This window comes from Buteo buteo, chromosome 2 (genome assembly GCF_964188355.1).
Source record: "Buteo buteo chromosome 2, bButBut1.hap1.1, whole genome shotgun sequence".
Taxonomy (NCBI): Eukaryota; Metazoa; Chordata; class Aves; order Accipitriformes; family Accipitridae; genus Buteo; species Buteo buteo.
This window is the reverse complement of record NC_134172.1, coordinates 63233689-63375259: the sequence shown is the minus strand read 5'-3', so window position 1 is coordinate 63375259 and position 141571 is coordinate 63233689. Positions and strand designations below refer to the sequence as shown.

Genomic DNA, 141571 nt, shown 5'->3' with positions numbered 1-141571 from the left:
CTTCAAAAGTTTGTGGTCTTTAAATGCTCTTCAGCTGTCACTTGTTCCCGTGAATCTCAAAGCAGGCATACGGTGATGGAAAGACGACAAGAGCGTCCACCCAAGAAAGGCAGAATAGCACCTTACCGTGGCTCTCGGCCTCCGGACTCACACGATTGCCAGCTTTATCCAAACGTTGTTTAAACGGATTGTGCTCTACATCCAGCCGCTGCTCTCCTGCTACGTCCCTGGCATCGATGCTCAAATCTGAAATCAGTGAGCAAGGAAAGCGGTCTATAAACACACGTTTGTTACGGCCTGCGGCAGGCTGAGGAAGCATTCAGCCAGTGAAAATACAGACTCTTTCAGCGAGGGCGGTAAGAACGCGCCAAAGCGGAAGAGGGCGTATGGCTGGGGACAAGTGACGTACAGGGAATAAAACGCACGTTGCGGCACCCTGAACGACCCTTCCAAATACGGGGTTGGGTTTGGTGCACCAGAAGGACGGTTTCCAGCTGCCCACAAAGCGTTACCCTGAGAGGTAATACGCTTAAGGCAAAAGAAACCAAAACCAAACCCCTCAAAGCCCATAACCATTCCCAGGAGCACAGGAGTTAAGCTTCAAATTGGTTGAAAGCTGCCTCCTACCTCTACCCCCTCACCCTTCCCCCTTCCCCATCAGCACATTTCCTCGTGACCCCTTTTCACAAAGAAGACGGAGAAGGTCTGGCGTCTCGGCCTGGTATCGAAGCACCGTGATGCGCTTGCCGGCTACACGCTCTCTTAGAAGACTGACAGCTTCTCTGCACAAAACAGCAGGGGCTTCCAAACTCTCTGGCCTTCCCGCGCCCTTTTAAACGTGAGGAAGGCAAAGACCGACAATATCTCGGGGGGTCACGAGGAAGTCAGACTCACTACAATTAGAGCCCAACGCACTACCCAAAGGAATTACCGCAACAGAACAAGAGGCAGGGAAGATTAGCGCACAGTCGGATAACGTGCACAGCAGCGGTACGCAGGAAGACTTGCAAAATTTTCCGTCGCCTCACCCTGCAGCTTTGTTTTGAATTTAGTTAAAAGGTAACCCGACTATCAAGGCTCACTCCGGTTTTAAAAACTCGGGGCAAAGGTTATCACGTGGCGTTGGCGTTAACAGTCAGAACTGAAGTACAAAAACCACGGAAAAGTTGCGCCTCGCCAAGTAACTTCCCAAGGAGACTCTAAAGCGTTTCAACAACAGTACAGTCCAATCTCGAGTCCCAAGCGAACACCGAACGCTGTGCCAGCGTTTTCAGTACGACCGAGCTCTCTGACAAAGCACCACACCGAACAGAAACGTAAGCGGGTTTATACCTGAGCCTCACGTATCATCTCAAAAGGTAATACAGCCTGCCTGGAAGCGCCGGTTTAAGCGCCCAGCGGGCCTGGCTGGAACCGCTGCGTAACCACCAGGGATCACCAATTCCTCCCTGCCCGTGGCCCAGGCAGCAGCGCAGCACTCGGAAGCACCGGGCACACCGAGCCTGTCGGGCCCTCGGCAAGTATGCAAATTATCCCCAACGTTCAGACGGCTGACTCACAAGCACAAGGCACGTGCGGAAGAAGAACATCGAGACTGGTCTTCGGTTTAGCTCCCCTTGATTTGTCAAGGCGCAGTTCCGGATGAACCTAGGAACAAGGGAAAAACGGAGAGTCCTGTTTCACTCGGAAGCCCATCAAAAGGCCTCTTTCTTTCCCGCGACTGCTCTGGCTCACCAGCTGATTTTTAAGAGGTGGGATTCAAGAGACACCTGAGCTGCTGCCTCCCACCGCAGCCAAGCGCTTGCCATTTCTAACGCTTTCTTTTAAGAAAGGTAGTAACTTGGGAATCTTAGAACCTGGGGTGGGGACGGGGGCTCCCGCGCTTCCTTGCTTTCCTTTGCATGGCCTGCTCGTAGGCGGCAGAGGCAGCGAGAAGAGCCTTTGAGACGCTCTCCTGCCACCGCGGTACAGGAAGCCACAAGCCACCCTTGGCGCCAAGCGGCTTTCGGGGGAGGGCAGCCCGCTCCCGGCCTCAAGGCCACCAGCTCGGAGAAAGAAAAAAACCCCACGCAGATCTGCGGCGGGTGAAGCTGCCGCGTGGGCAGCCCGCAGGAGGCGGCGGAGGAGGCGGCGGAGGAGGCGGCGGCTCGGCGGGGGTGCGGGGGCACGGCAGGCCGCCCCGGGCCGCAGGGCCGCCCCGGCCAGAAGCAGCACCGCGGGGCCGGGCCGGGCCGGGCCTCCGCCGCCGCCGCCGCCACTCACTCACCTCCTTGGTGAGGTAGTACTGCAGCTCCGAGAAGAAAAGCAGCACCATGATGAGCCCGCTGACAACCGTCACTGCCGGGGAGACGAGAACCGCCGTCAGACCCGCCGGTCCCGCCTCAGCCCGCCTCGCCTCAGCCCCGCCTCAGCCCGCCTCGCCACGCCTCAGTCCCGCCTCAGTCCCGCCTCAGCCCGCCTCAGTCCCGCCTCAGCCGGCCTCAGTCCCGCCTCAGCCCGCCTCGCCTCAGGCCCGCCTCAGGCCCGCCTCAGTCCCGCCTCAGCCCGCCTCAGTCCCGCCTCAGTCGGCCTCAGGCCCGCCTCAGTCGGCCTCAGCCCCGCCTCAGGCCCGCCTCAGGCCCGCCTCAGGCCCGCCTCAGTCGGCCTCAGTCCCGCCTCAGCCCGCCTCGCCTCAGTCCCGCCTCAGGCCCGCCTCAGTCCCGCCTCAGTCCCGCCTCAGTCGGCCTCAGCCCCGCCTCAGGCCGCCTCAGGCCCGCCTCAGGCCCGCCTCGCCTCGCCTCAGTCCCGCCTCAGCCCCATCCCATCCCATCCCATCCCATCCCATCCCATCCCATCCCATCCCATCCCATCCCATCCCATCCCATCCCCTGCCTCCAGCTTGGCAAGGGCTGGCGTTTGTGACCCCCGCCCTCCCTTCGGAGAACAACCGAGCTGTCCCTCAGGCTGGCTGTCGCAGCAACAAAGCTGAAAGCAAATCACCTCGGGAGAGGACCGGCGCTCCTTGTGCCGAAGCACGGAAAGAAAAAGGAAGGAAAAGACGGAAAAAGGGAGGAAAGGGAGGGAAAAAACGCCGCGCTCTCGCCCCACCTCCCATCCCTGGCCTGCGCCCTTCACCCCTTCCTCTTGCTCCCACCTCCGGGTTTCCCTCTCTCGGCCCAGGGAAGAGCCCTTCCGAACTCAAGAGGTTACATCGTACAGCAGCTCGGAACAGCTTACTTGTGCAAGTGAAAAAGAGAGTACAAGCTTTGCCTAAGCCCCAGGCTTGCCTAGCCCTTGCTTCTTCCCACTAAAAAAGTGCAGTCCTGCAAAATCTCTTTGATTAAAAAAAAATTTTAAACATCGCTGGCACTAGGCAATGCTTGCGAACGTAAACAGAACCAATACACCCCCGTTGGAAAAGGGCAGTCCTGCAAAATCTCTTTTATTAAAAAAAATAATTTTTAAAATCCGTGTCGCTAGGAAATGCTTCCCAACGCAAACAGAACAGATGTACCCCCCTTTCCCACAGCAAAACATAACACGTTTCCGGGAAGGGCACCAGGCTGGAACGCCGGGATGCTGCAGCTGCTCTTCTACAGGAAAAGAAGGTTCAGAGAGGCTGACCCAGCTTCCGAGCCTCTGCTTCCAGAACAGCAGCTTTGGGCTCCCTGACCACAGCTGCTAAGGAGCGAGACAGCTCTTGGTGAAGGTCTGACAGCTCCTGGCTGGTCTTGGCACAGCACTCGATATAGTCCTGCTTGTATTTTCGTTCTTCTGCCAGCTGCGTCTGCAGAAGGGACACCTGAAAGAGGCAAAAGGCCGAGCTCAGACAAGCCCACGCTCTTAGGACCATCCGCAGCTCCACAGATGCGGCCGTCAGGAAAGACGCACCCTCCAACTCCAGCCCTGACAAACACGTTGTCCTTGGGGAATGGGAACTAACAGGTTGCCAGAGCCACCCTGAACTGAGCTCAGATTACCGACAATTCCGAGTTTCTTTCTGGCATACCATTCACAAGGCACAACACCGAGACATGACATGCATATTAAAGAGAGAGGTTTCTACAGGATTTCGTAACCCAACCCTTTTTTTTCAAAGGAGAGATTTGGGCTACTGCCACCTTAGTTCCACATGCTTTCTCCTCAGCAGGAGGACTGCTGCTTACACAAGGTAGTGAAGAACCGTTCGGTTACGATCTACTTTAGGGACCTGACAGCTAGCACATGAAACGGGAGAAAACTCTCACTCTTCCTAACTTCAGAGCATTTCACGAATGAGCAGAGCATAATCTGATGAACACAGCCCAGGGGGCAAAGGAGCCTTAAAGGACTGCTGAGGCCTTCAAAATCCTCAAACTCTTATTATTTCCTGGCAACAGCGGGTAGGTCCACAGTGCAGGCAGACACAACCGTCACAGGGGGAAGGGGGTTCAACCCGTTATCTGTAGCAACAGAACTTCAGGCGCTGAGGCTTCCTGGTGAAAACACCCTTTTAAGGTATAACTTGATGGTTTCAGCGGTATGCTCGGCTCACTTGCCAGAGCTGAGCACCGTGTACTTTACTCGCACACATCTTACAGGCAGTTTGCCCTGAACACCTGCAAAGATTCACCTCCTCAGGGAGACCAGGGCGTACCAGACCCTTAAAAGCACGTGGAAGAGGAGCCTGGTGACTGCTGCTACTGCCAGTACCGCTGTCAAGGGATGCGATAGGGTTCAGGAGCTGGGATGTACGTTCTTACACTGATAAAACAAGCGTCCACGCTGTGCTTAGGCCTCCAACTCGGTCCGATACTGGGATCGTGATTAGCACAGCATAGCAATAGGAGACTAACGGTTGCCCGAAGGCTGTAAGCTCTGGCGCTGCCTCAGATCCCTGGAGCTCTGATAGAGTGCAAGCTCTACCGTTAACGGAGTCAAGGGAAAATGGAAGCTGTCAACAAGATGAGTAAGACTCAAGGGGAACATCCTTAGAATCTTCTCTATATTGAGGCGAGTGCCAGTTCTCTGCACTTCCTCCAATCCCTCTCCCACCACGCCTGACCTCTAGGCAAGCCAGAGACTTAGACCTAGGTGCATGATGTTGTTTGGCCATGGCCAACAGATGTGTCTGACTGACTGGGTATTTCCACTGCCTGGTGTACTCACTTCCCGACAGCCAAACAAAACTCGGGCTGTAGCATCGTGCAAAGCTGTGCCCCTCAGTACAGCCACGGCAGCTTTTGACGAGAGCTTTCCTACTCCTCACCTGGTTCTGCAACTCAGCTAATCGACGACTGCAGCGAGCGTGAGACTCCTCCTGTGAAGAAAATGCAAGGATTTCCTTTTGGTCTCCAGTTTGGCCAGGGCCATGGTCTACGTTCCACTTCTCTTGGGTCTATACTGGGGGGATGCCGCCACTGGGATTTGCCACTGTTCCTCTGTATGGCCAGACCCTCCTCCCACCAAGGAAGATTCTGTTCTCACTTGTCTAGAAGCAGCCATCTTGTGCTGGTCAGCAAGCGAAAATCCGCAGGCATCCGGCAGCATCCGACCACTGTGGTATCTCTTCAGTCTCCTCCGCTCACGTTCCACCTGCACGTTGGTGATAGGAGAAAGGGTCACAGAAACCTGCCACCAAACAAGGAGCAAAAGGAGCTCTGGACATCATGGCAAGGAGATTTCTGCTCTGCTCAGAGGCTGCTAATTGCCCCAGAGAATGCTGCGGGCAAAAAGCACTCCAAGTAGGCTATGGAACAGAAAGAGCAAGAGGAAACAGCTCCTGACACAAGAGCGTCAAACGTGCGTGTATGGGGACACTGGGGCAAGAAGGGTGGGACCGGAGCACATGCGCATTTGTGAAGGCAACGGGGGGCCAGAAGAGAGAGAAAATACAAAAGCGTGCGTCCACAGGGGGAAGTGGGAGAGGGAAGGAAACAAGCAGAGGACTCCAAAGTGCTGTCTGTGGAAATGGGGTGTGATCCAGAGGACCGTGAGGCTTTGCAGAGGCAGCGAAAGCCTGTTTTACCTGCTCGAGAGTCCTCCTGAGCTCAGCATTGAGTTGCTTCAGCTCCGCCTTCTCCAGTTCCAGCCTTGCAACTGCTCGCTGCAGACATTCCAGCTGCTGTGACAGAAGCCTCTTCTCCGAGAGCCATGATAGCTGCTCCCCTTCTGCAATAGCCTGCTGGGTATACAGAGAGGAGTTTATGTGAGCTGGTGCCCCATAAAGGTTAGGAGGGACAGAATCGACAAGTCGGGGAGAGTGACCGGGCTCGGGAACGGACAGTGCCAAGTCCCTTCTGCTCCTCCTGCTTGACGGGCCAAAACAACACACTCTCTTCCTAGGGGCCCTCCTCCCCATCGCCGTGGGGAAATCCACACAGATTTGCCTTCCGGCCTTTTGGACCGCAGCACAAGTACATCCTGAATGCGCAATGAAGCCCTTCGCCTGATCGGGCAACGGTACGAATGCCGTTATTTTTAAGACACTGGAAAAGCTGTACCTCCGAAATCGACATCTCTGAAAGCATCCTCTAAGCACCGTCAGCGTAGCTGCTGTGCAACCATCGTTACAAAATTCTGCTAAGGTCAGTCCCTTAGTTTGGTCAACTGTACCCCTTCCTTTCCATGCCAAACCCCAACCACGACACGTCGGCTAAGCTTGCCTACACAGGACAGAACCAGTTACCCATCCCCAACGTTTGGGCTTGGGGTAATTCTAACAGCAAGCTCCGTAGTTCTTTCAGTAGTTCGGGGGCTGACAGAAAACATTTCAGCAGGTGAACGCCTTGAGCTACGCAGACAGGCAAGCCTGCTGGCTACAACCGCAGTTTCTGTGGCCAAGCAGGTCATGTATTTATGGGACTATATATTCCCGTATCTTTATGGGCATCATCATTAGAATCCTTTCTAGACATTTTAGTTGACTGACGATCAGTCACACTGCCTACCTGATGATGAAACCGGTCCGTGTCCCTCTCCGAAACCATGCTCTGCAGGATGGCTATGTCTTCCCTCAGAGTCCCATTGGCCATTTCACTCTTGGTGAGGGCAAGAGTCAGTGCTTGTGCCTTCTCTTTCCATTTGACTTCTCTGCTCTCGGTCTGCTTCAAAATAGCAATCGTGCGCTCCAACTCTTCCCCCTTGGCTTTCCGCTCATCCTCCAGTTGTTGCGTCAGCTCCTTCTGTCTTTGCAAGGAACGGTCTCTCTCCTGGAGAACTCGCCTCTTCTCTGCTTCCTCTTCCTCCCATTTCTGGAGTTTCTGGATTTGTTTCTGCAGGGTCTGCCCGCCAGCCTTCCATCGCAAAGCTGATGTTAATTGTTTCAAGAGCTCACTCTGCCTCCTAAGCTCTTGTTCTCTCTCTCTCAGAGTCTTCTCTAAGTACCCGACTCTGTCTCTGTGGTTCTTGATCTCTTCATCCTTCTTTGTCAGAGTCGGCTGAACAGGCTGGAGATCTTCCCGAAGAGCTCTTACTTCCTCTTCTAACTCTTTGAGTTCACCTTCAGCCTTGGTCTCTTGCTCCTTCTCATGCAAGGCTTCTTCCAGGAGCTTCTCTGGCTCTCTGCCATGCCTAACCTCTTCATTCTTCTTGGTTAGCTGCAGCTGGAGATTCTGCAAGGTCTTCAGTTCTTCTTCTTGGCGCTGGACTTTTTGCATGAGAGTTTCATTGTCTTCATCTCTCTTCCTCACCGCTTGCTCAAGCAGATCCACTTGCTGCTGGCATGATGTTAGAGCTGCTTTCGTGCTTTCTTCACGAAGCCGGAACATGTTCATTTGCTCTGTCTGCCTGAGGAACTCCAAATGGTTCTCCTTCAAGATTTGGCTCATTTTGTCTAGATCCTGCTCTAGACTCTTGGCCTGCTTGCCTTCTAACTCCTTCTGCTCTCGAAGCTCCTGGACGTGCTCTTGCAAAGACACTATCTCTTGATCTCTCGCTTCCAGAGAAGATGCAGCGTATTCTAGTTTTTGCTGTATGGCTTTGGTCTGCATCGCTGCCTCCTCCTTTTGCTGTTGAAGCTTAGAGAGAGCTTCCTCCAGAACCTCTATCTTTTCCTCTCTTTCTTTCAGAGTCAGCTTTGTTGCTTGGAGATTTGTTTGCTCAGCTTCACGCTTTTCCTCCTTTTCCTTCCACGCCTCACATTGCTTTCTAAGGGATAACATTTCTTGTTCTTTTTCCTTCAGTGCCACTTGAAGCTGCTGCAGAATTTCCTTCTGCTGTCCAGAGTCTTGCTCTTGTTTTTGGAAGGTCTCAATCAGTTCCTTCTGAGATTCAATCATTAAATCCTTTTCTTTCAGTACTGCTGTAGCGTATTCTAAGTCTCTGTGCAAGACATTCATCTGTTCTTCTGTTTTTTCCGCATAGCTCCTTGCCTGTTGCTTCATATCAAACAGCTTCTTCTCGTGCTCCCTTTCTGCCTCTGCCTTCTCCTTTTCCCACTGCTCCAGCATCTCCTGTAGCTCTGAATGGTGCCCTTCCCGCTCGCTTGCCTGATGAGGGGAGAAGAAGGCTTCAGGATGGAGTCCCAGCCAAGCTTCTCAAAAAAATGGGAAGCTTCATCCCTCCCACAAACCCCCACCTCCACAGCGCACAGTAGTGGCTTTGTGCCCTCCATAAATCATGTCCTATCAAGGAACTTAAAAGGACGGTTAGCTGGTGGAAGAAGAGGAGATGTTACCTTCCCCTCTCTGGCGGCTGCCTGTTTCCTAGCACCTCTCGCCTACGGGATTTCTCTCTAGTCTCAGAGCCGCTATTTTCAAAGCTCAACTCCATTCTCATCAAGGAAAAGATGCAGATGGACTGCAGGGTGAGAAAGGGGCCAGCACCCCGATGCCCTAGTCACAAGACGGGCCACGAGCTCAAGTACCAGGAACAAGGGGCTGTTCCATCTGTTCTGTATGCTTTGAGCCCAAAGATAACACCTCTGTCAACCGGGAAAGGACAGAAAGAAAGGAACAAAGTTCCCACGACTGCAGTTGGCAGGAAAGTTAGGAGTCTACTTCACGGTAGACAGGAGTCTGGTAAGATCCTACCGCTGTACTGCCATGCCTTGGGTGGGGACCACCCAACCTTCTGCTCAACTCGTCTTAGGCCCACACGGAATCCGTGGCTTGCATTTACTGTCCCGGCATAGTCCCGTGGGTCTTCACGTGCTTTCAAGTGCGAGCCGTTGGCTCTGCTGCCTGGCCTGGCAACGTGTGGCCTATGACAGACGCTTGCTGCCATTTCACACGCTCGGGCTATTATTCTTCTAAAGCTAGCCCACAAAGCTTGCCTCAAGACTTCAGAAGCATATTGTTTCCTACCAGCTCTTGCAGGAGCTTGTTTATTTCCACTTCGTGATCCGTTTCCCGAAGCTTGAGGGTATCGTTATACTGCTCTTCTGTCCGCAAGAGCTGCTGCGCCATGTTTTCCCGTTCCTGCTTCATGAGAGATCTCTCTGCTTCCAGCTCACATTGAAGGCACTTCACTTCCCCTGCAAACGTGACAAATGGCAAGATTCAGGGCCTACACAAACAGCGGTTCTGGCTTCACTAACCTTAAGCCATCTGAATTTCAGTGTAGGAGGGATCTGTCCCCAGCTCCTTCACTCCTTAGAAGCACTGCAGACAGAGAGCTGTTTTTATACCATCCTCCCTAGGCAGGGGGATCACCAGAAACAAAGCACATGAGGCTCTCACCTTGTATCACCTCCTTGGCCTGCCTGACTGTCTGAAGTTGGAGTTCAAGCTGACTCCTGGCGATCTCCAGCTGACATAAGCGCTGCTGAGCCTCAAGCAGGCTGCATTCCAGGGTCTCCCTCCCGGACCTACAAGACGCCAATACGGAGAGAAATGAGTTTCTTGCTCCTGACGCCCACAGGGAGTTAGTCCAGTAGGAACCGCTTCAAAATCCCTACCCTGCAGTACGGAAAATGGGTTGCATGGAAACTGGTATACAGAAGGCATATTTCTGCCATTTAAAAAAGTAATGCAGGCCCCTCCGAGGGAATGCCCAGGCTTTACTTATGACCTAGCGTAACACCGAAAGCCCAGCCGAATTTGATCTCCATAGCCAAATCTGAAATTGCTATTGTCTGATCTATGACGCACGGGTAGCTGTGCTCACAGAGTCTGTGCCAGCAAGCAAAAGCCCAGCCTCTGCTCACAGCCCTTTGCTCATCGTCACTTCCAGGTTGCTCGGCAGGGGCACAGAGTAAGAGTATCTCCCTGGCTGACTCGTGACTTTTTGATGCTGTTCGTAGTGTACGTACAGGGAGGTGATCTTCCAGACTCCCTATATTTCAAAGGGATTAAAGCAATACATCAGATGACAGAGTAAAATCTCATGCTTGTAAACAGCATTTGTAAGAAATCTGAACCAGATTTTACCTGAACAAGGACTACCTGAAAGGAGAGACAGGTAGCCTCCAGTTTAAACTCTTGGAAGTTCACCAGAAAAACTTGCTACTTTTCTCTAAGCCTTGCTAACTAAGCAGGCAGTAGCCCCAATGACTTGCCGCTCTTTAAAATGGAAGTTGTAGTACTGCGGAGGCAAACTGTTACATCCATAGACTTCAACCGACTGCTGCGTACGACACACAGGACTCTGCAACCAGGAGCTGAAGTTGCCTCCCTGATCTAACACGGCGTCCTGTGGGCCAGGTTCCTACCATACACAGCACTGCCTCACTAGAACAGGCGTGCAACCAGGAGAACATCCTTCAGGGTAAAGGGGCACCCGAGTGGTACAACAATAAGACCCGCAACAGTAGGATTTCACTGCTTTGATGGACGATGGAGGATGTATCTTCAAGAAGGAGAACAAGCACATATTTCTGACTACGCCAATCTCTGGCAGTCCAAAGTAAGTATGCTCCATTTTAAGGATAAACCAAAGTCAGTCTCTAAAACAGAACAGAGAAGATAAGAGTCCAAACTGTTGTGACGACAACAACAGGCTCTTGAGAACAACATCTGGCAAGAATAGTTGCTGCAGCCCAATAATTGACAGAACATAATTCAGCTGGATCAAGTAAGAGGAGCTGGAGCTCAGAAGCAGCAGCAGCAGCTCTCAAGAAACAGACTGAGTCAAAATGGTGTTTATCAGCCTTGCTGACAACATACTCTGGAGTGGTAAGGTGTAAAAGTCAATAAGCATGACAAACAATCTCGCATTGGTACAGCTCTGCAAGGTCAGGAGTCTTCTAAAAAAGACCTGAGAGGAGGACAAACATCTCGATACGTTGGGTAGTTTGGGGTTGTTTCTTTTTAAAAGCAGAACTTGTCACACGTGATCTTAGAAACCTGACCCAGCAGAAGGACAAGATCTTGTTCCTTCCCTGCATAAACTCCTCCATGATGTCTATCTCAAAACAGCACGTGGTAGGGAGTACCGGACCCACACAGCAATGATGGGCAACAATTCCCGCAGACTGGCGAGCATTCAAAAGAGGCTTCCCTGCTGCTGGTGTAACCAACTCTAGGTCCTGCACCACAGGTAACAAGAGTTAGACTAGAAACAGTAGGCCCTCAAGATTTTCAGCACGAGCCTCTAGCTTCACCCTAAATGGCAGTGTCCTACTCGCAATGTCCCTACGTAATAGCCTTGAATTCTGAAGATCCCCTGTCAAACTACTTGATAAGGAAAGATCCAAGTTCAAACGCGCAGAATGAGAAACCAAAACCAGAGAGAAGCTTTGGGTTTCAGTAAACATCTGCATGGTTTAATTACTACTCAATGCAGAGCCAAGGTACCAGATACTGAAGAATTAACGCTGGCTTGCTTTGGACTTCACACAGGAACGTGCAAGGGGGCATAAACATGAGCCCCAGGCTCAGGAGAGCTTTGTTAGCTTTAGCTGTCAGAAAAATAACATTCCAACCATGCTGTACTGGTTTGGGGTTTTGTTTGTTTCGTTTTTTTTTTTTCTCGAGATTCTTCCATTTTCTGTCCATGGAAGGTGAAAACAGCTGAAAAGCATACAGGATGCAATGAATCCTCGTGTAATGATTATCACCTCTATAATTACAGACATTAAATAATCTCCTGCCTAGGGTCTCCCCCCTGCCTTTACCTGGCCTCTGCCAGCTGCTCTGCAAGGCCTCGTCTGTCCTGCTCCGTGGCTGCCAGTTGCACCTCTAGGGCAGCCTTCTCGTGCACCAGCAATTCCTTCTCTTTGGAGACGTTGGCCAGTGCCTGCCCTTGGCGAGAGGACTCCTGCCGCAACTGCTCCAGACCACTGCTAGCTGACTCTTGCTGGCGGTGAACCTGAAAGCGGGACAAAATACAGTTAGAGTCCTTTCTCTGGAGTTCTGTGCAGAGCCAGCCAGTGCCACTTCTGAATCAGCTAGAGGAGAGAGCTCCGGCACTCTGGCCTGAAAGTTTAAGAGCATCTGCTTCATGCCACCCTAACACCCTGGGCTGCCAAAAGGCACGAGGGCTGTTAACCTGAAAGCGATGTGTAAGGCCCTACTGGGTTGCCTGGGACCAGACGGCCCCTTCAGGACAAACGTACACACCCCAGACTACATCTTCTCATGGAAAAATACCACATCTTCCACAACTGCCACCTTGCAAACTAAAATTCTATCAGAATCTATGCCAGTGCTGGAAATTTTCAGGAACCGTTGAGCAAGAGCAACTTTGCTCGCCGAACAAAGCGGAAATACACATGGTTTCTCCTTCTAGAAGAAGAAAAACCAACATCAAAGCGTCACCTTGTCACAAAACACCACCACGCACCTACTTCAGTGTGTACAGCAGCTGGATGCAATGAGGTGATCCTTGGCAGGGAAACAGCCCTTGTGGTGAGCAGTGTCATTTAGTGATTTACGGAAGTCCGGCTGGTGTGGCCAAAGAGATGGTAGACTCTACTTGGACAGTAGTTCATGTCAACAATACTGTTTACTTGTCTTACACAAACAAGTTGTCCAATAGACCTTGCTGGCATTCAAGCCTGAAGACTAACCGTGATTTTTCAGCTTTCTTCTGCAGTGATGCCAATACACCTCTGATGGGTATTTGCCAAACAGACCACGTACTCCAAAACTAAGACTGCCTAACAGAGAACAGACCATCAGAAACAACCAAGTCTCCTCTCAAAGTTACCCCATAAGACCTAAGACTGTACATTAGGAAGCCGACACTGAAATGATGGCAAACTCCCTAGTCTCCTCCAGCGATGCAATTCTCCCAAGCTCTTTTTCCACTCTACCAAAACCAGTTAGTCCAGAGTAAACAGTCTTCTGGGATCACCTCTTTCTCAGCTTCTCCCTCAAAGCCTAACGAGGATCTAGCAATTCAAAGCGGCCTGTAGGTGGTAAAATACAGTTTCAACCATTTCAGGATGTCATTCCCGTTCTTAGCAGTACAAGACAGCAGACACTGACTTGCCGCTTTGTCCCGCCCTCTAGGCCCCAACAAGCCGAGCTTGGAAAGTTGCAGACTTCACAACAAAAAGCATAAATAGAAACATGCAGCCCCGGGGGGTTTTGGCCTCAGAAAATGGGTGAAGAGCTACCCTGTTTGCTTCTTTCGACGCATGTGGAGAGTAGTAGCCTCACGCAGATTCGTGGGCAAGGCAAATCACCTCTCTGCAGCTTATCAAAAGCCAAAAAAGAGGCCAACACAGACAGGTGGATTAAAGGAATCTGTAGAAGCAGAGGACGACCCAGAGAATTGCACAACAGCTCTGCAAGCCATCAACACATTTCCAGAAGGAAGTAAACAATGCCGCCTGACCCCCAGTGCTACCAAGTGTCTCCTTGACAAAAAACACTGCAGAATCCAACAGATACAGCTTCACTGAGCCAAGCAGCCAAAAGCCCACCCAGAAAGCACCAGGTTTGTGGCCTCACCTCATTGAGTTTCTCTTGGGTTTCTGCCTTCTCCTCTGCCAGCATCCTCAGCTCTGCCTGCAGCCCCTCCTGTTGCTCCTCTGCTTTCTTCAGCAGCTGCTCCAGGTGGGCTTTCTCTGCGCTCAGCGCCTCATTTGTTCTTTCACACAAGCTCAGCTTCTCCTGGCCAGAGATCTTTGCTCTCTCCAGCTCATCCACTTTGCCTGACAGAACGTCATGCTCTTGCTCCAGCTACAATCACAGAAGCACAGAGGAAATAAAATAACTGTAAGATTTACTCTGGAGGAGCTTTGGCTTGGACAGAGAAAAGAGCAACGTTTCCACATTCAGACAGTCATACTGTCCGAAGGCGAGAAGTCTGAGAAGCAGCAGCAGCTGGAGACAAATGCCTGGCAAGATCTTTGACAACTCTGCTCACCTGCAACACAAGTTTGTTCAGCTGCACCTTATCCAACACAAGAGCTTCATTGATGCTGCTCATGTTCGCTGCTGCAACGTGTAGATCGGCTATTTCAGCAGTCAGCTTATTCTGAGCCCCTGTCAACTCTGCTACTGACTGCTCTGCCTGAAGAGACAAAAGAACAACATGACAACAAAGACAGGAAAATCCCCGACCTCAAGCAGCAACTCCAGATCCCCTCTTGTGTCTCTGGCACACTCCCAGTTCAGCGTTCCCAACAAGCACGTGGGCACTAACTACACCGGAGAGCCTCTGTGGTCTGATCACCATTTTCCAAGAAGGACAACAACATTGTCCCTGTCTTCTACTGCCAGAAACAGCATCTGCGGTGGTCTTGCTATCACAACTGCCTCTCCCACAAGTGCTGCCTCGGAATAAGGTGACCATACCTTTTCCAGTGCCACGGTAAGCTCGTGTTTCTCTTGCTTCAGCAGATCCCTCTGAAGGTGCGATTCCTCCAGCATCTCTCTTGCGACTACCAACTCGCTCTGTAATAATGAGTGTTCTCCTTCAAGCGCAGCTAAGTCCTTCAGTCTAGGAGAAGGGGAAAGACAAACAAGTTTTTAACGTAAAAAACATTCTCATTTCCAAAACCACGAGGATAGAATCATAGAATCGTTTAGGCTGGAAAAGACCTTTGAGATCATCGAGTCCAACTGTAAACCTAACGCTGCCAAGTCCACCACTAAACCGCGTTCCCTAAGCACCACACTCTACAGGTCTTCAAAATACCTCCAGGGATGGTGGCTCAACCACTTCCCTGGGCAGCCTGTCCCAATGCTTGACAACCCTTTCGGTGAAGAAATTTTTCCTAAGATCCAATCTAAGCCTCCCCTGGCACAACTTGAGGCCGTTTCCTCTCGTCCTATCACTTGTTACTCGGGAAAAGAGACCCACACCCACCTCGCTACAACCGCCTTTCAGGTAGCTAACAGCTTCCCGCCTGGGAGTTCTCCCTCTCCTCTTTCATACGTTGGACACGAGACTTTCCAAAGTTCTTCTTTGGGTAAGACAGACTTTTAAAGTCCACCTTAAGAGTCCCACAATTACTTTTGCCTTCAGCAGTGAGCCGATCAAAGAGCTGGCAATCTATCTGGGGAGATGTGTACGAATTTCCCAAACTAATAGTCACAGGATCACAGGATGATTCAGGTTAGTATGTGTGATGTTGCAAAATGGCACTCCTTGCCCCAAAGGCCTTCTGCGCTCAGTCTAGCGTGCAAACGGCAGTACGGAGGGGCTACATTGCATATGATGGTCCTGGGCAAATTCCTCCCAACTCCTTTAGCACAGCCCTGGGTAGCAAAAGGGCTGTACAAGAGACACGGCTCTCTTTACGCTGGTCTCCATTTCTCACCAAGAATCAGTTAACAGCAAAAACATTGTAATACGCCATCTCTTTTCCAGTCCTGCCTTACTCACAAGAGCTTCTGTCTGTCAGATGTTTTTTTCTATCTGTTCTGTTGAAGGCAATAGTTTGACTAGGGACAGGAACAAGGCTGTGCAGAATAGGTGCGTTTTAAACGTGAACACAGCCCATCCTGTGAATCCAACAAGCACCCACAGAAGATAACGCTGCTAACAGCAAAGTTGAAAACACATTCACCTGTCCTGAAGCTCCTTCTTCTCCGGGTCCCCTTCGACTTGTAAGTGCATCGCTTCCCAAGTCTTCTGGCTTATTTCCTCTTCCGCTTGCTGCTGTGCCTGATCCTTGAGGACAGGTCTACCCAGCGTAACGGGTTCCCAGGGCCGTACGCCACAGTTTAGGCGGGAGCAGTTTACAAGTAGAGATCCAGAAAGCCTCAATTGCTCTGCCTTCAGCTCTGACAAATCTCTGAAAAAGAATCAAGAAAGAGGTAATGTTCACACCACCACCTTTCTCAGCCGACTCGCTTCCGAAGCACGTAATTGCGCAACAGTAAAAGCCGGCAGGAAAGACGACATCTTCGCTGGGGACGAATCATTCATCTGACGCTTTGGGATCAGGACACATCTTGACCCTTGGGCAATGGGTCTATTTGACGGTTGAGGAATGAATCTATTTTCTCCCCAGAGAGAAGAGGAAATGTATGGAACAGCCAGAAGGCTTCGAGAATTAACTAGCGGGTTAGGCATACTCTACGCATTAAGGAAAGCTTATCACCAAATCAGGTAAATGGCTGACGGTAACCCAGAGTTTGAAACTGCATGCTGACACCAGAAGAATTTACTGTTAGGCTACGCTCTTCTTCTCTGCACAGAAGGCACCTGTGAGAAAGGAACCTCAGAGAGCCCAAGAACAAGAAAACAATCATAACAGGGAGGGATCAAACTAAGCAAAATCAACTGGAGAAATGTAATAGCAGGGTAGGGAAGCTATTCTTTCTCTCAACAGTGTTGGTACAGGAATAAGCGGATGCAAACTGACCACGATAAACGTAAGCTGGAAATGAGAAGGAAAAAATAAATATATACATATTCATGAATGATCTTTCCATCACGAGCAGTGGGAAAGGAAAGCCAGTGAGATTTAAGGCAAATTTTGACCACTCTCTAAAAGGGGACCGCTCCACATGCTGCATGCATAGCTTTGGTGAGTCTCTCCCAACTCGTCCACATATGCCTGTGTCTGTGTTAACATGCCCAAACATCACCACAGCCAAGTTCACCTGTTCAGGGCCTCTGCATTGCTTATAACCTGAGCCCCTCAGCTGTATCTGAAAACCAGCATCAAACAAAATGATTCTGAATATAGCCTAAGGCATGCTTAAGGCCATCGCTTCAGACTACCAAAGGAGAAATTGTATCTTTAGCCGCAGCTAGCGTAACATCAAGGCTCAAAAAGCAGCTGTGAAGGGAAGCTGTGTTTCTTCTGCAACGAGATCTAGCCTTCACTTCGACTCACCGGTCAGTGGCAGTCTTCATTTCCAGGAAATGACAGCGGAAGGTTACCACCTGACGCCACAGGCTGAGTAGACGGCTGCGTTCACCCCTTAGGTAGCTGTCATAAAGCTAAACAGGCAAAGACAAAAAGAAATGCCAATTCAGCCTTCGCTGCCACTGTACAAGCCTTTCAGAGAGGAGAGGGTACAACCGTCATCACCGGGTCTCCTTTAAGAACTATTCCAACGGGGGGGGGCGGAGGGGGGCAGGGAATGACGACACATCAAGGACTGAAGAGCCACCACAGAGGCATCCTCAGTAGACCTGCCACCTGACTGCAAAGAAGGGAACATCCACACCTCCCCTGCAGGCGCAGGTATCAACAAAGCAAACGGATCGCGATTCATCATCTCGCCTTGCAGAGGTGTCTAACAGGCTCGGTGGAGGAAGACAAAAACAAGCCCCTCCGAGACCAGTGTCAGATTTGCTTACAGCAGCCTATTGGTAAGGGAGGCCTGTCCTGTTCTTCTGTTGGCTACCCTGAATCCGAAAACACACAGACCTCTCTTGGGTCTCCACTGCTGCAGGCAGAGATTTAGGAACTATTAAAAAACAGACGAGCGTTCACGGGTCACTGCCCTACAGTGCCCAGCAACAGCAAGCATTTGCCTTTGAGAACGAGCAGTACGGTCACAGCACGCGGGCATCTTCCATCACCACAATCTGCTGACACTCCTCCATCTCACACCCCTGTCTTCTGCTCATCAACACCAATACATCCTCAACGGTGCCACGACTTTCACACAGCAAGTTCTCCAGGCCAGAAATAAAACCCATTCTCATTCCACCCCGGCATCGCGTCTGACATTCCCGTCGCCCATCCTTACCTCACGTTCACCGCGCCACTCGCTCTCCTTCAATTCCAGCTCCTCCCGGGCCCTCATCCAATCCACCGTCAGTTTTCTAACATCTTCTTTAAGGGCGGAATTAACCTCATTCGCTTCATCGAGGCGCTCCTGCAGGAGAGTGTTCACTTCTGCCAGATTCTCACACCTTGGAAAGGGAGAAACAGCAATGAGGTCACTGAACAACTGCTATCCACAAGCAGCGTCTCCGTGATTTCCCAACTCCCTCAACACTGACTTTGTTGTCAAACTGAGAGGCAGTAAAAGTGCTTTCTAGGATTAACTAAGATCTCGCTGTGATGGCATACTCATTCGCTTCTCCTTGCTTTAAGCCTTCTACTTCCCCCTACAATTTCCCTTTCCCCTTCTACTTTGATGATGCCCACAGTTCACGTCTCGCCTCCCCTTCGTGCTGTCTGATCACTGGAGGCATCGCCTTTCTCTAGCACTCTCCTGACCCGCTCACCTACTGAACCACAGGATAATTTAGGCTGGAAAGGGACCTTTGGAAGTCACCCGGAATAACCCCCCGCTCCAAACAGAGCCATTCAGCACACAACACTATTACTGCACCACAGAAAACAGACTGCGGACCTTTCTCCTTTCAAAGCAGCTTGCCCAACTGCTCCCCTTGGGGAGACCAGGGAGCACTGACAGGTTTTCCCTCACTTCCACGAGCATCCAAGATACCAGGTATGAGGGAACGCTTCTTCCTTGTACCTTTGCTGCTCCTCTTCCACCCGAAGCAGTGCTTTCTCCAGGCTCTGCTCTTCCGTGGCTTCCCACCTGCCTGGAAGGGGTCCCTTCAGAAGAAAGGAAAAGTTTAGTCAAATTCTTGTCTTGCCTTCACTGCTGTTAGCATCCACCGCTTTCCGCTCCATTCGCTTGGGTGGCTCAGGAGCTCGTGGCTTCTTCCAGGCCTAACAGTGTCGTGACTATGGAGAGCAAGGGAGGGGAAGGGTGGCGCTCAATGCCACTGAGCTCTCCTCAGTCCCCCACTGTGGCACTCTCGCAGCTAGGTCTCCTTAGCTCACAACCGTGAGTGCTCACTTTGACTTGAAGCCTGGGAATGCTCTCCTACTCTCCCACCCTTTGTTCTTCCTAGGTTTACTTTAGCCGTGAAGCAGAAAGAAAAGCACACAGCCGTATGCTGAACGCCAGCATTCTTGCCTTGCAAAATGCCACGTTTCAACCCGTTCTTTTTCAGAGGCGGCCACAGAACCTAACAGGCAGTGTAGCCCTCTCCTGAGCCCTAGGACAAAACGTTACGCCAGCAATAAAGCACTCTTTCTCAAAACTAAAATCCCCCTTCACAGGGTTTCCTGCACCCGCATTTCTGGGACCGCTGGCTCCTCCAAGAACGGCAACTGGACAAAGCACTCGCAGGCAAACTTACAGCGCTTCTTTAAACCCTCAGGCAGCAAAATCTTGCTTCCCTCCGCCATTGCTTTGGGGAGCTTGCCTCGGCCCGCGGTAACAAACGCTACCTACCTACACGGTCTTTAGTTGGCAACCTGCACACTCACCCCTCCTGCTGCCAGCTGCTGCTCCAACTCTCGACACCGAGTCCGGTACTGCAGGACCTGGACGGAGACATAGAATGAAGATGAGCGAATGCAGCTTGTCACAGGCTCGGCTCCTCCCGCGTTAGCTCTTCTCCAAGTCTTTCCAGCCCAAGCACAGTGCGTTTCACAGCGCTGCCGATGCCGCCAACTACAAGTCGTTACGATACAGGGAAGCTTCACTTTATCTCGTACGGAAGAAACGGAGACGGGGCTTCTTTTACACGTACTGCTACCTGCTCATCCTAAGAGCTGCCTGCCTCGGCCCGGGGCCGCCCCAAACCCCCCCCGCCGGCTCGGCTCCTGCCTCTGGGACAGCCCCCTGCTAACAAAGGCGCCTGCGAGCCGGGCATCTTTCTTTCCGTACGGACAAGCCCTCACGAGAGGCTCGCCAGGGTGACAGCGGCAGGGCCGGGCGCCCAGCGGGCCGGGCCGGGCCGGGCCGGGCCGGGCCGGGCCGGGCGGAGGAGGGCGGCTCCCGGGGCCTCCCCCGAGCTGCGGGCTCGGCGCCGTCCCGCCCGCGGCAGCGCCGGGGAACGCCCCGGGGAGGGCCCCGCTGGGGCCGCGCCTTCGCCCCCCGACATCGCCGCCGCCGAGGCCCCTCTCAGCGCTGCGCGGGCGGCCCGGGCACCCCGGCCCCGCCACCGCGGCCCGGCCCCGGGCAGCTCCCCGCCGGGCCGGCGCCCCCGCTCCTCACCTTCGCCTGCAGCTTCCGCACCAGCACCGCTTGCCGGTGCTGCGCCTCCTCCGAGCTCTGCAGCCGGCGCCGCAGGGAGGCCTGGCTCCGCGCCGCCATGCCCCCGCTCTCCAGCCGGGCTCCGCCGCCTGACGGGCCCCGCGGCGGGGGCTGCTCCGCGGCCTGCCCCGGCGGACCGCGCTCAGGCGCCTGCCGCGGCGGGCGCAGCGGCTCACCCTGCCGGCCGGGCGCGACCGGGCGCCGGGCGGGAGAGCCGGGCTCGCTCGGGGCCGCTCTGTGGCAGCGCTTCGCTTCTCGCTCCTCGCTTCTCGCTCCTCGCTGAGGGTGCGGCCTTGGGCTGCGGTGCTGCCGCGGGGGAGAGGCCGCCCCGGCAGCCGCTCGCTCCAGCGCGTTCCGCTCAGAGACCGTTAAGGGCCCCGCGGAACGCTGGGGGCAAAAAGCGCCCCCGGTGCAGGCTGGGAGAGAAGGAGCGCGAGGAAAGCCCCGAGGGTCGGGTGGCGGGGTCTGGGGCCACTGGGGCAAGAAGGGTGGGACCGCAGGGACCGTGGAAAAGGTCCATCGCCCAGGGAAGCCAGCTGAAGAGCTGGAACTCGCTACGAAAAGCTCCAACTTCAGCCCCTGGAGCCGGAGTTCCCGTCTAGTACGAGACCCAAGCATACAGAGGTGGAATGACTGAAGCTTTCGCTCCCTGTTGTGCGGCAGGAACGGGACAGACTGCAAGCAGGGGGAGAAACACCGGCATGGCAGAGAAAAGTGCAAAGTTACAGGACAACCAACTCTCTGAATTAAGCTTTATTTCACGAGCCCGTGAAGAAATACAACAAACGCACACGACAACCAGGGCTCGGGCCCCTTTGCCCGGGCTCCTCTCTTACGTGAATTCACTGAGGCACTGCTCAAGCCACGAGGTTTCGTAACTTACAACCCGCAACACTTAAAGTCGTGGGCTTATGGTGGGGGGGGCGGGGGGGGGAGAACAAAAATAAAAAACCCACCAAAAAAAGACTTTGTTTTTCCCTAGTGAGAGTGCTCATCCTTCCTCCTCCGTCACCGCGCGGGCGTCCCCTGTATCACGCTGTGAAGCACAAAAGCCCCAGCAGTCCAGCTGCTGTGCAATCTCCTTCAAAGGCTTTTTGGCTAAGCTGCTGGTTTATACCTTCCAGCTTGGAAGTCTGGTCTATACCATTTCCAAAAGGCAGCAGATTCTGACAATACTGCCAGGCAAAGATGGTGGCTGCAGGAGACAGCCAGCTGCAGGTGCTAATGGCTGCATCATGGCCCTTTAGCTCTTTCTGGCCACCTGTGCTGCCTACCTGGTGCTCCCCCTTCAACCCAAAGGCACTGCTCCCAGCATACATCAGGCCTTAGCGTGAGCTGGGCTAGCCAAAATCTCAGCAGGAGTTGAGTGAACAGTCACACTCCACCCCTTGGTGTAGTCAAACATCTAGCGAACCCGCTGCTTCGGCGAGTGGAGGTACCGTTACTCCTCTTGCCTCGCCTCCAGGGACCTGAGGCAGCGCCAGAGCTTACGGCCTTCGGGCAACCGTTAGTCTCCTATTGCTATGCTGGGCTAATCACGATCCCAGTATCGGACCGAGTCGGAGACCTAAGCACAGCCTGGATGCTTGTTTTATCAGTGTAAGAACGTACATCCCAGCTCCTGAACCCTATCGCATCCCTTGACAGCGGTACCGGCAGTAGCAGCAGTCGCCAGGCTCCTCTTCCACGTGCTTTTAAGGGTCTGGTACGCCCTGGTCTCCCTGAGGAGGTGAATCTTTGCAGGTGTTCAGGGCAAAATGCCTGTAAGATTTATACGAGTAAAGTACACGGTGCTCAGCTCTGGCAAGTGAGCCGAGCATACCGCTGAAGCCACCAAGTTATACCTTAAGGGTGTTTTCACCAGGAAGCCTCAGCACCTGAAGTTCTGTTGCTACAGATAACGGATTGAACCCCCTTCCCCCTGTGACGGTTGTGTCTGCCTGCACTGTGGACCTACTCCAGCAGTTCGGCAGGAAAACGAAGGTGCTCTGCTCAAAGAATCGTCCTCAAATGGCTAGTTGGATTAAAACGCTTCAGGTAGTACCAGAAAAACCCCAGTCCCTTTCAGATGTTCACATGGAGAAGGAGGGCATCTGGGAGTGCCTCTTCCCCTCCACCGACTGGAAAGGGGCTTGGATGGCTTTCAGGCATTTGCACTGTCGCGTCTAAGCGAGGTTGGAGTCTTAAGCTATGCAAAACAGCAAAAATCAATGGAGGGTGATGATATAGATTGAAATGTCTCTTACCTGTGTTCCTCTGTCAGCTTCACCACCATGGGCAAAAGTTCATATAGCGCAAATACACCAGGCAGACCCTGGTCTCCCAGTAGCTCGGTGGCTATCTTCTCATGTCGTCTAACTGAAAACGGGTTAGTCCTTACCACCTAGCAGGAAACAAACACAGCAAACGTCCTTTCATTAGCGAGGAACAGGAAAGGCTACTAAACCAGGAGTTCAGTGAACCGTATCAGTGTAGCCCTGCCCACTCACTTGTGGGGGGCCTGACAGTGCTTACAAAGGGTCGTAAAAAAAGCACCATCAGGATCGAGTCTCTTTTTCCTACAGGCTATCAGTTAAAGCCCCAGCTAGCCCCAAGAATGAGTGATGCATCAGTCCCCGGGCCGGGCTGTTTTGGTCTCTGCTGGCAAGTAACGGCACAAGCTGTTCCTCTCGACCTCAACCCCAAGTCCACCTCATCTTCCACCAAAATGTAGTCCACCCAAGCATGCTTCAGGAGACAGCACCGGTAGGAGAAAGCCACATCTATATGCAAGAGCGAGAAAAACGGAAGTAATACAGAAAGGCAGGAGAGTGCCAGGGCTGCAGAAGGACACAGATTGCCCATCTTTATATAAACGAAGATCACCCTGCAGCATGCTCCTGCACCCTGCCATTCTTCTAACCATTGCCCATACCAGTCCTACTCTTACAGCAAATCAACTGCGTTTCTGTAAAATGACATTACCTTCCCCTATTGACATTATCCCTAAAATGACATTAGTATCTCTAAAATGCCATTAGTATCCCTAATAAGCTATCTGACCAGGAAGGCCAAGGCGTGGCTGGAACTGAACCTGGCAAGGGACGCAAAGAATAACAAGAAGGCCTTCTACAGGTATGTCAGCCCGAAAAGGAAGGTCAAAGAAAGCGCACCCCCCCGATGAGCAAGACTGGCAAACTGGTTACAAGGGACAAGGAGAAGGCTGAGGTACTCAACAACTTTTTTGCCTCAGTCTTCACCGGCAGCCTCTCTTCCCACACCTCTCCAGTGGGTGGACCGCAAGACGGAGACTAGGGCAGCAAAGGCCCTCCTCCAGCAAAGATCAGGTTCGTGACCACCTGAGGAACCTGAACATACATGCGTCCATGGGACCTGACGAGATGCATCCCAGAGTCCTGAGGGAACTGGCCGATGGAGTTGCCAAGCCGCTCTCCATGATATTTGGAAAGTCACGGCAGTCGGCTGAAGTCCCTGCTGACTGGAAGAAGGGAAGCATGACACCCATTTTTTAAAAAGGTAGAAAGGAGGACCCTGAGAACTACCGACTGGACAGCCTCACCTCTGTGCCTGGGAAGGTCATGGAACAGATCCTCCTAGAAGCCATGCTAAGGCACGTGTTGGACAGGGAGGTGATTCGAGGCAGCCAGCAGGGCTTCACCAAGGGCAAGTCCTGCCTGGCCAACCCAGCGGCCTTCTAGGATGGGACGAGTGGACGAGGGAAGAGCTACAAACGTCGTCTATCTGGACTTCTGTAAGGCTGATGAGATTAAGTGAGATCATCACCCCATCCGACGACTTCAACAGGCAGAAGTCGCTCCAACACGTCACCACGTCCTCCGCAACTACATTATCTGCACAGAGCAACTAATAATCCCCCAACGCATTACCTCCAACACTGATACGTTAAAATCGTTTAAGACAAAGATTCTCAACCTTTTCCACCTGGTGACCTCCTTTACCGCAGAAGAGTCACCTGGCACGGCTCTCCTTTCAGCTTTCAGGAACTCTTCTCAGCTCCCAGCCTAGATCAACAGCTCCTCCCAAAGGAGATTGATGGGCACAGCAAGTAACAGAAATTAGTTAGCCCTCTAGTTAAAACGGCTTGGGGGCGGGCCGGGGGGGAAGGAGACGGCAACACTGACTCTCAACAGCGTGCACTGCAAAAACGAGCAGAGCAGGAGAGAAGAGAGAAATACTCCGATCCTTACAATGAAAAGACACACAGATTCGGACAGAGCAGCACTTAAAACTCGTACCAAAAAGGGGAAGAGCAACAGCTTTGCCAGTGTGCTTTCTAGGCCATATAAAATGACTCCCTAGCTAGGCAAAGGGCTAAGATATGGACAAGCAATCATTTAAAGCGCAACAGAGAAACAAAAAGGCAGGAACTAACCACTAAAAGGAAAAACACAGTGGCATGCCCATATATGTTAAGCGAGCTCTAAAGCAGCATGCCAGGTAACAATGCTGGTTAGAGTTAGACTCTTTCCCACTTCTTAAGGGAACAGAAAGGTCATTTTAGGAGCAACCAAAGCTATCCAGAAGTGCACTCGAGGTTTACATTCACAACATGTTGACATTCAAAGCTGGGTAACAAGTTTTTGTTCTTAATCGGTCCTGCGCTTCTTTTCTCACACCTGATGCACAGAGAAGGCAGCGTACCACGAGGCTGTTTTGTTCCTTCTGCTGCAAGATCCCAACAAAGGCGAATACCTGGAAGGATAGGGGGGTGGGAGAGGGCAGGAGAAACTTACATTTGGACAACATACCTCAAAGGAGGTTAAGTAACCTCCTTTTTTGTTTGTTTCGGAAGACCGTTCACGCATATTCACCACTCTGCATGACTAACCAACAACTGTCACAGACTTACACCTCCTCACAGATGGGCCTCTGAATCCTTCACACAGCAGTTTCGATCCACTTTGCCACACGCTACAGCCCTGGCGGGGCTTCTACAACAGCATGTTTCGTGGTATGGAGAAGCTATGGAAGGTACGGAGAGCCTCCAGGTGGCTGCTTGACAAACGTTAGGCATTGCCAGCAACTGGTACGACTTGAGCTCTGACGGATTACAGCCCAGTGACTACTTTGGGACAGAAGTTAAGAACGAGCTCACACAAAACACCCTTTGTGGAAGGAATACTGTACAGGCCATCCGCCACAGGATTTGGATCTCCTCCACACTGAAACGGTGTCCTCCACTGATGGAGACTGAGTTTTCTTTCTTTGCTTCTCTGGGTTTTTTCTGGACCAAAGAAAAAGCCGAAGCCTGGAATCATGAATCTCTCAAGATGGAAACACCTCTGCGGAAGGACGCAACTTGACAGATGGGACAGACCAAGTCACTACAGAGACAATAATAGCGAGGGATAGTCCAGAACCTATGGGCTACCACGGATCCCTTCTTACAGAAGAATTCTTTGCAGGTAGGAGGAACGAGAAACACCAAATGACACCCGTTGTTTGTGTGAGCGATAAATGCCTGGTCTTTGCTCCCGTAAGGATGCAAAGCCTGCAGCAGAAGTGAGAAGGCAAAGCCATAACCAGGTTTCATTCCAAGACGGCTCACGGAACGGTGAAATAATTTACACAGCTCCCCTCTGGACACCAAATAACCCCAGAAAAGATTCCGTTTGATGAGATACAGCCTTGGTGCTGCTGCAAAGGTAGCGCAATTTGCGCTGCCCTTAAACAGGCACGTGCACAAACTATAGACAACCTAACTCTGCACGGTCTGAACAATCGTGAGCGCAGCTTCCAAAGGCAGACCAAAACCACAACGGTCCTCATCATTCTCTGAACACGGGCCCAGGAGGATTTCATTGCACAGACCTTCACAGACGCTTTGGAAAAAAACACGCGTGCAACACAACTGTATTCATTCAAGCGCTAAGAAGATACAAAAAGGTGTAAAGGTTCCCGCACGTCCTCCGACTCTGCCCCGTAACAGCTCTCGCAGCGATCCGCAGCCAAAGAACTGGGATCAAACACTTTTTCTTCTTCTTTCCCCAGCTCTAAGACAAAAGAGGATGCAAAGCGACGAGGCGTGACTAGAAACGCTATCTCGGACTCTTGTTCCGTTCTGCGCGCAACAACTGTTCCACACACGAACGCAACGATTCTGTGTCGGAAGCTGCGCGTCCTGCACCCAAAGCCCACCTGAAACGGTACGCGCAGAGCCTGTTGAGGTGCGAAGTAAGACCAAGAAGCAGAGTGGCATTTGTCATCTCAAACGCACCCTCCAGAGCAAGAACCGGCTACCTGTAAGCCTCGCTGGAGCGCTGATCAGACGTTACTTGCCTAAAGGCTTTGTTAAAACATTGTCTACTTCAGACAATGTCGCGCATAACAGGACCTGTTACACAAACAAAATTTTAAATAGCAGTCAACGGCAGTCAACAGTGCACAACGCAGAATCCTGTCCCAAGACGGGTAGGGAACACGGTTATACCTTGTCGTGAAACGAGATCAGAGCGAGAGTCTCCCGAATGGAAAACTGGCACCCAGTCCTCCAGGACGACAATGCTGACAAGGCACACACGTTAACCCCTGCTCACTAGAAGTCTCCAAGGAATTTCGACCTGCTTCGTGACTTAACGATTCTGACAATGTCTGTGCCATGTGCGTGCTGAACGCGCAGCCGCAGTACGGCTGGGGCACGAACTCATGGAAATTCATGGTCTTACGTGCAGAAGGCTGAAGAGGGACAAAAACATTGGCTCTTATTATAAGAGGCCCCCTTAAAAGCAGGCCGTTTCAACGCACAAACCCTGAAGGACAGGACCAAGTCTCTTGCCTAACAAAAGCCCTCTAAGGCTCACTATCCAGGCACGGCTGCACTACCCTCTATAAGCCTTGAAAAGGTGGCTCCTTGGATCACTAACGCTGGGGAAGGGGACAAGGTACATAGTCAGACACTGCTGAGGGGATAAAACGATATCAGGGCCCTGTCTGTGGAGACCGGGGGGTCTAACAGGCGGACGGAAGCGAGTATTAAACATGTCTGTATTTCGTACGAGCCACAGAAAAAAAAGAGATTTTAACTGGAAACCATGAAATGGGCATCAAAATCAGTCATGACCCTTATTTCTTTAATCACATACTCTACGGCAGTGACGCTCAAGCAAATAAGAGCTTTTAGGAAAATATCCCCATTAGTAAACAACCGTGCGAGACTTTCCTTCTCAAGCTCCCAACATTCAAAGCAGCTGAAAGCGCACTTAAGAATTCATTGTTCAAAAAGCGGTACGGCTTTTAATCTCGTCATTACACTCAAAGACAGCGTCGGGAAGAATACAGCTAAATAATCGCGACGCTTTGTCAAAGCCATGATTCCCACCACTTCAACGAGAACACCTGTACGATACCCGGACTCTTTCAAGACACAGCAACCAGTAGCAGCTTTTTAAATGGAATCACTAGCTGCCTGTTGAGCTGTCGCAGAGACAGCATCCAGAGGGAATGCACACATGTAGTCTGGATACTACAAAGAAACTGCAGTGCCTAGAACTCTACACGCAGGGTTTCTTGCCGTTAACACGGTCCTCAACTTGCACGCAGATACGATGCGTGAAATTGGAAAACTCTGTCCACGGTAAAAGGAAGGAAACGATAAGAGCCGCCAATAAAGAATTCAATCATTTCTTGTCATTCAATGGAAAGGAGTAAGACGACATCCCAAGCACAGAATGCAACCTACCACAGAAATCATTCAGCTATTAACTATTTTAATGTAACTACGATCAGGAAAAGCCTCCAGATGCTACTCCGTAAAATTTGGGTATGCTTTACTAAATTTAAGGTCAATACTGCTACAGCTGCCCTTTACGTAACTGACTGAAGGTCAGCGTTACTAACGGAAACTGATAATCGTAGAGTTGAATGAAGACGGGTGGATGCTTCTGACCTAACCTGCAACACGGGTGATGGAAACCAAACTAGCCGCGTGCTTTCTCCAGACAGCAGAAGAAATTGCTTGTTGCCTGCAATGCATCTGATCTCTTTTGAAATGCCTCTTCCAGGCGAGACCGTTTGCTCCTTACGAGTTTCTCCTCCTCTCCATCGATCACACAAGGAGCCAGAGCAACCGCTTCCAACGGAGTAATGCCAACGGAGACTGGCAATACAAGTAAGGCAGGAGGCCTACATGCGTTAACAGAGAATTAGATACAGAACAGCTGGTTTTGTCCCCGGGCGTTACATTTGTCACGCCACAACCTCTGAATACAGAAAGGCTGCTAAGCGAACACGGCAGTAACAGCACTATCACCACATTCCCGTGGCAGCAGGAGAAACTCCCGTACCTACCAATCGCTCAGCTCTTGGCTTAGTTTAGCCTTGCAACTTCAAGAACAGAAAAGTTCAATCCGAGCGATACAAATCAACAAATTCAGCTCCTGCCGACACGTAGAACTACACCATCTCCCAGAAAAAGTAGTAAGGAGCTCGTGCTTTGGAAAGGAAAAGTCGGGACAGTATTACTGTTAGATTGCAACACTTTGCCAGAATCGTTTCTGGTTTGTATCGAAGCCCAACGATGAGTCATAACACAAAACGAATGGAAAGGAGAGGTTTATGTAGCCAAGGACCACTTACTACAACCTGTAACCGATAAACCAACTAAAATATATTTATCTAGGTAGGCATTAACACACACAAAGTGAATGCAGTAAGGTGCAAGCTTGGGCTTAAGGGTCGAGTCACTGGAGCCTTCCCTGGACTGGAGAGAGGCTCTTTCCTCTAACCAGGTCGTCCCGTTTGCCAGCCCGCTGCGATTTAAAGGTACAACCAAAGCCAAGTTTTGCCAGAACAGCTGCTTGATTCCTAGTCGTAAAAGACCATTCACGCAGCAGCTTTATTCCTGAAATGCATCCGTGAGTCCTCGTCGCCATTTCAGAGGGACTAGGCAGAGATCTGCCTCGCAAAAGCTGCCAGTATAACAGGAGTTCGCCTGATCGGCCAGTTTAATAGATCTGCGTGCTATAAACTCTTCAAAAGTTTGTGGTCTTTAAATGCTCTTCAGCTGTCACTTGTTCCCGTGAATCTCAAAGCAGGCATACGGTGATGGAAAGACGACAAGAGCGTCCACCCAAGAAAGGCAGAATAGCACCTTACCGTGGCTCTCGGCCTCCGGACTCACACGATTGCCAGCTTTATCCAAACGTTGTTTAAACGGATTGTGCTCTACATCCAGCCGCTGCTCTCCTGCTACGTCCCTGGCATCGATGCTCAAATCTGAAATCAGTGAGCAAGGAAAGCGGTCTATAAACACACGTTTGTTACGGCCTGCGGCAGGCTGAGGAAGCATTCAGCCAGTGAAAATACAGACTCTTTCAGCGAGGGCGGTAAGAACGCGCCAAAGCGGAAGAGGGCGTATGGCTGGGGACAAGTGACGTACAGGGAATAAAACGCACGTTGCGGCACCCTGAACGACCCTTCCAAATACGGGGTTGGGTTTGGTGCACCAGAAGGACGGTTTCCAGCTGCCCACAAAGCGTTACCCTGAGAGGTAATACGCTTAAGGCAAAAGAAACCAAAACCAAACCCCTCAAAGCCCATAACCATTCCCAGGAGCACAGGAGTTAAGCTTCAAATTGGTTGAAAGCTGCCTCCTACCTCTACCCCCTCACCCTTCCCCCTTCCCCATCAGCACATTTCCTCGTGACCCCTTTTCACAAAGAAGACGGAGAAGGTCTGGCGTCTCGGCCTGGTATCGAAGCACCGTGATGCGCTTGCCGGCTACACGCTCTCTTAGAAGACTGACAGCTTCTCTGCACAAAACAGCAGGGGCTTCCAAACTCTCTGGCCTTCCCGCGCCCTTTTAAACGTGAGGAAGGCAAAGACCGACAATATCTCGGGGGGTCACGAGGAAGTCAGACTCACTACAATTAGAGCCCAACGCACTACCCAAAGGAATTACCGCAACAGAACAAGAGGCAGGGAAGATTAGCGCACAGTCGGATAACGTGCACAGCAGCGGTACGCAGGACGACTTGCAAAATTTTCCGTCGCCTCACCCTGCAGCTTTGTTTTGAATTTAGTTAAAAGGTAACCCGACTATCAAGGCTCACTCCGGTTTTAAAAACTCGGGGCAAAGGTTATCACGTGGCGTTGGCGTTAACAGTCAGAACTGAAGTACAAAAACCACGGAAAAGTTGCGCCTCGCCAAGTAACTTCCCAAGGAGACTCTAAAGCGTTTCAACAACAGTACAGTCCAATCTCGAGTCCCAAGCGAACACCGAACGCTGTGCCAGCGTTTTCAGTACGACCGAGCTCTCTGACAAAGCACCACACCGAACAGAAACGTAAGCGGGTTTATACCTGAGCCTCACGTATCATCTCAAAAGGTAATACAGCCTGCCTGGAAGCGCCGGTTTAAGCGCCCAGCGGGCCTGGCTGGAACCGCTGCGTAACCACCAGGGATCACCAATTCCTCCCTGCCCGTGGCCCAGGCAGCAGCGCAGCACTCGGAAGCACCGGGCACACCGAGCCTGTCGGGCCCTCGGCAAGTATGCAAATTATCCCCAACGTTCAGACGGCTGACTCACAAGCACAAGGCACGTGCGGAAGAAGAACATCGAGACTGGTCTTCGGTTTAGCTCCCCTTGATTTGTCAAGGCGCAGTTCCGGATGAACCTAGGAACAAGGGAAAAACGGAGAGTCCTGTTTCACTCGGAAGCCCATCAAAAGGCCTCTTTCTTTCCCGCGACTGCTCTGGCTCACCAGCTGATTTTTAAGAGGTGGGATTCAAGAGACACCTGAGCTGCTGCCTCCCACCGCAGCCAAGCGCTTGCCATTTCTAACGCTTTCTTTTAAGAAAGGTAGTAACTTGGGAATCTTAGAACCTGGGGTGGGGACGGGGGCTCCCGCGCTTCCTTGCTTTCCTTTGCATGGCCTGCTCGTAGGCGGCAGAGGCAGCGAGAAGAGCCTTTGAGACGCTCTCCTGCCACCGCGGTACAGGAAGCCACAAGCCACCCTTGGCGCCAAGCGGCTTTCGGGGGAGGGCAGCCCGCTCCCGGCCTCAAGGCCACCAGCTCGGAGAAAGAAAAAAACCCCACGCAGATCTGCGGCGGGTGAAGCTGCCGCGTGGGCAGCCCGCAGGAGGCGGCGGAGGAGGCGGCGGAGGAGGCGGCGGAGGAGGCGGCGGCTCGGCGGGGGTGCGGGGGCACGGCAGGCCGCCCCGGGCCGCAGGGCCGCCCCGGCCAGAAGCAGCACCGCGGGGCCGGGCCGGGCCGGGCCTCCGCCGCCGCCGCCGCCACTCACTCACCTCCTTGGTGAGGTAGTACTGCAGCTCCGAGAAGAAAAGCAGCACCATGATGAGCCCGCTGACAACCGTCACTGCCGGGGAGACGCGAACCGCCGTCAGACCCGCCGGTCCCGCCTCAGCCCGCCTCGCCTCAGCCCCGCCTCAGCCCGCCTCGCCTCGCCTCAGTCCCGCCTCAGTCCCGCCTCAGCCCGCCTCAGTCCCGCCTCAGCCGGCCTCAGTCCCGCCTCAGCCCGCCTCGCCTCAGGCCCGCCTCAGGCCCGCCTCAGTCCCGCCTCAGCCCGCCTCAGTCCCGCCTCAGTCGGCCTCAGGCCCGCCTCAGTCGGCCTCAGCCCCGCCTCAGGCCCGCCTCAGGCCCGCCTCAGGCCCGCCTCAGTCGGCCTCAGTCCCGCCTCAGCCCGCCTCAGTCGGCCTCAGCCCCGCCTCAGGCCGCCTCAGGCCCGCCTCAGGCCCGCCTCGCCTCGCCTCAGTCCCGCCTCAGCCCCATCCCATCCCATCCCATCCCATCCCATCCCATCCCATCCCATCCCATCCCATCCCATCCCATCCCATCCCATCCCATCCCCTGCCTCCAGCTTGGCAAGGGCTGGCGTTTGTGACCCCCGCCCTCCCTTCGGAGAACAACCGAGCTGTCCCTCAGGCTGGCTGTCGCAGCAACAAAGCTGAAAGCAAATCACCTCGGGAGAGGACCGGCGCTCCTTGTGCCGAAGCACGGAAAGAAAAAGGAAGGAAAAGACGGAAAAAGGGAGGAAAGGGAGGGAAAAAACGCCGCGCTCTCGCCCCACCTCCCATCCCTGGCCTGCGCCCTTCACCCCTTCCTCTTGCTCCCACCTCCGGGTTTCCCTCTCTCGGCCCAGGGAAGAGCCCTTCCGAACTCAAGAGGTTACATCGTACAGCAGCTCGGAACAGCTTACTTGTGCAAGTGAAAAAGAGAGTACAAGCTTTGCCTAAGCCCCAGGCTTGCCTAGCCCTTGCTTCTTCCCACTAAAAAAGTGCAGTCCTGCAAAATCTCTTTGATTAAAAAAAAATTTTAAACATCGCTGGCACTAGGCAATGCTTGCGAACGTAAACAGAACCAATACACCCCCGTTGGAAAAGGGCAGTCCTGCAAAATCTCTTTTATTAAAAAAAATAATTTTTAAAATCCGTGTCGCTAGGAAATGCTTCCCAACGCAAACAGAACAGATGTACCCCCCTTTCCCACAGCAAAACATAACACGTTTCCGGGAAGGGCACCAGGCTGGAACGCCGGGATGCTGCAGCTGCTCTTCTACAGGAAAAGAAGGTTCAGAGAGGCTGACCCAGCTTCCGAGCCTCTGCTTCCAGAACAGCAGCTTTGGGCTCCCTGACCACAGCTGCTAAGGAGCGAGACAGCTCTTGGTGAAGGTCTGACAGCTCCTGGCTGGTCTTGGCACAGCACTCGATATAGTCCTGCTTGTATTTTCGTTCTTCTGCCAGCTGCGTCTGCAGAAGGGACACCTGAAAGAGGCAAAAGGCCGAGCTCAGACAAGCCCACGCTCTTAGGACCATCCGCAGCTCCACAGATGCGGCCGTCAGGAAAGACGCACCCTCCAACTCCAGCCCTGACAAACACGTTGTCCTTGGGGAATGGGAACTAACAGGTTGCCAGAGCCACCCTGAACTGAGCTCAGATTACCGACAATTCCGAGTTTCTTTCTGGCATACCATTCACAAGGCACAACACCGAGACATGACATGCATATTAAAGAGAGAGGTTTCTACAGGATTTCGTAACCCAACCCTTTTTTTTCAAAGGAGAGATTTGGGCTACTGCCACCTTAGTTCCACATGCTTTCTCCTCAGCAGGAGGACTGCTGCTTACACAAGGTAGTGAAGAACCGTTCGGTTACGATCTACTTTAGGGACCTGACAGCTAGCACATGAAACGGGAGAAAACTCTCACTCTTCCTAACTTCAGAGCATTTCACGAATGAGCAGAGCATAATCTGATGAACACAGCCCAGGGGGCAAAGGAGCCTTAAAGGACTGCTGAGGCCTTCAAAATCCTCAAACTCTTATTATTTCCTGGCAACAGCGGGTAGGTCCACAGTGCAGGCAGACACAACCGTCACAGGGGGAAGGGGGTTCAACCCGTTATCTGTAGCAACAGAACTTCAGGCGCTGAGGCTTCCTGGTGAAAACACCCTTTTAAGGTATAACTTGATGGTTTCAGCGGTATGCTCGGCTCACTTGCCAGAGCTGAGCACCGTGTACTTTACTCGCACACATCTTACAGGCAGTTTGCCCTGAACACCTGCAAAGATTCACCTCCTCAGGGAGACCAGGGCGTACCAGACCCTTAAAAGCACGTGGAAGAGGAGCCTGGTGACTGCTGCTACTGCCAGTACCGCTGTCAAGGGATGCGATAGGGTTCAGGAGCTGGGATGTACGTTCTTACACTGATAAAACAAGCGTCCACGCTGTGCTTAGGCCTCCAACTCGGTCCGATACTGGGATCGTGATTAGCACAGCATAGCAATAGGAGACTAACGGTTGCCCGAAGGCTGTAAGCTCTGGCGCTGCCTCAGATCCCTGGAGCTCTGATAGAGTGCAAGCTCTACCGTTAACGGAGTCAAGGGAAAATGGAAGCTGTCAACAAGATGAGTAAGACTCAAGGGGAACATCCTTAGAATCTTCTCTATATTGAGGCGAGTGCCAGTTCTCTGCACTTCCTCCAATCCCTCTCCCACCACGCCTGACCTCTAGGCAAGCCAGAGACTTAGACCTAGGTGCATGATGTTGTTTGGCCATGGCCAACAGATGTGTCTGACTGACTGGGTATTTCCACTGCCTGGTGTACTCACTTCCCGACAGCCAAACAAAACTCGGGCTGTAGCATCGTGCAAAGCTGTGCCCCTCAGTACAGCCACGGCAGCTTTTGACGAGAGCTTTCCTACTCCTCACCTGGTTCTGCAACTCAGCTAATCGACGACTGCAGCGAGCGTGAGACTCCTCCTGTGAAGAAAATGCAAGGATTTCCTTTTGGTCTCCAGTTTGGCCAGGGCCATGGTCTACGTTCCACTTCTCTTGGGTCTATACTGGGGGGATGCCGCCACTGGGATTTGCCACTGTTCCTCTGTATGGCCAGACCCTCCTCCCACCAAGGAAGATTCTGTTCTCACTTGTCTAGAAGCAGCCATCTTGTGCTGGTCAGCAAGCGAAAATCCGCAGGCATCCGGCAGCATCCGACCACTGTGGTATCTCTTCAGTCTCCTCCGCTCACGTTCCACCTGCACGTTGGTGATAGGAGAAAGGGTCACAGAAACCTGCCACCAAACAAGGAGCAAAAGGAGCTCTGGACATCATGGCAAGGAGATTTCTGCTCTGCTCAGAGGCTGCTAATTGCCCCAGAGAATGCTGCGGGCAAAAAGCACTCCAAGTAGGCTATGGAACAGAAAGAGCAAGAGGAAACAGCTCCTGACACAAGAGCGTCAAACGTGCGTGTATGGGGACACTGGGGCAAGAAGGGTGGGACCGGAGCACATGCGCATTTGTGAAGGCAACGGGGGGCCAGAAGAGAGAGAAAATACAAAAGCGTGCGTCCACAGGGGGAAGTGGGAGAGGGAAGGAAACAAGCAGAGGACTCCAAAGTGCTGTCTGTGGAAATGGGGTGTGATCCAGAGGACCGTGAGGCTTTGCAGAGGCAGCGAAAGCCTGTTTTACCTGCTCGAGAGTCCTCCTGAGCTCAGCATTGAGTTGCTTCAGCTCCGCCTTCTCCAGTTCCAGCCTTGCAACTGCTCGCTGCAGACATTCCAGCTGCTGTGACAGAAGCCTCTTCTCCGAGAGCCATGATAGCTGCTCCCCTTCTGCAATAGCCTGCTGGGTATACAGAGAGGAGTTTATGTGAGCTGGTGCCCCATAAAGGTTAGGAGGGACAGAATCGACAAGTCGGGGAGAGTGACCGGGCTCGGGAACGGACAGTGCCAAGTCCCTTCTGCTCCTCCTGCTTGACGGGCCAAAACAACACACTCTCTTCCTAGGGGCCCTCCTCCCCATCGCCGTGGGGAAATCCACACAGATTTGCCTTCCGGCCTTTTGGACCGCAGCACAAGTACATCCTGAATGCGCAATGAAGCCCTTCGCCTGATCGGGCAACGGTACGAATGCCGTTATTTTTAAGACACTGGAAAAGCTGTACCTCCGAAATCGACATCTCTGAAAGCATCCTCTAAGCACCGTCAGCGTAGCTGCTGTGCAACCATCGTTACAAAATTCTGCTAAGGTCAGTCCCTTAGTTTGGTCAACTGTACCCCTTCCTTTCCATGCCAAACCCCAACCACGACACGTCGGCTAAGCTTGCCTACACAGGACAGAACCAGTTACCCATCCCCAACGTTTGGGCTTGGGGTAATTCTAACAGCAAGCTCCGTAGTTCTTTCAGTAGTTCGGGGGCTGACAGAAAACATTTCAGCAGGTGAACGCCTTGAGCTACGCAGACAGGCAAGCCTGCTGGCTACAACCGCAGTTTCTGTGGCCAAGCAGGTCATGTATTTATGGGACTATATATTCCCGTATCTTTATGGGCATCATCATTAGAATCCTTTCTAGACATTTTAGTTGACTGACGATCAGTCACACTGCCTACCTGATGATGAAACCGGTCCGTGTCCCTCTCCGAAACCATGCTCTGCAGGATGGCTATGTCTTCCCTCAGAGTCCCATTGGCCATTTCACTCTTGGTGAGGGCAAGAGTCAGTGCTTGTGCCTTCTCTTTCCATTTGACTTCTCTGCTCTCGGTCTGCTTCAAAATAGCAATCGTGCGCTCCAACTCTTCCCCCTTGGCTTTCCGCTCATCCTCCAGTTGTTGCGTCAGCTCCTTCTGTCTTTGCAAGGAACGGTCTCTCTCCTGGAGAACTCGCCTCTTCTCTGCTTCCTCTTCCTCCCATTTCTGGAGTTTCTGGATTTGTTTCTGCAGGGTCTGCCCGCCAGCCTTCCATCGCAAAGCTGATGTTAATTGTTTCAAGAGCTCACTCTGCCTCCTAAGCTCTTGTTCTCTCTCTCTCAGAGTCTTCTCTAAGTACCCGACTCTGTCTCTGTGGTTCTTGATCTCTTCATCCTTCTTTGTCAGAGTCGGCTGAACAGGCTGGAGATCTTCCCGAAGAGCTCTTACTTCCTCTTCTAACTCTTTGAGTTCACCTTCAGCCTTGGTCTCTTGCTCCTTCTCATGCAAGGCTTCTTCCAGGAGCTTCTCTGGCTCTCTGCCATGCCTAACCTCTTCATTCTTCTTGGTTAGCTGCAGCTGGAGATTCTGCAAGGTCTTCAGTTCTTCTTCTTGGCGCTGGAGTTTTTGCATGAGAGTTTCATTGTCTTCATCTCTCTTCCTCACCGCTTGCTCAAGCAGATCCACTTGCTGCTGGCATGATGTTAGAGCTGCTTTCGTGCTTTCTTCACGAAGCCGGAACATGTTCATTTGCTCTGTCTGCCTGAGGAACTCCAAATGGTTCTCCTTCAAGATTTGGCTCATTTTGTCTAGATCCTGCTCTAGACTCTTGGCCTGCTTGCCTTCTAACTCCTTCTGCTCTCGAAGCTCCTGGACGTGCTCTTGCAAAGACACTATCTCTTGATCTCTCGCTTCCAGAGAAGATGCAGCGTATTCTAGTTTTTGCTGTATGGCTTTGGTCTGCATCGCTGCCTCCTCCTTTTGCTGTTGAAGCTTAGAGAGAGCTTCCTCCAGAACCTCTATCTTTTCCTCTCTTTCTTTCAGAGTCAGCTTTGTTGCTTGGAGATTTGTTTGCTCAGCTTCACGCTTTTCCTCCTTTTCCTTCCACGCCTCACATTGCTTTCTAAGGGATAACATTTCTTGTTCTTTTTCCTTCAGTGCCACTTGAAGCTGCTGCAGAATTTCCTTCTGCTGTCCAGAGTCTTGCTCTTGTTTTTGGAAGGTCTCAATCAGTTCCTTCTGAGATTCAATCATTAAATCCTTTTCTTTCAGTACTGCTGTAGCGTATTCTAAGTCTCTGTGCAAGACATTCATCTGTTCTTCTGTTTTTTCCGCATAGCTCCTTGCCTGTTGCTTCATATCAAACAGCTTCTTCTCGTGCTCCCTTTCTGCCTCTGCCTTCTCCTTTTCCCACTGCTCCAGCATCTCCTGTAGCTCTGAATGGTGCCCTTCCCGCTCGCTTGCCTGATGAGGGGAGAAGAAGGCTTCAGGATGGAGTCCCAGCCAAGCTTCTCAAAAAAATGGGAAGCTTCATCCCTCCCACAAACCCCCACCTCCACAGCGCACAGTAGTGGCTTTGTGCCCTCCATAAATCATGTCCTATCAAGGAACTTAAAAGGACGGTTAGCTGGTGGAAGAAGAGGAGATGTTACCTTCCCCTCTCTGGCGGCTGCCTGTTTCCTAGCACCTCTCGCCTACGGGATTTCTCTCTAGTCTCAGAGCCGCTATTTTCAAAGCTCAACTCCATTCTCATCAAGGAAAAGATGCAGATGGACTGCAGGGTGAGAAAGGGGCCAGCACCCCGATGCCCTAGTCACAAGACGGGCCACGAGCTCAAGTACCAGGAACAAGGGGCTGTTCCATCTGTTCTGTATGCTTTGAGCCCAAAGATAACACCTCTGTCAACCGGGAAAGGACAGAAAGAAAGGAACAAAGTTCCCACGACTGCAGTTGGCAGGAAAGTTAGGAGTCTACTTCACGGTAGACAGGAGTCTGGTAAGATCCTACCGCTGTACTGCCATGCCTTGGGTGGGGACCACCCAACCTTCTGCTCAACTCGTCTTAGGCCCACACGGAATCCGTGGCTTGCATTTACTGTCCCGGCATAGTCCCGTGGGTCTTCACGTGCTTTCAAGTGCGAGCCGTTGGCTCTGCTGCCTGGCCTGGCAACGTGTGGCCTATGACAGACGCTTGCTGCCATTTCACACGCTCGGGCTATTATTCTTCTAAAGCTAGCCCACAAAGCTTGCCTCAAGACTTCAGAAGCATATTGTTTCCTACCAGCTCTTGCAGGAGCTTGTTTATTTCCACTTCGTGATCCGTTTCCCGAAGCTTGAGGGTATCGTTATACTGCTCTTCTGTCCGCAAGAGCTGCTGCGCCATGTTTTCCCGTTCCTGCTTCATGAGAGATCTCTCTGCTTCCAGCTCACATTGAAGGCACTTCACTTCCCCTGCAAACGTGACAAATGGCAAGATTCAGGGCCTACACAAACAGCGGTTCTGGCTTCACTAACCTTAAGCCATCTGAATTTCAGTGTAGGAGGGATCTGTCCCCAGCTCCTTCACTCCTTAGAAGCACTGCAGACAGAGAGCTGTTTTTATACCATCCTCCCTAGGCAGGGGGATCACCAGAAACAAAGCACATGAGGCTCTCACCTTGTATCACCTCCTTGGCCTGCCTGACTGTCTGAAGTTGGAGTTCAAGCTGACTCCTGGCGATCTCCAGCTGACATAAGCGCTGCTGAGCCTCAAGCAGGCTGCATTCCAGGGTCTCCCTCCCGGACCTACAAGACGCCAATACGGAGAGAAATGAGTTTCTTGCTCCTGACGCCCACAGGGAGTTAGTCCAGTAGGAACCGCTTCAAAATCCCTACCCTGCAGTACGGAAAATGGGTTGCATGGAAACTGGTATACAGAAGGCATATTTCTGCCATTTAAAAAAGTAATGCAGGCCCCTCCGAGGGAATGCCCAGGCTTTACTTATGACCTAGCGTAACACCGAAAGCCCAGCCGAATTTGATCTCCATAGCCAAATCTGAAATTGCTATTGTCTGATCTATGACGCACGGGTAGCTGTGCTCACAGAGTCTGTGCCAGCAAGCAAAAGCCCAGCCTCTGCTCACAGCCCTTTGCTCATCGTCACTTCCAGGTTGCTCGGCAGGGGCACAGAGTAAGAGTATCTCCCTGGCTGACTCGTGACTTTTTGATGCTGTTCGTAGTGTACGTACAGGGAGGTGATCTTCCAGACTCCCTATATTTCAAAGGGATTAAAGCAATACATCAGATGACAGAGTAAAATCTCATGCTTGTAAACAGCATTTGTAAGAAATCTGAACCAGATTTTACCTGAACAAGGACTACCTGAAAGGAGAGACAGGTAGCCTCCAGTTTAAACTCTTGGAAGTTCACCAGAAAAACTTGCTACTTTTCTCTAAGCCTTGCTAACTAAGCAGGCAGTAGCCCCAATGACTTGCCGCTCTTTAAAATGGAAGTTGTAGTACTGCGGAGGCAAACTGTTACATCCATAGACTTCAACCGACTGCTGCGTACGACACACAGGACTCTGCAACCAGGAGCTGAAGTTGCCTCCCTGATCTAACACGGCGTCCTGTGGGCCAGGTTCCTACCATACACAGCACTGCCTCACTAGAACAGGCGTGCAACCAGGAGAACATCCTTCAGGGTAAAGGGGCACCCGAGTGGTACAACAATAAGACCCGCAACAGTAGGATTTCACTGCTTTGATGGACGATGGAGGATGTATCTTCAAGAAGGAGAACAAGCACATATTTCTGACTACGCCAATCTCTGGCAGTCCAAAGTAAGTATGCTCCATTTTAAGGATAAACCAAAGTCAGTCTCTAAAACAGAACAGAGAAGATAAGAGTCCAAACTGTTGTGACGACAACAACAGGCTCTTGAGAACAACATCTGGCAAGAATAGTTGCTGCAGCCCAATAATTGACAGAACATAATTCAGCTGGATGAAATAAGAGGAGCTGGAGCTCAGAAGCAGCAGCAGCAGCTCTCAAGAAACAGACTGAGTCAAAATGGTGTTTATCAGCCTTGCTGACAACATACTCTGGAGTGGTAAGGCGTAAAAGTCAAGAAGCATGACAAACAATCTCGCATTGGTACAGCTCTGCAAGGCCAGGAGTCTTCTAAAAAAGACCTGAGAGGAGGACAAACATCTCGATACGTTGGGTAGTTTGGGGTTGTTTCTTTTTAAAAGCAGAACTTGTCACACGTGATCTTAGAAACCTGACCCAGCAGAAGGACAAGATCTTGTTCCTTCCCTGCATAAACTCCTCCATGATGTCTATCTCAAAACAGCACGTGGTAGGGAGTACCGGACCCACACAGCAATGATGGGCAACAATTCCCGCAGACTGGCGAGCATTCAAAAGAGGCTTCCCTGCTGCTGGTGTAACCAACTCTAGGTCCTGCACCACAGGTAACAAGAGTTAGACTAGAAACAGTAGGCCCTCAAGATTTTCAGCACGAGCCTCTAGCTTCACCCTAAATGGCAGTGTCCTACTCGCAATGTCCCTACGTAATAGCCTTGAATTCTGAAGATCCCCTGTCAAACTACTTGATAAGGAAAGATCCAAGTTCAAACGCGCAGAACGAGAAACCAAAACCAGAGAGAAGCTTTGGGTTTCAGTAAACATCTGCATGGTTTAATTACTACTCAATGCAGAGCCAAGGTACCAGATACTGAGGAATTAACGCTGGCTTGCTTTGGACTTCACACAGGAACGTGCAAGGGGGCATAAACATGAGCCCCAGGCTCAGGAGAGCTTTGTTAGCTTTAGCTGTCAGAAAAATAACATTCCAACCATGTTGTACTGGTTTGGGTTTTTGTTTGTTTTGTTTTTTTTTTCTCGAGATTCTTCCATTTTCTGTCCATGGAAGGTGAAAACAGCTGAAAAGCATACAGGATGCAATGAATCCTCGTGTAATGATTATCACCTCTATAATTACAGACATTAAATAATCTCCTGCCTAGGGTCTCCCCCCTGCCTTTACCTGGCCTCTGCCAGCTGCTCTGCAAGGCCTCGTCTGTCCCGCTCCGTGGCTGCCAGTTGCACCTCTAGGGCAGCCTTCTCGTGCACCAGCAATTCCTTCTCTTTGGAGACGTTGGCCAGTGCCTGCCCTTGGCGAGAGGACTCCTGCCGCAACTGCTCCAGACCACTGCTAGCTGACTCTTGCTGGCGGTGAACCTGAAAGCAGGACAAAATACAGTTAGAGTCCTTTCTCTGGAGTTCTGTGCAGAGCCAGCCAGTGCCACTTCTGAATCAGCTAGAGGAGAAAGAGCTCCGGCACTCTGGCCTGAAAGTTTAAGAGCATCTGCTTCATGCCGCCCTAACACCCTGGGCTGCCAAAAGGCACGAGGGCTGTTAACCTGAAAGCGATCTGTAAGGCCCTACTGGGTTGCCTGGGACCAGACGGCCCCTTCAGGACAAACATACACACCCCAGACTACATCTTTTCACGCAAAAATACCACATCTTCCACAACTGCCACCTTGCAAACTAAAATTCTATCAGAATCTATGCCAGTGCTGGAAATTTTCAGGAACCGTTGAGCAAGAGCAACTTTGCTCGCCGAACAAAGCGGAAATACACATGGTTTCTCCTTCTAGAAGAAGAAAAACCAACATCAAAGCGTCACCTTGTCACAAAACACCACCACGCACCTACTTCAGTGTGTACAGCAGCTGGATGCAATGAGGTGATCCTTGGCAGGGAAACAGCCCTTGTGGTGAGCAGTGTCATTTAGTGATTTACGGAAGTCCGGCTGGTGTGGCCAAAGAGACGGTAGACTCTACTTGGACAGTAGTTCATGTCAACAATACTGTTTACTTGTCTTACACAAACAAGTTGTCCAATAGACCTTGCTGGCATTCAAGCCTGAAGACTAACCGTGATTTTTCAGCTTTCTTCTGCAGTGATGCCAATACACCTCTGATGGGTATTTGCCAAACAGACCACGTACTCCAAAACTAAGACTGCCTAACAGAGAACAGACCATCAGAAACAACCAAGTCTCCTCTCAAAGTTACCCCATAAGACCTAAGACTGTACATTAGGAAGCCGACACTGAAATGATGGCAAACTCCCTAGTCTCCTCCAGCGATGCAATTCTCCCAAGCTCTTTTTCCACTCTACCAAAACCAGTTAGTCCAGAGTAAACAGTCTTCTGGGATCACCTCTTTCTCAGCTTCTCCCTCAAAGCCTAACGAGGATCTAGCAATTCAAAGCGGCCTGTAGGTGGTAAAATACAGTTTCAACCATTTCAGGATGTCATTCCCGTTCTTAGCAGTACAAGACAGCAGACACTGACTTGCCGCTTTGTCCCGCCCTCTAGGCCCCAACAAGCCGAGCTTGGAAAGTTGCAGACTTCACAACAAAAAGCATAAATAGAAACATGCAGCCCCGGGGGGTTTTGGCCTCAGAAAATGGGTGAAGAGCTACCCTGTTTGCTTCTTTCGACGCATGTGGAGAGTAGTAGCCTCACGCAGATTCGTGGGCAAGGCAAATCACCTCTCTGCAGCTTATCAAAAGCCAAAAAAGAGGCCAACACAGACAGGTGGATTAAAGGAATCTGTAGAAGCAGAGGACGACCCAGAGAATTGCACAACAGCTCTGCAAGCCATCAACACATTTCCAGAAGGAAGTAAACAACGCCGCCTGGCCCCCAGCGCTACCAAGTGTCTCCTTGACAAAAAACACTGCAGAATCCAACAGATACAGCTTCACTGAGCCAAGCAGCCAAAAGCCCACCCAGAAAGCACCAGGTTTGTGGTCTCACCTCATTGAGTTTCTCTTGGGTTTCTGCCTTCTCCTCTGCCAGCATCCTCAGCTCTGCCTGTAGCCCCTCCTGTTGCTCCTCTGCTTTCTTCAGCAGCTGCTCCAGGTGGGCTTTCTCTGCGCTCAGCGCCTCATTTGCTCTTTCACATAAGCTCAGCTTCTCCTGGCCAGAGATCTTTGCTCTCTCCAGCTCGTCCACTTTGCCTGACAGAACGTCATGCTCTTGCTCCAGCTACAATCACAGAAGCACAGAGGAAATAAAATAACTGTAAGATTTACTCTGGAGGAGCTTTGGCTTGGACAGAGAAAAGAGCAACGTTTCCACATTCAGACAGTCATACTGTCCGAAGGCGAGAAGTCTGAGAAGCAGCAGCAGCTGGAGACAAATGCCTGGCAAGATCTTTGACAACTCTGCTCACCTGCAACACAAGTTTGTTCAGCTGCACCTTATCCAACACAAGAGCTTCATTGATGCTGCTCATGTTCGCTGCTGCAACGCGTAGATCGGCTATTTCAGCAGTCAGCTTATTCTGAGCCCCTGTCAACTCTGCTACTGACTGCTCTGCCTGAAGAGACAAAAGAACAACATGACAACAAAGACAGGAAAATCCCCGACCTCAAGCAGCAACTCCAGATCCCCTCTTGTGTCTCTGGCACACTCCCAGTTCAGCGTTCCCAACAAGCACGTGGGCACTAACTACACCGGAGAGCCTCTGTGGTCTGATCACCATTTTCCAAGAAGGACAACAACATTGTCCCTGTCTTCTACTGCCAGAAACAGCATCTGCGGTGGTCTTGCTATCACAACTGCCTCTCCCACAAGTGCTGCCTCGGAATAAGGTGACCATACCTTTTCCAGTGCCATGGTAAGCTCGTGTTTCTCTTGCTTCAGCAGATCCCTCTGAAGGTGCGATTCCTCCAGCATCTCTCTTGCGACTACCAACTCGCTCTGTAATAATGAGTGTTCTCCTTCAAGCGCAGCTAAGTCCTTCAGTCTAGGAGAAGGGGAAAGACAAACAAGTTTTTAACGTAAAAAACATTCTCATTTCCAAAACCACGAGGATAGAATCATAGAATCGTTTAGGCTGGAAAAGACCTTTGAGATCATCGAGTCCAACTGTAAACCTAATGCTGCCAAGTCCACCACTAAACCGCGTTCCCTAAGCACCACACTCTACAGGTCTTCAAAATACCTCCAGGGATGGTGGCTCAACCACTTCCCTGGGCAGCCTGTCCCAATGCTTGACAACCCTTTCGGTGAAGAAATTTTTCCTAAGATCCAATCTAAGCCTCCCCTGGCACAACTTGAGGCCGTTTCCTCTCGTCCTATCACTTGTTACTCGGGAAAAGAGACCCACACCCACCTCGCTACAACCGCCTTTCAGGTAGCTAACAGCTTCCCGCCTGGGAGTTCTCCCTCTCCTCTTTCATACGTTGGACACGAGACTTTCCAAAGTTCTTCTTTGGGTAAGACAGACTTTTAAAGTCCACCTTAAGAGTCCCACAATTACTTTTGCCTTCAGCAGTGAACCGATCAAAGAGCTGGCAATCTATCTGGGGAGATGTGTACGAATTTCCCAAACTAATAGTCACAGGATCACAGGATGATTCAGGTTAGTATGTGTGATGTTGCAAAATGGCACTCCTTGCCCCAAAGGCCTTCTGCGCTCAGTCTAGCGTGCAAACGGCAGTACGGAGGGGCTACATTGCATATGATGGTCCTGGGCAAATTCCTCCCAACTCCTTTAGCACAGCCCTGGGTAGCAAAAGGGCTGTACAAGAGACACGGCTCTCTTTACGCTGGTCTCCATTTCTCACCAAGAATCAGTTAACAGCAAAAACATTGTAATACGCCATCTCTTTTCCAGTCCTGCCTTACTCACAAGAGCTTCTGTCTGTCAGATGTTTTTTTCTATCTGTTCTGTTGAAGGCAATAGTTTGACTAGGGACAGGAACAAGGCTGTGCAGAATAGGTGCGTTTTAAACGTGAACACAGCCCATCCTGTGAATCCAACAAGCACCCACAGAAGATAACGCTGCTAACAGCAAAGTTGAAAACACATTCACCTGTCCTGAAGCTCCTTCTTCTCCGGGTCCCCTTCGACTTGTAAGTGCATCGCTTCCCAAGTCTTCTGGCTTATTTCCTCTTCCGCTTGCTGCTGTGCCTGATCCTTGAGGACAGGTCTACCCAGCGTAACGGGTTCCCAGGGCCGTACGCCACAGTTTAGGCGGGAGCAGTTTACAAGTAGAGATCCAGAAAGCCTCAATTGCTCTGCCTTCAGCTCTGACAAATCTCTGAAAAAGAATCAAGAAAGAGGTAATGTTCACACCACCACCTTTCTCAGCCGACTCGCTTCCGAAGCACGTAATTGCGCAACAGTAAAAGCCGGCAGGAAAGACGACATCTTCGCTGGGGACGAATCATTCATCTGACACTTTGGGATCAGGACACATCTTGACCCTTGGGCAATGGGTCTATTTGACGGTTGAGGAATGAATCTATTTTCTCCCCAGAGAGAAGAGGAAATGTATGGAACAGCCAGAAGGCTTCGAGAATTAACTAGCGGGTTAGGCATACTCTACGCATTAAGGAAAGCTTATCACCAAATCAGGTAAATGGCTGACGGTAACCCAGAGTTTGAAACTGCATGCTGACACCAGAAGAATTTACTGTTAGGCTACACTCTTCTTCTCTGCACAGAAGGCACCTGTGAGAAAGCAACCTCAGAGAGCCCAAGAACAAGAAAACAATCATAACAGGGAGGGATCAAACTAAGCAAAATCAACTGGAGAAATGTAATAGCAGGGTAGGGAAGCTATTCTTTCTCTCAACAGTGTTGGTACAGGAATAAGCGGATGCAAACTGACCAGGATAAACGTAAGCTGGAAATGAGAAGGAAAAAATAAATATATACATATTCATGAATGATCTTTCCATCACGAGCAGTGGGAAAGGAAAGCCAGTGAGATTTAAGGCAAATTTTGACCACTCTCTAAAAGGGGACCGCTCCACATGCTGCATGCATAGCTTTGGTGAGTCTCTCCCAACTCGTCCACATATGCCTGTGTCTGTGTTAACATGCCCAAACATCACCACAGCCAAGTTCACCTGTTCAGGGCCTCTGCATTGCTTATAACCTGAGCCCCTCAGCTGTATCTGAAAACCAGCATCAAACAAAATGATTCTGAATATAGCCTAAGGCATGCTTAAGGCCATCGCTTCAGACTACCAAAGGAGAAATTGTATCTTTAGCCGCAGCTAGCGTAACATCAAGGCTCAAAAAGCAGCTGTGAAGGGAAGCTGTGTTTCTTCTGCAACGAGATCTAGCCTTCACTTCGACTCACCGGTCAGTGGCAGTCTTCATTTCCAGGAAATGACAGCGGAAGGTTACCACCTGACGCCACAGGCTGAGTAGACGGCTGCGTTCACCCCTTAGGTAGCTGTCATAAAGCTAAACAGGCAAAGACAAAAAGAAATGCCAATTCAGCCTTCGCTGCCACTGTACAAGCCTTTCAGAGAGGAGAGGGTACAACCGTCATCACCGGGTCTCCTTTAAGAACTATTCCAACGGGGGGGGGCGGAGGGGGGCAGGGAATGACGACACATCAAGGACTGAAGAGCCACCACAGAGGCATCCTCAGTAGACCTGCCACCTGACTGCAAAGAAGGGAACATCCACACCTCCCCTGCAGGCGCAGGTATCAACAAAGCAAACGGATCGCGATTCATCATCTCGCCTTGCAGAGGTGTCTAACAGGCTCGGTGGAGGAAGACAAAAACAAGCCCCTCCGAGACCAGTGTCAGATTTGCTTACAGCAGCCTATTGGTAAGGGAGGCCTGTCCTGTTCTTCTGTTGGCTACCCTGAATCCGAAAACACACAGACCTCTCTTGGGTCTCCACTGCTGCAGGCAGAGATTTAGGAACTATTAAAAAACAGACGAGCGTTCACGGGTCACTGCCCTACAGTGCCCAGCAACAGCAAGCATTTGCCTTTGAGAACGAGCAGTACGGTCACAGCACGCGGGCATCTTCCATCACCACAATCTGCTGACACTCCTCCATCTCACACCCCTGTCTTCTGCTCATCAACACCAATACATCCTCAACGGTGCCACGACTTTCACACAGCAAGTTCTCCAGGCCAGAAATAAAACCCATTCTCATTCCACCCCGGCATCGCGTCTGACATTCCCGTCGCCCATCCTTACCTCACGTTCACCGCGCCACTCGCTCTCCTTCAATTCCAGCTCCTCCCGGGCCCTCATCCAATCCACCGTCAGTTTTCTAACATCTTCTTTAAGGGCGGAATTAACCTCATTCGCTTCATCGAGGCGCTCCTGCAGGAGAGTGTTCACTTCTGCCAGATTCTCACACCTTGGAAAGGGAGAAACAGCAATGAGGTCACTGAACAACTGCTATCCACAAGCAGCGTCTCCGTGATTTCCCAACTCCCTCAACACTGACTTTGTTGTCAAACTGAGAGGCAGTAAAAGTGCTTTCTAGGATTAACTAAGATCTCGCTGTGATGGCATACTCATTCGCTTCTCCTTGCTTTAAGCCTTCTACTTCCCCCTACAATTTCCCTTTCCCCTTCTACTTTGATGATGCCCACAGTTCACGTCTCGCCTCCCCTTCGTGCTGTCTGATCACTGGAGGCATCGCCTTTCTCTAGCACTCTCCTGACCCGCTCACCTACTGAACCACAGGATAATTTAGGCTGGAAAGGGACCTTTGGAAGTCACCCGGAATAACCCCCCGCTCCAAACAGAGCCATTCAGCACACAACACTATTACTGCACCACAGAAAACAGACTGCGGACCTTTCTCCTTTCAAAGCAGCTTGCCCAACTGCTCCCCTTGGGGAGACCAGGGAGCACTGACAGGTTTTCCCTCACTTCCACGAGCATCCAAGATACCAGGTATGAGGGAACGCTTCTTCCTTGTACCTTTGCTGCTCCTCTTCCACCCGAAGCAGTGCTTTCTCCAGGCTCTGCTCTTCCGTGGCTTCCCACCTGCCTGGAAGGGGTCCCTTCAGAAGAAAGGAAAAGTTTAGTCAAATTCTTGTCTTGCCTTCACTGCTGTTAGCATCCACCGCTTTCCGCTCCATTCGCTTGGGTGGCTCAGGAGCTCGTGGCTTCTTCCAGGCCTAACAGTGTCGTGACTATGGAGAGCAAGGGAGGGGAAGGGTGGCGCTCAATGCCACTGAGCTCTCCTCAGTCCCCCACTGTGGCACTCTCGCAGCTAGGTCTCCTTAGCTCACAACCGTGAGTGCTCACTTTGACTTGAAGCCTGGGAATGCTCTCCTACTCTCCCACCCTTTGTTCTTCCTAGGTTTACTTTAGCCGTGAAGCAGAAAGAAAAGCACACAGCCGTATGCTGAACGCCAGCATTCTTGCCTTGCAAAATGCCACGTTTCAACCCGTTCTTTTTCAGAGGCGGCCACAGAACCTAACAGGCAGTGTAGCCCTCTCCTGAGCCCTAGGACAAAACGTTACGCCAGCAATAAAGCACTCTTTCTCAAAACTAAAATCCCCCTTCACAGGGTTTCCTGCACCCGCATTTCTGGGACCGCTGGCTCCTCCAAGAACGGCAACTGGACAAAGCACTCGCAGGCAAACTTACAGCGCTTCTTTAAACCCTCAGGCAGCAAAATCTTGCTTCCCTCCGCCATTGCTTTGGGGAGCTTGCCTCGGCCCGCGGTAACAAACGCTACCTACCTACACGGTCTTTAGTTGGCAACCTGCACACTCACCCCTCCTGCTGCCAGCTGCTGCTCCAACTCTCGACACCGAGTCCGGTACTGCAGGACCTGGACGGAGACATAGAATGAAGATGAGCGAATGCAGCTTGTCACAGGCTCGGCTCCTCCCGCGTTAGCTCTTCTCCAAGTCTTTCCAGCCCAAGCACAGTGCGTTTCACAGCGCTGCCGATGCCGCCAACTACAAGTCGTTACGATACAGGGAAGCTTCACTTTATCTCGTACGGAAGAAACGGAGACGGGGCTTCTTTTACACGTACTGCTACCTGCTCATCCTAAGAGCTGCCTGCCTCGGCCCGGGGCCGCCCCAAACCCCCCCCGCCGGCTCGGCTCCTGCCTCTGGGACAGCCCCCTGCTAACAAAGGCGCCTGCGAGCCGGGCATCTTTCTTTCCGTACGGACAAGCCCTCACGAGAGGCTCGCCAGGGTGACAGCGGCAGGGCCGGGCGCCCAGCGGGCCGGGCCGGGCCGGGCCGGGCGGAGGAGGGCGGCTCCCGGGGCCTCCCCCGAGCTGCGGGCTCGGCGCCGTCCCGCCCGCGGCAGCGCCGGGGAACGCCCCGGGGAGGGCCCCGCTGGGGCCGCGCCTTCGCCCCCCGACATCGCCGCCGCCGAGGCCCCTCTCAGCGCTGCGCGGGCGGCCCGGGCACCCCGGCCCCGCCACCGCGGCCCGGCCCCGGGCAGCTCCCCGCCGGGCCGGCGCCCCCGCTCCTCACCTTCGCCTGCAGCTTCCGCACCAGCACCGCTTGCCGGTGCTGCGCCTCCTCCGAGCTCTGCAGCCGGCGCCGCAGGGAGGCCTGGCTCCGCGCCGCCATGCCCCCGCTCTCCAGCCGGGCTCCGCCGCCTGACGGGCCCCGCGGCGGGGGCTGCTCCGCGGCCTGCCCCGGCGGACCGCGCTCAGGCGCCTGCCGCGGCGGGCGCAGCGGCTCACCCTGCCGGCCGGGCGCGACCGGGCGCCGGGCGGGAGAGCCGGGCTCGCTCGGGGCCGCTCTGTGGCAGCGCTTCGCTTCTCGCTTCTCGCTCCTCGCTGAGGGTGCGGCCTTGGGCTGCGGTGCTGCCGCGGGGGAGAGGCCGCCCCGGCAGCCGCTCGCTCCAGCGCGTTCCGCTCAGAGACCGTTAAGGGCCCCGCGGAACGCTGGGGGCAAAAAGCGCCCCCGGTGCAGGCTGGGAGAGAAGGAGCGCGAGGAAAGCCCCGAGGGTCGGGTGGCGGGGTCTGGGGCCACTGGGGCAAGAAGGGTGGGACCGCAGGGACCGTGGAAAAGGTCCATCGCCCAGGGAAGCCAGCTGAAGAGCTGGAACTCGCTACGAAAAGCTCCAACTTCAGCCCCTGGAGCCGGAGTTCCCGTCTAGTACGAGACCCAAGCATACAGAGGTGGAATGACTGAAGCTTTCGCTCCCTGTTGTGCGGCAGGAACGGGACAGACTGCAAGCAGGGGGAGAAACACCGGCATGGCAGAGAAAAGTGCAAAGTTACAGGACAACCAACTCTCTGAATTAAGCTTTATTTCACGAGCCCGTGAAGAAATACAACAAACGCACACGACAACCAGGGCTCGGGCCCCTTTGCCCGGGCTCCTCTCTTACGTGAATTCACTGAGGCACTGCTCAAGCCACGAGGTTTCGTAACTTACAACCCGCAACACTTAAAGTCGTGGGCTTATGGTGGGGGGGGCGGGGGGGGGAGAACAAAAATAAAAAACCCACCAAAAAAAGACTTTGTTTTTCCCTAGTGAGAGTGCTCATCCTTCCTCCTCCGTCACCGCGCGGGCGTCCCCTGTATCACGCTGTGAAGCACAAAAGCCCCAGCAGTCCAGCTGCTGTGCAATCTCCTTCAAAGGCTTTTTGGCTAAGCTGCTGGTTTATACCTTCCAGCTTGGAAGTCTGGTCTATACCATTTCCAAAAGGCAGCAGATTCTGACAATACTGCCAGGCAAAGATGGTGGCTGCAGGAGACAGCCAGCTGCAGGTGCTAATGGCTGCATCATGGCCCTTTAGCTCTTTCTGGCCACCTGTGCTGCCTACCTGGTGCTCCCCCTTCAACCCAAAGGCACTGCTCCCAGCATACATCAGGCCTTAGCGTGAGCTGGGCTAGCCAAAATCTCAGCAGGAGTTGAGTGAACAGTCACACTCCACCCCTTGGTGTAGTCAAACATCTAGCGAACCCGCTGCTTCGGCGAGTGGAGGTACCGTTACTCCTCTTGCCTCGCCTCCAGGGATCTGAGGCAGCGCCAGAGCTTACGGCCTTCGGGCAACCGTTAGTCTCCTATTGCTATGCTGGGCTAATCACGATCCCAGTATCGGACCGAGTCGGAGACCTAAGCACAGCCTGGACGCTTGTTTTATCAGTGTAAGAACGTACATCCCAGCTCCTGAACCCTATCGCATCCCTTGACAGCGGTACCGGCAGTAGCAGCAGTCGCCAGGCTCCTCTTCCACGTGCTTTTAAGGGTCTGGTACGCCCTGGTCTCCCTGAGGAGGTGAATCTTTGCAGGTGTTCAGGGCAAAATGCCTGTAAGATTTATACGAGTAAAGTACACGGTGCTCAGCTCTGGCAAGTGAGCCGAGCATACCGCTGAAGCCACCAAGTTATACCTTAAGGGTGTTTTCACCAGGAAGCCTCAGCGCCTGAAGTTCTGTTGCTACAGATAACGGATTGAACCCCCTTCCCCCTGTGACGGTTGTGTCTGCCTGCACTGTGGACCTACTCCAGCAGTTCGGCAGGAAAACGAAGGTGCTCTGCTCAAAGAATCGTCCTCAAATGGCTAGTTGGATTAAAACGCTTCAGGTAGTACCAGAAAAACCCCAGTCCCTTTCAGATGTTCACATGGAGAAGGAGGGCATCTGGGAGTGCCTCTTCCCCTCCACCGACTGGAAAGGGGCTTGGATGGCTTTCAGGCATTTGCACTGTCGCGTCTAAGCGAGGTTGGAGTCTTAAGCTATGCAAAACAGCAAAAATCAATGGAGGGTGATGATATAGATTGAAATGTCTCTTACCTGTGTTCCTCTGTCAGCTTCACCACCATGGGCAAAAGTTCATATAGCGCAAATACACCAGGCAGACCCTGGTCTCCCAGTAGCTTGGTGGCTATCTTCTCATGTCGTCTAACTGAAAACGGGTTAGTCCTTACCACCTAGCAGGAAACAAACACAGCAAACGTCCTTTCATTAGCGAGGAACAGGAAAGGCTACTAAACCAGGAGTTCAGTGAACCGTATCAGTGTAGCCCTGCCCACTCACTTGTGGGGGGCCTGACAGTGCTTACAAAGGGTCGTAAAAAAAGCACCATCAGGATCGAGTCTCTTTTTCCTACAGGCTATCAGTTAAAGCCCCAGCTAGCCCAAAGAATGAGTGATGCATCAGTCCCCGGGCCGGGCTGTTTTGGTCTCTGCTGGCAAGTAACGGCACAAGCTGTTCCTCTCGACCTCAACCCCAAGTCCACCTCATCTTCCACCAAAATGTAGTCCACCCAAGCATGCTTCAGGAGACAGCACCGGTAGGAGAAAGCCACATCTATATGCAAGAGCGAGAAAAACGGAAGTAATACAGAAAGGCAGGAGAGTGCCAGGGCTGCAGAAGGACACAGATTGCCCATCTTTATATAAACGAAGATCACCCTGCAGCATGCTCCTGCACCCTGCCATTCTTCTAACCATTGCCCATACCAGTCCTACTCTTACAGCAAATCAACTGCGTTTCTGTAAAATGACATTACCTTCCCCTATTGACATTATCCCTAAAATGCCATTAGTATCCCTAAAATGCCATTAGTATCCCTAAAATGCCATTAGTATCCCTAATAAGCTATCTGACCAGGAAGGCCAAGGCGTGGCTGGAACTGAACCTGGCAAGGGACGCAAAGAATAACAAGAAGGCCTTCTACAGGTATGTCAGCCCGAAAAGGAAGGTCAAAGAAAGCGCACCCCCCCGATGAGCAAGACTGGCAAACTGGTTACAAGGGACAAGGAGAAGGCTGAGGTACTCAACAACTTTTTTGCCTCAGTCTTCACCGGCAGCCTCTCTTCCCACACCTCTCCAGTGGGTGGACCGCAAGACGGAGACTAGGGCAGCAAAGGCCCTCCTCCAGCAAAGATCAGGTTCGTGACCACCTGAGGAACCTGAACATACATGCGTCCATGGGACCTGACGAGATGCATCCCAGAGTCCTGAGGGAACTGGCCGATGGAGTTGCCAAGCCGCTCTCCATGATATTTGGAAAGTCACGGCAGTCGGCTGAAGTCCCTGCTGACTGGAAGAAGGGAAGCATGACACCCATTTTTTAAAAAGGTAGAAAGGAGGACCCTGAGAACTACCGACTGCACAGCCTCACCTCTGTGCCTGGGAAGGTCATGGAACAGATCCTCCTAGAAGCCATGCTAAGGCACGTGTTGGACAGGGAGGTGATTCGAGGCAGCCAGCAGGGCTTCACCAAGGGCAAGTCCTGCCTGGCCAACCCAGCGGCCTTCTAGGATGGGACGAGTGGACGAGGGAAGAGCTACAAACGTCGTCTATCTGGACTTCTGTAAGGCTGATGAGATTAAGTGAGATCATCACCCCATCCGACGACTTCAACAGGCAGAAGTCGCTCCAACACGTCACCACGTCCTCCGCAACTACATTATCTGCACAGAGCAACTAATAATCCCCCAACGCATTACCTCCAACACTGATACGTTAAAATCGTTTAAGACAAAGATTCTCAACCTTTTCCACCTGGTGACCTCCTTTACCGCAGAAGAGTCACCTGGCACGGCTCTCCTTTCAGCTTTCAGGAACTCTTCTCAGCTCCCAGCCTAGATCAACAGCTCCTCCCAAAGGAGATTGATGGGCACAGCAAGTAACAGAAATTAGTTAGCCCTCTAGTTAAAACGGCTTGGGGGCGGGCCGGGGGGGAAGGAGACGGCAACACTGACTCTCAACAGCGTGCACTGCAAAAACGAGCAGAGCAGGAGAGAAGAGAGAAATACTCCGATCCTTACAATGAAAAGACACACAGATTCGGACAGAGCAGCACTTAAAACTCGTACCAAAAAGGGGAAGAGCAACAGCTTTGCCAGTGTGCTTTCTAGGCCATATAAAATGACTCCCTAGCTAGGCAAAGGGCTAAGATATGGACAAGCAATCATTTAAAGCGCAACAGAGAAACAAAAAGGCAGGAACTAACCACTAAAAGGAAAAACACAGTGGCATGCCCATATATGTTAAGCGAGCTCTAAAGCAGCATGCCAGGTAACAATGCTGGTTAGAGTTAGACTCTTTCCCACTTCTTAAGGGAACAGAAAGGTCATTTTAGGAGCAACCAAAGCTATCCAGAAGTGCACTCGAGGTTTACATTCACAACATGTTGACATTCAAAGCTGGGTAACAAGTTTTTGTTCTTAATCGGTCCTGCGCTTCTTTTCTCACACCTGATGCACAGAGAAGGCAGCGTACCACGAGGCTGTTTTGTTCCTTCTGCTGCGAGATCCCAACAAAGGCGAATACCTGGAAGGATAGGGGGGTGGGAGAGGGCAGGAGAAACTTACATTTGGACAACATACCTCAAAGGAGGTTAAGTAACCTCCTTTTTTGTTTGTTTCGGAAGACCGTTCACGCATATTCACCACTCTGCATGACTAACCAACAACTGTCACAGACTTACACCTCCTCACAGATGGGCCTCTGAATCCTTCACACAGCAGTTTCGATCCACTTTGCCACACGCTACAGCCCTGGCGGGGCTTCTACAACAGCATGTTTCGTGGTATGGAGAAGCTATGGAAGGTACGGAGAGCCTCCAGGTGGCTGCTTGACAAACGTTAGGCATTGCCAGCAACTGGTACGACTTGAGCTCTGACGGATTACAGCCCAGTGACTACTTTGGGACAGAAGTTAAGAACGAGCTCACACAAAACACCCTTTGTGGAAGGAATACTGTACAGGCCATCCGCCACAGGATTTGGATCTCCTCCACACTGAAACGGTGTCCTCCACTGATGGAGACTGAGTTTTCTTTCTTTGCTTCTCTGGGTTTTTTCTGGACCAAAGAAAAAGCCGAAGCCTGGAATCATGAATCTCTCAAGATGGAAACACCTCTGCGGAAGGACGCAACTTGACAGATGGGACAGACCAAGTCACTACAGAGACAATAATAGCGAGGGATAGTCCAGAACCTATGGGCTACCACGGATCCCTTCTTACAGAAGAATTCTTTGCAGGTAGGAGGAACGAGAAACACCAAATGACACCCGTTGTTTGTGTGAGCGATAAATGCCTGGTCTTTGCTCCCGTAAGGATGCAAAGCCTGCAGCAGAAGTGAGAAGGCAAAGCCATAACCAGGTTTCATTCCAAGACGGCTCACGGAACGGTGAAATAATTTACACAGCTCCCCTCTGGACACCAAATAACCCCAGAAAAGATTCCGTTTGATGAGATACAGCCTTGGTGCTGCTGCAAAGGTAGCGCAATTTGCGCTGCCCTTAAACAGGCACGTGCACAAACTATAGACAACCTAACTCTGCACGGTCTGAACAATCGTGAGCGCAGCTTCCAAAGGCAGACCAAAACCACAACGGTCCTCATCATTCTCTGAACACGGGCCCAGGAGGATTTCATTGCACAGACCTTCACAGACGCTTTGGAAAAAAACACGCGTGCAACACAACTGTATTCATTCAAGCGCTAAGAAGATACAAAAAGGTGTAAAGGTTCCCGCACGTCCTCCGACTCTGCCCCGTAACAGCTCTCGCAGCGATCCGCAGCCAAAGAACTGGGATCAAACACTTTTTCTTCTTCTTTCCCCAGCTCTAAGACAAAAGAGGATGCAAAGCGACGAGGCGTGACTAGAAACGCTATCTCGGACTCTTGTTCCGTTCTGCGCGCAACAACTGTTCCACACACGAACGCAACGATTCTGTGTCGGAAGCTGCGCGTCCTGCACCCAAAGCCCACCTGAAACGGTACGCGCAGAGCCTGTTGAGGTGCGAAGTAAGACCAAGAAGCAGAGTGGCATTTGTCATCTCAAACGCACCCTCCAGAGCAAGAACCGGCTACCTGTAAGCCTCGCTGGAGCGCTGATCAGACGTTACTTGCCTAAAGGCTTTGTTAAAACATTGTCTACTTCAGACAATGTCGCGCATAACAGGACCTGTTACACAAACAAAATTTTAAATAGCAGTCAACGGCAGTCAACAGTGCACAACGCAGAATCCTGTCCCAAGACGGGTAGGGAACACGGTTATACCTTGTCGTGAAACGAGATCAGAGCGAGAGTCTCCCGAATGGAAAACTGGCACCCAGTCCTCCAGGACGACAATGCTGACAAGGCACACACGTTAACCCCTGCTCACTAGAAGTCTCCAAGGAATTTCGACCTGCTTCGTGACTTAACGATTCTGACGATGTCTGTGCCATGTGCGTGCTGAACGCGCAGCCGCAGTACGGCTGGGGCACGAACTCATGGAAATTCATGGTCTTACGTGCAGAAGGCTGAAGAGGGACAAAAACATTGGCTCTTATTATAAGAGGCCCCCTTAAAAGCAGGCCGTTTCAACGCACAAACCCTGAAGGACAGGACCAAGTCTCTTGCCTAACAAAAGCCCTCTAAGGCTCACTATCCAGGCACGGCTGCACTACCCTCTATAAGCCTTGAAAAGGTGGCTCCTTGGATCACTAACGCTGGGGAAGGGGACAAGGTACATAGTCAGACACTGCTGAGGGGATAAAACGATATCAGGGCCCTGTCTGTGGAGACCGGGGGGTCTAACAGGCGGACGGAAGCGAGTATTAAACATGTCTGTATTTCGTACGAGCCACAGAAAAAAAAAGAGATTTTAACTGGAAACCATGAAATGGGCATCAAAATCAGTCATGACCCTTATTTCTTTAATCACATACTCTACGGCAGTGACGCTCAAGCAAATAAGAGCTTTTAGGAAAATATCCCCATTAGTAAACAACCGTGCGAGACTTTCCTTCTCAAGCTCCCAACATTCAAAGCAGCTGAAAGCGCACTTAAGAATTCATTGTTCAAAAAGCGGTACGGCTTTTAATCTCGTCATTACACTCAAAGACAGCGTCGGGAAGAATACAGCTAAATAATCGCGACGCTTTGTCAAAGCCATGATTCCCACCACTTCAACGAGAACACCTGTACGATACCCGGACTCTTTCAAGACACAGCAACCAGTAGCAGCTTTTTAAATGGAATCACTAGCTGCCTGTTGAGCTGTCGCAGAGACAGCATCCAGAGGGAATGCACACATGTAGTCTGGATACTACAAAGAAACTGCAGTGCCTAGAACTCTACACGCAGGGTTTCTTGCCGTTAACACGGTCCTCAACTTGCACGCAGATACGATGCGTGAAATTGGAAAACTCTGTCCACGGTAAAAGGAAGGAAACGATAAGAGCCGCCAATAAAGAATTCAATCATTTCTTGTCATTCAATGGAAAGGAGTAAGACGACATCCCAAGCACAGAATGCAACCTACCACAGAAATCATTCAGCTATTAACTATTTTAATGTAACTACGATCAGGAAAAGCCTCCAGATGCTACTCCGTAAAATTTGGGTATGCTTTACTAAATTTAAGGTCAATACTGCTACAGCTGCCCTTTACGTAACTGACTGAAGGTCAGCGTTACTAACGGAAACTGATAATCGTAGAGTTGAATGAAGACGGGTGGATGCTTCTGACCTAACCTGCAACACGGGTGATGGAAACCAAACTAGCCGCGTGCTTTCTCCAGACAGCAGAAGAAATTGCTTGTTGCCTGCAATGCATCTGATCTCTTTTGAAATGCCTCTTCCAGGCGAGACCGTTTGCTCCTTACGAGTTTCTCCTCCTCTCCATCGATCACACAAGGAGCCAGAGCAACCGCTTCCAACGGAGTAATGCCAACGGAGACTGGCAATACAAGTAAGGCAGGAGGCCTACATGCGTTAACAGAGAATTAGATACAGAACAGCTGGTTTTGTCCCCGGGCGTTACATTTGTCACGCCACAACCTCTGAATACAGAAAGGCTGCTAAGCGAACACGGCAGTAACAGCACTATCACCACATTCCCGTGGCAGCAGGAGAAACTCCCGTACCTACCAATCGCTCAGCTCTTGGCTTAGTTTAGCCTTGCAACTTCAAGAACAGAAAAGTTCAATCCGAGCGATACAAATCAACAAATTCAGCTCCTGCCGACACGTAGAACTACACCATCTCCCAGAAAAAGTAGTAAGGAGCTCGTGCTTTGGAAAGGAAAAGTCGGGACAGTATTACTGTTAGATTGCAACACTTTGCCAGAATCGTTTCTGGTTTGTATCGAAGCCCAACGATGAGTCATAACACAAAACGAATGGAAAGGAGAGGTTTATGTAGCCAAGGACCACTTACTACAACCTGTAACCGATAAACCAACTAAAATATATTTATCTAGGTAGGCATTAACACACACAAAGTGAATGCAGTAAGGTGCAAGCTTGGGCTTAAGGGTCGAGTCACTGGAGCCTTCCCTGGACTGGAGAGAGGCTCTTTCCTCTAACCAGGTCGTCCCGTTTGCCAGCCCGCTGCGATTTAAAGGTACAACCAAAGCCAAGTTTTGCCAGAACAGCTGCTTGATTCCTAGTCGTAAAAGACCATTCACGCAGCAGCTTTATTCCTGAAATGCATCCGTGAGTCCTCGTCGCCATTTCAGAGGGACTAGGCAGAGATCTGCCTCGCAAAAGCTGCCAGTATAACAGGAGTTCGCCTGATCGGCCAGTTTAATAGATCTGCGTGCTATAAACTCTTCAAAAGTTTGTGGTCTTTAAATGCTCTTCAGCTGTCACTTGTTCCCGTGAATCTCAAAGCAGGCATACGGTGATGGAAAGACGACAAGAGCGTCCACCCAAGAAAGGCAGAATAGCACCTTACCGTGGCTCTCGGCCTCCGGACTCACACGATTGCCAGCTTTATCCAAACGTTGTTTAAACGGATTGTGCTCTACATCCAGCCGCTGCTCTCCTGCTACGTCCCTGGCATCGATGCTCAAATCTGAAATCAGTGAGCAAGGAAAGCGGTCTATAAACACACGTTTGTTACGGCCTGCGGCAGGCTGAGGAAGCATTCAGCCAGTGAAAATACAGACTCTTTCAGCGAGGGCGGTAAGAACGCGCCAAAGCGGAAGAGGGCGTATGGCTGGGGACAAGTGACGTACAGGGAATAAAACGCACGTTGCGGCACCCTGAACGACCCTTCCAAATACGGGGTTGGGTTTGGTGCACCAGAAGGACGGTTTCCAGCTGCCCACAAAGCGTTACCCTGAGAGGTAATACGCTTAAGGCAAAAGAAACCAAAACCAAACCCCTCAAAGCCCATAACCATTCCCAGGAGCACAGGAGTTAAGCTTCAAATTGGTTGAAAGCTGCCTCCTACCTCTACCCCCTCACCCTTCCCCCTTCCCCATCAGCACATTTCCTCGTGACCCCTTTTCACAAAGAAGACGGAGAAGGTCTGGCGTCTCGGCCTGGTATCGAAGCACCGTGATGCGCTTGCCGGCTACACGCTCTCTTAGAAGACTGACAGCTTCTCTGCACAAAACAGCAGGGGCTTCCAAACTCTCTGGCCTTCCCGCGCCCTTTTAAACGTGAGGAAGGCAAAGACCGACAATATCTCGGGGGGTCACGAGGAAGTCAGACTCACTACAATTAGAGCCCAACGCACTACCCAAAGGAATTACCGCAACAGAACAAGAGGCAGGGAAGATTAGCGCACAGTCGGATAACGTGCACAGCAGCGGTACGCAGGACGACTTGCAAAATTTTCCGTCGCCTCACCCTGCAGCTTTGTTTTGAATTTAGTTAAAAGGTAACCCGACTATCAAGGCTCACTCCGGTTTTAAAAACTCGGGGCAAAGGTTATCACGTGGCGTTGGCGTTAACAGTCAGAACTGAAGTACAAAAACCACGGAAAAGTTGCGCCTCGCCAAGTAACTTCCCAAGGAGACTCTAAAGCGTTTCAACAACAGTACAGTCCAATCTCGAGTCCCAAGCGAACACCGAACGCTGTGCCAGCGTTTTCAGTACGACCGAGCTCTCTGACAAAGCACCACACCGAACAGAAACGTAAGCGGGTTTATACCTGAGCCTCACGTATCATCTCAAAAGGTAATACAGCCTGCCTGGAAGCGCCGGTTTAAGCGCCCAGCGGGCCTGGCTGGAACCGCTGCGTAACCACCAGGGATCACCAATTCCTCCCTGCCCGTGGCCCAGGCAGCAGCGCAGCACTCGGAAGCACCGGGCACACCGAGCCTGTCGGGCCCTCGGCAAGTATGCAAATTATCCCCAACGTTCAGACGGCTGACTCACAAGCACAAGGCACGTGCGGAAGAAGAACATCGAGACTGGTCTTCGGTTTAGCTCCCCTTGATTTGTCAAGGCGCAGTTCCGGATGAACCTAGGAACAAGGGAAAAACGGAGAGTCCTGTTTCACTCGGAAGCCCATCAAAAGGCCTCTTTCTTTCCCGCGACTGCTCTGGCTCACCAGCTGATTTTTAAGAGGTGGGATTCAAGAGACACCTGAGCTGCTGCCTCCCACCGCAGCCAAGCGCTTGCCATTTCTAACGCTTTCTTTTAAGAAAGGTAGTAACTTGGGAATCTTAGAACCTGGGGTGGGGACGGGGGCTCCCGCGCTTCCTTGCTTTCCTTTGCATGGCCTGCTCGTAGGCGGCAGAGGCAGCGAGAAGAGCCTTTGAGACGCTCTCCTGCCACCGCGGTACAGGAAGCCACAAGCCACCCTTGGCGCCAAGCGGCTTTCGGGGGAGGGCAGCCCGCTCCCGGCCTCAAGGCCACCAGCTCGGAGAAAGAAAAAAACCCCACGCAGATCTGCGGCGGGTGAAGCTGCCGCGTGGGCAGCCCGCAGGAGGCGGCGGAGGAGGCGGCGGAGGAGGCGGCGGCTCGGCGGGGGTGCGGGGGCACGGCAGGCCGCCCCGGGCCGCAGGGCCGCCCCGGCCAGAAGCAGCACCGCGGGGCCGGGCCGGGCCGGGCCTCCGCCGCCGCCGCCGCCACTCACTCACCTCCTTGGTGAGGTAGTACTGCAGCTCCGAGAAGAAAAGCAGCACCATGATGAGCCCGCTGACAACCGTCACTGCCGGGGAGACGCGAACCGCCGTCAGACCCGCCGGTCCCGCCTCAGCCCGCCTCGCCTCAGCCCCGCCTCAGCCCGCCTCGCCTCGCCTCAGTCACGCCTCAGTCCCGCCTCAGCCCGCCTCAGTCCCGCCTCAGTCGGCCTCAGTCCCGCCTCAGCCCGCCTCGCCTCAGGCCCGCCTCAGTCCCGCCTCAGCCCGCCTCAGTCCCGCCTCAGTCGGCCTCAGGCCCGCCTCAGTCGGCCTCAGCCCCGCCTCAGCCCCGCCTCAGGCCCGCCTCAGGCCCGCCTCAGGCCCGCCTCAGGCCCGCCTCGCCTCAGCCCCGCCTCAGTCCCGCCTCAGCCCCGCCTCAGTCCCGCCTCAGCCCCGCCTCAGTCCCGCCTCAGTCGGCCTCAGTCCCGCCTCAGCCCCGCCTCAGGCCCGCCTCAGGCCCGCCTCAGGCCCGCCTCAGGCCCGCCTCGCCTCAGCCCCGCCTCAGCCCGCCTCGCCTCGCCTCAGTCCCGCCTCAGTCCCGCCTCAGCCCCGCCTCAGTCCCGCCTCAGCCCCGCCTCAGTCCCGCCTCAGTCGGCCTCAGTCCCGCCTCAGCCCCGCCTCAGGCCCGCCTCAGCCCCGCCTCAGCCCGCCTCGCCTCGCCTCAGTCCCGCCTCAGCCCCATCCCATCCCATCCCATCCCATCCCATCCCATCCCCTGCCTCCAGCTTGGCAAGGGCTGGCGTTTGTGACCCCCGCCCTCCCTTCGGAGAACAACCGAGCTGTCCCTCAGGCTGGCTGTCGCAGCAACAAAGCTGAAAGCAAATCACCTCGGGAGAGGACCGGCGCTCCTTGTGCCGAAGCACGGAAGGAAAAAGGAAGGAAAAGACGGAAAAAGGGAGGAAAGGGAGGGAAAAAACGCCGCGCTCTCGCCCCACCTCCCATCCCTGGCCTGCGCCCTTCACCCCTTCCTCTTGCTCCCACCTCCGGGTTTCCCTCTCTCGGCCCAGGGAAGAGCCCTTCCGAACTCAAGAGGTTACATCGTACAGCAGCTCGGAACAGCTTACTTGTGCAAGTGAAAAAGAGAGTACAAGCTTTGCCTAAGCCCCAGGCTTGCCTAGCCCTTGCTGCTTCCCACTAAAAAAGTGCAGTCCTGCAAAATCTCTTTGATTAAAAAAAAATTTTAAACATCGCTGGCACTAGGCAATGCTTGCGAACGTAAACAGAACCAATACACCCCCGTTGGAAAAGGGCAGTCCTGCAAAATCTCTTTTATTAAAAAAAATAATTTTTAAAATCCGTGTCGCTAGGAAATGCTTCCCAACGCAAACAGAACAGATGTACCCCCATTTCCCACAGCAAAACATAACACGTTTCCGGGAAGGGCACCAGGCTGGAATGCCGGGATGCTGCAGCTGCTCTTCTACAGGAAAAGAAGGTTCAGAGAGGCTGACCCAGCTTCCGAGCCTCTGCTTCCAGAACAGCAGCTTTGGGCTCCCTGACCACAGCTGCTAAGGAGCGAGACAGCTCTTGGTGAAGGTCTGACAGCTCCTGGCTGGTCTTGGCACAGCACTCGATATAGTCCTGCTTGTATTTTCGTTCTTCTGCCAGCTGCGTCTGCAGAAGGGACACCTGAAAGAGGCAAAAGGCCGAGCTCAGACAAGCCCACGCTCTTAGGACCATCCGCAGCTCCACAGATGCGGCCGTCAGGAAAGACGCACCCTCCAACTCCAGCCCTGACAAACACGTTGTCCTTGGGGAATGGGAACTAACAGGTTGCCAGAGCCACCCTGAACTGAGCTCAGATTACCGACAATTCCGAGTTTCTTTCTGGCATACCATTCACAAGGCACAACACCGAGACATGACATGCATATTAAAGAGAGAGGTTTCTACAGGATTTCGTAACCCAACCCTTTTTTTTCAAAGGAGAGATTTGGGCTACTGCCACCTTAGTTCCACATGCTTTCTCCTCAGCAGGAGGACTGCTGCTTACACAAGGTAGTGAAGAACCGTTCGGTTACGATCTACTTTAGGGACCTGACAGCTAGCACATGAAACGGGAGAAAACTCTCACTCTTCCTAACTTCAGAGCATTTCACGAATGAGCAGAGCATAATCTGATGAACACAGCCCAGGGGGCAAAGGAGCCTTAAAGGACTGCTGAGGCCTTCAAAATCCTCAAACTCTTATTATTTCCTGGCAACAGCGGGTAGGTCCACAGTGCAGGCAGACACAACCGTCACAGGGGGAAGGGGGTTCAACCCGTTATCTGTAGCAACAGAACTTCAGGCGCTGAGGCTTCCTGGTGAAAACACCCTTTTAAGGTATAACTTGATGGTTTCAGCGGTATGCTCGGCTCACTTGCCAGAGCTGAGCACCGTGTACTTTACTCGCACACATCTTACAGGCAGTTTGCCCTGAACACCTGCAAAGATTCACCTCCTCAGGGAGACCAGGGCGTACCAGACCCTTAAAAGCACGTGGAAGAGGAGCCTGGTGACTGCTGCTACTGCCAGTACCGCTGTCAAGGGATGCGATAGGGTTCAGGAGCTGGGATGTACGTTCTTACACTGATAAAACAAGCGTCCACGCTGTGCTTAGGTCTCCGACTCGGTCCGATACTGGGATCGTGATTAGCACAGCATAGCAATAGGAGACTAACGGTTGCCCGAAGGCTGTAAGCTCTGGCGCTGCCTCAGATCCCTGGAGCTCTGATAGAGTGCAAGCTCTACCGTTAACGGAGTCAAGGGAAAATGGAAGCTGTCATCAAGATGAGTAAGACTCAAGGGGAACATCCTTAGAATCTTCTCTATATTGAGGCGAGTGCCAGTTCTCTGCACTTCCTCCAATCCCTCTCCCACCACGCCTGACCTCTAGGCAAGCCAGAGACTTAGACCTAGGTGCATGATGTTGTTTGGCCATGGCCAACAGATGTGTCTGACTGACTGGGTATTTCCACTGCCTGGTGTACTCACTTCCCGACAGCCAAACAAAACTCGGGCTGTAGCATCGTGCAAAGCTGTGCCCCTCAGTACAGCCACGGCAGCTTTTGACGAGAGCTTTCCTACTCCTCACCTGGTTCTGCAACTCAGCTAATCGACGACTGCAGCGAGCGTGAGACTCCTCCTGTGAAGAAAATGCAAGGATTTCCTTTTGGTCTCCAGTTTGGCCAGGGCCATGGTCTACGTTCCACTTCTCTTGGGTCTATACTGGGGGGATGCTGCCACTGGGATTTGCCACTGTTCCTCTGTATGGCCAGACCCTCCTCCCACCAAGGAAGATTCTGTTCTCACTTGTCTAGAAGCAGCCATCTTGTGCTGGTCAGCAAGCGAAAATCCGCAGGCATCCGGCAGCATCCGACCACTGTGGTATCTCTTCAGTCTCCTCCGCTCACGTTCCACCTGCACGTTGGTGATAGGAGAAAGGGTCACAGAAACCTGCCACCAAACAAGGAGCAAAAGGAGCTCTGGACATCATGGCAAGGAGATTTCTGCTCTGCTCAGAGGCTGCTAATTGCCCCAGAGAATGCTGCGGGCAAAAAGCACTCCAAGTAGGCTATGGAACAGAAAGAGCAAGAGGAAACAGCTCCTGACACAAGAGCGTCAAACGTGCGTGTATGGGGACACTGGGGCAAGAAGGGTGGGACCGGAGCACATGCGCATTTGTGAAGGCAACGGGGGGCCAGAAGAGAGAGAAAATACAAAAGCGTGCGTCCACAGGGGGAAGTGGGAGAGGGAAGGAAACAAGCAGAGGACTCCAAAGTGCTGTCTGTGGAAATGGGGTGTGATCCAGAGGACCGTGAGGCTTTGCAGAGGCAGCGAAAGCCTGTTTTACCTGCTCGAGAGTCCTCCTGAGCTCAGCATTGAGTTGCTTCAGCTCCGCCTTCTCCAGTTCCAGTCTTGCAACTGCTCGCTGCAGACATTCCAGCTGCTGTGACAGAAGCCTCTTCTCCGAGAGCCATGATAGCTGCTCCCCTTCTGCAATAGCCTGCTGGGTATACAGAGAGGAGTTTATGTGAGCTGGTGCCCCATAAAGGTTAGGAGGGACAGAATCGACAAGTCGGGGAGAGTGACCGGGCTCGGGAACGGACAGTGCCAAGTCCCTTCTGCTCCTCCTGCTTGACGGGCCAAAACAACACACTCTCTTCCTAGGGGCCCTCCTCCCCATCGCCGTGGGGAAATCCACACAGATTTGCCTTCCGGCCTTTTGGACCGCAGCACAAGTACATCCTGAATGCGCAATGAAGCCCTTCGCCTGATCGGGCAACGGTACGAATGCCGTTATTTTTAAGACACTGGAAAAGCTGTACCTCCGAAATCGACATCTCTGAAAGCATCCTCTAAGCACCGTCAGCGTAGCTGCTGTGCAACCATCGTTACAAAATTCTGCTAAGGTCAGTCCCTTAGTTTGGTCAACTGTACCCCTTCCTTTCCATGCCAAACCCCAACCACGACACGTCGGCTAAGCTTGCCTACACAGGACAGAACCAGTTACCCATCCCCAACGTTTGGGCTTGGGGTAATTCTAACAGCAAGCTCCGTAGTTCTTTCAGTAGTTCGGGGGCTGACAGAAAACATTTCAGCAGGTGAACGCCTTGAGCTACGCAGACAGGCAAGCCTGCTGGCTACAACCGCAGTTTCTGTGGCCAAGCAGGTCATGTATTTATGGGACTATATATTCCCGTATCTTTATGGGCATCATCATTAGAATCCTTTCTAGACATTTTAGTTGACTGACGATCAGTCACACTGCCTACCTGATGATGAAACCGGTCCGTGTCCCTCTCCGAAACCATGCTCTGCAGGATGGCTATGTCTTCCCTCAGAGTCCCATTGGCCATTTCACTCTTGGTGAGGGCAAGAGTCAGTGCTTGTGCCTTCTCTTTCCATTTGACTTCTCTGCTCTCGGTCTGCTTCAAAATAGCAATCGTGCGCTCCAACTCTTCCCCCTTGGCTTTCCGCTCATCCTCCAGTTGTTGCGTCAGCTCCTTCTGTCTTTGCAAGGAACGGTCTCTCTCCTGGAGAACTCGCCTCTTCTCTGCTTCCTCTTCCTCCCATTTCTGGAGTTTCTGGATTTGTTTCTGCAGGGTCTGCCCGCCAGCCTTCCATCGCAAAGCTGATGTTAATTGTTTCAAGAGCTCACTCTGCCTCCTAAGCTCTTGTTCTCTCTCTCTCAGAGTCTTCTCTAAGTACCCGACTCTGTCTCTGTGGTTCTTGATCTCTTCATCCTTCTTTGTCAGAGTCGGCTGAACAGGCTGGAGATCTTCCCGAAGAGCTCTTACTTCCTCTTCTAACTCTTTGAGTTCACCTTCAGCCTTGGTCTCTTGCTCCTTCTCATGCAAGGCTTCTTCCAGGAGCTTCTCTGGCTCTCTGCCATGCCTAACCTCTTCATTCTTCTTGGTTAGCTGCAGCTGGAGATTCTGCAAGGTCTTCAGTTCTTCTTCTTGGCGCTGGACTTTTTGCATGAGAGTTTCATTGTCTTCATCTCTCTTCCTCACCGCTTGCTCAAGCAGATCCACTTGCTGCTGGCATGATGTTAGAGCTGCTTTCGTGCTTTCTTCACGAAGCCGGAACATGTTCATTTGCTCTGTCTGCCTGAGGAACTCCAAATGGTTCTCCTTCAAGATTTGGCTCATTTTGTCTAGATCCTGCTCTAGACTCTTGGCCTGCTTGCCTTCTAACTCCTTCTGCTCTCGAAGCTCCTGGACGTGCTCTTGCAAAGACACTATCTCTTGATCTCTCGCTTCCAGAGAAGATGCAGCGTATTCTAGTTTTTGCTGTATGGCTTTGGTCTGCATCGCTGCCTCCTCCTTTTGCTGTTGAAGCTTAGAGAGAGCTTCCTCCAGAACCTCTATCTTTTCCTCTCTTTCTTTCAGAGTCAGCTTTGTTGCTTGGAGATTTGTTTGCTCAGCTTCACGCTTTTCCTCCTTTTCCTTCCACGCCTCACATTGCTTTCTAAGGGATAACATTTCTTGTTCTTTTTCCTTCAGTGCCACTTGAAGCTGCTGCAGAATTTCCTTCTGCTGTCCAGAGTCTTGCTCTTGTTTTTGGAAGGTCTCAATCAGTTCCTTCTGAGATTCAATCATTAAATCCTTTTCTTTCAGTACTGCTGTAGCGTATTCTAAGTCTCTGTGCAAGACATTCATCTGTTCTTCTGTTTTTTCCGCATAGCTCCTTGCCTGTTGCTTTTGGATGTCTAGGAGTCTGTCCTTTTCTTTTAAGGTTCCTAAGGTCTGCTCCAGTTGGTCACGGACAGTCCTTAACTGCATTTCCATGACTTCTTCAGCTTCCCGGGTTTGCTTTTGTTGCGACTCAAGCTCTTGATCCTTTTCAGATAAAGAAAGGGTCATCTTTTCTAGTGTACCACGAAGCTCTTGCAGGTAGCCCTCTTGCTGGTCCTTGTACTGCTGCAAGAGTCTTAACTGATCCCTTTGAGAATCACACTCGCTCTCTCTGTCCTTAAGAACTGCCCTCAGGTGTCCAAGGCTCGCGTGCAGAGATTTCACCTGTTCTCTCTCCATTTCCAGCGCTTGGATCTGCTGGGTCAGAGACAGAAGCTCCAAATTCTTCTCCTTCAAGTTTCCTTTCATATGATCAAGATCCACCTGCAGATTTCTCACTTGTGATGCACCATCTCGTTCTAGAATCATTATTTTCTCCTCCTGGAATTGGATCTCCCGGTCTCTCTCCTCCAGCTCTTTGCTCATCTTGCTGACAGCAGTCCTCAGGATTTCTTGCTGCTTCTCCAGCTCCTGTATCTGTTCTTGCTGGGATTCAACCTTCTGTGTTTTCTCTGTTATGTCCTTGATAACCTCACTGAGAGTAGCTTCATGCATTTCTTTCTGGTTCTCCAGCATTCTCATCTGTTCCTGGTACAACTTCATTTCTCCCTCCCTCTCTGACAGGATGGCAGTCATATGAGTGAGACTCTCCTGCAAAGCTTTTCTCTGTGCTGCCTCTTTTTGGAGCATCTGGATTTTCTCCCGCTGCGTTTCCACTTCCTCGGTTTTGATTTTTAAGGTAGACAATGTAGTCTGAAGTTCTTGTTCAAGGCAGCGATTCCTATCTGTTGCTGCATTTGCTCGGGTTTCGGAGGCTGTGACCGATTCCTGAAGAAGTTTCATCTCCCGTACCAGTTCTTCTTTAACTGCTCGCAGTCTGTCCCGTTCCTGCTGCAAAACAGTGACAAAGAGGTTCAATAATTCCACCCATGTACGTTTGCTTTTCGTACTAGATTTGAACTCCTGCTTCAGTGGCAGTCAGGGGCTGCCCCCTCCCTCCCTGCCTCTCGGGATGTTGTAAGACCTTTCCTGTGCCACCCTTTCGGTTGCGTCTTTCCCAGCTTACTCGGCCAGTCCCGTCTTCCTTTTTGCCCTTCTCCGAACCTCTTCTAGCTCTAGCGTGTTCTTTTGGGGAGGAGCTGCCAGAACTGCAGCCAGGATTTAAAGTGCAGACTAACCATGATTTAGGCACTGGCATGACGATGTTCTCTCTGATAGGGAGGGAGGAAGGGAAGACAGAACAACCCCAACATGGGATTTCCCGTTGTTGGGGTTGGGGTTTTTTTTGGACCTCTACCGTGTAGAGTTTTCATGGTACCATCCTCTAGAACCCCACTGTGCCCTCTTGAAGGAGTAGTGGTCAGATCACAGACACAGTTACGGTGTTCATGTTCTCTTCAGGCTGCAACGCGCTTCCTGCCTTTCTTAAACCTACACTCTGGTAGCCTCTCGCATTACAGGCCCTGTCCCTCACGGCACAAAGGTCTCATGGCTGCCAAGGCATCGCGCCTCTTTACAAAGGGGTGTCTAAGAGACGCTTCTACCCAGACGGACAGTGTCCAGAGAAGCACTGCCAATAAGGAGCCCAGAAGAGTAAAAAAAAAACACACTAATTCTCCTTTCACAGTCTCTACCTCTTGCTTGGCACTTTCCACTCTCGTCCGTTCCTCCTCTTGTTGAGCTTGCATGGCAGCAACTTTCTGCTTCATATCAAAGAGCTTCTTCTCGTGCTCCCTTTCTGCCTCTGCCTTCTCCTTTTCCCACTGCTCCAGCATCTCCTGTAGCTCTGAATGGTGCCCTTCCCGCTCGCTTGCCTGATGAGGGGAGAAGAAGACTTCAGGATGGAGTCCCAGCCAAGCTTCTCAAAAAAATGGGAAGCTTCATCCCTCCCACAAACCCCCACCTCCACAGCGCACAGTAGTGGCTTTGTGCCCTCCATAAATCATGTCCTATCAAGGAACTTAAAAGGACAGTCAGCTGGTGGAAGAAGAGGAGATGTTACCTTCCCCTCTCTGGCGGCTGCCTGTTTCCTAGCACCTCTCGCCTACGGGATTTCTCTCTAGTCTCAGAGCCGCTATTTTCAAAGCTCAACTCCATTCTCATCAAGGAAAAGATGCAGATGGACTGCAGGGTGAGAAAGGGGCCAGCACCCCGATGCCCTAGTCACAAGACGGGCCACGAGCTCAAGTACCAGGAACAAGGGGCTGTTCCATCTGTTCTGTATGCTTTAAGCCCAAAGATAACACCTCTGTCAACCGGGAAAGGACAGAAAGAAAGGAACAAAGTTCCCACGACTGCAGTTGGCAGGAAAGTTAGGAGTCTACTTCACGGTAGACAGGAGTCTGGTAAGATCCTACCCCTGTACTGCCACGGCTTGGGTGGGGACCACCCAACCTTCTGCTCAACTCGTCTTAGGCCCACACGGAATCCGTGGCTTGCATTTACTGTCCCGGCATAGTCCCGTGGGTCTTCACGTGCTTTCAAGTGCGAGCCGTTGGCTCTGCTGCCTGGCCTGGCAACGTGTGGCCTATGACAGACGCTTGCTGCCATTTCACACGCTCGGGCTATTATTCTTCTAAAGCTAGCCCACAAAGCTTGCCTCAAGACTTCAGAAGCATATTGTTTCCTACCAGCTCTTGCAGGAGCTTGTTTATTTCCACTTCGTGATCCGTTTCCCGAAGCTTGAGGGTATCGTTATACTGCTCTTCTGTCCGCAAGAGCTGCTGCGCCATGTTTTCCCGTTCCTGCTTCATGAGAGATCTCTCTGCTTCCAGCTCACATTGAAGGCACTTCACTTCCCCTGCAAACGTGACAAATGGCAAGATTCAGGGCCTACACAAACAGCGGTTCTGGCTTCACTAACCTTAAGCCATCTGAATTTCAGTGTAGGAGGGATCTGTCCCCAGCTCCTTCACTCCTTAGAAGCACTGCAGACAGAGAGCTGTTTTTATACCATCCTCCCTAGGCAGGGGGATCACCAGAAACAAAGCACATGAGGCTCTCACCTTGTATCACCTCCTTGGCCTGCCTGACTGTCTGAAGTTGGAGTTCAAGCTGACTCCTGGCGATCTCCAGCTGACATAAGCGCTGCTGAGCCTCAAGCAGGCTGCATTCCAGGGTCTCCCTCCCGGACCTACAAGACGCCAATACGGAGAGAAATGAGTTTCTTGCTCCTGACGCCCACAGGGAGTTAGTCCAGTAGGAACTGCTTCAAGATCCCTACCCTGCAGTACGGAAAATGGGTTGCACGGAAACTGGTATACAGAAGGCATATTTCTGCCATTTAAAAAAGTAATGCAGGCCCCTCCGAGGGATTGCCCAGGCTTTACTTATGACCTAGCGTAACACAGAAAGCCCAGCCGAATTTGATCTCCATAGCCAAATCTGAAATTGCTATTGTCTGATCTATGACGCACGGGTAGCTGTGCTCACAGAGTCTGTGCCAGCAAGCAAAAGCCCAGCCTCTGCTCACAGCCCTTTGCTCATCGTCACTTCCAGGTTGCTCGGCAGGGGCACAGAGTAAGAGTATCTCCCTGGCTGACTCGTGACTTTTTGATGCTGTTCATAGTGTACGTACAGGGAGGTGATCTTCCAGACTCCCTATATCTCAAAGGGACTAAAGCAATACATCAGATGACAGAGTAAAATCTCATGCTTGTAAGCAGCATTTGTAAGAAATCTGAACCAGATTTTACCTAAACAAGGACTACCTGAAAGGAGAGACAGGTAGCCTTCAGTTTAAACTCTTGGAAGTTCACCAGAAAAACTTGCTACTTTTCTCTAAGCCTTGCTAACTAAGCAGGCAGTAGCCCCAATGACTTGCCGCTCTTTAAAATGGAAGTTGTAGTACTGCGGAGGCAAACTGTTACATCCATAGACTTCAACCGACTGCTGCGTACGACACGCAGGACTCTGCAACCAGGAGCTGAAGTTGCCTCCCTGATCTAACACGGCGTCCTGTGGGCCAGGTTCCTACCATACACAGCACTGCCTCACTAGAACAGGCGTGCAACCAGGAGAACATCCTTCAGGGTAAAGGGGCACCCGAGTGGTACAACAATAAGACCCGCAACAGTAGGATTTCACTGCTTTGATGGACGATGGAGGATGTATCTTCAAGAAGGAGAACAAGCACATATTTCTGACTACGCCAATCTCTGGCAGTCCAAAGTAAGTATGCTCCATTTTAAGGATAAACCAAAGTCAGTCTCTAAAACAGAACAGAGAAGATAAGAGTCCAAACTGTTGTGACGACAACAACAGGCTCTTGAGAACAACATCTGGCAAGAATAGTTGCTGCAGCCCAATAATTGACAGAACATAATTCAGCTGGATCAAGTAAGAGGAGCTGGAGCTCAGAAGCAGCAGCAGCAGCTCTCAAGAAACAGACTGAGTCAAAATGGTGTTTATCAGCCTTGCTGACAACATACTCTGGAGTGGTAAGGCGTAAAAGTCAAGAAGCATGACAAACAATCTCGCATTTGTACAGCTCTGCAAGGCCAGGAGTCTTCTAAAAAAGACCTGAGAGGAGGACAAACATCTCGATACGTTGGGTAGTTTGGGGTTGTTTCTTTTTAAAAGCAGAACTTGACACACGTGATCTTAGAAACCTGACCCAGCAGAAGGACAAGATCTTGTTCCTTCCCTGCATAAACTCCTCCATGATGTCTATCTCAAAACAGCACGTGGTAGGGAGTACCGGACCCACACAGCAATGATGGGCAACAATTCCCGCAGACTGGCGAGCATTCAAAAGAGGCTTCCCTGCTGCTGGTGTAACCAACTCTAGGTCCTGCACCACAGGTAACAAGAGTTAGACTAGAAACAGTAGGCCCTCAAGATTTTCAGCACGAGCCTCTAGCTTCACCCTAAATGGCAGTGTCCTACTCGCAATGTCCCTACGTAATAGCCTTGAATTCTGAAGATCCCCTGTCAAACTACTTGATAAGGAAAGATCCAAGTTCAAACGCGCAGAACGAGAAACCAAAACCAGAGAGAAGCTTTGGGTTTCAGTAAACATCTGCATGGTTTAATTACTACTCAATGCAGAGCCAAGGTACCAGATACTGAGGAATTAACGCTGGCTTGCTTTGGACTTCACACAGGAACGTGCAAGGGGGCATAAACATGAGCCCCAGGCTCAGGAGAGCTTTGTTAGCTTTAGCTGTCAGAAAAATAACATTCCAACCATGCTGTACTGGTTTGGGGTTTTGTTTGTTTTGTTTTTTTTTTTCTCGAGATTCTTCCATTTTCTGTCCATGGAAGGTGAAAACAGCTGAAAAGCATACAGGATGCAATGAATCCTCGTGTAATGATTATCACCTCTATAATTACAGACATTAAATAATCTCCTGCCTAGGGTCTCCCCCCTGCCTTTACCTGGCCTCTGCCAGCTGCTCTGCAAGGCCTCGTCTGTCCTGCTCCGTGGCTGCCAGTTGCACCTCTAGGGCAGCCTTCTCGTGCACCAGCAATTCCTTCTCTTTGGAGACGTTGGCCAGTGCCTGCCCTTGGCGAGAGGACTCCTGCCGCAACTGCTCCAGACCACTGCTAGCTGACTCTTGCTGGCGGTGAACCTGAAAGCGGGACAAAATACAGTTAGAGTCCTTTCTCTGGAGTTCTGTGCAGAGCCAGCCAGTGCCACTTCTGAATCAGCTAGAGGAGAGAGCTCCGGCACTCTGGCCTGAAAGTTTAAGAGCATCTGCTTCATGCCACCCTAACTCCCTGGGCTGCCAAAAGGCACGAGGGCTGTTAACCTGAAAGCGATGTGTAAGGCCCTACTGGGTTGCCTGGGACCAGACGGCCCCTTCAGGACAAACGTACACACCCCAGACTACATCTTCTCATGGAAAAATACCACATCTTCCACAACTGCCACCTTGCAAACTAAAATTCTATCAGAATCTATGCCAGTGCTGGAAATTTTCAGGAACCGTTGAGCAAGAGCAACTTTGCTCGCCGAACAAAGCGGAAATACACATGGTTTCTCCTTCTAGAAGAAGAAAAACCAACATCAAAGCGTCACCTTGTCACAAAACACCACCACGCACCTACTTCAGTGTGTACAGCAGCTGGATGCAATGAGGTGATCCTTGGCAGGGAAACAGCCCTTGTGGTGAGCAGTGTCATTTAGTGATTTACGGAAGTCCGGCTGGTGTGGCCAAAGAGATGGTAGACTCTACTTGGACAGTAGTTCATGTCAACAATACTGTTTACTTGTCTTACACAAACAAGTTGTCCAATAGACCTTGCTGGCATTCAAGCCTGAAGACTAACCGTGATTTTTCAGCTTTCTTCTGCAGTGATGCCAATACACCTCTGATGGGTATTTGCCAAACAGACCACGTACTCCAAAACTAAGACTGCCTAACAGAGAACAGACCATCAGAAACAACCAAGTCTCCTCTCAAAGTTACCCCATAAGACCTAAGACTGTACATTAGGAAGCCGACACTGAAATGATGGCAAACTCCCTAGTCTCCTCCAGCGATGCAATTCTCCCAAGCTCTTTTTCCACTCTACCAAAACCAGTTAGTCCAGAGTAAACAGTCTTCTGGGATCACCTCTTTCTCAGCTTCTCCCTCAAAGCCTAACGAGGATCTAGCAATTCAAAGCGGCCTGTAGGTGGTAAAATACAGTTTCAACCATTTCAGGATGTCATTCCCGTTCTTAGCAGTACAAGACAGCAGACACTGACTTGCCGCTTTGTCCCGCCCTCTAGGCCCCAACAAGCCGAGCTTGGAAAGTTGCAGACTTCACAACAAAAAGCATAAATAGAAACATGCAGCCCCGGGGGGTTTTGGCCTCAGAAAATGGGTGAAGAGCTACCCTGTTTGCTTCTTTCGACGCATGTGGAGAGTAGTAGCCTCACGCAGATTCGTGGGCAAGGCAAATCACCTCTCTGCAGCTTATCAAAAGCCAAAAAAGAGGCCAACACAGACAGGTGGATTAAAGGAATCTGTAGAAGCAGAGGACGACCCAGAGAATTGCACAACAGCTCTGCAAGCCATCAACACATTTCCAGAAGGAAGTAAACAATGCCGCCTGACCCCCAGTGCTACCAAGTGTCTCCTTGACAAAAAACACTGCAGAATCCAACAGATACAGCTTCACTGAGCCAAGCAGCCAAAAGCCCACCCAGAAAGCACCAGGTTTGTGGTCTCACCTCATTGAGTTTCTCTTGGGTTTCTGCCTTCTCCTCTGCCAGCATCCTCAGCTCTGCCTGCAGCCCCTCCTGTTGCTCCTCTGCTTTCTTCAGCAGCTGCTCCAGGTGGGCTTTCTCTGCGCTCAGCGCCTCATTTGTTCTTTCACACAAGCTCAGCTTCTCCTGGCCAGAGATCTTTGCTCTCTCCAGCTCATCCACTTTGCCTGACAGAACGTCATGCTCTTGCTCCAGCTACAATCACAGAAGCACAGAGGAAATAAAATAACTGTAAGATTTACTCTGGAGGAGCTTTGGCTTCGACAGAGAAAAGAGCAACGTTTCCACATTCAGACAGTCATACTGTCCGAAGGCGAGAAGTCTGAGAAGCAGCAGCAGCTGGAGACAAATGCCTGGCAAGATCTTTGACAACTCTGCTCACCTGCAACACAAGTTTGTTCAGCTGCACCTTATCCAACACAAGAGCTTCATTGATGCTGCTCATGTTCGCTGCTGCAACGTGTAGATCGGCTATTTCAGCAGTCAGCTTATTCTGAGCCCCTGTCAACTCTGCTACTGACTGCTCTGCCTGAAGAGACAAAAGAACAACATGACAACAAAGACAGGAAAATCCCCGACCTCAAGCAGCAACTCCAGATCCCCTCTTGTGTCTCTGGCACACTCCCAGTTCAGCGTTCCCAACAAGCACGTGGGCACTAACTACACCGGAGAGCCTCTGTGGTCTGATCACCATTTTCCAAGAAGGACAACAACATTGTCCCTGTCTTCTACTGCCAGAAACAGCATCTGCGGTGGTCTTGCTATCACAACTGCCTCTCCCACAAGTGCTGCCTCGGAATAAGGTGACCATACCTTTTCCAGTGCCACGGTAAGCTCGTGTTTCTCTTGCTTCAGCAGATCCCTCTGAAGGTGCGATTCCTCCAGCATCTCTCTTGCGACTACCAACTCGCTCTGTAATAATGAGTGTTCTCCTTCAAGCGCAGCTAAGTCCTTCAGTCTAGGAGAAGGGGAAAGACAAACAAGTTTTTAACGTAAAAAACATTCTCATTTCCAAAACCACGAGGATAGAATCATAGAATCGTTTAGGCTGGAAAAGACCTTTGAGATCATCGAGTCCAACTGTAAACCTAACGCTGCCAAGTCCACCACTAAACCGCGTTCCCTAAGCACCACACTCTACAGGTCTTCAAAATACCTCCAGGGATGGTGGCTCAACCACTTCCCTGGGCAGCCTGTCCCAATGCTTGACAACCCTTTCGGTGAAGAAATTTTTCCTAAGATCCAATCTAAGCCTCCCCTGGCACAACTTGAGGCCGTTTCCTCTCGTCCTATCACTTGTTACTCGGGAAAAGAGACCCACACCCACCTCGCTACAACCGCCTTTCAGGTAGCTAACAGCTTCCCGCCTGGGAGTTCTCCCTCTCCTCTTTCATACGTTGGACACGAGACTTTCCAAAGTTCTTCTTTGGGTAAGACAGACTTTTAAAGTCCACCTTAAGAGTCCCACAATTACTTTTGCCTTCAGCAGTGAACCGATCAAAGAGCTGGCAATCTATCTGGGGAGATGTGTACGAATTTCCCAAACTAATAGTCACAGGATCACAGGATGATTCAGGTTAGTATGTGTGATGTTGCAAAATGGCACTCCTTGCCCCAAAGGCCTTCTGCGCTCAGTCTAGCGTGCAAACGGCAGTACGGAGGGGCTACATTGCATATGATGGTCCTGGGCAAATTCCTCCCAACTCCTTTAGCACAGCCCTGGGTAGCAAAAGGGCTGTACAAGAGACACGGCTCTCTTTACGCTGGTCTCCATTTCTCACCAAGAATCAGTTAACAGCAAAAACATTGTAATACGCCATCTCTTTTCCAGTCCTGCCTTACTCACAAGAGCTTCTGTCTGTCAGATGGTTTTTTCTATCTGTTCTGTTGAAGGCAATAGTTTGACTAGGGACAGGAACAAGGCTGTGCAGAATAGGTGCGTTTTAAACGTGAACACAGCCCATCCTATGAATCCAACAAGCACCCACAGAAGATAACGCTGCTAACAGCAAAGTTGAAAACACATTCACCTGTCCTGAAGCTCCTTCTTCTCCGGGTCCCCTTCGACTTGTAAGTGCATCGCTTCCCAAGTCTTCTGGCTTATTTCCTCTTCCGCTTGCTGCTGTGCCTGATCCTTGAGGACAGGTCTACCCAGCGTAACGGGTTCCCAGGGCCGTACGCCACAGTTTAGGCGGGAGCAGTTTACAAGTAGAGATCCAGAAAGCCTCAATTGCTCTGCCTTCAGCTCTGACAAATCTCTGAAAAAGAATCAAGAAAGAGGTAATGTTCACACCACCACCTTTCTCAGCCGACTCGCTTCCGAAGCACGTAATTGCGCAACAGTAAAAGCCGGCAGGAAAGATGACATCTTCGCTGGGGACGAATCATTCATCTGACACTTTGGGATCAGGACACATCTTGACCCTTGGGCAATGGGTCTATTTGACGGTTGAGGAATGAATCTATTTTCTCCCCAGAGAGAAGAGGAAATGTATGGAACAGCCAGAAGGCTTCGAGAATTAACTAGCGGGTTAGGCATACTCTACGCATTAAGGAAAGCTTATCACCAAATCAGGTAAATGGCTGACGGTAACCCAGAGTTTGAAACTGCATGCTGACACCAGAAGAATTTACTGTTAGGCTACGCTCTTCTTCTCTGCACAGAAGGCACCTGTGAGAAAGCAACCTCAGAGAGCCCAAGAACAAGAAAACAATCATAACAGGGAGGGATCAAACTAAGCAAAATCAACTGGAGAAATGTAATAGCAGGGTAGGGAAGCTATTCTTTCTCTCAACAGTGTTGGTACAGGAATAAGCGGATGCAAACTGACCAGGATAAACGTAAGCTGGAAATGAGAAGGAAAAAATAAATATATACATATTCATGAATGATCTTTCCATCACGAGCAGTGGGAAAGGAAAGCCAGTGAGATTTAAGGCAAATTTTGACCACTCTCTAAAAGGGGACCGCTCCACATGCTGCATGCATAGCTTTGGTGAGTCTCTCCCAACTCGTCCACATATGCCTGTGTCTGTGTTAACATGCCCAAACATCACCACAGCCAAGTTCACCTGTTCAGGGCCTCTGCATTGCTTATAACCTGAGCCCCTCAGCTGTATCTGAAAACCAGCATCAAACAAAATGATTCTGAATATAGCCTAAGGCATGCTTAAGGCCATCGCTTCAGACTACCAAAGGAGAAATTGTATCTTTAGCCGCAGCTAGCGTAACATCAAGGCTCAAAAAGCAGCTGTGAAGGGAAGCTGTGTTTCTTCTGCAACGAGATCTAGCCTTCACTTCGACTCACCGGTCAGTGGCAGTCTTCATTTCCAGGAAATGACAGCGGAAGGTTACCACCTGACGCCACAGGCTGAGTAGACGGCTGCGTTCACCCCTTAGGTAGCTGTCATAAAGCTAAACAGGCAAAGACAAAAAGAAATGCCAATTCAGCCTTCGCTGCCACTGTACAAGCCTTTCAGAGAGGAGAGGGTACAACCGTCATCACCGGGTCTCCTTTAAGAACTATTCCAACGGGGGGGGGCGGAGGGGGGCAGGGAATGACGACACATCAAGGACTGAAGAGCCACCACAGAGGCATCCTCAGTAGACCTGCCACCTGACTGCAAAGAAGGGAACATCCACACCTCCCCTGCAGGCGCAGGTATCAACAAAGCAAACGGATCGCGATTCATCATCTCGCCTTGCAGAGGTGTCTAACAGGCTCGGTGGAGGAAGACAAAAACAAGCCCCTCCGAGACCAGTGTCAGATTTGCTTACAGCAGCCTATTGGTAAGGGAGGCCTGTCCTGTTCTTCTGTTGGCTACCCTGAATCCGAAAACACACAGACCTCTCTTGGGTCTCCACTGCTGCAGGCAGAGATTTAGGAACTATTAAAAAACAGACGAGCGTTCACGGGTCACTGCCCTACAGTGCCCAGCAACAGCAAGCATTTGCCTTTGAGAACGAGCAGTACGGTCACAGCACGCGGGCATCTTCCATCACCACAATCTGCTGACACTCCTCCATCTCACACCCCTGTCTTCTGCTCATCAACACCAATACATCCTCAACGGTGCCACGACTTTCACACAGCAAGTTCTCCAGGCCAGAAATAAAACCCATTCTCATTCCACCCCGGCATCGCGTCTGACATTCCCGTCGCCCATCCTTACCTCACGTTCACCGCGCCACTCGCTCTCCTTCAATTCCAGCTCCTCCCGGGCCCTCATCCAATCCACCGTCAGTTTTCTAACATCTTCTTTAAGGGCGGAATTAACCTCATTCGCTTCATCGAGGCGCTCCTGCAGGAGAGTGTTCACTTCTGCCAGATTCTCACACCTTGGAAAGGGAGAAACAGCAATGAGGTCACTGAACAACTGCTATCCACAAGCAGCGTCTCCGTGATTTCCCAACTCCCTCAACACTGACTTTGTTGTCAAACTGAGAGGCAGTAAAAGTGCTTTCTAGGATTAACTAAGATCTCGCTGTGATGGCATACTCATTCGCTTCTCCTTGCTTTAAGCCTTCTACTTCCCCCTACAATTTCCCTTTCCCCTTCTACTTTGATGATGCCCACAGTTCACGTCTCGCCTCCCCTTCGTGCTGTCTGATCACTGGAGGCATCGCCTTTCTCTAGCACTCTCCTGACCCGCTCACCTACTGAACCACAGGATAATTTAGGCTGGAAAGGGACCTTTGGAAGTCACCCGGAATAACCCCCCGCTCCAAACAGAGCCATTCAGCACACAACACTATTACTGCACCACAGAAAACAGACTGCGGACCTTTCTCCTTTCAAAGCAGCTTGCCCAACTGCTCCCCTTGGGGAGACCAGGGAGCACTGACAGGTTTTCCCTCACTTCCACGAGCATCCAAGATACCAGGTATGAGGGAACGCTTCTTCCTTGTACCTTTGCTGCTCCTCTTCCACCCGAAGCAGTGCTTTCTCCAGGCTCTGCTCTTCCGTGGCTTCCCACCTGCCTGGAAGGGGTCCCTTCAGAAGAAAGGAAAAGTTTAGTCAAATTCTTGTCTTGCCTTCACTGCTGTTAGCATCCACCGCTTTCCGCTCCATTCGCTTGGGTGGCTCAGGAGCTCGTGGCTTCTTCCAGGCCTAACAGTGTCGTGACTATGGAGAGCAAGGGAGGGGAAGGGTGGCGCTCAATGCCACTGAGCTCTCCTCAGTCCCCCACTGTGGCACTCTCGCAGCTAGGTCTCCTTAGCTCACAACCGTGAGTGCTCACTTTGACTTGAAGCCTGGGAATGCTCTCCTACTCTCCCACCCTTTGTTCTTCCTAGGTTTACTTTAGCCGTGAAGCAGAAAGAAAAGCACACAGCCGTATGCTGAACGCCAGCATTCTTGCCTTGCAAAATGCCACGTTTCAACCCGTTCTTTTTCAGAGGCGGCCACAGAACCTAACAGGCAGTGTAGCCCTCTCCTGAGCCCTAGGACAAAACGTTACGCCAGCAATAAAGCACTCTTTCTCAAAACTAAAATCCCCCTTCACAGGGTTTCCTGCACCCGCATTTCTGGGACCGCTGGCTCCTCCAAGAACGGCAACTGGACAAAGCACTCGCAGGCAAACTTACAGCGCTTCTTTAAACCCTCAGGCAGCAAAATCTTGCTTCCCTCCGCCATTGCTTTGGGGAGCTTGCCTCGGCCCGCGGTAACAAACGCTACCTACCTACACGGTCTTTAGTTGGCAACCTGCACACTCACCCCTCCTGCTGCCAGCTGCTGCTCCAACTCTCGACACCGAGTCCGGTACTGCAGGACCTGGACGGAGACATAGAATGAAGATGAGCGAATGCAGCTTGTCACAGGCTCGGCTCCTCCCGCGTTAGCTCTTCTCCAAGTCTTTCCAGCCCAAGCACAGTGCGTTTCACAGCGCTGCCGATGCCGCCAACTACAAGTCGTTACGATACAGGGAAGCTTCACTTTATCTCGTACGGAAGAAACGGAGACGGGGCTTCTTTTACACGTACTGCTACCTGCTCATCCTAAGAGCTGCCTGCCTCGGCCCGGGGCCGCCCCAAACCCCCCCCGCCGGCTCGGCTCCTGCCTCTGGGACAGCCCCCTGCTAACAAAGGCGCCTGCGAGCCGGGCATCTTTCTTTCCGTACGGACAAGCCCTCACGAGAGGCTCGCCAGGGTGACAGCGGCAGGGCCGGGCGCCCAGCGGGCCGGGCCGGGCCGGGCCGGGCGGAGGAGGGCGGCTCCCGGGGCCTCCCCCGAGCTGCGGGCTCGGCGCCGTCCCGCCCGCGGCAGCGCCGGGGAACGCCCCGGGGAGGGCCCCGCTGGGGCCGCGCCTTCGCCCCCCGACATCGCCGCCGCCGAGGCCCCTCTCAGCGCTGCGCGGGCGGCCCGGGCACCCCGGCCCCGCCACCGCGGCCCGGCCCCGGGCAGCTCCCCGCCGGGCCGGCGCCCCCGCTCCTCACCTTCGCCTGCAGCTTCCGCACCAGCACCGCTTGCCGGTGCTGCGCCTCCTCCGAGCTCTGCAGCCGGCGCCGCAGGGAGGCCTGGCTCCGCGCCGCCATGCCCCCGCTCTCCAGCCGGGCTCCGCCGCCTGACGGGCCCCGCGGCGGGGGCTGCTCCGCGGCCTGCCCCGGCGGACCGCGCTCAGGCGCCTGCCGCGGCGGGCGCAGCGGCTCACCCTGCCGGCCGGGCGCGACCGGGCGCCGGGCGGGAGAGCCGGGCTCGCTCGGGGCCGCTCTGTGGCAGCGCTTCGCTTCTCGCTTCTCGCTCCTCGCTGAGGGTGCGGCCTTGGGCTGCGGTGCTGCCGCGGGGGAGAGGCCGCCCCGGCAGCCGCTCGCTCCAGCGCGTTCCGCTCAGAGACCGTTAAGGGCCCCGCGGAACGCTGGGGGCAAAAAGCGCCCCCGGTGCAGGCTGGGAGAGAAGGAGCGCGAGGAAAGCCCCGAGGGTCGGGTGGCGGGGTCTGGGGCCACTGGGGCAAGAAGGGTGGGACCGCAGGGACCGTGGAAAAGGTCCATCGCCCAGGGAAGCCAGCTGAAGAGCTGGAACTCGCTACGAAAAGCTCCAACTTCAGCCCCTGGAGCCGGAGTTCCCGTCTAGTACGAGACCCAAGCATACAGAGGTGGAATGACTGAAGCTTTCGCTCCCTGTTGTGCGGCAGGAACGGGACAGACTGCAAGCAGGGGGAGAAACACCGGCATGGCAGAGAAAAGTGCAAAGTTACAGGACAACCAACTCTCTGAATTAAGCTTTATTTCACGAGCCCGTGAAGAAATACAACAAACGCACACGACAACCAGGGCTCGGGCCCCTTTGCCCGGGCTCCTCTCTTACGTGAATTCACTGAGGCACTGCTCAAGCCACGAGGTTTCGTAACTTACAACCCGCAACACTTAAAGTCGTGGGCTTATGGTGGGGGGGGCGGGGGGGGGAGAACAAAAATAAAAAACCCACCAAAAAAAGACTTTGTTTTTCCCTAGTGAGAGTGCTCATCCTTCCTCCTCCGTCACCGCGCGGGCGTCCCCTGTATCACGCTGTGAAGCACAAAAGCCCCAGCAGTCCAGCTGCTGTGCAATCTCCTTCAAAGGCTTTTTGGCTAAGCTGCTGGTTTATACCTTCCAGCTTGGAAGTCTGGTCTATACCATTTCCAAAAGGCAGCAGATTCTGACAATACTGCCAGGCAAAGATGGTGGCTGCAGGAGACAGCCAGCTGCAGGTGCTAATGGCTGCATCATGGCCCTTTAGCTCTTTCTGGCCACCTGTGCTGCCTACCTGGTGCTCCCCCTTCAACCCAAAGGCACTGCTCCCAGCATACATCAGGCCTTAGCGTGAGCTGGGCTAGCCAAAATCTCAGCAGGAGTTGAGTGAACAGTCACACTCCACCCCTTGGTGTAGTCAAACATCTAGCGAACCCGCTGCTTCGGCGAGTGGAGGTACCGTTACTCCTCTTGCCTCGCCTCCAGGGATCTGAGGCAGCGCCAGAGCTTACGGCCTTCGGGCAACCGTTAGTCTCCTATTGCTATGCTGGGCTAATCACGATCCCAGTATCGGACCGAGTCGGAGACCTAAGCACAGCCTGGACGCTTGTTTTATCAGTGTAAGAACGTACATCCCAGCTCCTGAACCCTATCGCATCCCTTGACAGCGGTACCGGCAGTAGCAGCAGTCGCCAGGCTCCTCTTCCACGTGCTTTTAAGGGTCTGGTACGCCCTGGTCTCCCTGAGGAGGTGAATCTTTGCAGGTGTTCAGGGCAAAATGCCTGTAAGATTTATACGAGTAAAGTACACGGTGCTCAGCTCTGGCAAGTGAGCCGAGCATACCGCTGAAGCCACCAAGTTATACCTTAAGGGTGTTTTCACCAGGAAGCCTCAGCACCTGAAGTTCTGTTGCTACAGATAACGGATTGAACCCCCTTCCCCCTGTGACGGTTGTGTCTGCCTGCACTGTGGACCTACTCCAGCAGTTCGGCAGGAAAACGAAGGTGCTCTGCTCAAAGAATCGTCCTCAAATGGCTAGTTGGATTAAAACGCTTCAGGTAGTACCAGAAAAACCCCAGTCCCTTTCAGATGTTCACATGGAGAAGGAGGGCATCTGGGAGTGCCTCTTCCCCTCCACCGACTGGAAAGGGGCTTGGATGGCTTTCAGGCATTTGCACTGTCGCGTCTAAGCGAGGTTGGAGTCTTAAGCTATGCAAAACAGCAAAAATCAATGGAGGGTGATGATATAGATTGAAATGTCTCTTACCTGTGTTCCTCTGTCAGCTTCACCACCATGGGCAAAAGTTCATATAGCGCAAATACACCAGGCAGACCCTGGTCTCCCAGTAGCTTGGTGGCTATCTTCTCATGTCGTCTAACTGAAAACGGGTTAGTCCTTACCACCTAGCAGGAAACAAACACAGCAAACGTCCTTTCATTAGCGAGGAACAGGAAAGGCTACTAAACCAGGAGTTCAGTGAACCGTATCAGTGTAGCCCTGCCCACTCACTTGTGGGGGGCCTGACAGTGCTTACAAAGGGTCGTAAAAAAAGCACCATCAGGATCGAGTCTCTTTTTCCTACAGGCTATCAGTTAAAGCCCCAGCTAGCCCAAAGAATGAGTGATGCATCAGTCCCCGGGCCGGGCTGTTTTGGTCTCTGCTGGCAAGTAACGGCACAAGCTGTTCCTCTCGACCTCAACCCCAAGTCCACCTCATCTTCCACCAAAATGTAGTCCACCCAAGCATGCTTCAGGAGACAGCACCGGTAGGAGAAAGCCACATCTATATGCAAGAGCGAGAAAAACGGAAGTAATACAGAAAGGCAGGAGAGTGCCAGGGCTGCAGAAGGACACAGATTGCCCATCTTTATATAAACGAAGATCACCCTGCAGCATGCTCCTGCACCCTGCCATTCTTCTAACCATTGCCCATACCAGTCCTACTCTTACAGCAAATCAACTGCGTTTCTGTAAAATGACATTACCTTCCCCTATTGACATTATCCCTAAAATGACATTAGTATCCCTAAAATGCCATTAGTATCCCTAATAAGCTATCTGACCAGGAAGGCCAAGGCGTGGCTGGAACTGAACCTGGCAAGGGACGCAAAGAATAACAAGAAGGCCTTCTACAGGTATGTCAGCCCGAAAAGGAAGGTCAAAGAAAGCGCACCCCCCCGATGAGCAAGACTGGCAAACTGGTTACAAGGGACAAGGAGAAGGCTGAGGTACTCAACAACTTTTTTGCCTCAGTCTTCACCGGCAGCCTCTCTTCCCACACCTCTCCAGTGGGTGGACCGCAAGACGGAGACTAGGGCAGCAAAGGCCCTCCTCCAGCAAAGATCAGGTTCGTGACCACCTGAGGAACCTGAACATACATGCGTCCATGGGACCTGACGAGATGCATCCCAGAGTCCTGAGGGAACTGGCCGATGGAGTTGCCAAGCCGCTCTCCATGATATTTGGAAAGTCACGGCAGTCGGCTGAAGTCCCTGCTGACTGGAAGAAGGGAAGCATGACACCCATTTTTTAAAAAGGTAGAAAGGAGGACCCTGAGAACTACCGACTGCACAGCCTCACCTCTGTGCCTGGGAAGGTCATGGAACAGATCCTCCTAGAAGCCATGCTAAGGCACGTGTTGGACAGGGAGGTGATTCGAGGCAGCCAGCAGGGCTTCACCAAGGGCAAGTCCTGCCTGGCCAACCCAGCGGCCTTCTAGGATGGGACGAGTGGACGAGGGAAGAGCTACAAACGTCGTCTATCTGGACTTCTGTAAGGCTGATGAGATTAAGTGAGATCATCACCCCATCCGACGACTTCAACAGGCAGAAGTCGCTCCAACACGTCACCACGTCCTCCGCAACTACATTATCTGCACAGAGCAACTAATAATCCCCCAACGCATTACCTCCAACACTGATACGTTAAAATCGTTTAAGACAAAGATTCTCAACCTTTTCCACCTGGTGACCTCCTTTACCGCAGAAGAGTCACCTGGCACGGCTCTCCTTTCAGCTTTCAGGAACTCTTCTCAGCTCCCAGCCTAGATCAACAGCTCCTCCCAAAGGAGATTGATGGGCACAGCAAGTAACAGAAATTAGTTAGCCCTCTAGTTAAAACGGCTTGGGGGCGGGCCGGGGGGGAAGGAGACGGCAACACTGACTCTCAACAGCGTGCACTGCAAAAACGAGCAGAGCAGGAGAGAAGAGAGAAATACTCCGATCCTTACAATGAAAAGACACACAGATTCGGACAGAGCAGCACTTAAAACTCGTACCAAAAAGGGGAAGAGCAACAGCTTTGCCAGTGTGCTTTCTAGGCCATATAAAATGACTCCCTAGCTAGGCAAAGGGCTAAGATATGGACAAGCAATCATTTAAAGCGCAACAGAGAAACAAAAAGGCAGGAACTAACCACTAAAAGGAAAAACACAGTGGCATGCCCATATATGTTAAGCGAGCTCTAAAGCAGCATGCCAGGTAACAATGCTGGTTAGAGTTAGACTCTTTCCCACTTCTTAAGGGAACAGAAAGGTCATTTTAGGAGCAACCAAAGCTATCCAGAAGTGCACTCGAGGTTTACATTCACAACATGTTGACATTCAAAGCTGGGTAACAAGTTTTTGTTCTTAATCGGTCCTGCGCTTCTTTTCTCACACCTGATGCACAGAGAAGGCAGCGTACCACGAGGCTGTTTTGTTCCTTCTGCTGCGAGATCCCAACAAAGGCGAATACCTGGAAGGATAGGGGGGTGGGAGAGGGCAGGAGAAACTTACATTTGGACAACATACCTCAAAGGAGGTTAAGTAACCTCCTTTTTTGTTTGTTTCGGAAGACCGTTCACGCATATTCACCACTCTGCATGACTAACCAACAACTGTCACAGACTTACACCTCCTCACAGATGGGCCTCTGAATCCTTCACACAGCAGTTTCGATCCACTTTGCCACACGCTACAGCCCTGGCGGGGCTTCTACAACAGCATGTTTCGTGGTATGGAGAAGCTATGGAAGGTACGGAGAGCCTCCAGGTGGCTGCTTGACAAACGTTAGGCATTGCCAGCAACTGGTACGACTTGAGCTCTGACGGATTACAGCCCAGTGACTACTTTGGGACAGAAGTTAAGAACGAGCTCACACAAAACACCCTTTGTGGAAGGAATACTGTACAGGCCATCCGCCACAGGATTTGGATCTCCTCCACACTGAAACGGTGTCCTCCACTGATGGAGACTGAGTTTTCTTTCTTTGCTTCTCTGGGTTTTTTCTGGACCAAAGAAAAAGCCGAAGCCTGGAATCATGAATCTCTCAAGATGGAAACACCTCTGCGGAAGGACGCAACTTGACAGATGGGACAGACCAAGTCACTACAGAGACAATAATAGCGAGGGATAGTCCAGAACCTATGGGCTACCACGGATCCCTTCTTACAGAAGAATTCTTTGCAGGTAGGAGGAACGAGAAACACCAAATGACACCCGTTGTTTGTGTGAGCGATAAATGCCTGGTCTTTGCTCCCGTAAGGATGCAAAGCCTGCAGCAGAAGTGAGAAGGCAAAGCCATAACCAGGTTTCATTCCAAGACGGCTCACGGAACGGTGAAATAATTTACACAGCTCCCCTCTGGACACCAAATAACCCCAGAAAAGATTCCGTTTGATGAGATACAGCCTTGGTGCTGCTGCAAAGGTAGCGCAATTTGCGCTGCCCTTAAACAGGCACGTGCACAAACTATAGACAACCTAACTCTGCACGGTCTGAACAATCGTGAGCGCAGCTTCCAAAGGCAGACCAAAACCACAACGGTCCTCATCATTCTCTGAACACGGGCCCAGGAGGATTTCATTGCACAGACCTTCACAGACGCTTTGGAAAAAAACACGCGTGCAACACAACTGTATTCATTCAAGCGCTAAGAAGATACAAAAAGGTGTAAAGGTTCCCGCACGTCCTCCGACTCTGCCCCGTAACAGCTCTCGCAGCGATCCGCAGCCAAAGAACTGGGATCAAACACTTTTTCTTCTTCTTTCCCCAGCTCTAAGACAAAAGAGGATGCAAAGCGACGAGGCGTGACTAGAAACGCTATCTCGGACTCTTGTTCCGTTCTGCGCGCAACAACTGTTCCACACACGAACGCAACGATTCTGTGTCGGAAGCTGCGCGTCCTGCACCCAAAGCCCACCTGAAACGGTACGCGCAGAGCCTGTTGAGGTGCGAAGTAAGACCAAGAAGCAGAGTGGCATTTGTCATCTCAAACGCACCCTCCAGAGCAAGAACCGGCTACCTGTAAGCCTCGCTGGAGCGCTGATCAGACGTTACTTGCCTAAAGGCTTTGTTAAAACATTGTCTACTTCAGACAATGTCGCGCATAACAGGACCTGTTACACAAACAAAATTTTAAATAGCAGTCAACGGCAGTCAACAGTGCACAACGCAGAATCCTGTCCCAAGACGGGTAGGGAACACGGTTATACCTTGTCGTGAAACGAGATCAGAGCGAGAGTCTCCCGAATGGAAAACTGGCACCCAGTCCTCCAGGACGACAATGCTGACAAGGCACACACGTTAACCCCTGCTCACTAGAAGTCTCCAAGGAATTTCGACCTGCTTCGTGACTTAACGATTCTGACGATGTCTGTGCCATGTGCGTGCTGAACGCGCAGCCGCAGTACGGCTGGGGCACGAACTCATGGAAATTCATGGTCTTACGTGCAGAAGGCTGAAGAGGGACAAAAACATTGGCTCTTATTATAAGAGGCCCCCTTAAAAGCAGGCCGTTTCAACGCACAAACCCTGAAGGACAGGACCAAGTCTCTTGCCTAACAAAAGCCCTCTAAGGCTCACTATCCAGGCACGGCTGCACTACCCTCTATAAGCCTTGAAAAGGTGGCTCCTTGGATCACTAACGCTGGGGAAGGGGACAAGGTACATAGTCAGACACTGCTGAGGGGATAAAACGATATCAGGGCCCTGTCTGTGGAGACCGGGGGGTCTAACAGGCGGACGGAAGCGAGTATTAAACATGTCTGTATTTCGTACGAGCCACAGAAAAAAAAGAGATTTTAACTGGAAACCATGAAATGGGCATCAAAATCAGTCATGACCCTTATTTCTTTAATCACATACTCTACGGCAGTGACGCTCAAGCAAATAAGAGCTTTTAGGAAAATATCCCCATTAGTAAACAACCGTGTGAGACTTTCCTTCTCAAGCTCCCAACATTCAAAGCAGCTGAAAGCGCACTTAAGAATTCATTGTTCAAAAAGCGGTACGGCTTTTAATCTCGTCATTACACTCAAAGACAGCGTCGGGAAGAATACAGCTAAATAATCGCGACGCTTTGTCAAAGCCATGATTCCCACCACTTCAACGAGAACACCTGTACGATACCCGGACTCTTTCAAGACACAGCAACCAGTAGCAGCTTTTTAAATGGAATCACTAGCTGCCTGTTGAGCTGTCGCAGAGACAGCATCCAGAGGGAATGCACACATGTAGTCTGGATACTACAAAGAAACTGCAGTGCCTAGAACTCTACACGCAGGGTTTCTTGCCGTTAACACGGTCCTCAACTTGCACGCAGATACGATGCGTGAAATTGGAAAACTCTGTCCACGGTAAAAGGAAGGAAACGATAAGAGCCGCCAATAAAGAATTCAATCATTTCTTGTCATTCAATGGAAAGGAGTAAGACGACATCCCAAGCACAGAATGCAACCTACCACAGAAATCATTCAGCTATTAACTATTTTAATGTAACTACGATCAGGAAAAGCCTCCAGATGCTACTCCGTAAAATTTGGGTATGCTTTACTAAATTTAAGGTCAATACTGCTACAGCTGCCCTTTACGTAACTGACTGAAGGTCAGCGTTACTAACGGAAACTGATAATCGTAGAGTTGAATGAAGACGGGTGGATGCTTCTGACCTAACCTGCAACACGGGTGATGGAAACCAAACTAGCCGCGTGCTTTCTCCAGACAGCAGAAGAAATTGCTTGTTGCCTGCAATGCATCTGATCTCTTTTGAAATGCCTCTTCCAGGCGAGACCGTTTGCTCCTTACGAGTTTCTCCTCCTCTCCATCGATCACACAAGGAGCCAGAGCAACCGCTTCCAACGGAGTAATGCCAACGGAGACTGGCAATACAAGTAAGGCAGGAGGCCTACATGCGTTAACAGAGAATTAGATACAGAACAGCTGGTTTTGTCCCCGGGCGTTACATTTGTCACGCCACAACCTCTGAATACAGAAAGGCTGCTAAGCGAACACGGCAGTAACAGCACTATCACCACATTCCCGTGGCAGCAGGAGAAACTCCCGTACCTACCAATCGCTCAGCTCTTGGCTTAGTTTAGCCTTGCAACTTCAAGAACAGAAAAGTTCAATCCGAGCGATACAAATCAACAAATTCAGCTCCTGCCGACACGTAGAACTACACCATCTCCCAGAAAAAGTAGTAAGGAGCTCGTGCTTTGGAAAGGAAAAGTCGGGACAGTATTACTGTTAGATTGCAACACTTTGCCAGAATCGTTTCTGGTTTGTATTGAAGCCCAACGATGAGTCATAACACAAAACGAATGGAAAGGAGAGGTTTATGTAGCCAAGGACCACTTACTACAACCTGTAACCGATAAACCAACTAAAATATATTTATCTAGGTAGGCATTAACACACACAAAGTGAATGCAGTAAGGTGCAAGCTTGGGCTTAAGGGTCGAGTCACTGGAGCCTTCCCTGGACTGGAGAGAGGCTCTTTCCTCTAACCAGGTCGTCCCGTTTGCCAGCCCGCTGCGATTTAAAGGTACAACCAAAGCCAAGTTTTGCCAGAACAGCTGCTTGATTCCTAGTCGTAAAAGACCATTCACGCAGCAGCTTTATTCCTGAAATGCATCCGTGAGTCCTCGTCGCCATTTCAGAGGGACTAGGCAGAGATCTGCCTCGCAAAAGCTGCCAGTATAACAGGAGTTCGCCTGATCGGCCAGTTTAATAGATCTGCGTGCTATAAACTCTTCAAAAGTTTGTGGTCTTTAAATGCTCTTCAGCTGTCACTTGTTCCCGTGAATCTCAAAGCAGGCATACGGTGATGGAAAGACGACAAGAGCGTCCACCCAAGAAAGGCAGAATAGCACCTTACCGTGGCTCTCGGCCTCCGGACTCACACGATTGCCAGCTTTATCCAAACGTTGTTTAAACGGATTGTGCTCTACATCCAGCCGCTGCTCTCCTGCTACGTCCCTGGCATCGATGCTCAAATCTGAAATCAGTGAGCAAGGAAAGCGGTCTATAAACACACGTTTGTTACGGCCTGCGGCAGGCTGAGGAAGCATTCAGCCAGTGAAAATACAGACTCTTTCAGCGAGGGCGGTAAGAACGCGCCAAAGCGGAAGAGGGCGTATGGCTGGGGACAAGTGACGTACAGGGAATAAAACGCACGTTGCGGCACCCTGAACGACCCTTCCAAATACGGGGTTGGGTTTGGTGCACCAGAAGGACGGTTTCCAGCTGCCCACAAAGCGTTACCCTGAGAGGTAATACGCTTAAGGCAAAAGAAACCAAAACCAAACCCCTCAAAGCCCATAACCATTCCCAGGAGCACAGGAGTTAAGCTTCAAATTGGTTGAAAGCTGCCTCCTACCTCTACCCCCTCACCCTTCCCCCTTCCCCATCAGCACATTTCCTCGTGACCCCTTTTCACAAAGAAGACGGAGAAGGTCTGGCGTCTCGGCCTGGTATCGAAGCACCGTGATGCGCTTGCCGGCTACACGCTCTCTTAGAAGACTGACAGCTTCTCTGCACAAAACAGCAGGGGCTTCCAAACTCTCTGGCCTTCCCGCGCCCTTTTAAACGTGAGGAAGGCAAAGACCAACAATATCTCGGGGGGTCACGAGGAAGTCAGACTCACTACAATTAGAGCCCAACGCACTACCCAAAGGAATTACCGCAACAGAACAAGAGGCAGGGAAGATTAGCGCACAGTCGGATAACGTGCACAGCAGCGGTACGCAGGAAGACTTGCAAAATTTTCCGTCGCCTCACCCTGCAGCTTTGTTTTGAATTTAGTTAAAAGGTAACCCGACTATCAAGGCTCACTCCGGTTTTAAAAACTCGGGGCAAAGGTTATCACGTGGCGTTGGCGTTAACAGTCAGAACTGAAGTACAAAAACCACGGAAAAGTTGCGCCTCGCCAAGTAACTTCCCAAGGAGACTCTAAAGCGTTTCAACAACAGTACAGTCCAATCTCGAGTCCCAAGCGAACACCGAACGCTGTGCCAGCGTTTTCAGTACGACCGAGCTCTCTGACAAAGCACCACACCGAACAGAAACGTAAGCGGGTTTATACCTGAGCCTCACGTATCATCTCAAAAGGTAATACAGCCTGCCTGGAAGCGCCGGTTTAAGCGCCCAGCGGGCCTGGCTGGAACCGCTGCGTAACCACCAGGGATCACCAATTCCTCCCTGCCCGTGGCCCAGGCAGCAGCGCAGCACTCGGAAGCACCGGGCACACCGAGCCTGTCGGGCCCTCGGCAAGTATGCAAATTATCCCCAACGTTCAGACGGCTGACTCACAAGCACAAGGCACGTGCGGAAGAAGAACATCGAGACTGGTCTTCGGTTTAGCTCCCCTTGATTTGTCAAGGCGCAGTTCCGGATGAACCTAGGAACAAGGGAAAAACGGAGAGTCCTGTTTCACTCGGAAGCCCATCAAAAGGCCTCTTTCTTTCCCGCGACTGCTCTGGCTCACCAGCTGATTTTTAAGAGGTGGGATTCAAGAGACACCTGAGCTGCTGCCTCCCACCGCAGCCAAGCGCTTGCCATTTCTAACGCTTTCTTTTAAGAAAGGTAGTAACTTGGGAATCTTAGAACCTGGGGTGGGGACGGGGGCTCCCGCGCTTCCTTGCTTTCCTTTGCATGGCCTGCTCGTAGGCGGCAGAGGCAGCGAGAAGAGCCTTTGAGACGCTCTCCTGCCACCGCGGTACAGGAAGCCACAAGCCACCCTTGGCGCCAAGCGGCTTTCGGGGGAGGGCAGCCCGCTCCCGGCCTCAAGGCCACCAGCTCGGAGAAAGAAAAAAACCCCACGCAGATCTGCGGCGGGTGAAGCTGCCGCGTGGGCAGCCCGCAGGAGGCGGCGGAGGAGGCGGCGGAGGAGGCGGCGGCTCGGCGGGGGTGCGGGGGCACGGCAGGCCGCCCCGGGCCGCAGGGCCGCCCCGGCCAGAAGCAGCACCGCGGGGCCGGGCCGGGCCGGGCCTCCGCCGCCGCCGCCGCCACTCACTCACCTCCTTGGTGAGGTAGTACTGCAGCTCCGAGAAGAAAAGCAGCACCATGATGAGCCCGCTGACAACCGTCACTGCCGGGGAGACGCGAACCGCCGTCAGACCCGCCGGTCCCGCCTCAGCCCGCCTCGCCTCAGCCCCGCCTCAGCCCGCCTCGCCTCGCCTCAGTCACGCCTCAGTCCCGCCTCAGCCCGCCTCAGTCCCGCCTCAGTCGGCCTCAGTCCCGCCTCAGCCCGCCTCGCCTCAGGCCCGCCTCAGTCCCGCCTCAGCCCGCCTCAGTCCCGCCTCAGTCGGCCTCAGGCCCGCCTCAGTCGGCCTCAGCCCCGCCTCAGCCCCGCCTCAGGCCCGCCTCAGGCCCGCCTCAGGCCCGCCTCAGGCCCGCCTCAGGCCCGCCTCGCCTCAGCCCCGCCTCAGTCCCGCCTCAGCCCCGCCTCAGTCCCGCCTCAGCCCCGCCTCAGTCCCGCCTCAGTCGGCCTCAGTCCCGCCTCAGCCCCGCCTCAGGCCCGCCTCAGGCCCGCCTCAGGCCCGCCTCAGGCCCGCCTCGCCTCAGCCCCGCCTCAGCCCGCCTCGCCTCGCCTCAGTCCCGCCTCAGTCCCGCCTCAGCCCCGCCTCAGTCCCGCCTCAGCCCCGCCTCAGTCCCGCCTCAGTCGGCCTCAGTCCCGCCTCAGCCCCGCCTCAGGCCCGCCTCAGCCCCGCCTCAGCCCGCCTCGCCTCGCCTCAGTCCCGCCTCAGCCCCATCCCATCCCATCCCATCCCATCCCATCCCATCCCCTGCCTCCAGCTTGGCAAGGGCTGGCGTTTGTGACCCCCGCCCTCCCTTCGGAGAACAACCGAGCTGTCCCTCAGGCTGGCTGTCGCAGCAACAAAGCTGAAAGCAAATCACCTCGGGAGAGGACCGGCGCTCCTTGTGCCGAAGCACGGAAGGAAAAAGGAAGGAAAAGACGGAAAAAGGGAGGAAAGGGAGGGAAAAAACGCCGCGCTCTCGCCCCACCTCCCATCCCTGGCCTGCGCCCTTCACCCCTTCCTCTTGCTCCCACCTCCGGGTTTCCCTCTCTCGGCCCAGGGAAGAGCCCTTCCGAACTCAAGAGGTTACATCGTACAGCAGCTCGGAACAGCTTACTTGTGCAAGTGAAAAAGAGAGTACAAGCTTTGCCTAAGCCCCAGGCTTGCCTAGCCCTTGCTTCTTCCCACTAAAAAAGTGCAGTCCTGCAAAATCTCTTTGATTAAAAAAAAATTTTAAACATCGCTGGCACTAGGCAATGCTTGCGAACGTAAACAGAACCAATACACCCCCGTTGGAAAAGGGCAGTCCTGCAAAATCTCTTTTATTAAAAAAAATAATTTTTAAAATCCGTGTCGCTAGGAAATGCTTCCCAACGCAAACAGAACAGATGTACCCCCATTTCCCACAGCAAAACATAACACGTTTCCGGGAAGGGCACCAGGCTGGAACGCCGGGATGCTGCAGCTGCTCTTCTACAGGAAAAGAAGGTTCAGAGAGGCTGACCCAGCTTCCGAGCCTCTGCTTCCAGAACAGCAGCTTTGGGCTCCCTGACCACAGCTGCTAAGGAGCGAGACAGCTCTTGGTGAAGGTCTGACAGCTCCTGGCTGGTCTTGGCACAGCACTCGATATAGTCCTGCTTGTATTTTCGTTCTTCTGCCAGCTGCGTCTGCAGAAGGGACACCTGAAAGAGGCAAAAGGCCGAGCTCAGACAAGCCCACGCTCTTAGGACCATCCGCAGCTCCACAGATGCGGCCGTCAGGAAAGACGCACCCTCCAACTCCAGCCCTGACAAACACGTTGTCCTTGGGGAATGGGAACTAACAGGTTGCCAGAGCCACCCTGAACTGAGCTCAGATTACCGACAATTCCGAGTTTCTTTCTGGCATACCCTTCACAAGGCACAACACCGAGACATGACATGCATATTAAAGAGAGAGGTTTCTACAGGATTTTGTAACCCAACCCTTTTTTTTCAAAGGAGAGATTTGGGCTACTGCCACCTTAGTTCCACATGCTTTCTCCTCAGCAGGAGGACTGCTGCTTACACAAGGTAGTGAAGAACCGTTCGGTTACGATCTACTTTAGGGACCTGACAGCTAGCGCATGAAACGGGAGAAAACTCTCACTCTTCCTAACTTCAGAGCATTTCACGAATGAGCAGAGCATAATCTGATGAACACAGCCCAGGGGGCAAAGGAGCCTTAAAGGACTGCTGAGGCCTTCAAAATCCTCAAACTCTTATTATTTCCTGGCAACAGCGGGTAGGTCCACAGTGCAGGCAGACACAACCGTCACAGGGGGAAGGGGGTTCAACCCGTTATCTGTAGCAACAGAACTTCAGGCGCTCAGGCTTCCTGGTGAAAACACCCTTTTAAGGTATAACTTGATGGTTTCAGCGGTATGCTCGGCTCACTTGCCAGAGCTGAGCACCGTGTACTTTACTCGCACACATCTTACAGGCAGTTTGCCCTGAACACCTGCAGAGATTCACCTCCTCAGGGAGACCAGGGCGTACCAGACCCTTAAAAGCACGTGGAAGAGGAGCCTGGTGACTGCTGCTACTGCCAGTACCGCTGTCAAGGGATGCGATAGGGTTCAGGAGCTGGGATGTACATTCTTACACTGATAAAACAAGCGTCCACGCTGTGCTTAGGTCTCCGACTCGGTCCGATACTGGGATCGTGATTAGCACAGCATAGCAATAGGAGACTAACGGTTGCCCGAAGGCTGTAAGCTCTGGCGCTGCCTCAGATCCCTGGAGCTCTGATAGAGTGCAAGCTCTACCGTTAACGGAGTCAAGGGAAAATGGAAGCTGTCATCAAGATGAGTAAGACTCAAGGGGAACATCCTTAGAATCTTCTCTATATTGAGGCGAGTGCCAGTTCTCTGCACTTCCTCCAATCCCTCTCCCACCACGCCTGACCTCTAGGCAAGCCAGAGACTTAGACCTAGGTGCATGATGTTGTTTGGCCATGGCCAACAGATGTGTCTGACTGACTGGGTATTTCCACTGCCTGGTGTACTCACTTCCCGACAGCCAAACAAAACTCGGGCTGTAGCATCGTGCAAAGCTGTGCCCCTCAGTACAGCCACGGCAGCTTTTGACGAGAGCTTTCCTACTCCTCACCTGGTTCTGCAACTCAGCTAATCGACGACTGCAGCGAGCGTGAGACTCCTCCTGTGAAGAAAATGCAAGGATTTCCTTTTGGTCTCCAGTTTGGCCAGGGCCATGGTCTACGTTCCACTTCTCTTGGGTCTATACTGGGGGGATGCTGCCACTGGGATTTGCCACTGTTCCTCTGTATGGCCAGACCCTCCTCCCACCAAGGAAGATTCTGTTCTCACCTGTCTAGAAGCAGCCATCTTGTGCTGGTCAGCAAGCGAAAATCCGCAGGCATCCGGCAGCATCCGACCACTGTGGTATCTCTTCAGTCTCCTCCGCTCACGTTCCACCTGCACGTTGGTGATAGGAGAAAGGGTCACAGAAACCTGCCACCAAACAAGGAGCAAAAGGAGCTCTGGACATCATGGCAAGGAGATTTCTGCTCTGCTCAGAGGCTGCTAATTGCCCCAGAGAACGCTGCGGGCAAAAAGCACTCCAAGTAGGCTATGGAACAGAAAGAGCAAGAGGAAACAGCTCCTGACACAAGAGCGTCAAACGTGCGTGTATGGGGACACTGGGGCAAGAAGGGTGGGACCGGAGCACATGCGCATTTGTGAAGGCAACGGGGGGCCAGAAGAGAGAGAAAATACAAAAGCGTGCGTCCACAGGGGGAAGTGGGAGAGGGAAGGAAACAAGCAGAGGACTCCAAAGTGCTGTCTGTGGAAATGGGGTGTGATCCAGAGGACCGTGAGGCTTTGCAGAGGCAGCGAAAGCCTGTTTTACCTGCTCGAGAGTCCTCCTGAGCTCAGCATTGAGTTGCTTCAGCTCCGCCTTCTCCAGTTCCAGCCTTGCAACTGCTCGCTGCAGACATTCCAGCTGCTGTGACAGGAGCCTCTTCTCCGAGAGCCATGATAGCTGCTCCCCTTCTGCAATAGCCTGCTGGGTATACAGAGAGGAGTTTATGTGAGCTGGTGCCCCATAAAGGTTAGGAGGGACAGAATCGACAAGTCAGGGAGAGTGACCGGGCTCGGGAACGGACAGTGACAAGTCCCTTCTGCTCCTCCTGCTTGACGGGCCAAAACAACACACTCTCTTTCTAGGGGCCCTCCTCCCCATCGCCGTGGGGAAATCCACACAGATTTGCCTTCCGGCCTTTTGGACCGCAGCACAAGTACATTCTGAATGCGCAATGAAGCCCTTCGACTGATCGGGCAACGGTACGAATGCCGTTATTTTTAAGACACTGGAAAAGCTGTACCTCCGAAATCGACATCTCTGAAAGCATCCTCTAAGCACCGTCAGCGTAGCTGCTGTGCAACCATCGTTACAAAATTCTGCTAAGGTCAGTCCCTTAGTTTGGTCAACTGTGCCCCTTCCTTTCCATGCCAAACCCCAACCACGACACGTCGGCTAAGCTTGCCTACACAGGACAGAACCAGTTACCCATCCCCAACGTTTGGGCTTGGGGTAATTCTAACAGCAAGCTCCGTAGTTCTTTCAGTAGTTCGGGGGCTGACAGAAAACATTTCAGCAGGTGAACGCCTTGAGCTACGCAGACAGGCAAGCCTGCTGGCTACAACCGCAGTTTCTGTGGCCAAGCAGGTCATGTATTTATGGGACTATATATTCCCGTATCTTTATGGGCATCATCATTAGAATCCTTTCTAGACATTTTAGTTGACTGACGATCAGTCACACTGCCTACCTGATGATGAAACCGGTCCGTGTCCCTCTCCGAAACCATGCTCTGCAGGATGGCTATGTCTTCCCTCAGAGTCCCATTGGCCATTTCACTCTTGGTGAGGGCAAGAGTCAGTGCTTGTGCCTTCTCTTTCCATTTGACTTCTCTGCTCTCGGTCTGCTTCAAAATAGCAATCGTGCGCTCCAACTCTTCCCCCTTGGCTTTCCGCTCATCCTCCAGTTGTTGCGTTAGCTCCTTCTGTCTTTGCAAGGAACGGTCTCTCTCCTGGAGAACTCGCCTCTTCTCTGCTTCCTCTTCCTCCCATTTCTGGAGTTTCTGGATTTGTTTCTGCAGGGTCTGCCCGCCAGCCTTCCATCGCAAAGCTGATGTTAATTGTTTCAAGAGCTCACTCTGCCTCCTAAGCTCTTGTTCTCTCTCTCTCAGAGTCTTCTCTAAGTACCCGACTCTGTCTCTGTGGTTCTTGATCTCTTCATCCTTCTTTGTCAGAGTCGGCTGAACAGGCTGGAGATCTTCCCGAAGAGCTCTTACTTCCTCTTCTAACTCTTTGAGTTCACCTTCAGCCTTGGTCTCTTGCTCCTTCTCATGCAAGGCTTCTTCCAGGAGCTTCTCTGGCTCTCTGCCATGCCTAACCTCTTCATTCTTCTTGGTTAGCTGCAGCTGGAGATTCTGCAAGGTCTTCAGTTCTTCTTCTTGGCGCTGGAGTTTTTGCATGAGAGTTTCATTGTCTTCATCTCTCTTCCTCACCGCTTGCTCAAGCAGATCCACTTGCTGCTGGCATGATGTTAGAGCTGCTTTCGTGCTTTCTTCACGAAGCCGGAACATGTTCATTTGCTCTGTCTGCCTGAGGAACTCCAAATGGTTCTCCTTCAAGATTTGGCTCATTTTGTCTAGATCCTGCTCTAGACTCTTGGCCTGCTTGCCTTCTAACTCCTTCTGCTCTCGAAGCTCCTGGACGTGCTCTTGCAAAGACACTATCTCTTGATCTCTCGCTTCCAGAGAAGATTCAGCGTATTCTAGTTTTTGCAGTATAGCTTTGGTCTGCATCGCTGCCTCCTCCTTTTGCTGTTGAAGCGTAGAGATAGCCTCTAAGAGATGATAGCTTTTTGGAAACTTCCTGTGATTTCTGGAAGCTTGTTTTACTTGCTCTATGACAAACGTTTCACCTGCAGCTATGACAAAGAGTGATGCAGCTCTAGTCAGGAAATTCCAGCATTCTTTAGGTGTAAATAGAAAGCTGTTGGAAATAATTCAAACTGCCATATCTGGGACATAGGATGTACTCTTGGTTTTGGAAATGAGAATGTTTTTATATTAAAAACTTGTTTGTCTTTCCCCTTCTCATAGACTGAAGGACATAGCTGCACTTGAAGGAGAACACTCATTATTACAGAGCGAGTTGGTAGTCACAAGAGAGATGCTGGAGGAATTGCACCTTCAGAGGGATCTGCTGAAGCAAGAGAAACACGAGCTTACCGTGGCACTGGAAAAGGTATGGTCACCTTATTCCGAGGCAGCACTTGTGGGAGAGGCAGTTGTGATAGCAAGACCACCACAGATGCTGTTTCTGGCAGTAGAAGACAGGGACAATGTTGTTGTCCTTCTTGGAAAATGGTGATCAGACCACAGAGGCTCTCCGGTGTAGTTAGTGCCCACGTGCTTGTTGGGAACGCTGAACTGGGAGTGTGCCAGAGACACAAGAGGGGATCTAGAGTTGCTGCTTGAGGTCAGGGATTTTCCTGTCTTTGTTGTCATGTTGTTCTTTTGTCTCTTCAGGCAGAGCAGTCAGTAGCAGAGTTGACAGGGGCTCAGAATAAGCTGACTGCTGAAATAGCCGATCTACACGTTGCAGCAGCGAACATGAGCAGCATCAATGAAGCTCTTGCGTTGGATAAGGTGCAGCTGAACAAACTTGTGTTGCAGGTGAGCAGAGTTGTCAAAGATCTTGCCAGGTGTTTGTCTCCAGCTGCTGCTGCTTCTCAGACTTCTTGCCTTCGGACAGTGTGACTGTCTGAATATGGAAACGTTGCTCTTTTCTCTGTCCAAGCCAAAGCTCCTCCAGAGTAAATCTTACAGTTATTTTATTTCCTCTGTGCTTCTGTGATTGTAGCTGGAGGAGAGCATGACGTTCTGTCAGGCAAAGTGGACGAGCTGGAGAGAGCAAAGATCTCTGGCCAGGAGAAGCTGAACTTGTGTGAAAGAATGTACTGGCTTTGTGTGGCAAGGTTTTGGTAGCATGGGGGGGTTACAGGGGTGGCTTCTGTAAGAAGCTGCTGGAAACTTCCTCTATGTTCAAGAGAGAGCCTATACCAGCCAGCTCTAAGACCAACCCACAGCCGGCCAAGGCCAAGCCAATCAGCAATAGTGGTAACGCCTCTGTGATAACATTTTTAAGAAGGAAAAAAAGTTGGGACAGATGCAAATGGCAGCCGGAGAGAGGAGTAAGAACATTTAAGAGAAAACAACCCTGAAGACACCAAGGTCAGTGAAGAAGGAGGGGGAGGAGACGCTCCAGGCGCCGCAGCAGAGATTCCCCTGCAGCCTGTGGTGAAGACCATGGTGAGGCAGGCTGTCCCCCTGCAGTTCATGGAGGTCCACGGTGGAGCAGATATCCATCCACCTGCAGCCTGTGGAGGACCCAACGCCGGAGCAGGTGGGTTCCCGAAGGAGGCTGTGACCCTGTGGGAACCTCGCGCTGGAGCAGGCTCCTGGCAGGACCTGTGGATCTGTGGAGAGAGGAGCCCACAGAGCAGGTTTTCTGGCAGGACTTGTGACCCCGTGGGGGACCCACGCTGGAGCAGTGTGCTCCTGAAGGACTGCATGCCATGGAACGGACCCATGCTGGAGCAGTTCGTGGGAAGGACCCACGTTGGAGAAGTTCATGGAGGACTGTCTCCCATGGGTGGCACCCCACGCTGGAGCAAGGGAAGAGTGTGATGAGTCCTCCCCCTGAGGAGGATGAAGCGGCAGAAAATAACGTGTGATAAAATGACCGTAAACCCCATCCCCACCCCCCTGTGCCGCTGGGGGGGCTGGGTAGAGAATCGGGGAGTGAAGTTGTGCCCGGGAAGAAGGGAAGGGTGGAGGGAAGGTGTTCTGAGATTTGGTTTTATTTCTCATTACCTTACTCTGGTTGATTTTTAATAAAAATTGAGTTAATTTTCCCCAAGCTGACTCTGTTTTGCCTGTGATGGTAATTGGTGAGTGATCTCTCCTGTCCTTATCTCGACCCACAAGCTCTTTGTTATACTTTCTCTCCCCTGTCCAGCTGAGAAGGGGGAGTGATAGAACGGCTTTGGTGGGGACCTGGCATCCAGCCAGGGTTAACCCATCACAAAGAACAAATGAGGTGCTGAGCGCAGAGAAAGCCCACCTGGAGCAGCTGCTGAAGAAAGGAGAGGAGCAACAGGACATCATTGCAAGGAGATTGCTACTCAGAGCCTGTGCAGTGTTTTGGATAAATAAGTTTATTTAAAAAATAAAACCAGACAAAAAGTCTTTTTTTACAGTACAGAAACTGACAGCAACAGCATAATGTGGAGGGCTGCATGGAGACTGATGAGGCATGCTGTGAGGGAGTGCTTCGGAAAAGGAAGAAATTTTACCTCCTCATCAGGTTCATCCTGCTTTTCCCGGCCTGTAACTGACCCCATCCACACAAGCCCACACCAGTTTTGTCACACCACTGCTTCTGCTGGGGAACATGCAGTGAACACTGTGTTCTGAACTTTTATCTTACTTTAGAAATCATGCCTTGAGCCAAGCCCCCTGCCACAGGTCACCAGCTACAGCAGGTCTCCAACTTGGCTCCTACTGAGACCTTTTCCTGTGCACTGGTCCTTTTACCTCAGATCATTGCTTCTGGCAGATCTGGCTATTGAATGCAACAGATGCCTCTCAGGAGACTGATGGTCCAGAGATATTAGTGCCATGTTAAGGTTCAGAGACCGATCGAGCTTCCGGGCCTCTGCTTCCAGAACAGCAGCTTTGGGCTCCCTGACCACAGCTGCTAAGGAGTAAGACAGCTCTTGGTGAAGGTCTGACAGCTCCTGGCTGGTCTTGGCACAGCACTCGATATAGTCCTGCTTGTATTTTCGTTCTTCTGCCAGCTGCATCTGCAGAAGGGACACCTGAAAGAGGCAAAAGGCCGAGCTCAGACAAGCCCATGCTCTTAGGACCATCTGTAGCTCCACAGATCTGGCCGTCAGGGAAGACGCACCCTCCAACTCCAGCCCTGACAAACACGTTGTCCTTGGGGAATGGGAACTAACAGGTTGCCAGAGCCACCCTGAACTGAGCTCAGATTACCGACAATTCCGAGTTTCTTTCTGGCATACCCTTCACAAGGCACAACACCAAGACATGACATGCATATTAAAGAGAGAGGTTTCTACAGGATTTCGTAACCCAACCCTTTTTTTCAAATGAGAGATTTGGGCTACTGCCACCTTAGTTCCACATGCTTTCTCCTCAGCAGGAGGACTGCTGCTTACACAAGGTAGTGAAGAACCGTTCGGTTACGATCTACTTTAGGGACCTGACAGCTAGCACATGAAACGGGAGAAAACTCTCACTCTTCCTAACTTCAGAGCATTTCACGAATGAGCAGAGCATAAACTGATGAACACAGCCCAGGGGGCAAAGGAGCCTTAAAGGACTGCTGAGGCCTTCAAAATCCTCAAACTCTTATTATTTCCTGGCAACAGCGGGTTGTGCCTGCTGGGCTTTTTGGTGGGAGAGACCCAGCTGCTCTCACCTCCTGTCAGCATTGCAGGGCAGCGCAGCCACAGCAGATCTGGCATGTTACCCTCTGCCTGCTTTGGAGCAGAGGAGATGCCAGCACTGGGAGCAGCGCTCGGTGCTTTGCTGTTTCGGGGAGAACAGCTCAGGCCAGAGGTTCTCCTCTGTTTTCAAAGTGACATGTGCTTTGCCAAGGGCTCTGTGCCACATGGGAATGCCACACCCAACCTCGAGCTAGGAGTACAAAAATATTCTTTCGTGGCAAATGAACTCAAATAACAGAAGCAATTCCTAAAGGAGTTTTATGGCTTATGGAACCTGCTCCGTTTGAATTACAATACCAAGGTCTGCCAACGTAAAGCCAAACCAGACAAAAAGAGGGTCCTTAATCTGCTAAGCATCTAGAGCAGACCAGGTGGGAAACTCGGGCAGCCAGCTCCAGAAGGGGAACACGAGGTGCCGAATTAGAAGCTGGTAGCGCGCACGGAAAGCAAGACATCAGAGGGACTTCACAGCAAACAATACGCGTAGGCTAGGGAACACCACCCCTGAAGAGAAGGACAGCTCTGACCTTCTCTCTGAAATAATAAGGGCACCTTTGTGCAACAGGGCTTGGAAGCCTCCCACGCTTTGGTAGGTAACCCAGAGGTATGCGTGGGAGAAGTAGCCATCTGATGCTAAAATCATCTCCCAGGAAGGGCGAGATCAAGTTCCAGTTCCGCTGTTTCCCAGACCCAGAGGAGTGCCCCAACTAGCCAGCTGAGGACGATTCTTTGGCAGAGCACCTTCATTTTCCTGCCGAACTGCTGGAGTAGGTCCACAGTGCAGGCAGACACAACCGTCACAGGGGGAAGGGGGTTCAACCCGTTATCTGTAGCAACAGAACTTCAGGCGCTAAGGCTTCCTGGTGAAAACACCCTTAAGGTATAACTTGGTGGCTTCAGCGGTATGCTCGGCTCACTTGCCAGAGCTGAGCACCGTGTACTTTACTCGCATACATCTTACAGGCAGTTTGCCCTGAACACCTGCAGAGATTCACCTCCTCAGGGAGACCAGGGTGTACCAGACCCTTAAAAGCACGTGGAAGAGGAGCCTGGCGACTGCTGCTACTGCCAGTACCGCTGTCAAGGGATGCGATAGGGTTCAGGAGCTGGGATGTACATTCTTACACTGATAAAACAAGCGTCCACGCTGTGCTTAGGCCTCCGACTCGGTCCGATACTGGGATTGTGATTAGCACAGCATAGCAAGAGGAGACTAACGGTTGCCCGAAGGCTGTAAGCTCTGGCGCTGCCTCAGATCCCTGGAGCTCTGATAGAGTGCAAGCTCTACCGTTAACGGAGTCAAGGGAAAATGGAAGCTGTCAACAAGATGAGTAAGACTCAAGGGGAACATCCTTAGAATCTTCTCTATATTGAGGCGAGTGCCAGTTCTCTGCACTTCCTCCAATCCCTCTCCCACCACGCCTGACCTCTAGGCAAGCCAGAGACTAGACCTAGGTGCATGATGTTGTTTGGCCATGGCCAACAGATGTGTCTGACTGACTGGGTATTTCCACTGCCTGGTGTACTCACTTCCCGACAGCCAAACAAAACTCGGGCTGTAGCATCGTGCAAAGCTGTGCCCCTCAGTACAGCCACGGCAGCTTTTGACGAGAGCTTTCCTACTCCTCACCTGGTTCTGCAACTCAGCTAATCGACGACTGCAGCCAGCGTGAGACTCCTCCTGTGAAGAAAATGCAAGGATTTCCTTTTGGTCTCCAGTTTGGCCAGGGCCATGGTCTACGTTCCATTTCTCTTGGGTCTATACTGGGAGGATGCCGCCACTGGGATTTGCCACTGTTCCTCTGTATGGCCAGACCCTCCTCCCACCAAGGAAGATTCTGTTCTCACCTGTCTAGAAGCAGCCATCTTGTGCTCGTCAGACTCGGAGAGCGAAAATCCGCAGGCATCTGGCAGCGACCGACCACTGTGATATCTCTTCAGTCTCCTCCGCTCACGTTCCACCTGCACGTTGGTGATAGGAGAAAGGGTCACAGAAACCTGCCACCAAACAAGGAGCAAAAGGAGCTCTGGACATCATGGCAAGGAGATTTCTGCTCTGCTCAGAGGCTGCTAATTGCCCCAGAGAATGCTGCAGGCAAAAAGCACTCCAAGTAGGCTATGGAACAGAAAGAGCAAGAGGAAACAGCTCCTGACACAAGAGCGTCAAACGTGCGTGTATGGGGACACTGGGGCAAGAAGGGTGGGACCGGAGCACATGCGCATTTGTGAAGGCAACGGGGGGCCAGAAGAGAGAGAAAATACAAAAGCGTGCGTCCACAGGGGGAAGTGGGAGAGGGAAGCAAACAAGCAGAGGACTCCAAAGTGCTGTCTGTGGAAATGGGGTGTGATCCAGAGGACCGTGAGGCTTTGCAGAGGCAGCGAAAGCCTGTTTTACCTGCTCGAGAGTCCTCCTGAGCTCAGCATTGAGTTGCTTCAGCTCCGCCTTCTCCAGTTCCAGCCTTGCAACTGCTCGCTGCAGACATTCCAGCTGCTGTGACAGGAGCCTCTTCTCCGAGAGCCATGATAGCTGCTCCCCTTCTGCAATAGCCTGCTGGGTATACAGAGAGGAGTTTATGTGAGCTGGTGCCCCATAAAGGTTAGGAGGGACAGAATCGACAAGTCGGGGAGAGTGACCGGGCTCGGGAACGGACAGTGCCAAGTCCCTTCTGCTCCTCCTGCTTGACGGGCCAAAACAACACACTCTCTTCCTAGGGGCCCTCCTCCAGATCACCTTGGAGAAATGGAGTTGTTTGTTCTGGAAATGTTTTCTGCAAGTTTTGTTCAGTGCCCCCCATTCTGGTTTTGAGTGAGTCTGGAAACATTCATTTCCCATTCAGCCACTTAATGGTTTTACAGAGGTCTGTAGTACTTCCAGCTCCCTCTCTCTTAGCCGTTTCTTGTCCATCATGAAGACTTCCATATTTACGTGTTCCTCTTAGGGAAGTTATTTAACATCTTTGGTCATCCTCTTTGACCTTCATTGTATATTCATTCTCCTATCTATAGTTCTACACTCTGTTGGACAACCAAACAATATGCAAGATGTTGGTGAAGCATTTATTTCTGCAGTGATAAAATACTGTAGTTTTGTTCTCTATTCACTTTACCTGTTACATCATCGTTACAGAACTGCTCTTTGAAAAAAACCATTATCAACCAAGCACTGTGCATTGCTCTGAACCTAGTCAAAAGCCACCTCCCCTCTCATGGGTTTCTTGACGAACTGCTCCTTGAATCAATTTCTGACAGCATCTATAAATGTAGTCTTGATATCAGCACTATACTGATCTATATGAGTGCAACTGCATTATCTGATCTAATTCTGTTGCATACCTGATCTATATGGTTGCAACTGAAATCTCCCATTGTTTTCATGTTTCCTGCCCTTGTCACTTCTCTGCTTCTCATCAACAGCTCACAATACCTGTCATCCTGGTCAGGCTGGTAGTAATATTTCTCAAGTAACGTATAAATGTATAATGCATAAATATAATATTTTATTAGTAGCATTTTTTATATGCCTGTATACTAACGTAATGCTATAAGTACTGGGAGAGTCCCAGGCAAGTTTGCAGCACAGGCTTTTGCGGCTGCCCCACTAGCAGTACCTGAGTCAGATCACCTTGGAGAAATCCACACAGATTTGCCTTCATGCTTTTTGGACCGCAGCACAAGTACATCCTGAATGCGCAATGAAGCCCTTCACCTGATCAGGCAACGGTACGAATGCCATTCCATTTAATACACCAGAAAAGCTGTACCTCCGAAATCGACATCTCTGAAAGCATCCTCTAAGCACCGTCAGCGTAGCTGCTGTGCAACCATCATTACAAAATTCTACTAAGAATATTATTACATTAGTCTGGTCAACTGTGCCCTTTCCTTTCCATGCCAAACCCCAACCACGACACGTTGGCTAAGCTTGCCTACACAGGACAGAACCAGTTACCCATCCCCAACGTTTGGGCTTGGGGTAATTCTAACAGCAAGCTCCGTAGTTCTTTCAGTAGTTCGGGGGCTGACAGAAAACATTTCAGCAGGTGAACGCCTTGAGCTACGCAGACAGGCAAGCCTGCTGGCTACAACCGCAGTTTCTGTGGCCAAGCAGGTCATGTATTTATGGGACTATATATTCCCGTATCTTTATGGGCATCATCATTAGAATCCTTTCTAGACATTTTAGTTGACTGACGATCAGTCACACTGCCTACCTGATGATGAAACCGGTCCGTGTCCCTCTCCGAAACCATGCTCTGCAGGATGGCTATGTCTTCCCTCAGAGTCCCATTGGCCATTTCACTCTTGGTGAGGGCAAGAGTCAGTGCTTGTGCCTTCTCTTTCCATTTGACTTCTCTGCTCTCGGTCTGCTTCAAAATAGCAATCGTGCGCTCCAACTCTTCCCCCTTGGCTTTCCGCTCATCCTCCAGTTGTTGCGTTAGCTCCTTCTGTCTTTGCAAGGAACGGTCTCTCTCCTGGAGAACTCGCCTCTTCTCTGCTTCCTCTTCCTCCCATTTCTGGAGTTTCTGGATTTGTTTCTGCAGGGTCTGCCCGCCAGCCTTCCATCGCAAAGCTGATGTTAATTGTTTCAAGAGCTCACTCTGCCTCCTAAGCTCTTGTTCTCTCTCTCTCAGAGTCTTCTCTAAGTACCCGACTCTGTCTCTGTGGTTCTTGATCTCTTCATCCTTCTTTGTCAGAGTCGGCTGAACAGGCTGGAGATCTTCCCGAAGAGCTCTTACTTCCTCTTCTAACTCTTTGAGTTCACCTTCAGCCTTGGTCTCTTGCTCCTTCTCATGCAAGGCTTCTTCCAGGAGCTTCTCTGGCTCTCTGCCATGCCTAACCTCTTCATTCTTCTTGGTTAGCTGCAGCTGGAGATTCTGCAAGGTCTTCAGTTCTTCTTCTTGGCGCTGGAGTTTTTGCATGAGAGTTTCATTGTCTTCATCTCTCTTCCTCACCGCTTGCTCAAGCAGATCCACTTGCTGCTGGCATGATGTTAGAGCTGCTTTCGTGCTTTCTTCACGAAGCCGGAACATGTTCATTTGCTCTGTCTGCCTGAGGAACTCCAAATGGTTCTCCTTCAAGATTTGGCTCATTTTGTCTAGATCCTGCTCTAGACTCTTGGCCTGCTTGCCTTCTAACTCCTTCTGCTCTCGAAGCTCCTGGACGTGCTCTTGCAAAGACACTATCTCTTGATCTCTCGCTTCCAGAGAAGATGCAGCGTATTCTAGTTTTTGCTGTATGGCTTTGGTCTGCATCGCTGCCTCCTCCTTTTGCTGTTGAAGCTTAGAGAGAGCTTCCTCCAGAACCTCTATCTTTTCCTCTCTTTCTTTCAGAGTCAGCTTTGTTGCTTGGAGATTTGTTTGCTCAGCTTCACGCTTTTCCTCCTTTTCCTTCCACGCCTCACATTGCTTTCTAAGGGATAACATTTCTTGTTCTTTTTCCTTCAGTGCCACTTGAAGCTGCTGCAGAATTTCCTTCTGCTGTCCAGAGTCTTGCTCTTGTTTTTGGAAGGTCTCAATCAGTTCCTTCTGAGATTCAATCATTAAATCCTTTTCTTTCAGTACTGCTGTAGCGTATTCTAAGTCTCTGTGCAAGACATTCATCTGTTCTTCTGTTTTTTCCGCATAGCTCCTTGCCTGTTGCTTTTGGATGTCTAGGAGTCTGTCCTTTTCTTTTAAGGTTCCTAAGGTCTGCTCCAGTTGGTCACGGACAGTCCTTAACTGCATTTCCATGACTTCTTCAGCTTCCCGGGTTTGCTTTTGTTGCGACTCAAGCTCTTGATCCTTTTCAGATAAAGAAAGGGTCATCTTTTCTAGTGTACCACGAAGCTCTTGCAGGTAGCCCTCTTGCTGGTCCTTGTACTGCTGCAAGAGTCTTAACTGATCCCTTTGAGAATCACACTCGCTCTCTCTGTCCTTAAGAACTGCCCTCAGGTGTCCAAGGCTCGCGTGCAGAGATTTCACCTGTTCTCTCTCCATTTCCAGCGCTTGGATCTGCTGGGTCAGAGACAGAAGCTCCAAATTCTTCTCCTTCAAGTTTCCTTTCATATGATCAAGATCCACCTGCAGATTTCTCACTTGTGATGCACCATCTCGTTCTAGAACAATTATTTTCCCCTCCTGGAATTGGATCTCCCGGTCTCTCTCCTCCAGCTCTTTGCTCATCTTGCTGACAGCAGTCCTCAGCATTTCTTGCTGCTTCTCCAGCTCCTGTATCTGTTCTTGCCGGGATCCGATCTCCCGGTCTCTCTCCTCCAGCTCTTTGCTCATCTTGCTGACAGCAGTCCTCAGGATTTCTTGCTGCTTCTCCAGCTCCCGTATCTGTTCTTGCTGGGATCTGACCTCCTGGGTCCTCTCCTCCAGCTCTTTGGTCACCTTGCTGACACTAGTCTTCTGCTTTTCTTGCTGCTTCTCCAGCTCTGCTATCAGTTCTTGCTGGGATCTGACCTCCTGGTCCTTCTCTTCTAGCTCTTTGCTCATCTTGCTGACAGCAGTCCTCAGCATATCTTGCTGCTTCTCCAGCTCCTGTATCTGTTCTTGCTGGGATCTTATCTCCTGATCTCTCTCTTCCAGGTCTTTGTTCATTTTGCTTACAGCAATCCTTTGTTTTTCTTGCTGCTTCTCCAGCTCCTGTATGTGTTCTTGCTGGGATTCAACCTTCTGTTTTGTCTCTGTTATGTCCTTAATAACTTGATTGACAGTAGTTTTATACATTTCTTTCTGCTTTTCCAGCATTATCATCTGTTCCTGGTATAACTTCATTTCTCCCTCCCTCTCTGACACGATGGCGGTCATATGAGTGAGACTCTCCTGCAAAGCTTTTACCTCTGCTGCTTCTTTCTGTAGCATCTGGATTTTCTCCCACTGTGTTTCCACTTCCTCATTTTTAATTTTTAAGATAGATAGTGTAGTTTGGAGTTCTTGTTCAAGGGAGTGATTCCTATCTGTTGCTGTATTTGCTCGGGTTTCGGAGGCTGTGACTGATTCCTGAAGAAATTTTATCTCCCATACCAGTTTTTCTTTAAGTGCTTGCAGCCTGTCCCGTTCATGCTGCAAAACAGGAAGGAAAAGATTCAATAATTCCATCTATGTATGTTTGGTTTTCATGCTAAATTTGAACTCCTGCTCCAGTGGCAGTCAAGGGCTGAAGTTTTAGCTTTTAGTAGAAAATTCAAGCTCTTCAGTTGGTTTCCCTGTTTGATGTAAATTTTCTCTATCACTCAAAAAAGATTTGAGAGCTGTACTGTATTTATCAAACTGTGTCCCTACCTGATTTTTGGAGTCATTGTAAAAGGAGAAGTGGGAAAATACTGATCATGTAAGAACAGCTGCACTGGCTCAAACGTCTAGGCTAGTATCCTGTATGTAACGGTGCCTGTAAGTGCATGCCCAGGGAAGAAAGCCTAGGAGTGCAGTAGACTTACATGATACCTCCCCTCCCCAACTCCAGCACTGTTCTGGCTTGTGAGAACTTTCACAGTCTCCTCCTAACCCCATATAGACCTGCTGTATTTACTACACGCTTTGTCAAGGATTTCAACAGGTCTGCTCTGTTGTAAGCATACCACCTCCCGTCATTTGCTTGTAGCATGGCTCTCACTTCATCAGATGGCTCTTGTTCATCTCTTGGAAAAGAGAGTGAACAACTGCTACTCCCTATCTCCCTGCCTCTTGGGATGTTGTAGACCTTTCCTGCACCACCCTTTAGGTTGCATCTTTCCCAGCTTACTGTCCTGGTTTCAGCTGGGATAGAGTTAATTGTCTTCCTAGTAGCTGGTACAGTGCTATGTTTTTGAGTTTGGTGTGAGAAGAATGTTGATAACACTGATGTTTTCAGTTGTTAATAAGTAATGTTTAGTCTAAGTCAAGGATTTTTCAGCTTCTTATGCCCAGGCAGCAGGAAGGCTGGAGGGGCACAAGAAGTTGGGAGGGTACACAGCCAGGGCAGCTGACCCAAAGTGGCCAATGGGGTATTCCATACCATGTGATGTCATGCCCAGTATATAAACTGGGGGGAGTGGGGGTGGGGGGATCGCTGCTCAGGGACTAATGGGGCGTCAGTTGGCAGGTGGTGAGCAATCGCATTGTGCATCACTTGCATATTCCAGTCCTGTTATTATTACTATTGTCATTTTATTAGTGTTACCATTATAATTATTAGTTTCTTCTTTTCTGTTCTATTGAACTGTTTTTATCTCAACCCACTAGTTTTACTTTTTTTTTTTTCCCCGATTCCCTCCCCCATCCCACTGGGTCAGGGGGAAGTGAGTGAGCAGCTGCGTGGTGCTTAGTTGCTGGCTGGGGTTAAACCACGACACTTACTCAGCCAGCTCCATCTTCCTTTTTGCCCTTCTCTGAACCTCTTCTAGCTCTAGTGTGTTCTTTTAGGGAGGAGCTGTCAGAACTGCAGCCAGGATTTAAAGTCCAGACTGAGCATGATTTAGGCAGTGGCATGATGATGTTCTATTAGGGAGGAAGGGAAGAGAGAACAACCCCAACATTTGATTTCCCAGGTTTGGGGTTGGGGTTTTTTTTTTTGACCTCTACTGTGTAGACTTTTCATGGTACCATCGTCTAGAACCCCACTGTGCCCTCTTGAAGGAATAATGGTCAGATCACAGCCTTTCATTCCGTGTTTGAAATTAGAACTAGTTTTCCCCTTGCAGGCATACATATTTATCTGGATTAGCACTTTTGGTTCTCAGATTTCTCTGTTTTTTCCCCCTACTGTCTGCTCTCAGAATGGCAATGTTGAACAGCTTTCTACTATTAGCAAACTTTGTCTTCTCACCCCTTCTTCCAGATTCAGATATTTAGAAATCTAAACATGGATTTGGACACAAATAATTGCCCAAACTATGCAGCACAAATGGAGACGAGCTTGAAAATTACTTTGACTAAAGCTTTGAGGGCAGAAATCTTCAGAATTGAGGAAAATAAACACCCTGAATCATAACTGAGTTTTATATCACTACGGCATCTTTTCCTGCTTATTCAGAAGAACACAACTGGAAAACTTAAACCAAAAAACAACCACTGGTATAAGTAATATTCTTCTGCTCTTGTAGTGGTCTGTGGTCTCTCCACATAGTCAGTGATATTGGTTATCTTAACGATCTCTCCTTTCTGGACTATCTTTTCTTACCCAAGGTGATAACCCTGCTAATTCAGCTACATGAACCAAAAGTCTGGGTAACAAGGAATGATGAGTGGAAGTAAGGGAAAAATGAGGGGAACTTGGTCAGCATTTGCGTACTCTATATATTCTCAGATTTCGACTGAACCTGTACAAGACCACCCAAAACCAGTTCTCCACTGTAAAAAGCTGCTCCCTAGAATTAACAGAAGACAAAAAAATATGTAAAAAATGGCCCTTCATGGCATCTGCCAGCCTTACCAGGACATCCATTCTTTGCTTCTCAGTGCTCTCGAGTTTCCTTTCCAAAGATGCCACCTCTTGATGTAGAGTCATAGCCTCCTCCTTTAGAGCAGCGGCGTCTTCCTGCAAGGCAGCTTGTAGAGAGTTCTTGTGTTCTGCCATCTGTGTCTCTGCAGCAGTAAAGGTGAAGGAGAATGTGAAAAGCAAAGCAAAACCAAAGTGATCTGCATTCTACAGAGAAAACATCATTTTCTTATCTGCCTGTCTGTGTTTTCCAGGCCCTAAGTCCACAAGGACTTTCAAAGCACACATAAATAAAGGAAAATTCCAGGCAGAGAAAAAAGGAAGTAGCAAGGTTCAGAAGAATATGAAAACGTGTTTGCTCTTCTGCTTGTTGAAAGGCCAGGCCTAAGGGCACCCACGGGGTTAGAAGCAGGTAGAACCGACATTGATGAAACAAGGACAAAGACAGTAGGTGAGAGTCAGATCTAGTGTCCTAAAGGAAAAGGAAGAAGCAGCAAAAGTGAAGACTGAATAAGACAGAGTTAATTGACCAGGAAGACTTAAGAGACATTAGAAAAAAAAACAGAAGTCAGTGTTGTGCTTGAAGATCCACTTTGGTATTTGTCCAAAAAAATGCTAGGGGAATATGTTGTGGACTGGCAGAAAAAAGAAGAAAGGAAATATTCAGTGATACTAGGACAACAGCAAGGCAAGAACAACTGAGCATCACACCATTACCAAGACCTGAAGCAAGAAGGACTACCGATAGACAGAACTAAAACTAAAATAATAGATTGAACTAACAGACAGGAACTAAAGAGGGGGAAAACTGAATAGTGGGACAAGCAGGATCCATCCAATGCCAGCATTTCGAGTATATAAGCTGTTATCATATGTAACATATATAGTAAAAACTACAGATGTTCCAGAAAAAGTGATGAACTAAGGCCTGGAAAACTCTCCTGTAAAGAGTCTGAAAAATGATCAGCAGTTCCATGTCAGAGAGGGAACATGAACAAATACTGAACAGGTAAAGGCACTACATGAGCAAGCAACAGCCTGTGGGGGAGGCAATGAGCCATGCCCACACTTCCCTGTTCCTGTAGTCTGAGACAAGGGAAACAAGACAATGAGATGAAAAAGCAATTCTGATGTGGAGAGTGGGAAAACAATGACAGAGAAAGCAGCAGGGATGTCTGCCCAGCTATGATACATACAGGCCAATAGCCCTGCAGGCTCTGGGATGGCCTGGAGATTAGAAGAAGAGGTGACTAATTACATGTGACAAACAGTTGATAGATAAACCCAACGTGAAAGTGTTACCAAAGGCCTAAGTAAGAAGTGGCTAGGGAAGTAAGAAATTGTGTTTGCTATGGCTGTGGGCTCAGACACCAAATCAGTATCAGCAAGACAACAGGTAAGAAGGATGCAGAAGCACTAGGTATCAGAGAACTAGGAAAAGCAGCTGCAAAAGGGATGCAGTAACACAGGAGCCTAACACTGAACTAATGCTCTGTCAATCTGCCATGTAAGAGGAAAAAGAAGTCCATAAAGACAAGGCTTTTTGCACACTGGTGCTTTTAAAGAGCATACAGAGAAGGATGCTGTGAGGCATTAAGCTACACCTACTTAGCAGTGACATGTGACCTGAAAGGCACCACTGCTGCACATTACCACCAGTAGCACAGCTAGATGCACTGCCATCCCCTGGATCTTTCTCTATAAAAAGCTTTGACTGGTAGTTCTATAGATGCTTGTTGTTTTTCTCCTCTTCCCATCTCCAGGCACTGCACTTTTTCTCTGCATGGCATCGGAGATCCCCGCTGGCGAGACAGGATGGGGTCAGTGGGTCAGAAAGGAGAAGCTGTACCTTCCTGGCTTTGAGCCAACTGTTTCTGCAGCTCTTGATTGTGGGCACTGAAATGGTCCCTCTCAGCTTGCCTGTTGCTCAGCTCCAGCTCCAAGTCCTGTGTCTTCTTCCTTGCATCATTCTGGAAGAGGTAAGAAGACAAGCATCACCTCACAGAGCCACTACTAGCAGGAGACAAAGAGGTACAAACACTAAGGCAGAAATAGCCAAGGTGGCAGGGGGCAATCAGACAGTAATGGTAGATGTGATCACGATTCTCCTTTCTCCCCATTGCAGCAAGCCAACCCAGCCTACAAGAATTTACACCCATTCTGGCTTTGGTACTCTGCTTGTCAGTTCAGCCCAGCAAAGGGACAGGATTTCTGGGTGCACTAGACACACATTACCAGAGCTTGCTGAGTCTGCTTCAGGTGCTGACACAGGTCTTGTAGGGCTGCTGCCACTCTGTCCACTGTGAGCTCTGCAGGAAGGTCCCTGGCCTGAGAAACAGTTAGGCCCCAGACATCACCCTGTTCTGAAGAGAGAAGCCATTTGTTTCAAGCTTTAATTGAAGGGTGTCCAACAAACAAGGCTTCTTTATACACAAGAGAAGGTGGCAGTGCCTTTGACATCATCCTAGAGCTCACGTTACGGCAAGACGTGTGTCACAGGCTAACGTTATTTTGATGACCACTAATGTCAGCACTGCCGCAAGGAAGAATGCACATGCCCTATGACTTGACATGACTTGGGCCCTATTTCATTATGCTGCTGCTCATTTCTGCACATACAAACATGGACTTGTCTCTCTGCAGGGATGTCAGGCTTTCAAGACTTCCCAAGGCTTGAGTCAGCCTAAACTGAAAGGATGAGTCTATCATATCAGCATTACAAAGAACCACCCCTCCCTCCATCTGCTCTCCTATACATGCTCTATAGACTTGTTAACCCTGCCTCCCACAACTTGCCTGAACTCCAAGTGCCTAAGTCTCTGCTGTCACAGATCACACGCTGGAGAACCAAGTGCAGCTTGTCCAGCTGGGATCGGGCTTCACAGTGGGCACTGTTAGCCTCCTGACACTCTGTCGCCAATGCCTTTGCTCTGTTCTCTGTGCTGCAAAGCCTCAAACGTAGCTCGGACATCTCAGCCTCCAGCATGTGCAAAGAGTCCCTCAGGCACCGTTCGCCTGCTCGGGACTCCTCCAGATCCTGTAGCAGCTGCTTCTCTCGAGTTGCCAGGCCAGCCTCTTTCTCCAGCACTACTTCCTGCAGTGACTGTATCTATAACACAGATGCACAGAGCCTCAGGGACGGGTCTGCTACTGAGGCAGCAGAGCAGGAAGTAGAGGAAGGAATGAAGGAGAGATTACTTCAAGCAAAAAACACACTGGAAACTGAAGGCACAAAGCCAAAGATTCAAACTGAGAAAAATAAGCTAGAAACAGGTATCTGGAAGCTAAGGGGCCAAAAGGAAGTTTCCCCATCCCCAAAGGAACGGTTGAACTGTCAGATTTTCATGCTTTCCAACCTCAGAAATGAAGTTCTCTGTGTATGCGTGCGCGTGCATGCGCACGTGTGTGTGTGTGTGTGTGTGAGGGTGAGAGTGGATGGCTGGCAGGGTGAGGTGGCAGATCAAGCGGGTCTGCCAGGGAGGCTTGGGAGTAGAAGTAAAGGGGAGACAATCGGCATCCTTTATTATCTCCAAAATGCCAGAGGAACTGCTGAGATGGAAGTGCCTTCCACAGACTGCGATAACCACTTCTGTTTCATGAGATTGCTCAGTGCCCAACAGAGGTAGAAACACCATCTCGGACAACACTTGTAACAGAGATACTGAGAAACTCCAAGGAGTCTTCTGTTTCTCCTCAGAGATTTAATGCCATGAACCATGAGAAAATAGGGGAAAACATAGGCAGAACATAGCAGATCCAGCCTTCACCTCAATGTGCAAAGTCTCTGGGCAGAATACAGAAGAAGTGTACATTGTTGGGAGGGGAAACAAGTTGGGGCCTACAAGCTGAAGGTGGTATTCTACGTCCCTAGAGAAGAGGATGCTAGTGCATAGGTCACCTGGTTGTTGAGCTCTTGTATTTCTCTTCTGTGGTCTGAATGAAGCTGCTGGGCTTGGTGAATAGCAGAAAGAAGCTGAGACACTTCGTTGTGCTGAGCAAGGTTGCTTTCTTCCAGGGTTCTGAGGCTTAGTTCTTTCTCTTCCAGAGACAGAGTCAGCCTGAAAGGGAGAGCATGCAACTCATTACTGCATGGTGTAACATTTAATAAACTCTTAGGACTTCCACCACCAAGGGGAAAATTGCTTTGTCTGCTGAGGTTTGTCTAAACAACTAGGCTGCTTGTCCAGTCCTAAGCCACGCTGGCAGTCACACCCAAGCATGTGCCCACTACACTTTTTTCCACAGAAGAAAGGTGAACTACTGGCTAAATACCCAATCTTTTTTGAGATGGGAATGTGAATATGAACATAACAAAGTCTTGAAATGAAGACATCAAGAAAGAGGAAAATTTTTCTTTTGACTAATGAGACTCCAAGGGAGAGGTTTTGTCAATAATGAAGACACATTTTCTTCCCCTAGCTCACATCTCCTGGTAGGAACAGCAGCAAAGGACACCAAGGTGATCTTTGGGGAGTTTCATAAGACTTGCCACCACCCATATTACTTTCAGCTAAAGAAATGAAGGCCAATACCAGAAGTGGTAATGGAGGCTTGGAGGAAATACTCAGATCTTCATATAAGATGCAGGATCCCTCACAGGGGAAGTGAGAGTGCACTGCCTTTTATTTCTCTTCATCAATGAAGATACGCATTGAAGACTGGCAGGACTTTCCCAGGTAAAGTAGCCTACCTACCCCTTCTCTTCTTTCTTGCATTTCTTGGACAGTCAGTAACATCTGTAACTGTTGGGGCTGGCAAGGACCCTGCTCGAGCCCCTCCAGACACCTGCTGGGATTTTTTGAGGAACGAGGAAACAGATGGCAATAAGAAACATTCTTGTTTCTGGGGTGCCTCAGAGAGGAATCTGGCTTAGTTCAAAATCATGGTTTTAAGATGGCTTCTGCCAACCAAAGGTATCAGGATGGAAGACTGATACAGATCCCAAATGTTTAAAGTTTACTGGACCCAAGGTGGAGATGATGGATTTATCTAGCTCATTATACTGCAGCTCGTCCTGCCTCCTTTGGTGTGTTTCAGGTTTGAAACCCCTGAAAGTTTCATTTAAAAGTATTAACATGCCAACCTAAGAAAAGAACACATCCTTTTAAGGAAAGGACTACTCCAAAAGCCATTGTCTTCAGAATAACTGTAACTGAAGGATTAAAAGAAAAGAAAATGAAACACATCTGCATGGATAGTTCAGAATTCTGCTTTTTAGGAAATACTTCCAGAGCTATTTCTATATGCAAAGATCTGAAAGAGGGAATCCATTAAACAGAACGGAGAGTCTGACAGGTTTTCATTTACCTGTCTTTTTCACCCTCTAGGACCTTCAACAAAGCCTGAAATTCTGTGTTGTGACGCTCCACTTCTTCCCATTGACTCCTTTCCCCCTCCAATGACCGCAGACGCACTTGCAGCTCTTTGTTCTGATGTTGTACCTCCTCCCATTGACTCCTTTTCTCCTCCAGGATTTTCTGGAGGTGCACAACCTCCAGCACCTTTTGCCTTGACAGTTCCTGAGCCTCATTCAGATCTTGCTGAGCTTTGCGGCCAATCACTTGCTGGGAATCTTCAGAGGCTGCTAGCTGAGATGTCAACTCTTCCACCTCAAGTAAAACATAACAAAGCAGTCAAAGACTACGGCTTGTCGCTGTCAGCCATATCATATACTGTGAGGAAAGGGAAAGAACAACTTTAAATTTAACCCAATCATGAGAGTACCAGATTCAAAATGGATACAGCTGACTTGTTTAAAAATCTAACGTGGGTCACCATGTTCATCCGAAAAACCACCTTAAAAAACAAGGCTAGCAGTAACAGGCCAGCAGAAATCCATTTTGATGATTGCTGGCAAACAGGCAAAAGGACTAGCCCCTATGTGCAGGGCAGCAGCTGAGATTCAGCTGACCAGTAAGTCTCCTTCAGACCAGCTGAGATGGAGACCACAGTATGATGGCAGTCAGAGGGATTACCCCTTCAGCCTGCACTGCAATGGAAAGGCAAGAAGGGGAGAGACCACCTGTTTGATGACTGGAGTATCTTATTGCTGTTTCAGTCACCTGTTTTTGTAGAACATCCCTCTGCTGAAGAAGGATATTCATTTCCTCTTTGAGGGTTTTGATTTCTTCCTTGTGCCTCTTCTCCACTGTCTTGATCTTACCCTGAGTTTCCTGCAGCTCTGCTTGCAGCTTTTCTGTGATGTTCTGTAAACACAAATGGGGAGCAAATTACTGGGACCTGCCATCACGTTCAGCTTTTTCCTCTTTCTGTCTCAAAATCACATTCATTCAGCCACTTCTTTCTGCTTTTCTACCCAGCCCTGCTTCCACTGTAACCCTTCCTTCCTGTCGCTGATCTCTGGAGCTTACCAGGCTCTGTCCTTTCAGTGCCTGCAATAGCCCTTGCCTCCTCAAGTCCCAGGACTCATGTTTTATGTCCTTTTTACTGCTCTTCACTCTGTTACCTGGTGCTCTCAGCCTCTCTCTCAGCTTACAGCCAATTGCCAGCTGCCTGTTCTTTCAGCCTACCCTATTAGTCAGACTTACCTGCCCATTCTCTTGCTGCTCTTTCACCTCATGCCTGAGCTGCTCTAGCTGCTGGCAGGCTTCTCTTAACTCTCCCTGAGTTTGGAGTAGTGTCTCTAATAAAGCATCCTTCTCACTCTCCTTTTCTAGCAGGACCTGCACAGAAATAAAGAGAAGACGGGTTTAAACTTCCCATACAAAATTTGTGTGGCAAGGCTCAAAGGCTGGTGGGGTAACGCATTCTCAAAGCACTATGCTGCTGGTCTCCTAGGTCATTATCTGCCAGCTTGGAAACACAGCTTCCTAAGAGAGACTGGCAGTATAAACATGGTCTATCCACGGTCCATCTGTGATTGAATCTCCAACAAACTCTTGGCTGTCTAACAGGAAAAAGTGTGTCATTTCTCAAGTGTCTCACTTTGCTGGTGAGGGTATCCCTCGTCTTCTGCTCTGTCCTGTTTGCCTAGCAACTTTTGCACCTAGCTGGCAGTAGAGAAAACACAAGACTGCCAGAGGGCTGAAGCTAGCAGTTCCTTCAGAAAACTTATGTATTCTAAGTAAGGTTTGGTGAAAATTACTTCAGTTTTAAGGTATTCAGTAGACTTTAGGAAAGTACTGACATTACAGGGACACACTGTCATCTCTGAGAACTGCCCTGTCATTTCAGTAACTCTAGACACAGTTGGGGGTACTGCTGTCCCTAGGCAGTCTGCATAAAGAGGACTTTGGGTAGGACACAAGGAAGACTGTCAGCGTATAACAGGGTTGCTTTGGCAAGGGGATCTGGGCACAAAATCGCTTACCAGCAAGTGACTTCAAACACAGCCCAGAAGACACCTCTGTTTGACTGCTCAGAAATATTTCAGAGAAGTCTTTAAAAAGATTTTTCTTTTGTCAACAATCCTGCCACAACCCTCTGTGCCTCCCAGACAAAAAACCCATTCTTGTGGGGATTCAGTCCTACAAACTCAGTTTGGTCTTTAATGGAGTTAAGTAAACATCAAAAGAGGACCATTCAGAGAACTGTGTAGATACTCTGAGGTAAGTCTTAAAAAAACCAGAACTCAATAGCAGCAAAAAAATCTAAAATGAACGGTGACATTTCTGCCTGGCTTCCTATGAGAGGACTCATTGCTAGTCCCAAAGATAGCCCTGCTCACCTTTCACGTCACCAAATTCAATGTAGAAAACATGTAAGGCATGCTCCACACAGCCTGATACCCAGCCATCTCCCACAGCTCTAGCCTTGCAAAAAACCACACCAATTCTCCTTTCAGTCTTTACCTCTTGCTTGGCTTTTTCAACTCTGGTTCGTTCCTCTTCTTGTTGAGCTTCCATGGTAGCAACTTTCTGCTTCATATCAAACAGCTTCTTCTCGTGCTCCCTTTCTGCCTCTGCCTTCTCCTTTTCCCATTTCTGCAGCATCTCTTGCAGTTCTGAATGGTGCCCTTCCCGCTCGCTTGCCTGATGAGGGGAGAAAAAGGCTTCAAGATGGAGTCACAGCCAAGCTCCTCAAGAAAAAATGTGAAGCTTCATCCTTCCCACAAGCCCCCATCTCAAGAGTGCACAGTAGTGGCTTTGTGCCCTCCACAAATCATGTCCTCTCAAGGAACTTAATAGGAGGGTCAGCAAGTGGAAGAATCATAGAATCCTTAGGTTGCAAAAGACCTTTAAGATCATTGAGTCCAACTATTAAGAAAAGGAGATGTTACCTTCCCCTCTCTGGCGGCTGCCTGTTTCCTAGCACCTCTCGCCTACGGGATTTCTCTCTAGTCTCAGAGCCGCTATTTTCAAAGCTCAACTCCATTCTCATCAAGGAAAAGATGCAGATGGACTGCAGGGTGAGAAAGGGGCCAGCACCCCGATGCCCTAGTCACAAGACGGGCCACGAGCTCAAGTACCAGGAACAAGGGGCTGTTCCATCTGTTCTGTATGCTTTAAGCCCAAAGATAACACCTCTGTCAACCGGGAAAGGACAGAAAGAAAGGAACAAAGTTCCCACGACTGCAGTTCGCAGGAAAGTTAGGAGTCTACTTCACGGTAGACAGGAGTCTGGTAAGATCCTACCGCTGTACTGCCATGCCTTGGGTGGGGACCACCCAACCTTCTGCTCAACTCGTCTTAGGCCCACACGGAATCCGTGGCTTGCATTTACTGTCCCGGCATAGTCCCGTGGGTCTTCACGTGCTTTCAAGTGCGAGCCGTTGGCTCTGCTGCCTGGCCTGGCAACGTGTGGCCTATGACAGACGCTTGCTGCCATTTCACACGCTCGGGCTATTATTCTTCTACAGCCAGCCCACAAAGCTTGCCTCAAGACTTCAGAAGCATATTGTTTCCTACCAGCTCTTGCAGGAGCTTGTTTATTTCCACTTCGTGATCCGTTTCCCGAAGCTTGAGGGTATCGTTATACTGCTCTTCTGTCCGCAAGAGCTGCTGCGCCATGTTTTCCCGTTCCTGCTTCATGAGAGATCTCTCTGCTTCCAGCTCACATTGAAGGCACTTCACTTCCCCTGCAAACGTGACAAATGGCAAGATTCAGGGCCTACACAAACAGTGGTTCTGGCTTCACTAACCTTAAGCCATCTGAATTTCAGTGTAGGAGGGATCTGTCCCCAGCTCCTTCACTCCTTAGAAGCACTGCAGACAGAGCGCTATTTTTATACCATCCTCCCTAGGCAGGGGGATCACCAGAAACAAAGCACATGAGGCTCTCACCTTGTATCACCTCCTTGGCCTGCCTGACTGTCTGAAGTTGGAGTTCAAGCTGACTCCTGGCGATCTCCAGCTGACATAAGCGCTGCTGAGCCTCAAACAGGCTGGATTCCAGGGTCTCCCTCCCGGACCTACAAGACGCCAATACGGAGAGAAATGAGTTTCTTGCTCCTGACGCCCACAGGGAGTTAGTCCAGTAGGAACTGCTTCAAGATCCCTACCCTGCAGTATGGAAAATGGGTTGCATGGAAACTGGTATACAGAAGGCATATTTCTGCCATTTAAAAGAGCAATGCAGGCCCCTCCGAGGGAATGCCCAGGCTTTACTTATGACCTAGCGTAACACCGAAAGCCCAGCCGAATTTGATCTCCATAGCCAAATCTGAAATTGCTATTGTCTGATCTATGACGCACGGGTAGCTGTGCTCACAAAGTCTGTGCCAGCAAGCAAAAGCCCAGCCTCTGCTCACAGCCCTTTGCTCATCGTCACTTCCAGGTTGCTCGGCAGGGGCACAGAGTAAGAGTATCTCCCTGGCTGACTCGTGACTTTTTGATGCTGTTCGTAGTGTACGTACAGGGAGGTGATCTTCCAGACTCCCTATATTTCAAAGGGACTAAAGCAATACATCAGATGACAGAGTAAAATCTCATGCTTGTAAGCAGCATTTGTAAGAAATCTGAACCAGATTTTACCTGAACAAGGACTACCTGAAAGGAGAGACAGGTAGCCTTCAGTTTAAACTCTTGGAAGTTCACCAGAAAAACTTGCTACTTTTCTCTAAGCCTTGCTAACTAAGCAGGCAGTAGCCCCAATGACTTGCCGCTCTTTAAAATGGAAGTTGTAGTACTGCGGAGGCAAACTGTTACATCCATAGACTTCAACCGACTGCTGCGTACGACACACAGGACTCTGCAACCAGGAGCTGAAGTTGCCTCCCTGATCTAACACGGCGTCCTGTGGGCCAGGTTCCTACCATACACAGCACTGCCTCACTAGAACAGGCGTGCAACCAGGAGAACATCCTTCAGGGTAAAGGGGCACCCGAGTGGTACAACAATAAGACCCGCAACAGTAGGATTTCACTGCTTTGATGGACGATGGAGGATGTATCTTCAAGAAGGAGAACAAGCACATATTTCTGACTACGCCAATCTCTGGCAGTCCAAAGTAAGTATGCTCCATTTTAAGGATAAACCAAAGTCAGTCTCTAAAACAGAACAGAGAAGATAAGAGTCCAAACTGTTGTGACGACAACAACAGGCTCTTGAGAACAACATCTGGCAAGAATAGTTGCTGCAGCCCAATAATTGACAGAACATAATTCAGCTGGATGAAATAAGAGGAGCTGGAGCTCAGAAGCAGCAGCAGCAGCTCTCAAGAAACAGACTGAGTCAAAATGGTGTTTATCAGCCTTGCTGACAACATACTCTGGAGTGGTAAGGCGTAAAAGTCAAGAAGCATGACAAACAATCTCGCATTGGTACAGCTCTGCAAGGCCAGGAGTCTTCTAAAAAAGACCTGAGAGGAGGACAAACATCTCGATACGTTGGGTAGTTTGGGGTTGTTTCTTTTTAAAAGCAGAACTTGTCACACGTGATCTTAGAAACCTGACCCAGCAGAAGGACAAGATCTTGTTCCTTCCCTGCATAAACTCCTCCATGATGTCTATCTCAAAACAGCACGTGGTAGGGAGTACCGGACCCACACAGCAATGATGGGCAACAATTCCCGCAGACTGGCGAGCATTCAAAAGAGGCTTCCCTGCTGCTGGTGTAACCAACTCTAGGTCCTGCACCACAGGTAACAAGAGTTAGACTAGAAACAGTAGGCCCTCAAGATTTTCAGCACGAGCCTCTAGCTTCACCCTAAATGGCAGTGTCCTACTCGCAATGTCCCTACGTAATAGCCTTGAATTCTGAAGATCCCCTGTCAAACTACTTGATAAGGAAAGATCCAAGTTCAAACGCGCAGAACGAGAAACCAAAACCAGAGAGAAGCTTTGGGTTTCAGTAAACATCTGCATGGTTTAATTACTACTCAATGCAGAGCCAAGGTACCAGATACTGAGGAATTAACGCTGGCTTGCTTTGGACTTCACACAGGAACGTGCAAGGGGGCATAAACATGAGCCCCAGGCTCAGGAGAGCTTTGTTAGCTTTAGCTGTCAGAAAAATAACATTCAAATCACAGTTTACTTTTTTTTTTTTCCTCGAGATTCTTCCATTTTCTGTCCAGCTGAAAAGCATACAGGATGCAACGAATCCTCGTGTAATGATTATCACCTCTATAATTACAGACATTAAATAATCTCCTGCCTAGGGTCTCCCCCCTGCCTTTACCTGGCCTCTGCCAGCTGCTCTGCAAGGCCTTGTCTGTCCCTCTCCGTGGCTGCCAGTCGCACCTCTAGGGCAGCCTTCTCGTGCACCAGCAATTCCTTGTCCTTGGACACCTTGGCCAGTGCCTGCCCTTGGCGAGAGGACTCCTGCCGCAACTGCTCCAGACCACTGCTAGCTGACTCTTGCTGGCGGTGAACCTGAAAGCGGGACAAAATACAGTTAGAGTCCTTTCTCTGGAGTTCTGTGCAGAGCCAGCCAGTGCCACTTCTGAATCAGCTAGAGGAGAAAGAGCTCCGGCACTCTGGCCTGAAAGTTTAAGAGCATCTGCTTCATGCCACCCTAACACCCTGGGCTGCCAAAAGGCACGAGGGCTGTTAACCTGAAAGCGATGTGTAAGGCCCTACTGGGTTGCCTGGGACCAGACGGCCCCTTCAGGACAAACGTACATACCCCAGACTACATCTTTTCACGTAAAAATACCACATCTTCCACAACTGCCACCTTGCAAACTAAAATTCTATCAGAATCTATTCCAGTGCTGGAAATTTTCAGGAACCGTTGAGCAAGAGCAACTTTGCTTACTGAAGAAAGTGAAAATACACATGGTTTCTCCTTCTAGAGGAAAAAATCAAACTGTCACCTGCTCCAGTGTGTACAGCAGTTGGATGCAATGAGGTGATCCTTGGCAGGGAAACAGCCCTTGTGGTGAGCAGTGTCATTTAGTGATTTATGAAAGTCTGGCTGGTGTGGCCAAAGAGATGGTAGACTCTGTACAGTAAGTTCATGTCAACAATATTGTTTACTTGTCTTACACAAAGAAGTTGTCCAATATACCTTGCTGGTATTCAAGCTTGAAAATTAACCATGATTTTTTAGCTTTTTTTCTTCAGTGTAACACCTCTGCTGGGTATTTGCCAAACATACCACATACTCCAGAACTCCAAGACTGACCAACAGAGAACAGACCATCAGAAACAAACAATTCTCCTCTCAAAGTTATGCCATAAGACCTAAGATTGTACATTATGAAACTGATTGAAATGATGACAAACTCCCTAGTCTCCTCCAATGACATGATTCTCCCATGCTTTTTTCCCAGGGTACCAAAATCCATTAGTCCAGAGTGAAGTCCTGTATGATCACCTATTTCTCACCTTCTTCAAAGCCTATAGAGACTCTAATAATTCATACAATCATAGAATCATTTAGGTTGGAAAAGACCTTTAAGACCATTGAGTCCAGCCATAAACCTAACACTGCCAAGTTCACCACTAAACCATGTCCCTAAGCACCATATATATGCATCTTTTAAACACCTCCAAGGATGCTGACTCAACCACTTCCCTGGACAGCCTGTTCCAATGCTTGATAACTTTTTCAGTGAAGAAATATTTCCAAATATCCAATCTATAGCTCTCCTGGTGCAACCTGAGGCCATAGACTCTCATCCTATCACTTGTTACTCGGGAAAAGATACCAACACCCACCTTGCTATAACCTCCTTTTGGGTAGTTGTAGACAGCAGTAAGGTCTCCCCTCAGCCTCCTTTTCTCCAGGCTAAACAACCCCAGTTTCCTCAGCCGCTCCTCATAAGACTTGTTCTCTAGACCCTTCACCAGCTTCGTTGCTCTTCTTGGGACATGCTTAGTCACCTCAATGTCTTACTTCTAGTGAGGGGCCCAAAACTGAAGACAGTATTTGAGGTGCCACACTGCCAGTGCCGAGTACCCGGGGACAATCACTTCCCTCGTCCTGCTAGCCACACTATTTCTGATACAAGCCAGGATGCTACTGGCCTTCTGGGTCACCTGGGCACACTGCTGGCTCATATTCAGCCAGCTGTTGACCATCGCCCCCAGGTCCTTTTCCCCTAGGCAGGTTTCCAACCACAATGTTGCATATATATCTTAAAATACAGTTTCAACCATTTCAGGATGTCATTCACGTTCTTAGCAGCACAAGACAGCAGACACTGACTTGCCGCTTTGTCCCGCCCTCTAGGCCCCAACAAGCGGAGCTTGGAAAGTTGCAGACTTCACAACAAAAAGCATAAATAGAAACATGCAGCCCCGGGGGGTTTTTGGCCTCAGAAAACGGGTGAAGAGCTACCCTGTTTGCTTCTTTCGACGCATGTGGAAAGTAGTAGCCTCACGCAGATTCGTGGGCAAGGCAAATCACCTCTCTGCAGCTTATCAAAAGCCAAAAAAGAGGCCAACACAGACAGGTGGATTAAAGGAATCTGTAGAAGCAGAGGACGACCCAGAGAACTGCACAACAGCTCTGCAAGCCATCAACACATTTCCAGAAGGAAGTAAACAATGCCGCCTGGCCCCCAGCTCTACCAAGTGTCTCCTTGACAAAAAACACTGCAGAATCCAACAGATACAGCTTCACTGAGCCAAGCAGCCAAAAGCCCACCCAGAAAGCACCAGGTTTGTGGTCTCACCTCATTGAGTTTCTCTTGGGTTTCTGCCTTCTCCTCTGCCAGCATCCTCAGCTCTGCCTGTAGCCCCTCCTGTTGCTCCTCTGCTTTCTTCAGCAGCTGCTCCAGGTGGGCTTTCTCTGCGCTCAGCGCCTCATTTGTTCTCTCACACAAGCTCAGCTTCTCCTGGCCAGAGATCTTTGCTCTCTCCAGCTCGTCCACTTTGCCTGACAGAACGTCATGCTCTTGCTCCAGCTACAATCACAGAAGCACAGAGGAAATAAAATAACTGTAAGATTTACTCTGGAGGAGCTTTGGCTTCGACAGAGAAAAGAGCAACGTTTCCATATTCAGACAGTCACACTGTCCAAAGGCAAGAAGTCTGAGAAGCAGCAGCAGCTGGAGACAAACGCCTGGCAAGATCTTTGACAACTCTGCTCACCTGCAACACAAGTTTGTTCAGCTGCACCTTATCCAACGCAAGAGCTTCATTGATGCTGCTCATGTTCGCTGCTGCAACGTGTAGATCGGCTATTTCAGCAGTCAGCTTATTCTGAGCCCCTGTCAACTCTGCTACTGACTGCTCTGCCTGAAGAGACAAAAGAACAACATGACAACAAAGACAGGAAAATCCCCGACCTCAAGCAGCAACTCCAGATCCCCTCTTGTGTCTCTGGCACACTCCCAGTTCAGCGTTCCCAACAAGCACGTGGGCACTAACTACACCGGAGAGCCTCTGTGGTCTGATCACCATTTTCCAAGAAGGACAACAACATTGTCCCTGTCTTCTACTGCCAGAAACAGCATCTGCGGTGGTCTTGCTATCACAACTGCCTCTCCCACAGGTGCTGCCTCAGAATAAGGTGACCATACCTTTTCCAATGCCATGGTAAGCTCGTGTTTCTCTTGCTTCAGCAGATCCCTCTGAAGGTGCGATTCCTCCAGCATCTCTCTTGCGACTACCAACTCGCTCTGTAATAATGAGTGTTCTCCTTCAAGCGCAGCTAAGTCCTTCAGTCTATGAGAAGGGGAAAGACAAACAAGTTTTTAACGTAAAAAACATTCTCATTTCCAAAACCAAGAGTACATCCTATGTCCCAGATATGGCAGTTTGAATTATTTCCAACAGCTTTCTATTTACACCTAAAGAATGCTGGAATTTCCTGACTAGAGCTGCATCACTCTTTGTCATAGCTGCAGGTGAAACGTTTGTCATAGAGCAAGTAAAACAAGCTTCCAGAAATCACAGGAAGTTTCCAAAAAGTTCAGGTGCTCTCAACAGCCTCCTGCCTCTTAGTTCTCTCTCCCCTTTCCAAAGTTCTTCTTTGGGTAAAACACGACTTCTTAACTCTGGATTAATATTCCCACAATTACACTTGCCTTCAGCAGTGAAACGATGAAAGAGCCTGCAATCTATCTAGGGAGGAGATGTGTATGAATCTCCAATCCAATAATCACAGGATCACAAGATGATTCAGGCTGGCTGGGACCCCAGAAGGCCTCTAGCCCAATCTTCAGCTCAAAGCAGCTGGGGTCAGCTATGGGATCAGTCCAGGTTGCTCAAGGCTCTATCCAGTTGGGTCTTCCCAATTTCCAGGGGTGGAATCTGCAGCACCTCTCTGAGCAACCTGTTCTGCCGCATGATTGCCTTCATGGCTCCATTTCTTTGTTCTCCTTAAATCCAGTCTGAACGTCTCCTGTTTCACCTTATGCCTGTCATCAACTACTCTGGTCAAGTTTGGAGTGATTTTTTTCAAGGGTCATAAAGAAAGTACAAGGAGGCAGCTATGCTATATTTCAGTAGGTAGCCAGACCTGCCTATGTGCTCCCTTCCCTTTCTAAGCTACAAATGATGAGCATGAGAAAATTCATTCCTCTACCATGGGCCTCCTAAAGTCCAGCAATGCCCACCCCTGCACAGAGAAGGCTTTAACGCTCACAGGAGCTCCCGGTCACGACACGCTCTCTCCATCATCTCTTGCTGCTCCACCTTTTCCCCCTGGGCTGAATCTTCCTTCAGCTGCAGTTCAGTGTTACTTTGACGCAGACGCGAGGCTTCTTGCTCCGTTAGTTCAAGCTGTTGCCGTAGCTCTTCCCTGGTTTTCTCAAGATTTGCACAGTCACTGCAGAGACAAAGCTCAGTTAGAAGAAGGAAGAGGCCTGAAGAGTCACAGATCCCATTTTCATCATTCCAGGATAGAGTTGTGGGGAGCACGGTAAGGAAGAACTTGCTCTTCCCCTTGCAATGTAACTGAAGAGGGAAGAGAAAGAAAGGCAGGATTTGCCTTCATTCAGTGAGAAGCAGTGGCTAGGAAAGGGCATGCAAAGAACAGAATTCAGACAAGCAGCACGTTGAGAGGGAGGCGTCTTGTCTTCCAACATCACTCTGAAACTGCAAGACAGCCTGAGGATTTACAGTAGAGCATGGAAAGCAGTGACAGGAGGATGCTAAAGTGCCAAAGAGAGGCATACCCGTGGTAAGGCAGGCGAGTTCTTTGCCCAGTAACACTGCTGAACTCCCAGAACTGGAAGCAAGATTGCTTCTAGAACACAGGAGGAGGACGAAACACTTACCTTCTGAGTGCTTCTACCAGAGACTGGAGGTGCTGCTGGTGGCTGCTGGACGTCTTGCATTCCTCCTCCAGTTGCTCAAGCCTTTGCTGCAGGTTCCTGCACTTCTCTTCCTGCTGTCTGTGCTGGTGCAGCAGGAAACTGATAGAGTCCTGCCTGGCAGAAAGCTCTTCTTTTAGGGCCTGCAAGGAATGGGCAGGGAAGGAGCACAAACAAGCAATAAGGAGCAGGGAAGATGGCACCAGATAGCTGGAAGAAGAAGCAAGCAGAGAGACAGCTCACCTGAAGGCAAAAGCTGTGTGTGATGAGGGAGTGGAGATCAAGGAGAGAAAAGCAGTAGAACACAGAGCTGGCGAGACTGGCAAGGCAATACAGTACCAAGAGAGGGAAGGCTAGAAAGAAACTGGCTAAACTGGCTAAGTAAATGGAAAGGTTTCAAGCTAAGCGAGGCATTAGCAGCTGAGCCTGTGGACAGTGGTGAAGACAAGCAGAAACCCTCACCTGCGTTGCTCCTCGCCTCCTTGCCAGTGCTTCCTGAACCAATACAAAGGCATGCTCTGCATCAACGGAGCTCAGACAAGAGAGGATGGTGCTAGACTCTGTGTGCTGGGAACTGTCAGTGCAGATAATGCTGACCATGCTGTCACTGTCACCTAACACCACCTGAAAGCCCACATCAAGCTGTTACTCTTTGCTCATTCTATTTGGTTTTCTTTATCTAGTTCTCCTTTTCCCCCCACTTCACCCTAGAGTCATTAAAAACTCAATTCTCTAATTTCTTCAGTCAACAAGGAAGTTTTTTCCCTGTGGCCACAAGTACTCCAGGGATTTCTGAGTACAGCTACTATAAACAAGAAGAAACAAGTGTGAAGTGACTGGAGGCTGCCTGAACATTCAGTTTCTTGAAGCTCTCAGGAATGATTTTGGTCTCCTTCAACTGCTTAGAGCCACATACACAAGCACCAGATCAACACTGGAAATAGGAATGAAAGGAAACATTAACGCTGCCCAGGGAAGAAGGAAGCTGATGAATACTGGAAAACAGCAACAAAAAAGCTAATGTTTATAATTACTCTGAGCGGTAGCACACGGGGATAAAAATGACAATGCAAGGGGAAATAACTGACTTTGTGAGAGGCTGTGTAAGAGATCTGATGATTAAAACCCCCTCCATAGAGTGAAGTTTAGGACTAAGTTAAAGTTACCCCTGAACAGTTAGACCAGTTGCAATTCTGAGGAGAAAATGGTCAGTGAAAGTAGAGTGAAGGAGCAGAGCTGGCAAGTGCATCGATTGAGTCAGTGACCTTTTATAAAAATCTGAAGAACAAGAGAGTCATTGCTCAAGGAGGGTGGGGGAAGCCTCCAAGAAACAGTGGAATACAAATGCCAAGTAGCCAACTCAGAAAGCCCAGTCCAAGAGAGACCTAAGTGGGACGGTGAAGGCAAAGGTACTGAAACTTCTTGCGACTCAGCTGAAGTGTCACAGGACAGCCAGTTCAGAAGTTGTAACAGGTTTTATGTCAGAAAAGTGGTATAAAAATTAAACAGCCAGTCGCAGTTAACATAGACAGTACACAACATATACATCTATTCCCTGGGATAGTCTGTTGCCTTCCTCAAGTACTTTTAAATCACATTTACAGGGATGCGGTCCCAACTCTGTACACTCACCTCAGTTATATCTTTTATCAGCTTTTGGAGGGAACGATTCTCTTCTTTGGCACTTTTAGTCAATGAAGCTTCATATTCTTTCTCTAACCGACTTGCTTCCTGAGAACAGGATAAAGAAAGGGTGGGCAGGGAAGATCTGCTCCCCTCTGTAGCATTCCTATCCTCGGTAGCACTGTCATGCCGATAAGCCTCAGCCCTGGTGAATCCAGTATATTCCTGCCCATATCTGTTCAATTTCTTCTTTGCTAACACTAAGAAGAGGAAGACCAACAGCTAGTTTTTACAGACTGCTATGAAGCTGTCAACTCCAAAGAACTTTGACCCCTAGAGACTTCGAGTCCCAGGCAGAATAGCATTGGTGCAACCCCCCTGAGGAAGACACCTGGATTGTCTGCAGCTCCGCTACCACTGCCTGCACCTGGACTGACTCCACATGCGCCAAACACACAAGGAATGTTTTGGCAATGTGCCTGGTGACGTTCCCAGACAGTTAGCATCTTTACCACTCTTTCTCTTGAGGAAGCCACACCTCTTTGTGCTAAGGCTGGAGAGCAAACACTGGGCTATCTCCCAGATAAAGGTAAAACATACTAGAATCTCCACAGTGTCGTTAAGTGTTTTCATGGTCTTCTCCTTCTCCTCGTTCTGCTTCTGAGACTGTACAAGCAAGGCTGAGAGCTCCATCACCCTGAGAAGAGAAGGTCCGTGTGCCATTCCAAAAGCCCTGCACACCATCACCTGTTAAAGGGCTAAGCAGCTCGCAGAAGCATAGCAGAGAAAGTACAATCCAGAAAATACAGCAAAGGCAGCATTCACCTCTACAGGTTAATAGGCTTGATGTTGCAAAATGGCCCTTCTTTCCCCAAAGGCCTTCTGCACTCAGTCTCGCAAGGAATTGCCAGTACAGAGGTGCTACATTGCTTATGATGGCCCTGGGCAAATTCCTACCAACTCTAGCACAGCCCTGGGTAGCAAAAGGGCTGTACAAGAGACGGAGCTCTCTTTATACTGGTCTCCATTTCTCACCAAGAATCAGTTAACAGCAAAAACACTGTAATACGCAATCTCTTTTCCAGTCTTGTCTTACTCAGAAGAGCTTCTGTCAGTCATGTTTTTTTCTGTCCTTTCTGTTGAAGGCAATAGTTTGACTAGGGACAGCAACAGGGCTGCGCTGAATGGGTGCGTTTTAAATGTGAACACAGCCCACTTATGAATCCAAGCAGCAGCCACAAAAGATAATGTTGGTAATAGCAAGGTTTAAAACACATTACCTGTCCTGAAGCTCTTTCTTCTCCAGGTCCCCCTTGACTGGTAAGCACATCACTTCCTGAGCCTTCTGGTTTATTTTCTGTCCTGCTTGCTGCTGTGCCTGATCCTTCAGGACAGGTTTACCCAGGGTGAAGGACTGCCAGAGCTGTATGCCAGAGTTTAGACGGGAGCAGTTTACAAGTATAGATCCAGAAAGCCTCATTTGCTCTGCCTTCAGCTCTGACAAATCTCTGAAAAAGAATCAAGAAAGACCTAATGTTCGCACCACCATCTTTACCAGCTGACTCACTTCTGAAGCATGTAATTGTGCAACAGTAAAAGCTAGCAGGAAAGATGACATCTTTGTTGGGGGAGAATCATTCATCTGATGCTTTGGGATCAGGACACAACTTGACAGTTGAGCAGTAAGTCTACAGGATAGTTGAGGAATGAGTCTGGTTTTTCCTCAGAGATAAGAGGAAATATATGGCACGTCCAGAAGGCTTCAAGGACCTCTCATTACTCTTATTAATTGTTGCTCCTGCTCTACCTTATTACCTACTCTAATTATCATTAACAGATGTGAGGAATTTTACCAAGGTACCAGCTTTTATACCTAGGGGATCAGCCTCAAGCAACCTATTATTATCAACATGTGGACTGCTAACAGGCTCATGACAATACCTACCTAATAAACATTTCAGGAAGGTAAGAATAAGGTAAGAAGGTAAGAATAAGGTAAGAAGGTAAGAATAAGGTAAGAAGGTAAGAATAAGGTAAGAAGGTAAGAATAAGGTAAGAAGGTAAGAATAAGGTAAGAAGGTAAGAATAAGGTAAGAAGGTAAGAATAAGGTAAGAAGGTAAGAATAAGGTAAGAAGGTAAGAATAAGCCTAGAATGTTGTAACAAAAACGCACAAATAACATACTCTACACATTAAGGAAGGCTTATAATCAAATAAGATAGATGGCTGACAGTAACCCAGAGTTTGAAATTGCATGCTGGCACCAGAAGAATGTACTATTACGGCTACACTATTTTTGTGTAGAAGTCAACTACGAGAAAGGAACCTCAGAGAGCCCAAGAACAAGAAAACAATCATAAAAGGAGGGATCAAACTAAGCAAAATAAATTGGATAAACGCAGTAACAGGGGAGAGAAGCTATTCTTTCTCTCAACAATGTTGGTGAAGGAATAAGCGGATACAAACTGACCACGATAAACGTAAGCTGGAAATGAAAAGAAAAAAAAATACATATATTCATGAATGATCTTTCCATCAGGAGCAGGGGGAAAAGATAGCCAGTGAGATTTAAGGCAGATTTTAATCACTCTGTTAAAGGGACTGCTCTACATGCTGCACGCATAGCTTTGGTGAGACTCTTCCAGTGTGTCCACATATGCCAGTGTCTGTGTTAATATGCCCAAACATCACCATAGTCAAGTCAACTGTTCAGGGCCTCTGCATTGCTTATAGCCCAAGCCCCTCAGTTTTCTCTGAAAACCAGCATCAAACAAAATGATTCTGAAAATAGCCCAAAGCCTGCTTAACAGCATCGCTTCAGACTACCAAAGGAGAAATCGTATCTTTAGCCGCAGCTAGCGTAACATCAAGGCTCAAAAAGCAGCTGTGAAGGGAAGCTATGTTTTTTTCGGGAAAAGACCTAGCCTTCACTTCCACTCACCGGTCAGTGGCAGTCTTCATTTCCAGGAAATGACGGCGGAAGGTTACCACCTGACGCCATAGGCTGAGTAGACGGCTATGTTCACCCATTAAGTAGTTGTCATAAAGCTAAACACACAAAGACAAAAAGAAATGCCATTTTAGGCTTCGCTGTCGTGGAATGATTATTGGAAGTGATATATCGATATGTTCTCCCACCCCTCTTAGGGGAAGGTAAACCTCCAGAGTGGAATGCAGTGGATATGCAAGGAATCTGTTCCATAATAATTCCCTAAGCCACATAACCCGCAACCTTAGATGTCAGCAACACCGAGGGAGCTGGTATGCTGACCCGAAGAGGAGCAACGCGGAGGGTGGAGGGGAGTGGAGACACCGTGGCCAGACTCTGGGATATCACCGCAGGGACAGGGAACAAGATAGGAACAAGAACGGTAGGTCCCTGCATTGACTCCACTGAAGCAAGGAGGTGAACTAATGAGGGTTCTAGCAACCTACTGCCCTACTTCTGATTTATATCATAAGTGCCCTGTTCTGAGGTACTGACACGCAACAGCATGTGCTTTGGGTGAACTTTGTTCATTATAATCTCATTATAATACCAAAACACACCTCCATCCCCAAAGTTACCCGCCTCCAATGTGCGACCACCCCTCACTGAGCATGTGCTCTGAATTTTTTTTAGCATGCACCTTTAAAAGTAAAGCGAGAAGATTTTACACCAATCATAGTAAAGGTATGTATGACTAGAGTCCCTCAAGCTCCACCTAATAAGAAAATAGTATAAAAGGCCTTAAAAGAAGGGAACTATTAGGGAAGATACTATCGTGGACAAGTCGTGAGGATATCGCTGACTTCTGGGATCAGTCGACGGGCTGAACCTCTCTTCTCCCCCATAGGGACGCCTACTGGGTGAGATTTGGACACTCAGCTGTAGCGAGTGCTTTCCTGGGAAACTTAGAAGTCTTTAGAGCTCTTTCCTTCCATAATTCAATGCACTTGTATTATTATTTGCACACACTTTGCAGACAGTATATTTATCACTGGCAATTCAAAAGAATCTGTACTCCTGTTGCTTAATAAACTGCGCTGCTCATAAATCTAGCTGCAATAATTTGTTAAACGTGACCAAACTCCTTAAGTCTGGCAGTTTTAGTTTGTTGAACATGGCGAAACTGAAAGTGCAGTAGGCTATTGGTACGTCCATCATCATGATAGTTCAATATATTGAACACTACCAGACTTACAGCATTGAATTGGACATCACTCAGAAATTAGACCTAGCCACCCCCAGCCCCTCTGACATCTGAGGATAAGCTGGAATGCAAGGGGGTTTATTTTCTGCCAAACGTCTTTACCCTTTAACACAACAGCTGTCACTGTACAAGCCTTTCAGAGAGGAGAGGGTACAACTGTCATCACCGGGTCTCCTTTAAGAACTATTCCAACGGGGGGGGGGGGGGGGGGGGGGGGGGGGGGCAGGGAATGAGGACACATCAAGGACTGAAGAGCCACCACAGAGGCATCCTCAGTAGACCTGCCACCTGACTGCAAAGAAGGGAACATCCACACTTCCCCTGCAGGCGCGGGTATCAACAAAGCAAACTGATCGCGATTCATCATCTCGCCTTGCAGAGGTGTCTAACAGGCTCGGTGGAGGAAGACAAAAACAAGCCCCTCCGAGACCAGTGTCAGATTTGCTTACAACAGCCTATTGGTAAGGGAGGCCTGTCCTGCTCTTCTGTTGGCTACCCTGAATCCGAAAACACACAGACCTCTCTTGGGTCTCCACTGCTGCAGACAGAGATTTAGGAACTATTAAAAAACAGACGAGCGTTCACGGGTCACTGCCCTACAGTGCCCAGCAACAGCAAGCATTTGCCTTTGAGAACGAGCAGTACGGTCACAGCACGCGGGCATCTTCCATCACCACAATCTGCTGACACTCCTCCATCTCACACCCCTGTCTTCTGCTCATCAACACCAATACATCCTCAACGGTGCCACGACTTTCACACAGCAAGTTCTCCAGGCCAGAAATAAAACCCATTCTCATTCCACCCCGGCATCGCGTCTGACATTCCCGTCGCCCATCCTTACCTCACGTTCACCGCGCCACTCGCTCTCCTTCAATTCCAGCTCCTCCCGGGCCCTCATCCAATCCACCGTCAGTTTTCCAACATCTTCTTTAAGGGCTGAATTAACCTCATTCGCTTCATCGAGGCGCTCCTGCAGGAGAGTGTTCACTTCTGCCAGATTCTCACACCTTGGAAAGGGAGAAACAGCAATGAGGTCACTGAACAACTGCTATCCACAAGCAGCGTCTCCGTGATTTCCCAACTCCCTCAACACTGACTTTGTTGTCAAACTGAGAGGCAGTAAAAGTGCTTTCTAGGATTAACTAAGATCTCGCTGTGATGGCATACTCATTCGCTTCTCCTTGCTTTAAGCCTTCTACTTCCCCCTACAATTTCCCTTTCCCCTTCTACTTTGATGATGCCCACAGTTCACGTCTCGCCTCCCCTTCGTGCTGTCTGATCACTGGAGGCATCGCCTTTCTCTAGCACTCTCCTGACCCGCTCACCTACTGAACCACAGGATAATTTAGGCTGGAAAGGGACCTTTGGAAGTCACCCGGAATAACCCCCCGCTCCAAACAGAGCCATTCAGCACACAACACTATTACTGCACCACAGAAAACAGACTGCGGACCTTTCTCCTTTCAAAGCAGCTTGCCCAACTGCTCCCCTTGGGGAGACCAGGGAGCACTGACAGGTTTTCCCTCACTTCCACGAGCATCCAAGATACCAGGTATGAGGGAACGCTTCTTCCTTGTACCTTTGCTGCTCCTCTTCCACCCGAAGCAGTGCTTTCTCCAGGCTCTGCTCTTCCGTGGCTTCCCACCTGCCTGGAAGGGGTCCCTTCAGAAGAAAGGAAAAGTTTAGTCAAATTCTTGTCTTGCCTTCACTGCTGTTAGCATCCACCGCTTTCCGCTCCATTCGCTTGGGTGGCTCAGGAGCTCGTGGCTTCTTCCAGGCCTAACAGTGTCGTGACTATGGAGAGCAAGGGAGGGGAAGGGTGGCGCTCAATGCCACTGAGCTCTCCTCAGTCCCCCACTGTGGCACTCTCGCAGCTAGGTCTCCTTAGCTCACAACCGTGAGTGCTCACTTTGACTTGAAGCCTGGGAATGCTCTCCTACTCTCCCACCCTTTGTTCTTCCTAGGTTTACTTTAGCCGTGAAGCAGAAAGAAAAGCACACAGCCGTATGCTGAACGCCAGCATTCTTGCCTTGCAAAATGCCACGTTTCAACCCGTTCTTTTTCAGAGGCGGCCACAGAACCTAACAGGCAGTGTAGCCCTCTCCTGAGCCCTAGGACAAAACGTTACGCCAGCAATAAAGCACTCTTTCTCAAAACTAAAATCCCCCTTCACAGGGTTTCCTGCACCCGCATTTCTGGGACCGCTGGCTCCTCCAAGAACGGCAACTGGACAAAGCACTCGCAGGCAAACTTACAGCGCTTCTTTAAACCCTCAGGCAGCAAAATCTTGCTTCCCTCCGCCATTGCTTTGGGGAGCTTGCCTCGGCCCGCGGTAACAAACGCTACCTACCTACACGGTCTTTAGTTGGCAACCTGCACACTCACCCCTCCTGCTGCCAGCTGCTGCTCCAACTCTCGACACCGAGTCCGGTACTGCAGGACCTGGACGGAGACATAGAATGAAGATGAGCGAATGCAGCTTGTCACAGGCTCGGCTCCTCCCGCGTTAGCTCTTCTCCAAGTCTTTCCAGCCCAAGCACAGTGCGTTTCACAGCGCTGCCGATGCCGCCAACTACAAGTCGTTACGATACAGGGAAGCTTCACTTTATCTCGTACGGAAGAAACGGAGACGGGGCTTCTTTTACACGTACTGCTACCTGCTCATCCTAAGAGCTGCCTGCCTCGGCCCGGGGCCGCCCCAAACCCCCCCCGCCGGCTCGGCTCCTGCCTCTGGGACAGCCCCCTGCTAACAAAGGCGCCTGCGAGCCGGGCATCTTTCTTTCCGTACGGACAAGCCCTCACGAGAGGCTCGCCAGGGTGACAGCGGCAGGGCCGGGCGCCCAGCGGGCCGGGCCGGGCCGGGCCGGGCCGGGCCGGGCCGGGCCGGGCGGAGGAGGGCGGCTCCCGGGGCCTCCCCCGAGCTGCGGGCTCGGCGCCGTCCCGCCCGCGGCAGCGCCGGGGAACGCCCCGGGGAGGGCCCCGCTGGGGCCGCGCCTTCGCCCCCCGACATCGCCGCCGCCGAGGCCCCTCTCAGCGCTGCGCGGGCGGCCCGGGCACCCCGGCCCCGCCACCGCGGCCCGGCCCCGGGCAGCTCCCCGCCGGGCCGGCGCCCCCGCTCCTCACCTTCGCCTGCAGCTTCCGCACCAGCACCGCTTGCCGGTGCTGCGCCTCCTCCGAGCTCTGCAGCCGGCGCCGCAGGGAAGCCTGGCTCTGTGCTGCCTCTCCAGCCCCCGTCGCCATGACCCGCTCGGCAGCTGGGCCCGCCTCCCGCGCGGCTCCGCCCTTCGCGGCCCTCGCCCGCCGCCTGACGGGCCCCGCGGCGGGGGCTGCTCCGCGGCCTGCCCCGGCGGACCGCGCTCAGGCGCCTGCCGCGGCGGGCGCAGCGGCTCACCCTGCCGGCCGGGCGCGACCGGGCGCCGGGCGGGAGAGCCGGGCTCGCTCGGGGCCGCTCTGTGGCAGCGCTTCGCTTCTCGCTTCTCGCTCCTCGCTGAGGGTGCGGCCTTGGGCTGCGGTGCTGCCGCGGGGGAGAGGCCGCCCCGGCAGCCGCTCGCTCCAGCGCGTTCCGCTCAGAGACCGTTAAGGGCCCCGCGGAACGCTGGGGGCAAAAAGCGCCCCCGGTGCAGGCTGGGAGAGAAGGAGCGCGAGGAAAGCGCCGAGGGTCGGGTGGCGGGGTCTGGGGCCACTGGGGCAAGAAGGGTGGGACCGCAGGGACCGTGGAAAAGGAGGAGGAGCAAGTGGAGGAGGAGGACAAGAAAAAGAACTTGACTACTGCAGGGCAGTAGTGGAGGGCATAAGGGCCCAGGTGATGTTCTCCTCAGCAGTCTGGTGAGGGGAAGGGTTGGGAAGAGCAGAGCTCTAATAGGACAAGCCAGTCATTGGCTGCAGAACTGTTGATGACAGGGTTTGGGGTTCTGTGACCATGGGACCCCATTTGCTGATCAGCATCTGCTGGGGCGGGATGGGATCTGCCTCACTAAGCAGGGCAAAGCTGTTTTTGTCAACATGATGACTGACCTTATCAGGAGGTCTTTAAACTGAGAATGATGGGGGAGGGAGAGAGCAGCCAGCAGTCCTGTGAGGAAGTGACAGGCAGGATCGCTGAGCAAAGAGCAGGAGGGGATGTGATCGGATCATGAAATCTACAAATTGGGCTTAAGCAGGGGTCATGCCAGCACTTGCTTGTAAGCAAGAAAGTGCCTATGAGGCACCATGATGGAGAAATCCCCCGCACCCTCTTCAGGAACTCAACATGCTGAGGTGCCTCTTTAAAGTGCCTGTACATTAATGCACACAGTATGGGGGATGAATATGAGGAGCTGGAGATCTGTGTGCCCTTGCAGGATAATGGAGACATGGTCAGATGGCTCCCATGACTAGAGTATTGCAATGAAGGAATATAGACTCTTCAGGAAGGACATACTACAAAGTTGAGGAATGGGAGTTTCCCTTTATGTGAGAGGGCATCTGGAGTGCATGGAGCTCTCCCTGGGGATGGATGAGGAGCCAACTGCGAGCTCATGAGTTAGGATTAAAGAGAGGACAGGTAAAGTTGTTATTAGAGTTGGTGTCTGACCTAACCAGGAAGAACAAGTGGATCATGCCCTCCATAGATGGATAGGAGCAGCTTCATGTTGCAGGCCCTGGTGCTCATGGGGAACTTCAGCCACCCTAATACTTGCTGGAGGGAAAACAACACAGGACGTAAGCAATCCAGGAGGTTCCTGAAGTGCACTGATGATAAAGTCCTCCTCCAGGTGATACAAGAGCCAAAAAGGAGAGGTGCTTTGCTGGATCTCATCTTCACCAACAAGGAGAGGCTAGTTGGGGGTGTGAAGGTCAAAGGAAGCCTTGGCTGCAGTGACCATGAGATGGTGGAGTTGAGGGCAGGGAGAAGAGTGAAAAGAAAGCTCACAACCCTTGACTTCAGGAGAGTGACTTTGGCCTCTTCAAAGATCTGCTTGGAAAAGTCTCACAGGATAAGGCCCTGTAGGGAAGGGGAGGTCCAAGAAAGCTGGCCAATATTCAAGGATCACCTAGTCCAAGCACAAGAGATCTGCACCCCAACGACTATGAAGTCAGGCAAAAATGCCAGGAGGCCTGCATGGATGAACAAGGACCTGCTGGCAAAACTGAAACACAGAAAAGGAAGTGTTAAGAGGTTGAAGCAAGGACAGGTAACCTGCGAGGAAAACAGAAACATTGTCTGAGCATCCAGAGACAAGATTAGGAAAGCTAAAGCCCATACAGAATTGAATCTGTCCAGGGATGCCAAAGGCAGCAAGAAGAGCTTCTATAAGCACATGGGAGACAAAAGGCAGACAAGGGAAAATGTGGGCCCATTGCTCAGTAAGACAGGGGGGGCCTGCTTACACAGGACATGGAAAAAGCTGAGGTACTGAATGCCTCCTTTGCCTCAGTCTTTACTAGCAAGTCTTCAGGAATCCCAGAGACCAGGAGAGAAGTCTCCAGCAAGGAAAATATACCCTTGGTGGAAAAGTATCAGATCAGGGAATACTTAAGCAAACTAGGCCATGGTGGGACATACGTACCAGTGAGTGCTAAGGTAACTGGCTGATGTCATTGTGAGGCCGCTCTCGATAATATGTGATTGATCATGGTGACCAGGAGAAGTGCCCAAAGACTGGAAAGGTCACCTCCATCTTCTAGAAGGGCAAGAAGGAGGACCCAGGGAACTATGGGCCAGTCAGCCTCACCTTGATGCCTTGGAAGGTGATGGAGTAGCTAATCCTGGAAACCATTTCCAGGCACATGAATGATGACAAAATCATCAAGAGAAATCAGCATGGCTTCTCCAAGGGGAAGTCATGCTTAACCAACTTAATAAACTTCTACAACAAAATTACTGGCCTGGTAGATGAGGGGGATAGCAGTGGGTATTGTCTACCTGGACTTCAGTAAGGCCATTGACACTGTCTCCCATAAAATACTGCAAGAGAATCTGTTGAGGTACAGATAGATGAACAGACAATGGGGTGGATTGAAAATTGGCTGAGTGGCCGGGCCCAGAGGGTGGTGATCAGCAGCACAGTGTCTAGCTGGAGGCCGGTAACTAGTGGAGTGCCCCAGGGGTCGATACTGGATCCAGTCCTGTTTAACATTTTCATTAATGATTTGGATGATAAGAAGGAGTATGCCCTCAGCAAGTTTGCAAAGGACACCACACTGGAAGGAGTGGATGATATGCCGGAGGGTCAGGCTGTCATCTAGAAAGACTTCGCTACCATGGAGAAATGGGCTGATAGTAACCTTGTGAAGTTAAAACAAGGGCAAGTGATATGTCTTGTACCTGGGGAGGAACAGCCACGTGCACCAATATATGCTGGGGACCACCTGGCTGGAAAGCAGTTGGGCAGAACAGGCCCTGGGGGTTCTGGTGAACATCAAGTTGACTGTGAGCCAGGAATGTGCCCTTGCTGAAAGAAAGGTGAATGGTAGCCTCAGCTGCATTAGGCAGTATTGCTAGCAGATCAAGGGAGGTGATCCTTCCCCTCTACTCAGCACTGGTGCTGTGTCCAGTTCTGGACTCCCCACTACGAGAGGGGCATGGACATACTGTAGCCAGTCTGACAAAGGACCACAAAGTTGGTGAAAGGACTGGAGCACCTCACGTATCAGGAAAGGCTAAGAGAGCTGAGACAGTTAAGCCTGGAGGAGAGAAGGCTTGGAGGGGATCTCAATAATGTATATAAATACCCGAAGGGAGGGTGCGAAGAGGATGGAGCCTCTTTTCAGTGGTGTCCAGTGACAGGAAAAGAGGCAATGGGCACATACTGAAACACAGGAGGTATCCTTTGAACGTCAGGAAACACTTTTTCACTGTGAGGGTGACTAAGCTCTGGCACAGGTTACCCAGGGAAGTGGTGGATCTCCATCCTTAGAGATACTCAAAAGCTGTCTGGACACAGTCCTGGGAAAGTTGGGAAGGGCCACAGCCAGCACAGCTGACCCAAACTGGCCAAAGGGATATTCCCTACCATGTGATGTCATGCCCGGTATATAAACTGGGGGGATTGCTGTTTGGGAACTAACTGGGCATTGGTTGGTGAGTGGTGAGTAATTGCATTGTACATCACCTGTTTTGTATATTCCAATCCTTTTATTATTATTGTAATTTTATTATTATCATTATCATTATTAGTTTCTTGCTTTCTGCTCTATTAAACTGTTCTTATCTCAACCCACAAGTTTTACCTTTTTCCTTCTGATTCTCTCTCCCATCCCACTGGGTGAGGGGAGCGAGTGAGCGGCTGCATGGTGGTTAGTTGCTGGCTTGGGTTAAACCAGAACAGACATGCTGCCTTGGGATGAGTGTAGGACAAACTTCAGGGGATGCAGTGGCACAACGCTTCAGGGAAGCCTCCTCGCCTTCTTCCTTCTGCCACCTTACTCCTGACCACAGTGGTGTGCAGGTCAGTGCTTCATGGCTTCACTCCCTCTCCATGCAGATCACACTCTCCCAAATTCTTCATCCCCCTGAGCCTCAGAGCTGTGGTGGGACTGAGGACAGCCATGAGCATCTGCTACATGTGCCAGTGCTGGGATGTGGTGTTCCTCCTCTACAGGGATGGAGATAGGGCATTCCAGCAGTGCCAGGACCCACCAGCCAGCCACGTGGACAGTGGGCCACGTGCCTGTTGCTGCTGCACCAGAAGGATGCAGCCAGCTGTCCCACTGGAGTCCAATGGCCCCTAGAACTGGCAGTTGTTACATTATGTGATAAAAGCTTATCTGCAGGCGCACAGACCATGGACAAACCATGGCAGGTGAAGGTGTAACTGCTCAGCAATGGTAATTTGTGACCAAGGAATGATCTGGCATGGAAGGTCAGGATGTCCAACTGCAGTAAGGGTTAAACTGCCTGGGAATGGGAAAGCCAGGGACATTGACTCCTATCAGGGAGTGAAATTTCCCTTGCTGATAATGGTAAGAAGTGCAGCAGCCTTGTCTTGTAACCATCATGCAATGCAATCACTGAAGGTCCACCTTTGGCCAGTAGAGCTGGAGCTCGGGGATGAACCCACACTCACAGGATTGGTGCTT

The 141571-nt window shown here is 50.8% G+C and overlaps 3 protein-coding genes across 3 annotated transcripts; all 3 read right to left on the bottom strand.

The window, feature by feature from the left end:
* Positions 1–65537: 65537 nt before the first annotated feature.
* On the bottom strand, positions 65538–74915 carry LOC142037627 (uncharacterized). Its single transcript, XM_075042095.1, has 7 exons — positions 74759–74915; positions 74341–74571; positions 72558–72751; positions 70184–70311; positions 69809–70005; positions 68813–68992; positions 65538–68069 (listed from the first exon to the last, which is right to left on the bottom strand). Exons 1-7 carry the CDS (start codon positions 74819–74821, stop codon positions 65553–65555), a joined length of 3510 nt encoding a protein of 1169 aa, XP_074898196.1. The 5' UTR covers positions 74822–74915; the 3' UTR covers positions 65538–65552.
* Positions 74916–96741: 21826 nt separating this feature from the next.
* Positions 96742–98077, bottom strand: LOC142045224 (uncharacterized). The gene has a single exon (XM_075058484.1). It carries the CDS (start codon positions 97945–97947, stop codon positions 96805–96807), a length of 1143 nt encoding a protein of 380 aa, XP_074914585.1. The 5' UTR covers positions 97948–98077; the 3' UTR covers positions 96742–96804.
* Positions 98078–100329: 2252 nt separating this feature from the next.
* On the bottom strand, positions 100330–136784 carry LOC142045242 (uncharacterized). Its single transcript, XM_075058524.1, has 31 exons — positions 136634–136784; positions 135884–135952; positions 135090–135172; positions 134352–134517; positions 132256–132362; positions 130595–130822; positions 129915–130011; positions 129324–129422; positions 128154–128315; positions 127656–127834; positions 127022–127204; positions 125955–126099; positions 125524–125670; positions 125106–125336; positions 122663–122856; positions 120326–120453; positions 119951–120120; positions 118895–119074; positions 117632–117766; positions 117146–117289; positions 116391–116692; positions 114982–115141; positions 113880–114192; positions 113319–113446; positions 112933–113053; positions 111078–111229; positions 105896–108730; positions 104080–104235; positions 103533–103646; positions 103315–103365; positions 100330–101030 (listed from the first exon to the last, which is right to left on the bottom strand). The coding sequence occupies exons 1-31, from the start codon at positions 136748–136750 to the stop codon at positions 100743–100745; spliced, it is 7584 nt and encodes a 2527-aa protein (XP_074914625.1). The 5' UTR covers positions 136751–136784; the 3' UTR covers positions 100330–100742.
* Between the last annotated feature and the right edge of the window lie 4787 nt (positions 136785–141571).

Bases quoted from the DNA above. Each gene is read 5' to 3' on its own strand.
- LOC142045224 (XM_075058484.1), bottom strand. From the start codon at position 97,947: ATGCAGACCAAAGCTATACTGCAAAAACTAGAATACGCTGAATCTTCT.
- LOC142045242 (XM_075058524.1), bottom strand. From the start codon at position 136,750: ATGGCGACGGGGGCTGGAGAGGCAGCACAGAGCCAGGCTTCCCTGCGG. The intron at 135,173-135,883 runs GTTGCCAACTAA...TTTCTTCTGAAG, and splicing joins CAGGAGGGGTGAGTGTGCAG to GGACCCCTTCCAGGCAGGTG. The intron at 117,290-117,631 runs GTAAGTCTGACT...TTGTGTTTACAG, and splicing joins AGCAGCAAGAGAATGGGCAG to AACATCACAGAAAAGCTGCA.
- LOC142037627 (XM_075042095.1), bottom strand. From the start codon at position 74,821: ATGAGCAGCATCAATGAAGCTCTTGTGTTGGATAAGGTGCAGCTGAAC. The intron at 74,572-74,758 runs GTGAGCAGAGTT...CTGTGATTGTAG, and splicing joins TGAACAAACTTGTGTTGCAG to CTGGAGCAAGAGCATGACGT. The intron at 70,006-70,183 runs GTGAGAGCCTCA...TGTGTAGGCCCT, and splicing joins GGCCAAGGAGGTGATACAAG to GAATCTTGCCATTTGTCACG.